The 144,179-nt window shown below is 39.1% G+C and overlaps 5 protein-coding genes, 1 long non-coding RNA gene and 1 other non-coding gene across 20 annotated transcripts in view; 5 read left to right on the forward strand and 2 right to left on the reverse strand.

Moving 5' to 3' along the window:
- Positions 1–943: 943 nt before the first annotated feature.
- Positions 944–45,410, reverse strand: atp11a (ATPase phospholipid transporting 11A). 9 transcript variants are annotated; one of them, XM_028463818.1, is made up of 34 exons: positions 45,308–45,410; positions 39,742–39,992; positions 39,511–39,661; positions 19,355–19,477; positions 17,586–17,675; positions 17,377–17,457; positions 17,165–17,272; positions 16,893–17,021; positions 16,707–16,810; positions 16,580–16,627; positions 15,622–15,686; positions 15,444–15,525; positions 14,438–14,588; positions 14,156–14,353; positions 13,629–13,742; positions 13,482–13,541; positions 13,238–13,404; positions 12,947–13,018; positions 12,347–12,420; positions 12,139–12,242; positions 11,847–12,028; positions 11,111–11,362; positions 10,858–11,035; positions 10,017–10,119; positions 9,783–9,928; positions 9,329–9,388; positions 9,116–9,243; positions 7,720–7,855; positions 7,360–7,383; positions 5,777–5,842; positions 5,591–5,694; positions 4,911–5,076; positions 1,997–2,112; positions 944–1,477 (listed from the first exon to the last, which is right to left on the reverse strand). In XM_028463818.1, the coding sequence occupies exons 3-34, from the start codon at positions 39,553–39,555 to the stop codon at positions 1,426–1,428; spliced, it is 3,528 nt and encodes a 1,175-aa protein (XP_028319619.1). In that variant the 5' UTR covers positions 39,556–39,661; positions 39,742–39,992; positions 45,308–45,410; the 3' UTR covers positions 944–1,425. The 9 variants fall into 9 exon arrangements, 7 of the variants coding, with proteins under 7 accessions (XP_028319619.1, XP_028319610.1, XP_028319601.1 ...); XM_028463839.1 differs by lacking the exon at positions 944–1,477 and adding an exon at positions 3,552–3,647 and having other exon boundaries at positions 1,991–2,112; XM_028463821.1 differs by lacking the exon at positions 944–1,477 and adding an exon at positions 3,287–3,386 and having other exon boundaries at positions 1,993–2,112.
- Positions 20,675–20,746, forward strand: trnac-gca (transfer RNA cysteine (anticodon GCA)). The gene has a single exon. It is a non-coding gene; the product is annotated as a tRNA-Cys (tRNA).
- On the forward strand, positions 42,274–54,886 carry tubgcp3 (tubulin gamma complex component 3). Of its 2 annotated transcripts, XM_028463855.1 has the most exons (23): positions 42,275–42,720; positions 43,574–43,681; positions 44,155–44,222; positions 44,333–44,410; positions 44,869–45,077; positions 45,303–45,460; positions 45,981–46,093; positions 47,044–47,169; positions 47,244–47,312; positions 47,378–47,510; positions 48,292–48,458; positions 48,938–49,048; positions 49,149–49,257; positions 49,888–50,077; positions 50,159–50,294; positions 51,000–51,068; positions 51,139–51,274; positions 51,376–51,464; positions 51,560–51,691; positions 52,724–52,864; positions 52,938–53,054; positions 53,418–53,512; positions 54,460–54,886. In XM_028463855.1, the coding sequence occupies exons 1-23, from the start codon at positions 42,537–42,539 to the stop codon at positions 54,524–54,526; spliced, it is 2,805 nt and encodes a 934-aa protein (XP_028319656.1). In that variant the 5' UTR covers positions 42,275–42,536; the 3' UTR covers positions 54,527–54,886. The 2 variants fall into 2 exon arrangements, 1 of the variants encoding a protein (XP_028319656.1); XR_003675330.1 differs by lacking the exons at positions 52,724–52,864; positions 52,938–53,054; positions 53,418–53,512; positions 54,460–54,886 and adding an exon at positions 52,491–52,713 and having other exon boundaries at positions 42,274–42,720; positions 51,560–52,397.
- Positions 54,887–78,896: 24,010 nt separating this feature from the next.
- Positions 78,897–127,031, reverse strand: LOC114478159 (fibroblast growth factor 14-like). Of its 3 annotated transcripts, none has more exons than XM_028471041.1 (5): positions 126,853–127,031; positions 96,443–96,553; positions 92,231–92,334; positions 80,160–80,358; positions 78,897–80,089 (listed from the first exon to the last, which is right to left on the reverse strand). In XM_028471041.1, exons 2-5 carry the CDS (start codon positions 96,492–96,494, stop codon positions 79,941–79,943), a joined length of 504 nt encoding a protein of 167 aa, XP_028326842.1. In that variant the 5' UTR covers positions 96,495–96,553; positions 126,853–127,031; the 3' UTR covers positions 78,897–79,940. The 3 variants fall into 3 exon arrangements, with proteins under 3 accessions (XP_028326842.1, XP_028326824.1, XP_028326833.1); XM_028471023.1 differs by lacking the exon at positions 126,853–127,031 and adding an exon at positions 121,503–122,664; XM_028471032.1 differs by lacking the exon at positions 126,853–127,031 and adding an exon at positions 104,057–104,957.
- A 1,148-nt stretch (positions 127,032–128,179) lies between these two features.
- On the forward strand, positions 128,180–129,067 carry LOC114479142 (uncharacterized). Its single transcript, XR_003675959.1, has 3 exons — positions 128,180–128,281; positions 128,348–128,412; positions 128,875–129,067. It is a non-coding gene; the product is annotated as an uncharacterized LOC114479142 (long non-coding RNA).
- Positions 129,068–133,445: 4,378 nt separating this feature from the next.
- On the forward strand, positions 133,446–138,873 carry LOC114476724 (uncharacterized). 2 transcript variants are annotated; one of them, XR_003675632.1, is made up of 3 exons: positions 137,670–137,771; positions 137,838–137,902; positions 138,373–138,873. XR_003675632.1 is itself a non-coding variant. In XM_028468586.1 (2 exons), the coding sequence occupies exon 1, from the start codon at positions 134,320–134,322 to the stop codon at positions 136,399–136,401; it is 2,082 nt and encodes a 693-aa protein (XP_028324387.1). In that variant the 5' UTR covers positions 133,446–134,319; the 3' UTR covers positions 136,402–137,902; positions 138,373–138,873. The 2 variants fall into 2 exon arrangements, 1 of the variants encoding a protein (XP_028324387.1); XM_028468586.1 differs by having other exon boundaries at positions 133,446–137,902.
- Positions 138,874–143,407: 4,534 nt separating this feature from the next.
- The window catches only part of cdadc1 (cytidine and dCMP deaminase domain containing 1), a 7,746-nt gene continuing 6,974 nt past the window's right edge, over positions 143,408–144,179 (forward strand). For both annotated transcript variants that reach the window (XM_028467805.1, XM_028467812.1), the window contains exon 1: positions 143,408–143,609. In XM_028467805.1, the coding sequence (XP_028323606.1) occupies positions 143,519–143,609 (91 nt within the window). In that variant the 5' untranslated portion in view covers positions 143,408–143,518. The remainder of the gene's footprint in view (positions 143,610–144,179) is intronic.

Below are 144,179 nucleotides of genomic sequence, written 5' to 3' on the forward strand. Positions count from 1 at the left end.
GAGAAAGAGAGAGAGAGAGAGGGAGAAACAGAGAAGAAGGAAGGGATGAAACATGCCTCTTAATAATTCATCTGACTGTCTTCATATTATTTACTTTTCTGCCGTGTGAAGCAGTATAAATAAGCTTCAGCATCGTCAATATTTTCTCCTCCATTAGCTCGACTAATGCAGCTTTAGATGACATGAAAATAAAAAACAATAATACACAACATATTCAGTAATTTTAGTATTTAGATCCTAAAGCGTAACATTTAACACGTCTGTGCTCGTACACAGTCGGGCTGTTAAAAATGATCTAAATATTGATACAATATTTAAATACACTGTATGGACAAAAGTATTTGGACCTTCTCTGTTGCCATAAGCATCTTCTCATCCAAATACTTTTGTCCACATGCTGCACGTCAACCTGACTAAAGTCTGTGTGTATTTAAGGCATCGACCTGCTACAATTAGCACAATAAGGGCAACGCTTGCTTCATGTTAAGGTGTGCGTAATGAAAACAAAAGCATGACACAGACCACATGAACTAGTATGACTAGCTTTTAACTAGGTTAAGCCCACAGGGTGACTTTAGCTTTCTTTGGAAAACAGAGTAAGGCAACAGGAAGTCACTAAGAAGGCAACGCTGCTACAAAGCTACAAGGCCATTGGGTAACGCAGAGGTGGGCAACTGTTAATGACAGCGAGGGACACGTTATTAACACTCACGTCAGCATTTTTAGTGTGCGTGTTTCCGTGATTTTGTTCATTTTATGTTGTGCTTTTGGAGTCATTTGGGCTAATTTTGTTGTTGTTTTGTGTATTTTTGTCTCCTTTGTGTGTTTTTTTTGAGTAATTTTGTCAATTGTTGTTGTCATTGTGTTTTTGGAGTCATTTTTGGGTAATTTTGATGTTGTTTTGTAAATAATAATAATAACTGTTATCTTTCTACCAGTCACTGTGTGTGTTTTTGGAGTCATTTTGCATGTTTGTGTTCTTGTTTTGCATATTTTTCTCTCATAGTGTAGTTTGTGGTCATTTTGTTTGTTTTTGGCATAATTTTGTGTATTTATGTTGCATGCTTTAATTGTTATATTGCAAATTATTCTCTCATTATGCGTGTTTTTGTTGTCATTTTGTATGTTTCCTGTCATCTTGTGCATTTTTGTTGTCATATTGTGTTTTTATTTGTAATTTTGTTGTCATAATATGTGTGCTTTTGCTGTTTTGTGTATTTTTCTGTCATTTTGTGAGTAATTTGTCTTTGCATTTACCTTTGAGGGACGCACAAAATTAAGGCGAGGGCCGCATGTGGGCCCCCCAGCTGCCAGTTGCCTACCTCTGGTGTACGGATGTGAACTCTACACACGTCACAGCTCTAGGGACCGGGGGTGTTTCCCCCGCTCTACCTCAGCCCTCCTTACTGGGACAGAATGTGAGTCCTATGGAGTGTTTCTGGAGAGCAGGTTTGCACACAGGCAACACCAGTTGGTCCTGGGAAGAGGTAGAGATGAATGAGTGAGTGAATGATGAATGAATAAAGGACAGGAGCATGAATAGTGAGAGAAAAAACGGTTGCAGTCAATAAAAAAAAAAAACATCCTAATAACAGTTGAGCAGCCGCTGAAGGCAGACGTATGTAAAGGAGTAATGCATAGATTCCAGCTCTTATTGGTTAGTCTGTAGTGACATCATCACAATATGCGCTGCTGATGTGGATGTCATTAAAAAGCACGAATGAACAAGCTCACATCCATTACTTTCCACCAATTTGAGTGGCTTCTTTGTCCGTTTCACTTCACGTTAAATCCCAGTGTGAGTGAAATCAGAGATTTAAAAAAAAAAAAAGAGGAACTAAATCAGACTGAGGTCTCAGAGCCCGCCCCGCTGTACGTGTAGCCCTGCTTCGAGTGGCGAGCCCCATCTGTGAACCGAACCAGGGGAGTGAAGGTGCAGTAGTCTGGCTTTTGCTTCCAACGTGTGATCATGACTTTTTTGTTAAAGGGTTCAGACCTTCGAGGGTTGGAGCCGTTCCTTTGGGGGTCGGAGGTGCGAGCCTTGGGCGGGCCGTGGAGAGACGCCAGAGGGGTGAACTCTGACAGCTGACCCTCGTAGAGTTTATCTGCACTCTGTGTGGAGAGAGACAAGAGTCACGTGGAGAAAAGACACGCGAGACCTGCAGCAGGAGAAAATACTGCTACACAAAAAGGAAACTTTTTTATTTTTGTCATAACACATGTTTTTGGAGTACTTTTGCATCTTTTGTTGTGGCTTTACATATTTTTTGATATTTGGGGTATTTATGTTGTCAGTGTGTATTTTGAGTATTTTTGTTGTCGTTTTGTATATTCTTCCTCTCATTTTGTGTGCACTTGTTGTTTTGTGATTTTTTTTTGTCATGTGTGTTTTTGGGCAAATTTTTGTTTGCCTATTTTTGAATATTCTATGTTTGTTGTCTTTTTTGTGTTTTTGAAGTCTTTTTTTGTTTTATGTCTTTTTCTATCATTTGGAGTATTTTGTTGACATAATATGTGTTTTTGGAGTAACTGTATGTCTTTTGCTGTCATTTTATGTATTTTTGTTTTTGTTTTGTGTATTTTTGTCATTTGGCATATTTTTCTCTCATTTTATGTATGGATGTTGGAGTAGTTTGGTGTCTTTTGTTATCACTGTGTATTTTTGGTGTGGCTTTAGTATATACTTTCTGTCATTTTGGGTCCTGTTGTTGTCATAATGTGTGTTTTTGGAGTCATTGTGTCATTTTGCTGTAATTTTGTTTTATTTTTGTGTCATCATGTGTGTTTTGGAGGCAATTTTTGCATGCTCTAAGCACTCTCAGAACTTTTATAAAAGTGTGCAGTAAAATAACCGTTAACACCTCCATGATTCTTTTATCACTTTTGGAAAAAAAATCAGTGTTTTGTAAAAAAAAAAAAAAAATGTGCTGAAACAATTGGGCAAAGTACGACAACAATGTCACCTCCTTTTAGTGCAAAACAAAGCATGTTTAGAGTTTGAAAACCAACCAAAAACAATAAAGGAAAACACATGCTTATGCTTAATATGAGCAACCATCAGCCATGCACGCCAACGGGTTGAGTAAAAAAACGAGCCACCAGATGGCACCAAAGCTCCATAAAACCAGTGGCGATGAAACTCCGGCTCAATGAAGACACACACACACATGCTGAGACTTCAGCCAGTGTTAGTCAGACAGAAGAAGCTAAAGTTCAGTCCTGAGAACCACCGCACACCAAACGCCGTCCCGCAGTCCCACACAGAGGAGCGTGGAGCGAGCTTTACCGTGCTGAGGCTCACGGGCCTCTGAGACAGCTATTCTGTCTAGTAAGAGGTCTGAGCCGTGGAGGGCCAGGGCTCTCTGAAACCTTCTGCCACTGACACGCTGTGGACACACACACACACACATCAGGGTCTTATCACATGCACATGTTTTAGAAAACAAGAATGAAACAAATCACGTTTCATGCCAAACAAAAGAAAACACAAAGACGTGAAATGAAGGTGGTGAGGCAGAGGGTGGGGACGAGGAAAGGCGGAGGAGGATCACCTCCAGAAGGGGGCGAGGTTAGAAACTGAGTCTGCTGGAGGTCTGGGACAGCATAAAGATGGTGGAAGGCTCGGAGGTGAGGCAGCGACGCTTCGTCTGTGACGTAGTAGGAGGAAGAGGAGGAAGAGGAGGAAGAGGAGGAAGAGGAGGATGGGGATTAACAGTTAAAGCAGTAACAGTCGGGATTCATTGATGTAACCCTGGTCCTGGAGAGCCTCTGTCCTGCATGTTTTAGTCCGATAATGACCTACCTTTTACATTCAGAGGAGCATCTATAACATGCAGGACAAGAGCTCTCCAGGAAATTACACGTTCCTGTAGGAGTAACAAATATCTTTCATTTCAGAGAATGTAAAGCGCTAATAATCATTCACAGCAATAAGAACAGATTAGGACAGGGATAGAATAGACGTTCAAAACTCAGAGGAAAAACACTTCACTGTTGGTTTTTAGAAGACGCTCAGCATTTATCCACAAGTAGACTTTCTTTAAATATTAATACCTCACACACAGTCACAGTGGTTTGAAAAACTGTCAGTAAACGATGTTTAACACTTTGTATCTGCAGCTTCTTTCCCATTACCGTAATCAGACAATGGTATTTCAAGCTGCTAAGACGATAGAAGATCATTTGCTCAAAAAGGTTTAAAGGTTTAAATTGCTGCTTGAAAATTTGTTTCGAAAACCTTTACGCATTGCATTGTGGGATGTGTTTTTACTTCATTCTTATTGTGATTTCTTGTGTTTGCCCCCAAAAAACTGCCAAAGTGACTTCCCGACACATTTCTGGAGTTTTTTTTCACATATTAAAAGTTGTGGCAAAACAAAAAAGGATGTTTTAATTTAAGGTTTACATGGAAAGAACTGAAGCTACCCACAATTGAAAGTCTCACAGAGTGAATTGAACTAGAACAAAAATGGTGTCAAGTCAATCACTGTCTTCCATGTCTGATGGAAAAAACACAAGAAATCACAGTAAGAATGAAGTAAAAACACTTCTGTGGATCCGTCTACGGGACTGCACATCCCACAATGCAATGCGCAAAACTACACTATGTCTTTATCTAATAAAAAAATAATCGGCTCCAGCAGCTTTAAACATGTCGTTCTGCTCCATAATCAGCTACAGAGTTAGCTGCTAAAAACACATCACTCTATTGTACGTCTCAGTTATAAAGCGTGGAAAAGCACGGCACACAAAGAGGCTTTTGGGCCACTTACGTCCAACAAAGCAGGAACGTAGCCGAGCTCGGCATAAATCTGCTGAGTCACAGTCACCATCGGTTACACGTCAGCACAGTTAGCGTCACGTCTACTCACGCGTGTGGCCGTAGCTGGCGTTTTTGTTTCCCCGCTCACCTGAATGCGCTCGGTGGTCGTCGGCCACAGCGACCTCCAGATGACCTTCTTCAGCACATCTGGCAACAGACTGGCTGTGATCAGCAGGATTATACTCAGCCAGGCCGGACCGCTGGACAACATCTGCATGAACACATAGTACATCCTCTGGTAGTTGAGGAAGGGCCTGGAGGAGAACAGAAAACAAGGTATTTAATACTCATCCATCCCAGGGTTGGGGTCAATTATAATTGTCATTGTGTAATTGATCATTAATTACAATTAGGACATGATTATAACTGTAATCGTAATCGAATTGTATCTGGGTTCAGATTGTTGACTTTGTAATTGTAAATGGCATGGAAGTTATGTGAAATTTGTCAATTTAATTTCAACAATTTAAATAACCATGTTACAGTTCTACGGCTTACACACATACATAGTTATATAATTATACAAATATGTTTCAGATTAACTTTTCCTACTACTGGTAAGTTCTCTTAAGGATCATTTTTACATTAAAAAAATGACATTGTGGGAAATAATTACACAAAAAAAGGCTCAGTCAGGAAAATAATAATTGTAATTTTAGTTGTAATTGGAAAAAATGTCGGTCACCATAATCGTAATTTAGTTGATAAATAATAGAAGACGTAAATGTAATTGACCCCACCCTATTGCGTCCGACCCATAGCCCTTACCAGATGATTCCTCCCCACAGCAGAGAGAAGACCACAAAGAAGATGAGAGATCCCCAAATGACAAAGTGGTTGATCCAGGTCCAGTAATGAGTATCTAGAGCCAACTGCAGGACAGAGGTGAGATGCACACGTATGAGAGTTCACGCCACGCACTGCATTTGTTTGAGTGACTCTTTCATTCTGTACCTTAAACGTGACGGTAAAGACGAGCACGGTGAAGACCAGAGTCCCGAATGTCCAGTTCCCAAACATCTGAGGGTTAAAAATAAAAACACACACTGTACTCTTTACATCTCATCGCCACTGCGTTAGCATCGTTTTTATCCATCACATGACTACATAAAGGTTAATTTCTCATGAAAGATAGACTCAGTGAGGATGAACCTTAAGTGAGGATGACACAGTGAGATTAACGCCAGTGCACGGACTCATTAGGGAGGCAATCAATCCAACAGATGGCAGGGAGCTCAGGACACATTCAGGTAATTATTGGACTCTCAGATGAGCGATGGATGAAAAACAGTGGGATGAGATGACTAGAACCATGGGAGGTGTTGCATGATTTCCATCATTACAGTAAAACTATGTAACACAAACACTAGTTAAGACTATTTATACACCAACAAAACTTTACAACTCATAGAAATCACTGCATTTCCATTCATGCATGAGGAAATAAGCTCTGATGAAGCTCATGAAAGGTTAATAGTATTTTCTACCACTAAGTACACTAAGTGTATAATTACAAACAATAGGACAAACCATAATCTGTGTGAGGCTTTAATGTATGCGTATGTGGCTCACATTGAGGAACAGAGGGTTTAAAAAGCTGCTACAAGGATGAAGGGCTACAGTTCTGCATGATACGTGATTCAGACGCCTTTCCTGCTTCAAAGGAAGTTAATGCTAACCTCTAAACAAGAGATGAGTATCTTTGATCACAACGAGGCCACAAAATGTGATTGTCTGATGTCAGCATTTAGAAAAATTACCAATCTGAATATTAACACAGGAAAGAACAAAGGATTATGTCTTTTGTTGTTGTTTTTGGAAATATTTTGTTTTAGTTTGGAGTAATTTTTAAATATTTCTGTTTTGAGTCATTCTGCATATTATTGTTTTTTGTGTTTTATGAGATATTTGGTGTGTTTTGGGGGTCATTTTTGTTGAGTATTTGTATATTTTTCAATTCATTATCTGTTGACATGCGGGTTTGTGTGTTTCTGGTCTCGTTTTGTGTTATTTTGGTCTAATTTTGTGTGTTTTTGTTCCCGTTTTGTTACTTTCTTGTTATTATGATGTCATTTTTTGTGTTTCCTGTTGATTTGTGTGTTTCTTTGTCATTTTGTGTATTTTTGGAGTCCTGGTGTTGTCCCTTTGTGTATTTTTGCAGCCATTTTGTTTATTTATCAAGACATTTAGAGTGTTTTTCTGTTATTATGTTGTTATTTCCATTTCATTTTCTGACGTGTGTCAAATTAAGTTCTCTATTTACAATCCCTTGTGTTAGAAGAAGAACAACATCCAACTCCAGTGGAAAGTGACCCTGAATTTGGACACCCGCGACCACTGAACAAAGGTGAGGGGCTACACAGAAGGCTAACGCTGGTGTACCAAGGGTACTGAGTGGGGGGGAGGGGGAGGAAATATGAGATAAACAGCTTGTTTGTAAATGGCAGGGTGACTACGACCAAACAGGACAGTGGAAAGTGGAGCTAGCAAGAGATGAGGAAGAAAAAGAAGAAGAAGAGAGACAGCGACAGGCTTACCATCTGTGTGTTGGTTGTCATTAGCTGGGAGGAGGAAACAGGAGCAAAAAGAAAAGGCAACAAAAACGTAAGAGGACAGAGAGAGGAAGAAGATATGGCCAGAAGAAAAAATAAATAAAAACCCCGACGTAAAAGATTAAACTGGTTCTGCAGCAGAAAGGAAAGAAAACCAACTGAAAGACGTTTAAAACAGTTCAGACATGCTGCTCGAACATCAGAGGGAACAACAAGAGAACACAGAGAGATGGAGAAAGACCTGCCATGCTGTGTATCAATTAAATACACAAAATAAATACATGATTCACAGTTTGTTTGTGTGAATCCCACAGTGAAGAACAGGTTAAACCTTGTGCACGTTACCTGGCCGTTGCTGGTGAAGGTGGTGTTGTCGAACAGGAAGTAAGCACCGAAAAACATCACGATGGCGTCGTACACGCCCAGAATGGTCCAGTATATGAAGATGGGCCAGCGCAGCAGAGAGTTCTTGGAAATATCTCTGAGTGGAGCCGAGCAGAGCAGCACATTAAAGACTGTAAACAGCTGTTGGCTTTGTTTGCACTCAAACTGTGACACTTTTATACACCTCAACAGAGAACTAATTCAGTTTTAAATGAGAAAAAAACCACTCATATTCTGGCTTTTTATCAGTCGACGGTATTAATCTGAATCAGACGGGCAGGTTTCTGCCCACCCGACTGGACCTCAGTGAGATAAAGTGGTGCCGTGATGGAAAATCAATGGCAAAAGCTTCTGCTGATAGTTTATTAAAGGCAAACTCAGTTACAGCACACTTTGGCTTTCAAACATAACTCATCTTCTCCTATTACTTTGTACATAAAGAGGCCAGTTAAGGGTTTCTAATTGTTTGAAATGTGCAAAATCTTCTCCAAGAATAATTCAGTGGAGACTCTCGTGACTGGATGACAGAAACATCTCAAGCAGCAGCACATTTACAGCAGTGACTGGAGTCAGATGCACACGTTCATTAACCCAGTAGAAGCTTAAATGCATTTGGTTTTTTAATAAATACAATTTTCTATTTGTAAATCTGTAAATGGGGAGTAGTTGTTTTCTTGCACTTTTACTTTTCTTGCATATATTTAACATTCTTGCACTGAAAGGGTTTGAATGTCATTTAGAAAAAAAAACATTCTGATTCTGATTATATTTCATTTGTGGCCTTAACTAAAACCTTCAGTTGTTTGGAACAGTTTTGATTATTCTTTAATCAATTCCATATATTTGAACAATACAATAGCAAGAAGAACAAGATTTTTTTATTATGAAAAAACATTTTATAGTTTTTTTTTAGGTTTTTTATTTATCTCCATTTAACTAAATAAAAATGTAATTAATGAATGATCTTCTTTTAAAGTTTGGGGTTTAAGGGTCTTGTTTAGAGACTGATGGTGAGGAAGGCCATGCCTGCTTACTGTCTCCTTTGTTCCCCCTAAGTTCCCCCGACACAGCCGACCAGAGATACTAGATATGCCACACAATTTCATTACATATATTGAACAGACTGTAGAACGTCAGCATGTGCAGTAAATTAATAATCAAACAATAGCGATATAAAGAGAGAAAGCAACAGGCATACGATGAATGGCTGTTCACTAGTGTGAATGACTGAGTGACGTCACAGCGGAAGCAGTGTTGCAGTGATTTTTACCATTAAAATATTTTACAAATAACTAATTTATAGAGCAGTTAAGTGGACGGATTAACTTTGATATAAAGAGATCAAAGGCACGCTGACCTGTAGAGAGTGGGATCCTTCTTCAGGATGTCCATGTTGATGTGCTGCTCGATGAGGCTGTAGAGCAGGATGGGCAACGATGTGAAGCTGATGTTGTACAGGGTCAGGTAGGCCGTGTCGTAGAGTGGCTGAGGTTTAGGACAGAGTGCGAGGTTAGCAGGTTAGCTATATCATCTTTGGTCTATAATCGCTGCGTACGCCATGTTTACAAACCTGCTGGGAGAAGCCACAGAAGAACTGGTAGAGAAACTGAGGGAAGATGAAACAGACATTCTGGGGGAAGAGAGAATTAAAGTTTAACTGGTTGGAATTTCAAGCAGCAATAAAATATGTATTTATGTTGAAATTAAACATCACCACACAAAAAAAACCTTAAGACAGAGGTTTCCAACATTTTACAGGTCGTGACCCCATTTTTATATCACAAATTTCTGGCACATCTTCCACAATTAAATCTAAAAAGCACAAACGTACAACATAACTCAGATAAGATGAGAAGGAAAAAAGCTTGAAAGATAAGGTCAAAGCTTCAGTTTGTGATCAGCTGTTGGTGTCGGCCTGAACGTTTGTGTTTAAGTTAACTTTCCCTCTCTGGCGCAATTTTCAAACATTTATCAAATTTTAATACTTTTTAAAACCCTGTTATATATGTAAGAGCTCAGACTACCTTATAGAAGAAGTATTGCACAAGTTCTGAGATGCGTATGTAGTAATAGTGCCCGTGCACCAGCAGCATCTTCTTCAGGTGTTTGAACTTTGGAACGGCGTAGTCGCTGTTCCTCACCGCCTGTCGGCCCTCCTTCCCCATAATCCCTGCAACAGCATGTAAGGTGTTTACATTAATCCCTTTGTCGGATGCTCGACTGTTTAACTGCCAGCTCCAATCGTCAGGGCGACGAACCGATGCCAACGTGGGCTTCCAGGATCATGCTGACATCATTAGCTCCGTCTCCAACAGCCAGAGTGATTGGGTGCTCCTTGGAGGCTTTGATCAGTTTAACAATCTGGAAATATAAAATAATACAGGTTGGTAAAAGCAAATCTTCAACAGCTGCTCGACCTTTAACCCTCCTATTATCCTCAAATATTACCAACACGCTTTACCCTTGGAATCAATCTGACCCCAGGGATATTTGCCTCCAGAAAATGATTTTCAAAAAATAATTCCTAATTTATCTAGAAAGTTTTTCACCCAAATAAACCTTATATGTTGTGGTGATGATATTCACTTTTCTGTAGCGCGTTTTAGAGTTAGCGTATCTTAAAAATCTTTCATCCAAATCTTTTCTAAATTGGGGTGTTCATTCATCACTCTCATAGAATGAACCATATTGACTGATGCTGGTGACCCCCCTTTCCTGTCATAAACATATGTATTTACTTATTTTTATCTCCTTTTTTTGTAACATAATTGGGGTTATTCGCTTTCAGACACATTGTGTCACAATGTCATTATTACTGTGAAAGAGCTGTTCCAAAACCTCACTGACAGTAAACCTTTTCCTAGAGGACACACAGGCAGACAAGTTTCACACAGCTAAAACAGCTTGGGGTCAAATTGACCCCAGAGGAACACCAATGCATACAGCACTTTGAAAAAATATAATCATGACAAGTCATGAAATATGAAGCAAAATAAAAAGATAACTATTTTTTTTTTGTTGAATGATAAACATTGAACGTGATCAAATTGACCCCGATATTAATAGGAGGGTTAAAGCCCTAAAGGTGAGGCATCATACTTGTGCTTTCTGAAGCGGGGCCATTCGGCAGCAGAGCACAGCGCTGCAGTTCCTGCAGATCTCCAAAAAAATCTCTTTGTAGTTCCCAGAGTTTAAGTCGTCCTGGTTGGGCCTCATCACCGCAGAGAGAGTGGCTCCATCGATGATCAGGCCGTAGTCGGTGCAGTCGCCTGAAAAACTGGACAAGCACATGCTTCGTCAAGCTCAACATCAGCGTGCCGTCGCAGTCTCTGACGAGCACACACACACACACCTGGAGAAGGTGTCCCGCGTCATGTCCCCGTGCTGCCTCAGCACTGTCCGGCTCAGGTCGAACAGGACGTCGTGGAGGCTTTGCTCCTCCGTGCGCTTGGTTGTCAGCTCCAGGATTTGAGTGCTGCGGCGAAACAGCTTACTGGCGTAGCAGGTCGCCGCCGCCGTCTCCATCTTATCGCCGGTTAGAACCCACACCTTCATCCCAGCTTTGTGGAGGGACTCGATGGTGTCTGCTGCCTTCTCCTGCAGCCTGTGGGAAAACAAGACGTTTGAATGAACATGCAAAGAATTCCCTTTACACGGTGATGCTCTTACTGACATTACCCTAACGTTACCCTAAAAAAATACATAATATATCCATTAAGATTGGTAAAAACATAATTTTAAAGCATTTTTAAACATACGTAAAGTTGACATATCTTTCAGGTCCCGAGGCAATTTGTTCCATAAGTGAAAAGTTTTTAAAAAAAATGTTTGTAAATAGTTGGTATTAAGACAACTGATGACTAAGTTGGAGTTTAAATTCAGTCGAGTATCGTAGAAGTGGACATGATGGGAGTATGTGATCTTTTCTTGAAATAATCTCAGTTGGCTGGTTAAAATCCTCTTCTTTAAACATATTAGTAAATTATAATCCATTTTAGTTTCAATAAGGGGCCATGATAAGGTGCAGTGTACAAAGAAACAAGTTATCGATATGAACTGATCCAGGCAGTTAAATTATAATCCCACACCTGTCCTCCACAGCAGTGGCTCCGAGCAATATCAGATCTTTCTCAATCAGGTCGTAGGCCTCAGCGAGTCGCCTGTCTCGGTCCTGTAACGCCAACTTAGCGTCGCTCAGCAGATGGCAAACCTCCTCGTACTGCTCGGGGCTCAGATGGCGATAAGCAACACAGAGCGTCCTCAGACCCTCCTGCAGTGATGAAAAACAAGAAACATGTAAAAAGAAAGAGATTTCTAGGACCTAAGATGATCACATACCTGTAGATTGTTGTGTGTGTGTGTGTGTGTGTGCTCTCTCACCACTGCGTTTTGCTCCACTCGAGCTCGGATTTGATCCACCTTGCCCGAGACGACCCGAGGAAAGATGGAGGAGTCTGCGCCCTTACAGAACAGATACAGCTCACCTGCTCACGCACGTGCAAACACAAGAGAGACAGAAACAGTGAGTCAGTGCACGTGATTGTTAATATGTGATCCAAAGGTGTGTGTGTGTGTGTGTGTTGCGTACCTGTATTGGCTTTGACGATCACACTCATCCTCCGTCTGACGGAGTCAAAAGTCAAAACTTCCAACAGCTCAAACCTTCAAGAGACAAAAAATCTCATTCAATTATAAAAAAAAAAACTTTAATAGTTCATAACTTCAGCGCCATAGTTACATTCTTGTAAGGCAGGGGTGTCAAACATAATTTAGTTCATGGGCCAAATACAAAACAGTTTGAACTGAAGTGGGCTGCAAATGTTCGGCAAGAAATGAGCAATTTCAACATTATTTTGGCCTATAAATATATGTCAAGGAATGGAAGTTACATATAATATCCAATCTTTAAATTTCCTTGAATTTGTGACCAATTTGTATCCAATTTGGAATAAAAATTGTGGAATAATTTGAAAAAGATAAAGATTGCCCTTTCCACAATTTGTGATTAAAAATGACTGTCGTCATGTGATAAAAGCATGGCATAACTGTGAATACTTGGCAAATATTGTGGACTTTCATTGAATTTATGTATTTGATAGGGCTGAATTAGTTGGTATATTTACACAATGATTTGTGTTTTCTGGATCTGGAGAACAGGGCTGAATGTTGTCTTAAATATGGCACTTACTTTTCAATCTCATCCTCCCTGTTTAAGATTTCCATCTGACCGTCTTTGAGTCTCAAGTAGGTGAAACCAAGTCTGCGTCACACACACACGCAGAGAGAACATTTATATTACACAGCGGTAACATGATGGTAGTCATCTGTCGTGTACAAAATACCTAATGGCATTGAGATTTGGGGAAATACATAAAAAAGCATCTTCCAACAATAAATATCATGAGTTTGAAACAGCTCAAGCGCTTTTCAAAGCCAAAAACAACTAAAAAGGGTTAGGGTTGAAAAATCTTTGCCTGACCTCTTCATGCCCTCCACCAGGGCCACTTCATCAGGAGAGGAGGAGATGTAGAAGGAGGTGGACTTGCCCTGGTGGATGCCGTGTTTGATCCCGTCCACCGTCTCCTCCTCCTTCACCTGCACCGTGTGGCACAGACACAGCGCCCGGAAAAACAGCTCCTCGCGCTCCTGCCATGAGACGACCAACAGTGAGTCAGTAACAGACGCAGACACTGACATGAGAAAACATCACGGCGGAGGCTCACTCTGGCGTCTGGGCCCGGAGACGTGTCGATCATGTCCATACCGACAGCATCTGGCAACACCTGCAACGTAAACACGTTTAACAGTGATATTCTTGGAAAGTGGACACGCGTTACCAAAACCCAACCTTCTTTTGTCGTATCCGTTACCTGTCCGTTACAGATGACTTGTGGTACATAAACATGTCCGTCCACACAGCACTCTATGAATTCCATGTTGTTCTCAGTCAGAGTGCCCGTCTTGTCTGTAAACACATACTCCACCTGAAAAGATAATAATAATTATGCTGTTTCTGGGCGCAACACAAATAAAATATGATTAAAGAATGAATTAAATTAAAAAAAAACATTGAGAAATAAATAGATTAATTAAATTAAATAAAAAATAAAATAAGATAAAATGAAAAAAAATGATAAATTAAAGTAAATTAAAAAATAAAATTTAAATAAAAACAGACAACTAAATAAATAAATTCAATTAAATTAAACTAAAAAAAACTAAATAAAATACAATAAAATAAAGCAATATAAAATAAGACAAAATAAAATAAAATACTGGTACATAAAGAATAAAACAAAATGAGATAAATTATTGAATTAAAAAAGCAGACTAAAGGAATAAATATTCTCCCATTCTGTACAGTACAGATATGCTCTGGTCTCACTGGTTGCCACACCTGTCCGAGCTCCTCATTCAAGTCCGACGTGTTTACAACAGCTCTCTCCCCGAGCTCCTCGTCCATCATCTCGTCATCCCACATGATGAAGTAGGAGCCGAGGAACTTCTGCATCTCCACGGTGACGTACATAGAGACGGGAATGATGTAGTTAAAGAGAACCATGAAAGCCAAGAAGTCTGTGAAGGCCCGAATAAGCTGAGAAAAGATGGCATCACGACAGCAGTGAGAAAAGAGGGAGGTCCTAACTTTTCTGGTGGGAAGGACGTTAAAAATGCTCACAACATGTCTCTGTCTCTCCGTCTCCGTCCTGTGGTTGTACCAGGGTTCATCTCTGTTGGGGTCGGCCTGCCACACGTACTTCAGCGCTGTGTTGATGATAGCTTTGCTGATCAGGATGCACAGATAGACCAACAGGTAGGCATTCATCGATCTGCAGAGGAACACAGACGATTAACCAAAAACCCTCCAAAACTCCGGGTCTGCCTCGTATGGCCCTGCCCATCTCATCACCAGGGGAAGCAGAGTTTCTTAGTGCATTAATGTTTGAGTCAATTTGCGTATTTTTGATGTGTTTTTTGGGTGTTTTATTTGGTTGCGTTGTGTGTATTCTATTTCTATTTCTATTCTACATATTTGTTGTTGCATATTTTTACTTTTTTTATGCTTATTTTGTGTATTTTTCTGTTGTTTGTGTGTTTCAGTTACCATTCTGTGAATTGCATTGTGTTTTGTATTCACAAAGGCAGAGACAAAATTTTAAATATGACTGAAACCTTACAGTAAATATTTAACACTTTGTTTAACCAACAGAGTTTCAGCTTTGGACAAAACCAAACAATGGCTTTGTGGTTTGATTTGAAACTGTGTTACAGTAAGATTATGTTCAGGAAGTCAAGATGTAAAAGGAACAGGGAAACTATGGGATGTCAAAAGTGAACAATAGGTTTGTCAATCTGCTGATATGATATCAGTAAGATAAAAGATAAAACACATATCTGCAGCAGACATGCAAACAATATATATATATATAAATATATGTAAAATGTCAGAAAAAAAGTGTGAATATAATCCACCTCCAGGCAGTCATTTCTCCAGGCCATCTGCATGTAAGGCTGAGTCAACCCAGCCAGAGAATCAACCGAGACGTGAAAAGTGAACAGATGGAGAAAGGATGTGTAAAAATATAGACGATTATCTAATCAGAGCGCAGCGCCCAGCCGTGTCAGTCAATGCTAACGAGTTTTCATGTGAAATGAATGAAAATGAGGAAGGAGAGGAGGCTCACTTTTCCACAGCAGATCTCTTCTGGGACTTAGACTGGTAGTTCAAAGCCATCTTGGTCTCCATGCCTGAGTAGATGGCTACGGCTACAGGTAGAGAAATGGCCACAGCCTCATCATTAGCAACACACAGGAATCCACACCTCATTATGAACATTCAGGCGCTGCCTGCTGACACATTACCATAGATGTATGACGTGTTCTTTAGTGTGGCTCCTCTGAGAAGCAGGTTCTCCGATCCTAACGGCCTGAAAAGCAGAGATTAGGGACAAATTTCTCTTATGATAATTATGTTTTATATCAATCACATTCATAAACAAGGTAAACGTGGACTGTAGCTAAAAAAAAATAAGCATAAAGAGACAAATTTGTGTAAGTAGACCTTCAGGAACGAGGTTAAAACGATATTGGTTTTTCCATAGATTTTGCGTTTCTGTATTTCGCGGTAGAAAATAACATTCTTTTGGTTTTCTGACCATGACCTTTTAAAAAAACTGGTAATTTCCTGTCAAAACCAGAGGTACAATTTTGTGCACTGAAGTAATGTCTGTGTTTTCTGTTGATGGACTGTTGATAAAACTATGTGTTTCAGTCATTTTACACAGTAATATAGATCATTGTTCCCCTTTTCTTACATAATATGTAGCTCATGAGCTAACTGCTAACCTACCGGTAACTTGCTAGCTATGCTTGACCTGCACCACATGTATTTCCAATATACAAAATGTTACATATGTAATGTTTGGAGCCCAATATTGGAAGGTTATTTAATCCTGTATTGTTACAGTTTCAGAGTAAAAAATCATTAGACTCATCGTTTGTTGTGGAGTTCTTACACATTTTAAACTGCTTGGATAATTAGTCTGGGTTACCACTGATTTTCATGAATAGAGCCAAATGGGACCTAAAATTAGGTTAATATATAGATATCGATTAATATTGAAAATTTTGTGTTGGACAATATCGGCATATCGGATATTGGCAAAAAGACAATATCAAGTATCACAAGCTTGGATCAAAGATGATATATTTTACACATGAACAATTCAACTTTAATAAAGTATTTTTTTCCAAACTTTTAAGCTAAAATGCTGAAAGCTAAAGCTAATTCTGTCTTTATTCTTGTTGGGGTTCAGGTTACCTGGCCACTGACTCGTTGCCCATGTAAACGTTGATACGGCCGACGAATCTGTGAGCGATAAAGTAACAAGATATGTCAGAGGTTTATTTAAAATAAGGATTTGTTGGAATGAGTGAGTTTTACTGACTTGTACAGGTCTGGTTGAGGCTGCTCACACTCTATGGTGGCGTGGATGGCGTCCACCTCCTTCTCTGTGTTGTAAGCTTTAGTGTCCTGAACTGCGTAGTATGTCTAAGAGAGGGTGAGGGAAAGAGTGTTTGTGTGGGTGAGTAGATCCAGTAGATAAGGGGAAATTTAAAGAGTTGTGATGTACTTTGTGGCTGCTCTCTCCGTCCAGGCTGGCAGTGGTGACGTAGCACGTCCCATCGTCTCGAGATGTCGACAAAAGGACGAGATCGCAGGGGAAACTCTCGTCTTCTTTAACCAGGACGACGTCTCCAACCTGAGCGATGAGCAAAGGAGCCACTAAACTAAACTAAACACTTGCATGACCTCTCAGCGATGAACCAAGACTTCATTCACTGTTATTTATGTGTCAACAACGCACAATAAACCTTAATGTAATTCCAAGTGTAAACTACGCACCCGGAGCTTGCGGCTCTGCTTGCGGACTATTTTCCCGTGCTGCACCACGTGCACTGGACAGCGATTGACGGCGTTGTCCGCTTTGTGTCGCAGCCAGTCTTCATAGCCCTGAGACAGAAACAGACAGTGTAAATACTCATCAGCGTGCGCTACTATCTGAAATTAAACGTCAGGCAAAGAGAAAAAAAACAAAGTAAAACTAGATCTCCCACCTGTTTGATGGCTGTGACAGTGATGACAAAAAAAAGAGGGAGCCCACTGGTGATGGGACTGGTGGGCGTGTCGATGATCAGCTGATTGAGGATTGTTAAACAAAATAAAAAAAACATAAATACCTCAAAACGCCTCCAAGTGGTTTAGGTGATTTTGAAACACTGCTACATTGACACTGAGGAGCATTTTAAACCTAAAAAGTAAATACCTGAACCAGAAATATGATGAGGAAGTAAAAGTTGGCGACTCTCCTGAACTGTTCAAACAAGTTCTTTGGGATGAAGTTCCAAAATGTGTACTGGAAACACAAAATCAGACGTGATCAGTCACATGGTCATCAAGGATTTAACCTTTATTTCATTCAAATGTCAAATCAAGTGCATTTAAATTGTATTATAGACACAACACAGAAACAGGATAAAGACTGGGATAGAAAATAAAAATAATATACAGTAAAAGATCACCATCGAACCATCTAGTAGCTGCTTTCTTCTGAAGTTTCCCTCAGGAAATTGATTAAAAAGTATACAAAAATAAAGATGAAAAATGTGAATAAATGAATACATTGAAAAACCTCTAGTATTAACAAAACAAAAGGCTTGGCAGAAAAGGTTTTGGCTTGCCTGTGATGTGTCATCCGCACAACATACTGTAGATATAAAATGTGTCAAGATGAATTGTATAATGTGTGAACAGCACATAATCTGTGATTCTATGACTTTCTGAAACAGCACAAATCAGTTTTTTAAATGCAGTCCTAACGAGAAAGAATATCTGTGAATTTTTATTCTTACAATTCCTCCTATTAAAAGTCTTCAGAGAGATACAGTGTTCATAAACAAGGCACCACTAACAACTCTGAGTGCCAAACAACTGAGACACACAGACCTGTTCACTTCTGGTAACACACATTACACTCAGGCCTCAAATTATTAGTGATTACGTCAAAAACAAACAGAAATCAGTTCACTTTCAGAAACAGAAATAGCTCTATGGTTTGGCATAAACCCTCACATACAAGTTTTGGGAGAATATCACGCATTTTTAGCACATTTTTCCCTTTAAAATGGTTGTTAAATGTGCAGCAGGCTAAAAAACCAAGATAAAACTGAATTCTGGCACTACGAAATCTCACGCAACAAAATCCCGAGCTACAAAATTTTGCGCTAAGAAATCTTGTGCAAGGGAAATCTTGCACTATGAAATCACGTGCCAAGAAATCTCTCGTCACAAAATCTCACGCAATATTATCTCGCGCTACGAAATATTGCGTTATGAAATCTTGCGTCACGAATTCTTCAGCTATGAAATCTCCAGCTACAAAATCTCTCGCAACATTATCTCGTGCTACGAAATCTTGCGTTATGAAATGTCACGTCACGAAATCTTGAGCAACATTATCTCGTGCTGCAAAATCTTGCGTTATAAAATCTCGACCTATGAAATCTCCTGCTACAGAAAATCTCGCAACCTTATCTCGCGCTACAAAATCTTGCGTTATGAAATCTCGAGCGACAAAATCTTGCGAGTACACTTAGTTGAATGCACTTTTTCGACTTCTGACTTCTGAACTTCGGGAAAATTTGAAATGGGAAATTGGAGGCCGTATTGGTGCATCATGTGACTTATATGACTCGATATTATTGTTATTATACAAACAACCTTTGAAACAATGCAGATCTTAGCAAAAATCTAAAATTCTCATTAACTGTGCATTCAGAGGTATAGTTAGATTTGATTTTATCAGCCCGTGACTTTTCAACAGATTAGTTCATATCTGAGAATTTGAGTTTTTATTACATTTAGAAATCAATTTGTAACGGACACACTTTTAGAGAGATTCAATTAGGAGTAAGAAGTGTGACAACCACATCTCTGAATGTGTTAAATGCAGAGAACGATTGTCCTGTATGTGATGATTACAGTAAGTGGTTTTTACACACTGCATCAATGCAGAATGGCGATGCCTGGACTTACCTTAGACGAGACTATTCTGTTGTCGGGAAACCTTTGCTGTATAAAGGCCTCTGTTCCCGGAGGCGGCTCCTTATGTCCAATATAAATTGTCCTGCTGTCCACCCAGTTCTCCTCACCAGCGCACTGCACAAGCAACACACGATCTGTGTCAGGATACTGGAGTGTATACTACAGTAAAGAGGAGTTTACAGGCAGTTCTAGTGAATAAACACACACACATACATGGACGCAGCCTTATTTGACTATTAGGATTTACATTTCCCTCCAAATACACCCACAGTTACTGGACAGGGCGTACAGGCCCGTATATCGCGGAACTACTCCCCAGTAAGATGTGATCTTTTATGACACTGCCGATATCTCCCTTTTAAGTGCTGCTGATTTGCAACCTTTACAAATTAGATATATATAGATGGGATTTGAATTATTAATCTCCGCCTGCTGGACTGAATGCAAGGTCAGCTAAAGTTAGCAAATTCCAGGCACTTAAGGGCAGGAAATCTAAAGGTCTGCACCTGTAAAAACCAGTGCAAATGTCAGTACACTTGTCATTTTGTGTGTTTTTCTGATCATTTTGTGTGTTTTTTGAGTCATTTTGGGTGTTTTTGTACTCCCAGGCCACCAGTTGCACATGCCTGCTCTAAAAACACAGACTGCTTAGTCACACTGAAGTCTGCGTGATGGGCAAAAAATGACAGAGGCAATAAAATGTGCTTTCCTTTCATTAAAATGACTTCTTCAATTTTTCGGATGCGTGAATTACATTTCCCGTTGGCTTCATCGTCCTCAAAAAGCAAAAAGTAACTCACACAATCCAACACATTAACAAGAAGTGACATTAATCTGCAGCCAGTGATTGAGATTGAGTGTCAGGAGACTTCACGTCCCAGTTTCTCACACACACACACACACACTTATACACACACAGTTATCTCTCCGCTCCAAGATTATGTTGTTTAGGTAGGAGGCTATTTATATCTGACCTCCAATTGTCCACTCGCTGCAAAGGAATGCAGGCAATGGATGACAGACGTATACACGTCACAGAAACCTGATCTATGAGATCTACCACCTACCTGCTCAATAATACAGCTTTTCTCATCTGTGACGTACTTAATGAAGCTTTACAAGCAGCAAAGCTTCAAAAACAAACAATTAGTGATAGTTCATTCATATCCTACGTGCTTTCTACAAATTAATCAGCACCAAAAACAGAAATGCAGAATTAATAGTTTTAATGAGAAGGATTGCATGAGCGTGAGCTCATGCAATCATCGTTCTCTACCCTTCCAGTCCTTCCAGTCTAGTCTGCTAAACATCGGGGGTATAGCTCAGTGGTAGAGCATTTGACTGCAGATCAAGAGGTCTCCGGTTCAAATCCGGATGCCCCCTTCTTTTGAATAAGATATCTATTTACACTTAAATTATGAAGCATAAAGATGGAAAAAGTACCGTTTGGAAGGTTTTCTTTTGTTTTGTTTTTCAAGGTAGGTCTCGGAGTTTTGAAAGAACAGTACAACCACAAAGTATTCACACTAGGGCTGGGACAATACACCGAGTTCACTGTACAATTCATACATACATACATTCATTTGACTTTGAACTTTATAAGAGCTTTTCAAGTTTAACAAAAAATAAACAATAGAATAAATTGTATTTCAGACTTTTCCTTCTTTTCTTAAAGTGCCACTGCCAGACTGAAACTAGAACCACACAGCTGATATATATTTATCATCATGATATCCCTTAAAAACATCCACACAGACCTTAAATTTGCTGACCTGTGGAGGAAGCAACGTGCCTTAGCCTACTAGAAGGAGAAAAACAACAATGGAGGGTAGAGAGAGCCAGCATGTCAGAATCTAAAGGGAAAAACTACACATTTGGGTTGCTCAAGGACATTCTCAGGCTGATCCTGAAGCTACTGCTTTGTTATCTTGGCTGAGCTTTGTGTCATCGTTGTGTTGGAAAATAATCTATGTCCGAAGCTTGGAGCACTCTGGGGCCAGTTCACATTAAGTATCTCTTTTTTTGGCTGTTGTAATCTTAACCTGTGGCATAAAAACTTCCCCACAGCATGATGCTACCACCGCCATGCTATGTGACGTTAGTCTGTAATGTTACAAAATGTGGAAAAAGGTGAAAGATGGAGGTGGAAATGGAGCTCCCGGCTGGACGATTTGGACCGAAACTCATATCTTGATATATTTTCTCAAAATGTCAATATACGACATTAATCTCAATTTTTTTTCAATCAATAAGATCTTACCAGAAAAACTATTCTGGGTTAAATTTGCTGATGCAAAATGTCACATTTATTAACAAAAAGCTCGACAATATGTTCCACTTTGAAGTTTTTCTCCTATAAGGGACAGCACGTGTGAGTGTGTTCTGTAGTGTGACTTGTTTAGGGGATGGTCAGGGTTAGGACGCACTCAGAAATCCATCTAACTGTGCTTTTCATGCTGTTCTGAGAAGTAGTGAATGCAGCATCTCCTAAAACAAGTATTTTAATACAAAATGAGCTATAAAATAAATATATATAATTATAGGATATATTGTAATTTCCTATATCACCAAAATATAAATCGTGATATATTGCCCAGGCCAAGGTTGGAATGACATTTAAATTTCAGAATGTGAAACATTTCCTGTTAGATTGATCGGGTTATTTTGTCTTGAAATTTGGGGGTTCAGAGTTTTTTTGATGTATACAAAATCAAAGAAATAGTTTGAATAAAAAAAACTGTTATCAGATCCATTTTCAATCCCTCGCGCCATTTCTCCGTACACACTGCATCTGGACGTGAACATTGTGTGGACTGAGTCTGATGGTCCTCTGAGCTCCGTGTGCAACGTTATTGCTTTTCTCACTTCTTTCCTCTCCATCTCTCACCACAACCTGCACGCCACACAAGTAGACGATCCCTCCACTATCGATTGTGTTCAGCTTTCATCCGGATTTGGGCTTTTTGCATGAAAGCCTGTCTGAGTTTAATCCAATAGAATGGCATCTTTACAAAATAAAAGCCAGACTTATAAAATAAAGCGCCGCTGTATTATCTCCCGCCTTTAGTCTTTGGATGTAAGCGGAGACTTTGGACTATTCTGGATCTCGATAATCACTTTTAGCAGCGCATCATATTTCAGGATGCGACAGGCTTCATGGGTGTATTTATAGTTATGAGGGAAACATTTGTGGTCCAGGCGAGGAGAATGAACAGAGAGAGAACTCTGCTTTCACATCCACTTTACTCAAACTCAGCATCTAAACAGCAAACATGAAGTAAGGAAGCTAAACAGAAAACAGGGTAATTATTACGGGGGATAGAGTTAGAATCTGGTGACAATCTGGTGAAGTAAAAATTAAGATTTAATCAGGCATAATACAGGGATACTTAAAACAGACTAAGAGAAAATCTCGTGAGACTGCGCTGTCCCGCTTCATATTATTGTAAAAAAAAAAAAATACTGTTTTTTTTTTTTTTTTACAAGATTTACCTAAATTAATACATATTTAGCATTTTGTCATAATTTTGAGATGTTTAGTATGTCAGTACGTACATCAAATAAGTAAAAGATAATAAAATGGGAATACATGTATCCCAAAAGCCATATTTTTCTTTTTTTTTTTACAAACAAACAAAATCAGGCCAAATATATCCAAATCTAAAATTACAGTACCACAGTAGAGTGTAATAAAAAACGACCCTCACTGACTGTCCAAAAACCTCAAATTAAAGACCAAACAAAGACGTGGAAATGAAAGAAAGTAGTAAGTAAAATTCCAATTTTTGACTGTTAAATTCAAATTTTTATTTGTCAAACTGATGCCATTCGGATCAAAGCGAAAAAGCTTTATTTTTTTTTGATCAGATCAGGTGTGATAACCTGAACATGAGGAACCTATCCTCTCTCCAGCACATAGCTCAGACCTTCAGGTTGATTAATATCAGCGGCGCTAAAATATCATTTTGTAAATTAGATGAATCAGTAAATTCCAGTGACTTCCCACCTACGCTTACACTAAACTGGATTGATCCATAATCCAGCACTAGTAGCATAAACAACTCTACTCAACTACACACACACAAATCCAGAAATCCACTCGTGCTCGCTGTTAATCACTGCAGTGACATTAGGGTCGGTTCTGAATGGTGCCTGGAAACCACTGATAACATTTACAGAGGAAATCTTTGCTCGACACACAAACTTCTGTCGTTTAGGACCTGAGTGGTGATTTCTACTGAGGGTTTTATCTCCTGCTGCAACAGGCAGCTGCTGAGGATGAGTCTGAAAAAGAAGTGCTAGAAAACGCAGCGCTGTCAGCAATACAGTATACGACACACACACACACACACTCGTCGCAAATCCAAACCGTCGCTCATAGATCAGGTTTACATGTGTAAACACAGCACGCACACCTCCTTATCGCTGATGCAGCTGAGCCTCTGAGATAACCAAAGTGCTGCTTGCGTTGTGTGAGTGAGTGCTTTTTCTCTCGTGCACTTTGGCGGGAAAAAAGACAATGCGAGAGCAGATCCAGCAATTAAAGCTACTGCGTGCGAGGGTTTTATGTGCACATGAGGATCCACGAGAGGCAGTAAAACGACGAAACCGCTGCATTATGCATAAGTGCAGCAGACACTCCACAAAATATCAGGTGTGACCACACTGCTGCAGAGAGCGTATCGCCACCAATCGTCCTCATATGTGTGCGCGTGCACGATACCTGAGTCACAGATTAAAGACCAGCTGTTCTCCCCGTCTGTCACAGGGACTCTGCCAGCCCAAATGACCCAAAGATAAATCGACACTTCAGATCAAGCCCCAGAAACCAAATTAAATATTGTCTTTGCATGGACATCGAATGGTTTTCTAGGAGGCAAAAAGATTGCATAATTACTTTAAAGCACAGTTCTGGTCAATTTCCTGCATGTGCTTCATACGGCCTTTAATTTTCTGTGTCACAATTTCCCAATTTTGGTTTCAGGGTTTCCTTTTCATCATCTTTCCCTGTTTAGATGACTTTACTGGCTAATAAAATTCCCAAAAACCGTAGCAAACATGTTAAATAGGGTTAATCGAGTCAACTACTGTTATTAATTTGACATTTTATAGGCTTCAGGTGATTTAAAGTGTAGCAACGTTAGCAACAATGGTAATGTGGTCTTAAAAAATTCATTGTGAAACCTTTAATTTCGCAAACAGGTAAATAACTCTCACGTTTTGCACAGCCGTGCTATTTTTAGATGCTTATGCCATGAAGTATCACCAGGTAAACTTTTCATCAACAGTTCATCTAATACACCAACAGCTAAAGCTATTTTTGGAGCAGAGCTTTTTCATCACAACACGTTAAAAAGATTTTCAATCACAGGATAACATGATCACAACTCTATCCGTTACACGTAGCGAGAGATTTTGAAAGTTATATTTGTCCATTTGTCACATTTTCTAAACATTCAGTCACTTGTTTTCCAGTGAAAAATAGGGTGTAAATGTGTGATATTGTCCCAAAACATGCATGTAAGACATTCCCGTGTCATGTTGGGGGCTAATTTCAAATAAAAAGAGATTATTTGTGTTTTAGAACGTGCATTCTGTATTGTCCGTCCTCTACATTTGATTTCAGGGGCTTTAAGCAGGCCTGTCTACAAACTGTCTGTAAGCGTCTGACTCACAGACAGTAATTTGACCTTTATAATAGCTGCTGCACACATGTAGAGACACACACATTCATTAACTACACGCACACACCCACAGCTGGTAAAATAACATGACAGCACTGCCAGCGTAAAAATCAGCAGATTTAAACATTCTGCGACTGCTACGCCTGCGTGTCTCTACGTGCTGCTGTTTCAGGAAAACAAAGGAGAGTAATGTGAAGGAGTTCAGTGTCTGAGGTCTGTGTTTGCACACAGAGACATTAGTTTACAACTCAATAAATGTGTTCCCACAAAACCACTGCTTTCTTTTATTCAGGAACTGGGAAAAGCATGGAAAGAAGAAGCAGACGATGGCCTCAGTATCTGATTAATCGCAATGTAAATACTCAGATTTGACTAAATCACTGCACTGCTGTGTCTTTATTCACACTCCAAATACAGGATAGATAGAGGGCAGATAGACCCATAGACCAACCAGTGTGCGTTTGACTCATACTGCATAGAAGGCCATTGTAGTTCGTTTCCTGTGGATAAGTGCAGTCGTTCAGGGGAAACAACCTTACACATTGTCCATACATGCCTCCCTCTGTCTGCAGAGAGTGAGTGAGACTGGGGTCACATGACCGCCCCATGACTGGACCAAAGGCAGACATGTCGCACAGGAATAATGTTGGAAGTGTGAGACGGCTAAAGGGAATGAATGGTGTTCCCCTGATTTATTAGTGTTGTTGTTGTGGAATCTGTTTCTTTGCCGTTTCCCACGAGAAAACCTCTTTATTATTATAGTATTATTTTGACAATAAAGTCCTTAGTTTAAATGTGCGCGTTTTAAATTGACACAAAGCCTGAAATGTCTACTGTCTACTTCCTCCCTGGAGCTGAAACTTCCTGATTATGGCTGCTACTTCCTGTGGGAGAAATGGACAAAGTACAAATATAGAAATAGGTTTCTTAGTTTGAATGGTTGGCAACTGGCGGTCCGGGACCACATGTAGTCCCGGACCGTCTAATTTGTGCGGCCAGTGACATTAATGTACAAAATGACAAAAACACACGAAAAAGTAGAAATGCAAAAAAATTACTGCCAAAAAGACAACGCACACAAAAATAACACAACAATGTACAAAGCGATAACGAAAATACACAAAAATTACTCAAAAACAACAAAAAAATATCTGAAAATTTACAAAATGACAACTAAAATACACAAAATGGCACACAAAATTACAGAAAACTATACAAAAAAGACCAAATAAACACCTAAAATGAGAAGATATACAAAAATACTCCAAAAAACATACAAAATTACAGTAAAAATACAAAACAACGACCAAAATAAACAAAAATTTAAAGAAAAATATGCAAAACTACAACAAAAATATGCAAAATGACTCTGAAAGACATCCAAAACTTCAGAAAAATGTGTGAAACAATGACCAAAATGAACCAAAATTCCAGAAAAATACAGAAAACAACAACAAAAACGCATAAAGTGAGAGAAAAATATACAAAATAAACTACAAAAACATAAAAAAGTGGCCCTCAAATCAGAAAATCACATTTAGTACGATATATAGGGCCCTAAGTATACTTATTCACCTCAAAACGATGACATAATAGTTGTCATCTCGTAGAGTTTAAGCGCTGCTTTCCCTTCACTGAGTGGCAGCACCATTAGCTCACTGTTCTGTGTGTCCGTATCTATTACATCACTCAGCTGGTGCTCACACTTCCTGCTGTAATCTCTCAGGAGATCGGGGAAAAGCACCAAAACATTTCAATAACCTTTTCAAAAGGTTTATTCCCACCTTTTTTCCTCTCTCCCTCCCCCTCTTGCTAATGCGGGCATCTTTCAGTTCTCCCTAATGTTCTCAGACCGTGCCTCCTAATGGCAGTAATTATATTGTTTATGTTGCCTCGTAACTGTCCACACACACACACACACACACACTGAAATACACAAAGAAACACCAAATCTTGCCTATACTAAAGTTTCAATTAAAACTGGGTAACAAAAGCAACTAAACTGAAAAACTCCACTTCAAAATAAGCTATAAAATCTGGATTATTGTGACAAAATCCAATAAAAACTGAATATTTTCACATGCAATCAGACAAGCAGGCATCACCACTTCTCTCAGTTCAACTTGTATCGACTGTAAAAGTTGGTCTAAATAGTTTTCTCACTGAAGTTGAAAAACGTCCACATTTTTGCCCACGTGCCAGGTTGTCCGTATGGCGTGTCATCAGCTCTCAGGGATACTGCGATCCCAGTAAAACTATGCATGCTGGGAGCACCCGAGGGGCCTGAACCCAACACAAAAGCCTTGAGACATGGAATAGTTTGAGTCTCACCTGAATCAGGAACCTCATTCTCAAAGATACGCACTCACTCTGTCATTGCGCAGATTAATGTGATCCGTACCAAGGCCGGACTCCGCCTCATCCTTAATGTCTGTCAGTGTCAGTGTCAGTGTGTCCGTGAAGAGGAAAGTCCATGAGTGCGGCTTCTTACTTAAATACGGTCGTCTTAAATCGATCACATTCTAATCACGTGATAAGACTCGCTTTGACTCCTTCAATAATATAATACGCTGCCACACAGAGATTCATTGTTATATTAAAAAGTGCGAAAATAAAATAAAAACAGGCTGAGTCCTAACCATGACTTTGCTCTGATGATGTCAAATGGTGGCCCAGGGACCACATGCGGACCTCTGTTTATTTTTGTGCGGCCCCCATAGTGACCCAAACACACTAAGTAAAAAGACATACACCCAAAATGACAACAAAACACACAAAATAGTAGAAAAATGCACAAGACAACAGCAGAAATACACAAAATGACTCCAAAAAACACAACAGTACAGAAAAATAGGGAAAATGACGACAAAAATATAGGAAATTACTTCAAAAACACAAAAAAAGAAAGAAAAATACACAAAATGACAATAAAAATAGACCGAATGAAAGAAAAATACACACAATGACAACAAAAATGCTTAAAAACCCACAAAATTACAGAAATATACAAAGTTATAATAAAACCATAAGAAATTACTTCAAAACAATTGAACGCAATGCACACAAAAATAACAGAACAATGTACGAAACGCTAACCAAAATACACACAAAAAACCATACAAAATTACATAAAAAACACAAAATTACATCACAAACTACAGAAAAAAACTACCAAACGACTACCAAAATCAACCAAAACACCAGAAAAATACTGAAACTAAAACACACAAAGTAAGAGAACATTTTACAAAAAGATAAAAACAATATTTCCTGTATTAATGCTTACATGAATAAAGGAGCAGGAATTCATCAACTGTGACAAACAAAACATAGCAATCTAATCTCACTAATCTGGTGCACACATTTGTCTTAGAATTAACTAATAATAATTTCATGAATTTTACCTTTTAAACTGTAAAAGACTGGGTTTGTGTAAATTGTTGCCTCGATGTAATAGAGTAGATTCTAAATGTACAACTCTGACCTTAAAAAAACTCCCACAAGTCTGTCTTGTGGTCAAATTTGATGCATTAGTGCAGATTTCTTTCTTGGGATATTTGAACACTTACGATACGATCAGAACTGAAGATGGGAAAATACTACACATGACTATCATTCTGTCTCATGGCTTAAGTGGCATCAATGTGCTCGTCTATTGTACAATGTTATCAGTTAATGGAATATTTTATATGGCTGTGTGAAACAAAAAAACTTTTTGTGGTGATTTTAACAACATTCTACGAGCTGTGAGAGTGAAACTAACAGAGAACAGGATCAATGGAGCCTAATGGCGTCATGTGGAGCTCATGGGACTGATCACCTGACGGGCCCAAGCATCACAGCACAAAGATCTTCATCAAATTCTTTCTCTTCAGAACAAATGAAGCCTCAGCGTGAAAGCAGGATCAATTGATTGTTTCAAACTAAAACATGGAAAAGAAAAGCCGTCAGCGTGACGGCGTTTGCAGCTTTTTTTTCCACCAGTGGTGCATCTCCGTATCCTCAGCCTGTTTCTAAGAACAGTTGTATTTACTGTGTGGGGATTTTTATTTTTATTTTTTACGACCACTTAAAACATCAGCGGAAACGTACTTTGCAATAAGAACAGCTCTCCTCCCCCCTTTGAATGTGCATCAAACAATCAAAGCTGGATATTTACTCTGCTGCAGCGCCGCAGTCCAGACTGAACGGCTGATCATTTACACTGGAGGACACGAGCTCTGCCACAATGGCCGACACCTCCATGCATCACAAAATGCTCCTAAAAACAACATTTCTACACTCAGCAAGATTTAAATTCAGCTCAGTGACACATTTAGATGAGGCTTTTTTTTTCTCTAACGGGCAATTACACTCAAATATTAATGTGGTTATTATTTATTCATGTTAAAATGCTACCACCTTTAAACGATTTAGTTTGGATACACAGCACACTGCTTAATGCTGCACTCAGGAAGATATATATTTTTGACCATGGGTTCATTATTTATGAGGCTTCAATGGTGTATTATTATACTTTTACAGGTTTGTGTAAAATTCCTTGCTGTAATTTGGGAATAAGCAGCACTTATGGGAAGTCTCCTACTGCTCAATAACAACAATCTTCCCATTAGACGGAATAATATGTACAATATGTTGTCATAAAAATCCGCTCGTCTGACTTTATATAGACAAACTTTAATGACTTGATCGATGATCACAGCAGGGCCACAAAAATAGGACATTATCAACATTCACGTCAGCATTTAAAATAATGACCAACCAGGAAAATGTAAAGAGTTTGATCTATTATTGTTGTTGAGAGTTATTTTATGTCGTTTTTTTAATCTTCTCCCAGTCTCTCTGTCCACTTACAATTAGTGATAGATCGATACGTCAGCCGGCTAATATAATCGGACGATTTTTGCATTTTTTACGTGTATCGGCATCGGCTGATGGGGGCTGCTGCGTTCGCTGATCAGCATTATTTACAGAGAGCAGAAATATTTTTTACTCGTTCTTGTTCTACCTCACCTTTGTTAATTTCAATAAATGTTCCTTTTTTAAAAATTGAGACTCGTACCATTTGCTATCATCATTGTGTAATTTTTATGGTGTAAACTGAGGGAGCAAAAGTAGTATGAGCTCCAAATATCGGCTCAAGAAAATCAGCACGCCGTATCATCGGCTACGGCCAAAAAAGAGCCATATTGGTCTATTCCAGGGGTCTGCAACCTGTGGCTCTGGAGCCTCATGTGGCTCTTTGACTCTTATGCAATGGCTCCCTATAGCTTTAAAAAAAACTATTGAAATAAAGAGTTTTTTTTTTACAGAAGCTATTAATGATTAATGACAAATAAAATCAAGATACAACAATTTGTTAACCTAAAATAAATCATGTTGTGCAATGACTCAGCACCTTCCTACTTCACCTCCTGCAACATCTACAGACCATCAACTTTCCTCCACCTGTGACTAACCTTAAGTTTTAAATCCCTGGTAAGATTGTGTGGGAACAGATTAATTTAATCGCCAATGTGCTGGTTAAATATGCATGCTTTGTGTGTGGCAAGAAATGAGCAATTAGCATGTGTTGACAACATGATCATGAGTTATCAAATTCAAGCTACTTTTTGTAGCCCTCTAAAAAAATAATAAAAAAAACTTCTTTATTTAACATTGTGTTCATGTAAACTGAGATGCATAAAAATTTAAAGATGCAAGATACTGTTTTATTTCTTGATGTCAATTTATTTTATTTTATTTTAAACTGTTTTTAAGTTGCCGTTTACGTCAATAAAATTGAAATCAAATGAAATCATTCTATATAATTGTATTTGTGTATAATTTATTACACTGTATTGTCTTTATTGAGAAGGTATTTTTTCGGCTTTAATCCTGGTGAGACGAGACAAAATGGCTCCTTGTAGAGAAAAGGTTGCAGACCACTGGTCTATTCCTACCTACAATATCAGGGATTTGCACCAAATGTTCTCAAAATTTGCAAGAATTCTCCGGGTTTTAGAATTTGGGAATTTGGAGGAGTGAGCTATCTACAACTTTTATGGTGATTTCTAAAGAATCTTGTTTTTGACTTTGAACAAAATCTTCTATCGGGATGAATTTGGGCTCCTGGCCTTGAGGTAACTCCTTTTGAGACATGTCCTAATAGTTAAAGCGGGCAGGCCACTTCTATAGGGTGAATACCAGACAGACTCATAACTGACGGTAAGGGCTTGCTGTGTCATAAGTTGGTGCTGCTGGACTGGCAGTCTGTGAGGCTATAGAGCAGCAGCCAGAGTGCATTGATAATGCTGAGAAACAATCAATGACGCTTCACGATCACGTGCGTGAATTGCAGTGCCCTCCCCAGTTCAACTCTTATTGCAAAAGCTAATTTAAATCCGGCTCCCAATCAGGCATCAGCATGTACAGGCAATTATACTAATAATGATCACAATGCAGTCCTGTCGCTTGTCTCTAGGCAACAAACCTGCATTCTGGAAGATGCAATGGGATCGTGTGTAGAAACTTAGAAAGGTAATTCAACTTTATAAGTTGCGAGTGGCCTTCCAAGTGGAGCTATTAAATACGGCTGAAAAGCTTTTTAATGTTCCTAAGGCAGACATAGGCAACTGGCGGCCAGGGGGCCACATGTGGCCCTTGGTCTAATTTTATGCGGCCCCCAAAACAAATCCCCAAAAATTGTATTTCAAGAAGTTGGAAGGAATATAAAGCCCAACATAACATTAAAAAAAAACCACCCAAGACACACAAATCGACAGCAAAATGCACAAAGTACACAAAATGACAACAAAGACAAACACAACAACCACTTGAACAGACAAAATTACTATGAAAACACAAAAAACAACAACACATCACAGAATAGCTCCAGAGACACAAAACAGTCAATAAAATTACACAAAATGACAGGAAAACACAGAAAACAACAACAAAAATGCAGAAAATGAACACACAAAACACAACAAAAACAACCCTCCAATCAGATACAATCACATTTTTGTGCCCCCCGCTGTGATAGAGTCGCCCTTCCCTGCCCTAAGGAAACTGAATGAGAGCTACAAACATATATTATGTAATCCAAGCAATAGAAAACACACAAGAATACTATTATAGACATTAGATGCAAGTTTGAATCCAAAATTTCAACAAATGAGCTCATCCTTACTGCTCGTCTTTTAACGTCTTAAGTAAATACCTCTGAGCTAAATGGAGGGGGGGGGGGGGGGGGGGCAGTGCACGGTCAGCATTTAAGAAGAGCCACACACTCTCCACTCGACCTGCTATCATTCCCTCAGACAGCGAGAACATTAGGGCTCACCTGCCCTGCTCAGCACTTTCACCAGCAACCTGCGGCCAAACTAATACAAGAAACCCAAGTTCACACAACAGCCCCGCCCCTCCTTGATGTATTACTCTGTCTTCAGATAGAGACCTGCATGCACTATTAACCTGCGGCCATCCATCATCTGTCTCCCAGTCTAGTGGGCTGTAATACACTGTTAATGTTACTGCAGCGACACTGAAACAAGACCCTAATGGAGTTTATAGTGTCGGCCAGGTACTGTATATACTGCAGGTACTGTTGAAGGAGTTTTATGTCTTTAATCCCATGAATTCTGTCAAGCAGTGTAGTCATCTGGTACTTTTTAAGATTTTATCATCATTAATATATAAAAGTTGAAGTGATTTAAATTTTTTATGAAGATAAGTAAAAATTTGACTCTTTATACTCTCACTTCCTTGGTTTTTACAAAGTTCTGAGTCTCTGGAATCGCTCTTGTAAGGTTCACAAAGGTCATCTTTTTAGACTATGGAGTCAAATTCATGCCAAAACCTAAAAAAAAAACACACACCAAACATGTTTTACTCACATCCAACGATTCACAAACTCAGTGTGATTTGCAAATGCAAAACTAATGCATTTTGTTTTCGCAAATAAGAAACGTCCCTATCAAGCAAATACAACATGTTTTGCACATACAAAGAAACATTGCGTCAAAATGAATGCAAAAGATATCCTTAAAGTTAAAAAACAAGAACAATTCAACGCCTTGCAGATTGACACAAAAATGCCAGTAATCTTTCTAAGAGACAGTGTTTTGTACTTGAAGGATATATTTGAAGATGTGTTTATTCGTATACGTATAACATGTTGCATTTGTTTGATAGGTACATTTCTTATTTGCAAAACAAAACGTCACCCTGACAAAACGCTTCCCAACCAGAGCTCTTTGCTGGGTATATTTGGAAACATTAATGAAATGTAATCAACATTACGCTGACAAATAACAGCATCACTGGAAAAAAAATAACAACAATAAATTAGAGTGAAATACAGCATGCCTAAACTTTTACAGAAAAGCCCAATTTAGTGATAATCATTCTAATAATTAAGAGAATATATTCACTGGGGTTTGTATGTATGAATGCACACGAGGAAAGAGGGTTTCTGATTGATATTTAGTTGTAAAATGTCTGAGAAAATGTGTGTTTTTTAGGGATGTAACGATTAATCGTAAGGCAGTTAAAAATCGATTCATAGGTATCACTGTGGATATCGATTTTCTGACAATTGAACCGCAGTACTTTTTTATCCGGAAGTGTTGGCGGCGGGCGGAGTCTGCTAATACTTTCTTTCTGGCCGCCTTCTACTCTTAAATATGTTAATAAATGATTCATTACCCCTTCAGCACCGAAATAATATCTGTAATATTACTTGAATATCTGTAAAAGTCACGTTTTTCTATTAGTTCTGTCTGCGAGCATAGCTTATCTTCTTCACTGCAAGATATCGGCATGCCAACCGACCACTGTGTTACCAGCGCCCTCTGCTGGTCCAAACAAATATGACGTAAATCAGTTTTTTTTTTTTTAAAGTCCAATCGTTAAGGCACAAAATACATTTTCAGTTGCACTTTTAAAAGAAAAAGAACTATTATGCAGTTTTGCATTGTTTATTATAGAACCAGAATTTAAATTAATAGGCTTCATTTTCATTTGTATTATTCCTTTATTTATTTCATTCAAGATTTATTTTTAGTTAAATTGCATTGTTTTGAATAGTTTATCAAGGGATTCTTTTGACAATGAAAAATATAAGGAAAATAATACAGTATTTTCTAGTTTTTTTCCCAAAAAACAAATTTGTCTACATTCCCACTTTGTAAATGAAAAAATCGTGAGAGAATCGTATCGTGAACCCAGTATCGTGAATCGAATCGTATCGGGAGTTGAGTGAATCGTTACATCCCTAGTGTTTTTTATCTTATAATAGGATGATTCAGATTTATTTTTCAAACAGTAGTGTGGGACTCATTTTGATCTTAAAATATTAAAGCATTTCTTAAGAAAAAGGTTTCCCATCATTTAAAAAATCTAATATATATCCTAAGGGCTGGGTGAAATGCTTTGGCGGGCTGGATCTACATTTTTTTTTTTCTAATTTACTCCTAACATGTTTAGTGTTTGCAGCTACAGTTCTACAGTTCCAGCAGTAAAACGATCCTGAAACCAAAAAGGCTTAGTGAGAGCCTGTAAAGAGGTTAACCCCCCCGTGCCCCATGGATTGTGAACATTATAGACAGACAGGTGCTTCCTAATTAGCCGCTGATACACCAAAGTGACATTCTGTGAATAAAAACATCACTTTTCCGTCTATAATTGGTGATGTAAGATGTGTTTTTCCAACAGTGACCTTATGATTTCCCTGGAGCAGCCCCCCCCCCCCCAAAAAAAAAGCCTCCCTGTAGACGTGGACTCTATTACAAAGCACACAAACATTGGTCTGCCAGGCTGCTTCTGAATTATTGACAAGCAGCCAGAGCCAGAGGAGTTGATGAGAGCTGCTGCCCCCTGCGTCACCCGTCTAGTCCTGGGCTCCTCCTCACAGAAATGTGATCATCAGCCACTGTTACGGAGCTCCAAACAAAACCTTACATTGTATGCACAGATCAGCTGATAAGCTTCAGCCAGCCATGTGGTCCAAAACACATGTATGACCATGACAACATGTATGGAGTCGTGGTAGTAGGTGCTCAGAGGCTAGCCTGGGTTAGAAGGTATGGCAGTAAACTGGATTATGAGAGTAGAAGGTATAGTGAGGACCAGTAAACCTTTAATCCACTGAGTCAAGGCAGAGAAACGCAGAAGGAGGGTCACTTCCTGTTGGACGCAGATTAATCATCAAGCAGAGGAATGCAGTCAGGCTGCTGTAGCTCACCTCCACAACTTGTTTAAAGGAAATGTCGTAGCATGGCTAGACCAACATTCCAGTTTGGTCATTTCATTGTTTATTTCAGTTTGATTTCTGGCTGTTTGTTCGTACACTGTGTGTGTGTGCGCGTGTGTACGACTGAGGTAAACACACATGTATCTGCTACGTTGTGTTTCCTCTATAGCTCACATGTTGAAAGCATGCACATGTGAAGACAACAGCAGCCCTAACGCACTGATCGATCACCAGATAACATGTTCGTTACTCACCATTCTGGAGTCAGGGCAATATGTGCAAAGATTACCACGGCAACAGGGCAACACGTGTTAGTAAATCATCTTTTCAATGTGAGGACGTTATCAATGGGAGAATTCATACTTTAGAGCAAAAAAATGGCCATTGGAACGTCTTGGAAAATTCAATATACATATAGTTAACCTTTTACAATAAGAATATTCTATGATTGAATAAAAGACATTTAAAAATAAAATAGAAGATATTGAAAAAATAAATCCAATACATATCATATATGAGATTTTCGACGGAGTCCGATAAACTCCGATATTAGTTTTCTGGCTGATATCGGACCGAAATCAAATAACATTATCGGATCGGGACACCCCTAAAAATAACTATCGAGCAGTGGTTCTCAAACTGTGGGGCGCGGCCCTGTGACATCCATGTCAGTTGAGGAGAGGAAACTGTATTGCTTTGCTTCTTTTGTGCTTTTTTAAATTATTGCTCTAAAATTTGTCATTGCATATTTTTTTTAATAATTTTTACCTCTTTCAATCAAAGTTACACAACAGAGAAAGTTTGGAGCCACTGCTATAGAGCGAAGCAATAGTAGGTTAAAAAATTATTATTATTAAAATTATGATTTGTTTTATCCAAAAAAGGAGAGAATAATAAAAAATAATCTCTGTTTCATTTCTACCAATAAAGCTTTAGATTTATCACTTATTCTGGCTCAGGTTAAACCGCTATTTCTTGATATAACTTTTTAAAATTCTTAATAAATGCCATGTGATGATAGTTTACAGTGAATTACTCCTGAATAAAAGTCACTTAATGTCACTGCGAGGACACGCCTCCGTCCCAGTATTGACTGATATTTCATAAAAGCCTCTTATTGACAAACAGATAAACGTCCCTAACCTTAATCTTAAGTATTCAGCCGTCTCCCTCTTTGCATCCGGCTGTTTTGCTGCAGCAATACAATCAATTCAACCCAAACCCATTTGTCTAAAATGTCCATCCAGACCAATTACACCAGTAAACATCATCAGCTTCCCACATCCTCCCCTGGTCTCTGCATGACTCTGACTAAGCAGCGCTCTATCTCCGTCCACACAGCAGGAGGCTTTATTTAATCAGCCCTTTGCAACAGTTGGGATCTTGCATCTTAAATCGCAGCTGAGCGCCGATCTCTGCTGTATGGCAAATGTGATCGGGGTTCGCTCCGTCTGGATTAGAGTCAAACACATTAGCGCGTAGCCTAATGCAGCCCATATCCACACAGAGCGGCTGCCTCACTGCTGCTAATCGATTGTGGAGGCCCAGAGAGAACAACTGGATTACATAATTCATGTGACTGGCTCTTCCATTTGCAGGGTTTTTTTTTTTTTTTGTTCTACTGGGAAAAGCAGCCAAAGGATGAGCGGCGACTGACTGCTGCAGCTCTGCATTTCTTAGCGTGTTCTGTCATGAGCAGATATGTGGCCAACCCCAGGCTGTGTCAGGTGACCTGCCCTCCTGATCTGAATTCAACTTCCTATTAATCCCTTAAACATGGGCTTCAGGATTCCCAAAGCTACTAAAACCTTTGAGTTACAGTAGAATGCGTTCATTTTTAAATTCAAAACTTAGTAGTTGTCTTTGGATTCATTATAAATCCACTTTAATTCAGTTTATTCATCATTTATAAGCCTTACTATATATTGTATATCTATTTATAATGTAACTATCTAACTATAACTAGGGCTGGAAGATATACTTTTTTAAATATATATATATTTCTTTATCAAAATGGTGATATACGATATAAATGAAGTCCGACCAGAAAGACAAAGCCTGGGTTAAATTTGCTGATGCAAAATGCCACACATTTATTAACAAACAGCTTCACAAAATGTGCCACTTTTGGCTTTTTCTCCTGTGGGACAGCACGTGTGAGTGAGTTCTGTTCTAGTGTGGCTTGTTTAGGGGAAGGTCTGGTTCAGGACGCACTGAGAAATCCATCCAACTGTGTTTTTAATGTTGTTCTGAGAAGTAGTGAAAGCAGCGACTCCTGAGGCAAGTGTTTTAAAACAAAATAAGCGATATCGATATATATATATCGATATATGGGACATTGTGATTTTCTTTATTGTCAAAATAGTTAACTTGATATGTCTTGAATCCGGATATATCGTCCAGCCCTAACTATAACCATGCATTATTACATTTATAGCTTTAATCAGGATTTTTATCCAACAGTTACCACTTCTCAATTACAAATAAACTCATTTTTGCTTTAAAAATCATATTTCTAATCATCTAAGGTGCTAAAGATTAAGAAACAAACATCTGAACCTTATTAATAATGCTGTTATACTCAACCATCAATGTTTTCCTGTGATTTTTACTTATTATTTAGTTACTATAACTGTTATTATGCAGGAAATCCTGACCTTGACTCATGTGATTAAGACGCTTATATGAACCAAACAATATTTTAAACTGTGGAAAGAGAAACCTAGAACAATACTAGTGTTTTGTTTGAAATTATAATTATTATCTTAGATTATTACAGTAATTAGATTGTGTGGGTTTGACCTGTAAACAAGAGCATTCAGAGTGCAAACCTCCACCAAGCGTCAAATCTCCTCTTTATCTCCTTGTTATCTGGATCAGTGATTCTGATCATTCACACTTTAAAGGCTTGGAAGAAATTTATATCCCCATTAATAACAATACAGTAGGTCACAATGTATGGACACGACCATTTAAAAAAGAAATCGTGATAAAATGCTCAATCCATATCCGATCCAGATGAACTAACCTGACAAAACTGAGTTAGATTTCCAAACGTGACCTCCTGGGTGGAGTAATAAACAATCACACAAATGTTAACGGATGCATTGACTTATTTATTTCATCCCCTTTATTCATTTAATAATTTATTTTATTTATGTCTTATAATAATTAGATTTCATGCTTATGGGCTGTAGCACTTTCAGATTTCCTTTACTGTAAAGAACATTATAAATGTATTATCTACTATTATTATTGTTCCCATCAGTTTATTACCTAATGCATTAATATGTAACATTGTGTTTGTTTGTATAGTTTAAAATAAAGGTATCTATCTGTTAAATATGACTGTAAATAGCTCCATACATTGCCAATGTTTTTGTTATCTTTAGTTTAGGAAAACTATGAAAATCTGTTTCTTCCACTAATAACAAATAAAATTCACCATGGCAAGACATTAATTATGAGTTAGTGAAGTCATAATTATGAGATAGAAACTGAGCATTTGCAGCGGTCCACAGACAGTGGAATAGAAGTACATAAATAAGTCTTTATTGCAAAAATGATTCTGTCACATTTTTGTATGTTTCTTTGCAAAATTTCCATTAAAAATAATTTTCTCATAATTACGACTTCATTTATCATAATTACAACTTTATTTATCATAATTACAACTTTATTTATCATAATTATGACTTTCTATCTCATAATTATGACTTTATTCTCATAATTATGACTTGTCATAATGATTTTTTTTTCTTTTTTTTGGGGGGGGGGGGGGGGGGGGAAACGGGCTTCCATGGAAAACACTGTTTTAAAAATGTTATATCGTTATATTAATACCATTGTCATTAAAATAACATATAATTATATATCAGATAAACTTCATTCCTCCTCTGTTGGCAATAAGACACAATGTAAAGTGTTGTGATTTGTTACCAAACTGAGCTTTAACGGTGGAAATGTAAAATGTGTCTAGTGTGAAACAGTGGGACCTGTTGGTCATCAGGGCTCGTGCGTTGTTTGGAGCACTCCTTCCTTTCCCGCGGTGCGCTCGTGCGCCCCAGTGAAACTTAAACCCGGATGAGGAGCCGCTCCGACGGAATGTGAAACCAAGCCTCTACAAAGTTCTCACGGTTTACCTCAAAATGTGTCGAGAGGATTTTTTTTTTTTTAAAAAAGAAGAAAAAAAAAAAAAAATGGATGTGCGCGTTGTGTGAACAACTTACGTATCTGCTGATGAGGGTCCGCAAGGTGCTGAAATCCATGCCCATCCTCTTCGTCTTTCTCCACTTTCTCTGAAGATGTCCTCACCTCACTGCAGTGGAGCGGTTACTTCCCTCCCTCTGTCCATGACTGGTCCCCGTCTGGCTCCTCTTCCTGGATTAAACAAGAACCCAGTCCGTCTCAAACTAGTACGGTAACTACTCCATGGGAGGGAGCGTAAAACCTGGACTCACCTACAAGTCAGGGGGGCTTCCCGTAGAGGGAAGGCTGTGGAGGGGGGGGGTCGGTCCAATGAGTTGTTCCTCCTGGAAACACCCAGTCCGGGCCAAACCCAGTCCTCTAACTGGTCTCCCACTGGTCCTGCGCCCGACGGTTGATAAGCTCCTGGATTTGCCTCCGCCAAAGGCGATTTGCTCCTCTGACGTCACGGGCAGCCAGGTGGGGTCGCTGCCCCGAGGTGTGCGCATGCGTACTCCGCCTTTGCCTAATTGATTGGACAAGAGATATTCCATGAGTGTATGGAGCTAAATGTGTGTCTTTATTACTCAATCAACAAAAAAAAAAATGTTAAAATGCAAAAAAAAAATTACATATATATATATATGTATTTGAGACCCAAATAATTGCATTTGAACACTTTTTTCTTTGATTGAAAATATTTATTTTTGATTAAAAAATGTTTCATTTTTATTTCTTTTTTTAATAATAAAGACACGAATCTACCTCCATATGAGTGCTGATGTAGAGCAACAACAGCACTGGGACGTTTTACAAACACTATCACTCCACTGTTCAAGGCGTTCTGATAACCAAAATGTTTACGCGTTGCCTAGCAACAGCCTTGCAGACCTATTTGTTTTGGAGGAGCAAAATAAATTATTCAACAAGCAAATTATAATCTCATGTCGGTTAATATTGTTGACTAATAAAATGCCCTTGTATGATCAAATCACACCAGTGCTGACCCCCACAACCACTACCATAAGACAACATTACCTGCAGTACTTGTTCATAGGTTCACATTCATCCTTTATAATGATGATGATTATTAATATTATGGTTGTTTTCTGGTCTGTTTTTTCTGCACAATCCACCGAGTCACATTGCTTGTATTGTTTAAACTCTACTTGGCAAATAAAACTTTTCTGATTCTGATATTTCAGCAAAACAGCGCTCCCTCTTGTGTGACATTGCTTCATTGATTTAGCCTTTGTTCAGCAACAAGGAGCACTTTACACAAACCTTCACAAAAATTTAACTCATGACAACAACAACAAAATATGCATTAAACAACTTTGAATTACTGAAGAAAAAAACTGAAAAAAAAAAAAAGCACAAGTTCTAACAGACTCACTCACTGTTTATTCAATATTCTTAGTATTAGCTGTCATATATTTGGTTTCCTGCTTTGCTTTGCTCATTATTGTGGTCCTAAACATTGACAAAACTTTTAATTAAACATGCAAACTCTGCACAAATAGCTTCAAAATCAACAAAAAACATGTCATGTTACTAACGACATCAAATATATTTTAAACCACCAACCATAAAAGTAATATATTCAATAATCTACTCCATATCCATGTCCAAAACACCACAAACAATGCAGAAAGTTGTATCATATGATGCTACCAGTGATATTCCTAAATATATTGAATTTATCCAAATTATAAGTAATGATATTTTAACCACTTCAAATGCAACAGTTAAAGTAATAGGGCTATAAAACAAAATTTGTGTGACAAATTGAAAATTATGACTTTAACTGTAATATATTTATCATGATTGGGTGTCCCTGGAATATACAAATGCACAAAATAGTGCAGTACAACTTTTAATTCTAGAAACAAATAGTAGCCTATGCATCGACATCATTAGAGCAGTTTAAATGGAGGATATGATGATACTTTATTAGTTTATCATTTATAATTAGATATTATACAGAAACAAGAAGAGAAAGACATAAATTGTAGAGCAACAGAGCAACATTAATAAATGAACACATTTTAAATAATAACATATTCAGGCCAATATATAATCTGGTCAATTATGCACAAAACCTAAATAAAATCTTAGAGTAATATTAAAAAAAAAAAAAAAAAAATGATCAATGCTTTAGAAAATCCTACATCAATGTCGATCTCTTTTTCTTTTGTTTGGTGTTTGTTCTTTATTTGAAGTAATTCTTGATTATTATTACAAACATCTTATCTTACCTATTACTACGGTAATGTGTGCTCTGGTATTTTTCCTTGTTTGCGGTTTGTTATTCTATTTTAAGTATTTCTTGAGCGGCTGTAACACAAGCAATTTCTCACTGGAATAAATAAAGTATTTCTGATTCTGATTCGGAAGTGTTTGGCTATTATAAATAGACTGTTACATGTCAAAGCTTTTTTCTATCGTTGTTATCACTTGTATAAATTCCAGTCTTTTTTTTTTTAATTCAACAAGGGTTAAAATCTGCCCCATAAAGCATTATTTGGTGTAAAAAAAAATGTAAATAAAATAAAATAAAACAAAAATTAAAATAAAATAAATATTGTATGTTATATTTTATTAATGTAAGTTAAATATTGTAATTTGAGTGATGTTTTTTTTGTTAATCATATTAAAAACAATCCGTACTGTTTGTTTTTAGCTGTCTGTTAAAGCCGGAACTAATATGTTTAGTCTACGTTTCTGGGGGGGAATTATTTTCATGCGTATGTCCGTCGTTGGTTTCCTGGAGACGCTTTTCGGCGGGTTTCGTCGAAACATTTCCAAAGTTGTTTTAGAGTTATAACAACTGTTTCCTGTTGTACTTGTCAGCGTAAAACACATTAATCGCGGTGTTATTCTTTAGTGGCGGATAAAAACAATTTTTAGGCCAAGTTTTGCGCTATTGTTATTATTTACTTTTTATCCTGTGTATCAGGTTTTATATAAAGGATATAATATGTTTGTTCAACGACTATTAATAATAATTAACAAATTAATGTTTTTATTTTGAATTTTAAAAAAAGGATCCACCGGCTATGTCTCGTTCATGCTAACTGGACACTGCTTGTCAAAATGGCGTTGCTGGTGGTGGGAGGCTGGAGTTAGTTCATATCCATCCCCGTCGCATCTCACCGCTTACCGGATCGTGAGCAGCATGGCTACCCTGGACCAAAAGTCTCCCAATGTGCTGCTCCAGAGCCTTTGCTGTAGGATCACCGGCAAAAGCGAAGGTACATCATCCGACCTAGCGCTAACAAGCTCCGCGCTAACAGATACCCAGCGAACTCCATTCAGAAGCCATGTCATTAACATCTTTTATAAACACCACTGATCATACGCAAGGAAAACATACAGCGATCACATATTATGCATATATATGGTCTTTTGAATAATACGGCTTATATTTATTTAATTTTTAAGATGTAAAAACTTTGGTTATTATGGGTATTTCCCAGCGTGTCCCTGCTAAACCCGGTGTGTTTATGTCACGTAAATCTGCATAAAACTAAAGGGTTTTCGCTGAGAACATCATCAACGGGGTTTTTGCACCACATTCAACAACGTTTTTGACGCAATTACTTATTTTCAAGCCATAAAAAACCTACAATTTAATGCTAAACAGCGTGTCATGATGTTTGATGCTTGAATTATTGCTGCTGTCAGATGTTGGATGACCTCGATGCTGGTCACACCGCCCTATACACTATTATCTATCACACTTGGATTAACCAAGCGGATCCATTCAGCCTCACTTGTACATGCTCATCATTTAGCCTGCATGTTGATTCATACATTATTTACATTGAGTCTTGGGGCCCATGTGTGCTGCGAGCTGCAGGCCTCTGTTGGCTGCAAGCATCTAATCTGTGAAGCTGCAACATAAAGGAAATGTTCAACTGATCATCCATATTTATAGTCTTTACCCCTTTCTTAAAGCCTCTAAAGCTTTGCAGGGTCAGAATTAGATAATAAATGCACTAAATTAGCCAAAAACACAACTAAAACTTTTGCAGATCTGCTCAAAATGGGAATTTTTCACATGACATTTACCATGATCGTTCTTTTCGTTGTGTGTTTCTCTAGCTGAAGTCGCCCACCAGTTCCAGTATGCCGTGCGAGTGATCGGCAGTAACTACGCTCCCACTATAGAACGAGATGAGTTCCTCATGTCGGAGAAGATCAAGAAGGAACGTGAGTCTGCTTTTAAATCTCACCGATTGCTTTTAAACTGAGAATTTCATCCACCAATACCCAGCAGCCTCTTTGAACAATTGTTCCTTGGTGTGTCTTTGACATGTTCATGTCCTGTAATTACGTGCATTCCTTGTGTGCGCTTAAAAGTTCCTGCTTTAATGTGTTGCTGCTGACTTTTATAGTGGACACAGTAGCTCTATTAATGGACAATTATTGATCCAGACCTCGATGTGAACACTTAAAAACCAAAATAGCACCACATTTACTGAACGGAGCACCATAAACCAATCGACACTGAGAAAAGCTAAATACTCCATTACAGCATCAAAGGGATGTTGTTTTTGTTTTTTGCCCGTTTAAAAACACACTGTCGACAAGGTAAATGACTTTTTTTTTTTTTAATGTGACTTCAAAAAAGTTTAACAGTGAAGTCATGTTTTATTATTTGCTTTAATGTGTTTGTGTTGCAGTGCTGAAGCAGAAGAGAGAAGCAGAAGCCGCTCTGTTCTCAGAGCTGCACAGAAAGCTTCAGACTCAGGTCGGTTCCTGCGAATCTGACGGGATTTATGGCCGTGGATTTTTCTCTACATCTTTCAGACTAATTTTGGTCTCCTAAACTTGTTATTTTGGTGCTTTGCTGTTTGTCAGGGTGTTCTGAAGCACCGCTGGTCTGTGCTCTACCTGCTATTGAGCCTCTCGGAAGATCCCCGCAAGCCTTCTAGCAGGGTATGATGATCACTCTTCATACGATTAAAGCTGCTGGAGATAATAATTTATTTTTATCAGATATAGACATAGTTTAGGCCTCATCCATTCATAAACTGAAGAACATGTAAAATGTAAAAGGTTGAAATTGACGCTGAAATTTAAATAACTGTGTTCTGTAAACACTCTCTTATTGAAAAGTTTCCCACATTGCATTATGGGACGTGGAGTCCCATAGATGGATGATAGACGTGTTTTTACTTTATTGTTATGGTGATTTCTCCAGCAGCTTTAAGTTACTATTATATTATGAAGGAAGAAAGGTTCTCTTAACATTCTACACAAACACAATTCTCCAAATGTAAGAAATAAAATTCATTAAATAAAGCAGTCAAAAATAGTCATTGAAATACTTATTAGTTTTGACGTGCATTTTTAATCTTCTCGTGCCCTGTATACTGTCATTCTCTCCTGGCCAGGTTGGAAACTATGGTACGTTGTTTGCCCAAGCCCTCCCCAGGGACGCCCACTCCACGCCGTTCTACTGCACCCGCCCACAGAGCTTAGCGCTGGGCTACGGGGAGAGGACGGCGGGCCTGTCGACCAGCGTGGGGACCAGCGGCATCGCCAGCCTGGGAGTGTACTCGCTGAACGGACCCACGCCCACGCCTCAGTCACTGCTGGCAGGGTGAGCGCTGCCCCATGCATCATTAAACCGTTAGTGCCCTTGAGCCTGGTTTTTCCCTCCATTGTTTAAGGTCAAGGTTATTAATTAATAAGGACATCAATTAGCAGCTTTGGATCCATTAATCCTCTTGTACTGAATGACTTCATTATTCATAAGATTAAACTTCTACCAACTTCAAACTATAAAGATACGTGTGTGTGTGTGTGTGCGTGTGTGTGTGTGCAGCCAACCTCCTCAGCCTCTGGGCGCTCGGTTAGCCTGGGCTCTTCCCGTGAATGCATTTCCACCCTCGGCTCTGGCCCCGCCCCCTGCTCGACCCGCCCTCGGGACTCTTCTTCCCTCAGCCAGGGTCGTGCGTCCTCGCAGGGATGGGGACCCCACTGGTGAGCAACGAAATAGAAAATAGGTTATTTTATTTGTCTATTACGTATTTATATATATCTTGGAGCAAACTCATTTTAGTTCAGGGGCCAAATACGGAGCAGTTTGATCTCAAGTGGGCCCCAGATTTTAAGCAGGAAACTGAGTAATTTCAACATTATTGTGCCATAGTTTGCACTTCTACGTATACATGAATTACAACAATATCCAAAAAGTGACAGATATCAGTCCAAAAAGGGTATTCACTTTAAATTTCCAAGATTTTGTGACCAATTTCTATTTAATTAAGGGAAATATTTTTGTAATATTTTGAGGAAATTGAAGGATTTTGTAAGAATCTCAACAGTTTAACATTCATGCAACATAAGCACCAGGTAAACCAAGTTTCATTTACACAACAATTCATGTCGTCTCCGAATAGGATGCTCCAAAGGGTCGGACTTGGCCCCCGGGCCATGAGTTTGACACGTCTTAGAGCTTTATTTTGTTGAGCATTAATTCCTCCGTCTCTTCCTGCTGCAGGTGACGTCAGCGAGTCGTCTCTCGTGCGTGACATTCTCTACGTCTTCCAGGGCATCGACGGCAAATTCATCAAAATGAACTCCCAGGAAAACTGCTACAAAATCGACAGCAAGGTCCAGATGATCAGATATTATTTTTTTTATTTCTAAGATCAATGCAAAGCTTTTCAACTCCGAGTCACATCGACCTCACTGTCCTGTCTCTGATATTTTGCGACTTCCGCCTCAGTGATGTTCAATACAAAGTGGAAAGATGTCCCATTGTCTCTCTCTCACTAAGGCTAAACTTAGACCCGGTCTGATGGAAATTGAAGCCCTCGGGAGCAGAGACAAATTAGTCAAGGATGGAGATATTTTTGACCCTCGTCGGGCCACTTAACGTCTGATTAAAGCTCGGCTGATAAAAGGTTTTTCTTCAGCAAATTAAACATTAATGCAGTTCGAAACGTAAAAGAAGTAGCCTGTTGATAGTGATTGTGGATGAATTCTACGATAGACGAGGCGCTCCCATGTTAGTTTGTATTCATGCTTAACTGTAGGTCGGTGCTTTTCAACCTTTGGGTCGTGACCCTATTGGGGGCTCGCCCGGGATTCAAATAGGGTCACCTGAAATGACTAGTAATTGATAAAAAAATAGAAATGGATTTATTATTATTGTAACTTTTCAAAATCTCTAACAACTTACTCAAATATGAATTTAGGGTAAAAAAAAAAAGAAAAAGATGCAGTATGAAAATGTAATAATTAGTCAATTAAATAATGAAAATTATGATTATATTTTTGTAATTTAAAAAAAATTAAACCACACAATCTCAAACATCTATGTTCTATACTTTCACTTTCTCAAATATAAATCTAGTTTAAAAAAGACAGTAAAAATGTGATAATTTAATGAATTAAATATTGAAAATGATGTTTTTGTCATTTTAAATTATAATTTTTTTTCAAATTGAAACACACAATCCCAAACGATCCTCAAATAAAAATCATGATTATATATATAAATGTAGTAATTAATAGTTAAATTAATATTATGATTTATTGACGTGTGTTATACTCACTAGGTGGTGGTATGCAAATCTCTGAGGGACATCTGCAGCAGGCTGTCTGAGCTCGGCTGGCTCCACAACAAAGTGAGGAAATACACTGACGCCAGGAGCCTGGATCGGGCCTTCGGATTGGTCGGCCAGGTGTGAGCGCGCCCCACGTACTTCTTACATTACGTTTCTCCACTCGCGCTCATTTCTTTGTGTTTCTCCCTCAGAGTTTCTGCGCCTCCCTCCACCAGGAGCTGAAGGAGTACTACCGACTCCTCTCTGTCCTCCACTCACAGGTCCGACACTCATCTTCTCGTGGTCGTTCCTCGTGTTCACAGGCTTTTCTGTCTCCGTGTTGCAGCTTCAGGTTGAAGACGACCAGGGCGTGAACATGTACAACGAGAGCACGCTGACGTTACGGCGGCTGCTGGTGTGGATGTACGACCCCAAAGTGAGGCTGAAAATGCTGGCCGCCCTCGTCGACTTCTGCCAAGGTGAGCGGGAGGGTCTGAGTCAGGGTTGGGGGTCAATTACATTTTTCAATTATGTTTACGGTAACCAGCATTTTTTCCAATTACAAACAAATTGTTTTTTTTTTTTTTCTTTCCCCTGACAGTCAATTACAATGATCTTGTCAATTACTAAATTTCAGTTACAATTTCTAACCCTTTCCACCTGTATGAGTGTGAAGATTCACCAATAGGTAGTGGGAAAACTTGATATGACGCATATTTTATTAATAATAATTAACTAGATATATGTAAGCCATAGAACTATTTTGCGTTTAATCAAATTATAATTGCCAATTTTTATAGAATTCCCATGGTAATTACAATCACAAAGTCAAATATCTGAACTCAATGACAATTCAAATACAATGGCAATGGATTTGATCAATTAAGCGATTACTATTACAATTGACACCAACTGTGGTTTTGATCCATGTCCTAAATCAGCTTTAAAATACACTAAAAATGTGATTTATCGTCTAATTCATTTCTCATCTCTTGGTTACCGTGTTAAACTTCCTAATCAATGAAAATATTAGTATTAATATATCTGGTGTGGGGTTTTTTGTGCCAGTACAAGCGGTGCTCACATTGCGCCAATGTGAAAACATTTAAAGGCACTCTTTTTCTTCAATCATGTAATTGTTTACTGCTTATTTTATGGTTATTGATTTTAAAGCTGTTGAATGTTTTTCTGTTGATCATGTAAAGCACATGCTTGTGTATGAAATGCGCTACACCAATAAATTTGCCTTGCCTCTTTCAGGCCGTAAAGGAGGAGAACTGGCCTCGGCGGTTCACGCCTACGGGAAGACTGGTGACCCACAGATGAGGGCGCTGATTCAGCACATCCTCAGCATGGTGTCGCACCCCATCCTCAACTTCCTCTACAGGTGGATTTACGACGGCGAGCTGGAGGACACCTACCATGAGGTACCCACAGGTCGTCGTGCAGCAGGGATTTACTGCTCAGTTCTGGAACACTGGGCAGTAGAGAAAGGCAGAGCGAGAGAAGAACTGGGGAGGGGGGGGGGTGAACCGGGACAGCTTCTTAAACAAGAACTGATGAGAGGAGTGTAATGGAAAACAGCATGTGATGGATGCGTCTCCTTTTCATCTCCATGCCCTTTTCCCTCCTTTTGTTTCCCTCTCAGACAGAGTCGTTACCAGTCCAGTGCTGACCATTAATTAGACTTTAAGTCACTGCTTCTCTGAGTGTGTGGTCCGCCCTCTGTTTTTTTTTTTTTTTTTGTCAGGCTTATTTAGGGAGGGGGTGCAGGTGGGGCTTGAAAGTTCACCTCTTTTCAAAGTGGGAAATGCCCAAAATAGTGTAGTTTGAGAACCACTGCTTTAAGTTCTGTGTTTAGTTTCGTTATTATAAACTAAGCTCCTCCTCTGGTCTGTGTCTGTAGTTCTTCGTTGCGTCCGACCCCAACGTGAAGACAGATCGCCTGTGGCACGACAAGTATTCCCTCAGGAAGTCGATGATCCCCTCGTTCATCGCCATGGATCAGGCTCGCAAGGTAACGGACAGATGTTTTCCTTTCACGCTGTGCAGAAAAACTGATAAACGACGTGTGTTTGGACCGGATGGATGACGAGGCCTGTCGTCGGCTCCTCTAGGTGCTGCTCATCGGTAAATCCATCAACTTCCTGCATCAGGTTTGCCACGACCGAACGCCGCAGGGAAAAATTACACCAGCTTCCATATGTGCAGACAATCCAAAATATGGTAAACATCCACATCTGTTTTATGCTACCTCACACCTGGTGGTTTTTATGTAGTGTGTGTAATCCTGAGGTCATCAGCTTCTACTGGATGAGAAGAAGGCAGCATGGTCGCATAATTGATAATTAATTACAATTATGGCGTAATTTTAAAAATTTAGATAATTGACTTTGTAATTGTAATTGGCATAAAAATTCTATAAAAATTGCTTTCCCACATTTTACCATTAAAAAAATAATAATAATAATGAAATTGAGGGGTATAGTGACACAAAAAGGCTCAGATGTCCACACCAAAAATATTAAAACCTATATTTTTATTGATCAGGAAGCCTAATAAGGCAACCAACAGATAATAAAGAAATTAGAGAATTGTTTTTAGTGTATTTTACAGCTGATTTAAGACCCGTTATCATAAGAGATGCTAACACAAGAGGAAGGTTCACTTTTAGGTTGTTTGTTTCAGGCTCATTAATTGTGAATAATTTTAATTGGACTTTAGTAATTGTAATTGACTGTCTGAGGATAAAAATATTGTAATTAGAACTGAAAAATGTAATTGACCCCAGCCCTAGAAGGCAGCATCCGTTCCTCTCTGCGAGATATTAAACACTCCTGTGACGTGTATTTGTAGCTGCTGAGCTGCTGTCAGACCTGGAAGGAACGTTTCAGGAGAAAATCGACGCCGCCTACTTCGACACCAGCAAATACCTGCTGGACGTGCTCAACCACAACTACCTGCTGCTGGAGCACCTGCAGGCCATGAGGCGCTACCTGCTGCTGGGACAGGGAGACTTCATCAGACACCTGATGGACCTGCTCAAGTGAGCTGCTGTGATCCGGTGTGGATCATCCATCCTCTTCTGCTGAGCTGATTGATAACTTTGCTTTTGTTTTGGTCTCAGGCCTGAGCTGGCACGTCCTGCCACCACGTTGTACCAACACAACCTGACCGGTATCCTGGAGACGGCCGTCAGAGCCACAAACGCCCAGTACGACAACGCCGAGATCCTCAAGAGGCTGGACGTGCGCCTGCTGGAGGTGACAGAGAACCACACAGTCATTACATTTAGAGACTCACCGAAGTAGATTCATTTAAAAACTAGTTACTGATGATAAAGATACACATTCAACACAAAAACAAATTGTGTATCCTATTATATTCAAAATGTACAGATCTGGAGATAAGCACGTTTTCATTCCTAATCTGTATTTATCCCTGCGTGCATCTTCATACTTTAATATATTTGATTCAGTTTTGTCCTCCAATAAACACATTCCAGCTGAGAGAGGTGTAGTTTCAGCCGGATTTTCAAATTAAAAGCTGATCAAAGTCTGTCCCGGTGACAAAATTTGGGGTTTCGAGTCGAACGCGTTTCAATAAAATGCATTTTGTTTAAACTTCATCGTGACATTATTAGGTCAGTTTTAAATGCATGAAACGGGTTTGTACAAAAGGATTTATGCAGTTTTGTACTGAAACATGATAATTATTATTGTAATCTTGTATAATGATAATTATTATAGACTTTTTATAAAGTGTTTTTAAAGAAAATATTTTTATTTACATATTTTATATTTTTATTTATGGTTGAACATTTTAATCTTTATTTTCATTGAATAAGGTGTTTTTTTATTTATGAAAAAGTATTTCTGTATTTTAATTATTATTTAATAGTACTTATAGTTAATTTTCTCATCCGTGGTAAGTAATAAATTATATAAACAACATCTGATTGATTGCAGGTGTCTCCTGGTGATACAGGCTGGGATGTCTTCAGTCTAGACTACCATGTGGACGGGCCCATCGCTACGGTAACACACACACACACATATTAAAAGCCAATACATGCATGTTGATTTGTGACTGCTTTGTGTGTGTCAGGTATTCACGAGGGAGTGTATGGGTCACTACCTGCGCGTCTTTAACTTCCTGTGGAGGGCCAAGAGGATGGAGTACACGCTGACGGACATCTGGAAGGGACAGATGTGCAACGCCAAGCTGCTGAAAACGATGCCCGGTGAGTAAAATCACACGTCGGTTTCTTCCTGAAAGTCTTTAGATGTAAATACTCGCCTCGATAATGGTTCTCATCCTCCTGCTTCCTCTCCCTCCCTCCAGAACTGTCTGGCGTGCTGCACCAGTGTCACATGTTGGAGTCCGAGATGGTCCACTTCATCCACCAAATGCAGTACTACATCACATTTGAGGTGGGAGCACGAGCAAGGCTGCAGCTGCTGCTCCCACAAGCTGTTATAGACGTAAATCGCCTGTAACGTGTGTGTGTGTGTGTGTGTGTGTGTAGGTGCTGGAGTGCTCCTGGGACGAGCTGTGGAACAAAGTGCAGCAGGCTCAGGATCTGGATCACATCATTGCTGCCCATGATGTCTTCCTGGACACCATCATTTCTAGATGCCTCCTGGACAATAACAGCAGGGTAACACACACACACACACACACATACACACACATTGGCCATCATTTATAAACCGTAGACCTGCGTTCCACTACTCCACATTAGTTTTATTGTTCAGCAAAATCTGACTGACTGAAAATAAAGTATTAAAACAAGCCTCAGCTGTCATTTAAGCATGAACAGACACATTCAGAACAGATCTAAATACAGTATTAAAACAAATAAAATGATTTTTTTTTTTTTAAAAAAAAAAGCTTACGTTATTACTGATGCCACTTTTTTGATTTACCTTTCACAGAATACCATATATCCCCGCTAATAAACTCTGCTCCCGAGCAGGAGCGCATAGGTTGACCCAGTACATGCACACCTGACGCTGCGCTGCTAGCTTGGAGAATGAGGTCCTATTTAATTTAATAAGAGCCTCATTCATGTTTTTAAATGTAAATAGTTCCTTAAACTTTTACAAATGCGCTGCAGTAATCACTAATGTGATGAATTATAGGTGAACTTGGCTGAAGGCATAATATAAACACAGACAAGGGACAACATTTAAAGCTTTTTAAGGCTTTTTTAAAAAGCATTTTGAGCATTAATTTATTTTAACGTGATATTTATTGCCTAAAGTGTGCAGACTGAGGCTGATATAAACATATTCGTGTGTCTCCAGAATCTCTGTTGTGAAGTTGCTCGCAGCGCACACAGGGGGGCAGACGTCACCTGCTCGGTAGATGATTCCCTTCTAGTTTTCACATTTTCGTTGTTTTGCTCCATCTCAGATTTTCATCTTGGAAAAACTTCTTTTCTTGTTTGACCTTAGTGGGCGGAGCCTCCAAAACATGAGGGCGTAGCAAGTTAACGAGGATCAAATTCAGTCGCCAGATTTATCGACACCCGATCATTTGTCAGATATGAATGTTTCCTGAATCCGACGTTGGTCCCGTCGTATACGACCAACAGTTACACCCATTTTCACACAAAGTTGATAAATAAGGACCATTCTCAGTGTTTCTGTTGGACTGTTGTTACCTGCTTTTGTCACGTCGTCTCCAGGCTTTACTGAACCAGCTGAGGGCCATATTCGACCAGATCATCGAGTTCCAGAACACTCAGGACTCGCTGTATCACTCGGCCCTGGAGGAGCTCTCCCTCCGCCTGCAGTTTGAGGAGAAGAAGCAGCAGAAGGAGGAGGAGGTGACCGCTGCGCTCTAGTTTGGTGTTAACGTGTCAGACTTCCTCTCTGAGTGTGTGTCCTGTTCTCCCGCAGGGCGAGTGGGGCGTGACGGCAGAGCAGGAGGAACAGGAGAAGAAGAGGATCCAGGAGTTCCAGGACACCATCCCAAAGATGCGTGCCCAGCTCCGCATCCTCACCCACTGCTACCAGGTAACAGCGTCAATTACAATTATGACGTAATTATAGTTGTAATTGTGTTCAGATAATTTACTTTGCAATAGAACGCAAAACTGGGGAACCATGTTACAGTTCTATGGCTTACGCATACAGAATTAACAATTATTAAAATATGTTTCATGTCACGCTTTCCTGTAATTTCTCATAAGAATCATTTTATCATTTAAAAAAAAAATGGATAACACCAAAAATATTAATATTTATTATTTTCCTGGATTAGGAAGCCTAACAAGGTAACCAATAGAGAGGAAATAAATTGAATGATAGATAATATTTTTAGTGAAAACCTGGCATCCACACACACATCTAATGCTCACCACCTCCTCTCATTTTCAGAGCATCGTCCAGCAGTTCCTGGTGTTGCTGATGACCAGTTTGGATGAAAGTTTGCGCTTCCTCAGTTTCCGACTGGACTTCAATGAACACTACAGGTCAGATTTCAGAACTACTAAAGAGTTCATCTTTCTCATTCTTTAGACTTTGGCTGCTTTAAAGTGAAAACTTAAACTCCTAATAAGAACATAGTTTTATAATATATTTTAAATCGACACTATTCAGTATTGGAAAGGAGCCGCAAGCAGAATATTGAATATTTAGATTGAACCTTAACTATTTTTAAAAATCTTTTTATTTATTGTTTATCATTATTATTTATTGGACAACCGAGATGTATTGTTTGAGTGTTTTAGCACATGTGCTAACTCGTGATACTTGTCCACGGGAGGCTTTTAACGTGATTCAAGTAATAAGAAAGTAAAGGGGAGGAAAATGTAGTGTAGATTATTATTACAACAGTTTAAAAAGGAGTTTTTAAATTAAACACAAGCATTAGTAACAAAGCTAAGGTTAAACTATTGATGTGAGGACTGTTGAATCCTGTATTAAAAGCATAATAATAATAATGTGTGAAGTTCTACGATCTTAAATTTTAGTAACCCTCATTTATAAGATAATTAAAATTTTCTTTTACAGCTTTTGATGCTGTTTTTTATCCATAAATCCAAAAACTGACGTTTTCTCAATATTGACGCCGTCTGTAGCTAATAGGACTTAATCTTGTCTTCTATCTACAGGTGAAACTCGAAAAAATTTTATATCAAGCAAATTTTTATTTATTTCAGTAATTCAATGTAAAAGATGAAACTAATATATTAAATAGACTTATTACATACAAAGTGGAATATTTAAAGCCTTTATTTGTTATGTTAATGATTATGGCTTACAGCCTATGAAAACCCCAAATATAAAATCAATAATAAAAAGGATTTTTTTTCTTTTGTTTTTGCAAACTACTGAAATAAATGAAAATTTGCACGATATTGTATGTAATTGAGTTTTCCCTGCATAAGCTGCTTTTAACACGTTGATTCCTCCACAGGGAAAGAGAGCCGCGGCTGCGAGCCTCTCTCGGCGCCACCAGAGGGCGACGGCCGTCCAACGTCTGACCAGCATCCTGTAACTCTGAACTGAACTCCACCAGGAAACAAAAAATCTCCTCAATCAAGCAAGTGTTTGACATTCAGCGACATTTCTACTCAACGTGGATTCAATTAGGAGGAAAACAATCATCTGCGGCGGCGGCGGGGTGGTCGAGCTCGCCGTGGTGGGACTGATTGAACACAGCACGTCTTATTTAGCAGGACAAGAACTCAAGTGTTGTTGCCAAATCAAATCCCTCTTCATCCAATGTATGTACATAGAGCTTCTGCCACGTCTATATGTATTGACACCGGTGTGACTGGTCTTTTCACTTGGTGTCGAATTCTTACTGGTTTGATAACCAATAAATCTGATGAAATATGTTATGAAGACTCAGCTGCGTAAAATCACACTCAGACACGACGTTCCTGATTTCATAACGTTGAATAGGTTTTATTAATTCCAACAGACAGCGGATGAGGACTTTGTCCGTCATTGTGGATATTTGTTAACAAGCCTTTTTTTTTTTTTTATTTCTGCTTATAAATATTATCTTAGACAATATTCTGCCACGAATCCACAATCTCTGCACAAACTTTTTATTTGCACTGATTTACGGGAGTTATTCAAACCCCCCCGATCACCGGTTTCCACTGTTCACCTTATTCCCGGGACTGCTACTTCAGGACTGTCAGCGCAACAGATAATACATTCATAAAAAGTTTAAATTAAACTTTTTATTGATTTTAAACAGTTTGATAACTTATCGTCAGGAGTATGTGTGAGTGCAGCTGTAAAACTAATATTTATAACAATATTAACAGTATCAACCAGCACTTAAGCCTTAATAAGGTCTCAAAAATGTCATATCTTGGACATTGTTGATGTTGATCAGCAGCAATACATCAACAATGTGTGTGTAGTTATTTATCTACTTCAAGTGTGTACTTGCGTGCACACTGTACCCTGACTGTATAGACTGCAGGGAAGCCAGCAGCCCTGCTTGTTCCTTAATAAAGTATGTTTTTTTGTTTTTTTTTGAGTGATGTGTGTTGGACTGGTTTACTCACAGCTGAAGTGAATTTGCTGAAACCTCCTGGAAAAATCTTCCCCTGGTTCCCAGTTTGCAATGTGGAACTGTGGTAGGACGTAAGAGGTAGCAACACCAGCTCATTACACAATCTGCGGGAAAAAAGACACTAAGAGGTGCTCGCCAGATGCCTTCAAGAAACTAAGAATTCTTCTTTTTTTTAACCAATTTGAACTCATTTTTGCTTATGCATTTTTTTTTCTACATTACTCCCATTTCTGACACTTCCAAATTTCAGTTTTCAGTGCTTTTTCTGTACATTTTTTCCACTTTCAAGACATTTTCGGCTTTTTCACCTAAAGTCGCATACCAATATTGTCACTTTTAATCTCGTTTCACCACATTTCATGCTCATTTCTGCCAATTTTTTGCCAGTTTAAACTAATTGTTCCTATTTTTTAAGTAACATTATTTCTCCACCCACACATTTCTGCCACTTTTAAGCCAATAATGACACTTTTAACCCATTTTCAGTCCATTTTTAGACAATCTAATTTGCTGTGTATTTACATCTTTACACTATATGGAGAAAATAATAAAACATTCTGGATAACAGTGGATATTATTCAGATAAATAAATAAACGTGGTTATTACAGATTCACAGAACAATGGACCATCATTTTGCTGACATTTTAAATTCATTTTTGACCAGATAGCATTTGTTTTTGTACAATTTATTTATTTTCTTTCTTTGTGTGCACAGACATGGAGTAAATATGAGTAGAGGTTAAAAATGTGGGATGTAAAAGAACAAGCACGAGAGGAAGTAGCTTTTCTTCTCCACTTTAATCCCAATTCTGCTTTTAGAGATGTCAGTGTTTTACAGCCTTTTTAGATCATTTACTAATTTAAATAAACTCTAATATTTAATTTTTATCAGCAGCTTTGGTCGTTCTTTCTTTGGTACAATTCTAGCTTTTTCTTTTTCACTGTGTTTTTCTGGAAAACCATCTTCCCATCTTTGCAGGTCAGAGTTTGAGAGAATTGTCCCTGAGTGAAGCAGTGAAACAGCCTCTTCCTTCTTAAGTGGTTTTGTCAGGGCACTGGTTTGTGACATCAAAATGGTTTCTGATCACTGCAGAAGACGTTTCCCTCCCAGTATTCCCAGCGCCCCTCATGTCATTTCCCATCCCCTGGCAGAAATAACTCAGCACTGCTGACCTTTCTATTGAGTGAGACCTCCTTGACAAAGCAGCCTCATATCGATTCATTCTTCATGTGTCAGTGGTCCTAAAAGCTTTTGACAGCCTCGGACGTGATCACTTGTGGTTTCTGAAGAATCCACCAGCAGAAGAAAATGACAGCAATGGACAAAAATGGAGGAAAGAAATCTCACCGGGAAAGAAAATCAGCCATATGTAGAGTCTTTTTGTGCAATGCAACTGCAAAAACACAGTATCCATCCAAGCACTCTTCTAAACAACACAAAGAGTAATCAGGAGATGAGGAACACCTGAGTGGAAACAAGAGGGAAGAGAGGAACCTAACACAAAAAATGACAGAAAAATACATAGCGAAAAATACAAAACAACCACAAACATATTCCAAAAACACACATTAAAACCTACTCAAAATGACTGAAAAATATGCAAAACAACATAAAAAATATATTAACGACTCCAAAAACACGCATTACAACAACAAGAATACACAGAAACACAGAACGACAACAAAAATTACTTTGAAAACTCAATATGAAAATAAGAAAGCACAAAATCACAAGCAAAATGCACGAAACTACTGCAAAATAACACAAAATGACAATTAAACACACTTATTGACCAGAAAACCACATATTATGTAAATATATATATAACAACCATAAAAAAATATGCAAATTGATGCCGAATACACAAAAGTGGCAAGAAAAATACACAAAATTAATCCAAAAACTCTATTAAAACAAAAATGCACAAAATGACTAGCAAAACAGACAAAATGGCTACAAAATCACACAAAATTACTATTTTTTTCTTTTTAAACGACATCTAAACACACTTAATGACCACAAACTATATAATATATATATATAAAATATATAACACAACCATATATAAAAATATAAAAAATGACTCAGAACACACACAAGTGACAAAAAAGTACACAAATTGAATCCAAAAACTCAATATGAAAATAAAAATGCACAAAATTACAAGCAAAACACACAAAACGGCTACAAAATTACACAAAATATCAATTTTTAAAAACAACAACTAAACGCACTTAACGACCATGTAAAACTGCAGACAAACAACAACAAACCCGCACAAAAATATATAAAATGACCATAAAAAATATGCAAAATGACTATGAATACACACATGTGACAAGAAAAAAAAATCAAAAGGAATTCAGAAACAGAAAACGACAACAAATGCACATAAATTGAGAGAAAATTAGACCAAGTGACAAAAATGTCACTGTATTCATGCTCATATTGGTTATTATTCTAAATGCTGTGATAAAAGTACTAGTTCTCTGTTTCTGCTGTAAAGTATGAGCTAAAAGTGTTCAGGACAACTGTGTCCTTTTGTTCCCAGTTTGCTTTATTAGGAGTCAAAGGAGCTGCAGCGTTAATTGGGCATTTGCATTTGTTGAATTTTAATGAGGCTAATGATGTACCGTAGACCGCCGTCCATAGTCGGACACAAGGTGTGAGCACTACACTGGTAACACTCTTCTCTCACCTTTTCAAGTGCATTTTCAGGTTGGAGTTTTCCCAAACGAGCTGTTGCTATCTAATTAGCAGCCGCGGCTAAATGATACGCTGTGAGCACTTTGTTGTTTCTCTGCTTGGTTTGGGTATGTGATCCAAAATTAGGCCCAAACACAAGAATCCAGCGACATCACAATATGTTCATTAAAATCCCATTACCAGTCTGTTTGTAGAGGATCGTGCCCTCAGTCCAGTGTTAGACATCTACATTATTATTTGCCTCAGAGATTAAAGTCTACACGAAAGGAAGTAAAAACTACACAATTTCCTGTCTGATGAAAACAGATAACAATAACAACGTTCCACCTTAGTCTATTTTTTCTTTTTAAATGACATCTAAACACACTTAATGACCACAAAAACCCAGCAGAAAACAACAAACACACACAAAAATAACAATAACAACGTTCCACCTTAGTCTACTTTGGAAAACGCAAAAAATGACGGAAAAATGTTAAAAAAAACCAACAAAAATACTAAAAATGACAAAAATGAACAAAATCTACTAAAAAAACACACAAAATGGCTACAAAATCACACAAATTTACAATTTTTTTCTTTTTAAATGACATCTAAACACACTTAATGACCACAAAAACCCAGCAGAAAACAACAAACACACACAAAAATAACAATAATAACGTTCCACCTTAGTCTACTTTGGAAAAAGCAAAAAAATGACGGAAAAATGTTTAAAAAAAAAAACAAAAATACTAAAAATGACAAAAATTAACAAAATCTACTAAAAAAAACACACAAAATGGCTACAAAATCGCACAAAATTACAATTTTTTTCTTTTTAAACGACATCTAAACACACTTAATGACCACAAAAACCCAGCAGAAAACAACAAAGACACACAAAAATAACAATAACAACGTTCCACCTTAGTCTACTTTGGAAAACGCAAAAAAATGACGGAAAAATGTTTAAAAAAAACCAAAAATACTAAAAATGACAAAAATGAACAAAATTTACTAAATAAAACACACAAAATGGCTACAAAATCACACAAATTTACAATTTTTTTCTTTTTAAATGACATCTAAACACACTTAATGACCACAAAAACCCAGCAGAAAACAACAAAGACACCCAAAAATAACAATAACAACGTTCCACCTTAGTCTACTTTGGAAAACGCAAAAAAAATGACGGAAAAATGTTTAAAAAAAAAACTAAAATACTAAAAATGACAAAAATGAACAAAATTTACTAAAAAAAACACACAAAATGGCTACAAAATCGCACAAATTTACAATTTTTTTCTTTTTAAACGACATCTAAACACACTTAATGACCACAAAAACCCAGCAGAAAACAACAAAAATGACGGAAAAATGTTTAAAAAAAAAACCAAAAATACTAAAAATGACAAAAATGAACAAAATCTACTAAAATAAAACCGAAATGACAGAAAAACACCCAAACAACAGCAAAAAATACAAAATAACCACACACAAACACACAAAATACAAAGATACACATCGCATTACTAAATATACACAAAATGACAGAAAAACATACAAAAGCACTAAAAACAAGTAACTCTATGAGGCTCGTTATACTGTGGGTCAGGTGTTAGCAGTTCATCTTCATCTGAATAACGTTCTCTGAGCACAGTATTAAAAAAAGACAGTTTGTTTGACAGCAACCATGTTTGTAAAAAAAAAAAAAAAAAACGGGATGGCTGAGACACGGTCTGTCCAACATCTATAATCCCACTTTAACACCATCTACCCAAGTCAACACAAAGCAGTGACACTTTACTGTGCTAATGAGCCACACAATAAGCAAATAAAGGATAATTAACCCCAGAGTCTCTTTATAACTGAAGATGAGTCTTGGATCACAGGTGAACACAAGCAAGTCGTCTTCAGAATCAACAAATTACAGTCTTAAACATAGTCGGAATGCACGATATTAGTGGCACGTTATTGTTATCGGTCGATATTGGCTTTACAATCAAAAATCAGACATCGCGCTATATAAATCAATTCCATTTACTATTTTACCATGTTTTTGATCCGTACCTTAAACGCAGTATTATTAATGTAGAGCTAAATAGAATAAAAGACTCTCAGTGAGAAATTAAGTGAATTTTAAGATTGACGTCGACAGAGCTTCATCCACATCCCACAATGCAATGCGCGAATGTTTGCAGTGAAGAGCAAAAACAAACTTTCGAGCAGAAAATTCAACCTTTAACATCTTTTTTTCTTCTTTGATTAATGATCTTACATTCATTGATCTATAAATACACCTACATTATGTCTTTTTCTGATAAAAAATAATGGTCTCCAGCAGCTAAAAGTCTCATTTTTTTACACAGTGTTACTTGCTAATAGTAATAAATGAGGCTTCAAGTTTTGAATTCTGTCATATTTCCATTACTCGAGGGAGTAAAGTAAACTAAATCAATGTGAGACAGACGAGAGGTACGATGCAAGTATACGTTACATTATAATTTTCCTATATTATCATGGGTAAACTGCATTCTGTGGCATTTTAAATTGACAGCGCACGTTTAAACTAGTTTCCTGCTTAGATCACTGGGGAATTACCAGTTTATTCCATTGGATGACCTTTCCCTCTGTATGTGCGCGCTTCCCATCACATAGTTATCCATCTTTCTCTCCGTTCCTGCCAATAGCAACGCAGCGTGACATTTCTACTGCCATTCCCTGCATGGGATTTCTCTGCAGCGTCACGTCTCACTGATGCACTTCCACTGTTTAATTATTCCAGAGAAAAGCATCTGGTGAACTCTCCGGGTGTAACCACCTGAGGAAAGGTCACCAAGATAGTCGCAGTGAGCGCTTGAAGGGATGATTTTTTTCCCAAAAAGCTGTAATGTGAAGAACATCCAGTGCCAACAATCACAGCCTGGGCGACTTTTGAGGTGTTTCTCTACCTTTTTCCCCAGATCTTTTAATTGAACAGCTCCGAGTACAAATGACAAGAGTAGTATAATTAGTTACTGTATCTTCTGGGCTAGGCCCTCCTTCGTACACATGAGAGGCTGGTACCAACTCTTCTCCTCTCCTCTCGTCAGTAACGGTCACGAAAACACTGCAGTGTTTTCAAACCTACCACTCACACATTTACAAATGCAGAAATAATCTTTTAGCAATATTAACAGCCAATATTTGCCATAAAATGTAATATTGATATTGGCAATCTAGATTTAAACCTAATAAATCATCTGAGATTGATGGACACGTTCAAGGACGAGCAAAGAATCATTTATTCAGATGCACACAGACAAATTTTCTCCGTCAGTCACAGAAATGCCAATAGTCTCCTGGAGACGGATGGATGAGACTGACTGACTGACTGACTGACAATAGAAGTGGGCAGGGTTTGATGTAGGTTTGAGGTGTTGATTATGCAGCAGTGGAATTAGTCAACATTTTTAGCAATAATGCAGTTTATGTTAAGATTTCTTTAAGGTTTGAGGGGAACTTAGATGCATTGATGAACGGAGCTTTTACCTGGTGTTGTAGTACCCGAGACCACATTTTGAAGGTCTTGGTCTCGTCTCGGAGTGGCCGTATTCAAGATTTTCTGTCAAGACCGTTCTAATAATGAGAAGCACTTGGAACTGTTCTTGATTCATTAATGTCTCAACATTTAGCGTTAGCTCACTAATTGGGAATCTTTTCCAATTCCTTATGTGTCGGACGGCTTATTTTTAAATCAAAAATACCTCTGAACACGTACTTTAGGCCTCATTCATCTGACCTAAACGTTTTCTCCTCATATCCTCACTCCGACTTCAAACTGTTTGCTTCTTTGTTCTTTCTCCATGTAAGTACTTTTGGTCTTTTTTACTGGATTTTGGACTACACTCCCATGACAGGATGTGGTTTATTAAATTCTAACATGAAAGTCTGTGCCTTCTGCAAGCGTCAAAGTGGGAGGCATTTGCCAAACAACTGCTAACAAGGCAGTGATGAATGGGCTGTTCAGGACTCTTTCATTCCACAGACAAACCGTGATAAATGTGCCTGTCCATCATCACACACTCAAGTCCTCAACTGAACAACTTAACAAAGTTTTTTGTCTTCATCTTAAAGTAATTGAACAGCCGCCATTGCCTGCCGTGAGTGGCAGCTGCACCCATGGGTGAAAGCGGCCAAAGGCCGGTTATATCTCACAGTGTGATGAAAGGCTCTGACTCGTCGGGAAAATAAGCCCATGAAAAGAAAAGGTTATTGTGTGCAGGGACAGGGCTGGAAAACTGATTATATCTTGAAAGAGAGCGCATTTTTGTGTTGTCTTGTGTTCGGTTTCTGGATGAACATGTTGACCTCCCTTCGTGAGGCACACACGCGCGCACACACGCAGGGGCACCAATCAGACGTGCTGCTCCTGTTGCCAGTTGCCAAGGTCACTAAAAACAGCAGCGCAAAGAAAAACACTTTATTTTCCCTGCTATTTGTGCTGCAGGCGCTCATTGATCCGCACACAACTCTGGCTGTCTGCTCTCCCTCTGCAGCCATGAAGAAGTAGAGAAGAATGAAACACCCTATTCAAAGAATCCTCCAAAGGAAAAGCTTGTGCTCACTCTCCTTCTCTCAGGTGCTGTAGCTTCAAAGTATCTTTCTAAAAATGGCGGCACAAAAGCTGCTCAATATGGCTCTACCTGGAATAGTAATGCTTTTTTTGTGAATGAAGCAACATGCTGAGATACCTGTTGCATCCCTCGGCTTTGCTGAGATGCTTATTCTGTCTACATCAACACTCAGATATCTGTGGGGGACTCAAAAGACTCTTCAGATGTTTGAAGTGCGTGAAAGCAGGCACGTCACAGATCTTATTCAAAGCCTGAAAATATTGGATTGGAGATATTTTGGGCAAAGACTGAATGAGCATTTTAATGGTTAGCAAGAATGGATTCATCCAGAGAACTTTTATCACAGCGGGGCCACAGAAATGTGTTTGTATCTGATCTGAGGGTCACATTACCAACATTTATGTCAGTTATTAGAATAACAATCAATCTGAGCATGAATACAGGGAAGAACAAATAGTTTGGTCTATATTTGCGGTCATTTTGTTGTGTTACTGTTGTCGTTCCATGTATTTTTGTTTTATTTGATGTTGTTTGCTCTTATTTTGTGCTTTTTTCGTGTGTTTTTTTTTTTTTAAAGTCATTTTGTGTATTTTTGTGGCCATTTCACGTTTTAGGAGTAATTTTTGTGTATACTTGTTCTAATTGTGTGTATCTTTTGAAAATGTCTCTGTCATTTTCTATATGTACTTTTGTTGTCTATTGTATGTTTTTTGAAGTCATTTTGTGTATTTCTGTTGCTATTTCACTATTTAGGAGTATTTTTTGTGTATATTTGTTGTCTGTCATGTTGTATGAGTTGTTACTCTGGGGGCCGCACAGAAAAGAAGGGAGGGCCGCACGCAAACACTGGCTTTCCACAGGGCGTAGAAGAGGAAGGAAAGCCCAGCAGCGTCCCCACTGACCTGCCAGCTGCACCATGGTGCACAGTAATGGTCTACAGAGGATAATTAACACTGCTCAGAGAATCATCATTCACCCTCGCCCCTCCCTGAAGGACCTCTACTGAACCTCAGGAGGGCCCGCAGCACTTTAAAAAGGAAACCACGGACCCCCGACACATGCACAAACAAACTCAGGGACGGATTCAATCATCCAGATTTATAACATCATGTGATCAGCAGCCCTAAATAACAAACGATGCACACATTCTTTATTTCTTCACTCCGAAAATGTCTTATTAATATAATAATTGATTTTTATCATATGTAGGTACGTGCAGTTGAATTGAAATTGAATTAAATTGAATTTAGACTAAATTTAAACCAAGCATAGACCATATGTCATGGAAGATTCCATTAAATCTTGGAGGAGATCCGGATCAATAATCTGATTCTGAATCTGGATCAGTTTTTATTGTAATTGGTTCATAATTGACTGATCTTTATTAAATTTGACTTGGTTATGCCAAGTTGGTCTCTCAATCAGCCCAAAGGGTTTTAACTGGATCAGATCTGGATCGCACATTTGATTGCAATTTTTGGTAAAAAAAAATGGTGGTGCCCAGATTTTTTGACCTACTGTCTGGTTATTAATGGGAATCACCGATTTGTCAAGTCATTTCATTTCTCCTCCTATTGCATTTAAGATTGGTCTGCCTTTTTTTAAACTATTTGGCACCATCACGAACAGCTTTGCTGTCAATAAGGACTTCTTATCCAAACTTATATAATATCATCTTCTATACCTGTTTATGCTATGTTAGCCCACATGAGTTGAGAAACATTGAAACCACCAAGGCTCCACCACATCCACTTAAATTATGTGCGCTCACCGCACGCCGACAACATGTAAACCGCATCTACAAACGAGCAGCTTTAAGAGCCAATCCTGTGCAGTCAAAACGTAGACAACGCTCTATTGTATCATTGTTAATATTTGCTTCTAGATCCATATATTTACCCAGTAAAAAGATCAACACAACTACAAACAGAATACTGTCTCTTCAAAGACTCTTATTTTGAAGGTAAAATATAATGGTGCAACTAAAACTGAGCATCATCCAAAACAAAAAAAAAAACAGAGAGATTTGGAGTGGAGTTTAGAGTCAGCGAGGGAAATACCATCTGAAATTAATTTCATTATTTTTTCACCCATGTGTTAAAAATCTCTCTTTAACTTTAATATTAGGTCTGTTGAGATTTACTTCACGAATTTTATGAATTCATTCAAATAGTAGTCGTCTTAGCTCTGCTGCTGACAGACACGTTTCTCTCTGTTTACATGATTCTAATGCAATGTCGACGACTGCTAACTTTATCAATGAACGCAATAACCAAGATGTCTGTCATTGACCTTTTTTGTTGCAATGACAAAGTTGGTACCATGGCAATTTAGAAAATATAATGAAATGTACTGTTTCAAGTATATGTTTACATTAACGAGATGGGACGGGATCAAATCTTGGACCTTTTAGTCCCTTGAAATGCCTTGTGATTTTAGTTTTAGGCTCAAGAAATGACTTTAAGATGGACAATCATAATTAAAAGTTGGACTAAAAAACATTTTCTATACTAAAATGGATAGAAATTATAACAATTTGACAAAACCCAAAATAGAAGATTGGAACTAAGACTAAACCTAAAATGACGTGCAAAATTAACACCACTGAGGACAAAAATAACTGTCAAGTTGTATTAATGAACTAGTAATAATAAATTAGTCATTGGGATGACTGTGTTTGATTTAAACACAGCGGGCTCCGCTGCTGTCCAACATAATCCCACTTTTCACGATAAAAACTTTTTTTTTTGGTGAAATCAAAATGCAGTAAATAAATAAAAGATGAAAATAAAGAGGCTAAAAATACAGAATAACCGGGTAAACAGAAAATGCCTCCTCTGCTCTGTTTAGTGTAGCTTTATGAGTCTCCTCGTCATCGCGCTGCTTTCCAGCCCAAGAGAAATGAAATGTCCATTATCTTATAATGAAGATTAAAGCCACGAAGAGGCTGCTCTTCTAATAAACTCAGATTATTGGAGAAAATCACACTCCAAGCTAATAAAAGGGGCACTTTTGTTCAGTACAGTATAGTGGCATTGGGCTTGTATTAATTTCAAAAACAAAAAAAATAGTTTTACGCACATTCATGTCACCATGAAAAGGCAGAACAATAATAATAATAATCAATAAGGGGTTGTTTTAACATGTAGCAGCAATGTGTGCGTGTGTGTGTGTGTGTGTGTGTGTGTGTGTGCAGAAGCCAAACTTTACGAGTGTGGTTAATTGTAGGTTACAATCACAAGGTTTCCCATTTTCGGCCCATTTCACTGCTCTTCCAGTCCACTGCAGCTGATTTGCATAACACTTGAGAACAAAGCACCCCCCCTCTGCCTTTTATTTGGTTTCCTTTTCACTCCTTTAGAGCTATTCAGGTAATACAATGCATCACAATGTGAGTGCAAATGGGTCCGAAACACTGTTTCCAGCTGCCACGTGTCCTAAATGACAGACTGCAGCGACGCTGAGGCTTCACTAGCGAAAAGCAGAAACAGGCGAAACAAACCAAGTGAGGTCAGAAAGCAAAAACAGAGGACGAGAGTGTCAGAATTTAGAAATTATGACAAAAGTTTTAACCAAAGGTAGACCTTATGCCAGGGTTGTCAAACTCCAAATACGGACCAGTTTGATCTCGAGTGGGCTGCATTTTATAGGCGGGAAAACAAGCAATTTCAACAATAATATGCCTATACTTTCCACTTCTACCTTTAAATGATAAGTATGTAAGGCACCGACAATATCCAAACAATGACAATGTCAGTCCCTACAGGAGCAGCTCCATCTAAATTTATGACCCACCCACCGAGAGGAAACAGTGGGCGTTGCCACCGAGGGAGAGGGGAGGACTGGGCAGGTCACCCTCTTCACCCTGGTTGTGGTGCGCAGGCGGAGCCGGCGGGGTCGCAGCCGACGTCAAAGGTTTCCTGGTACAACCAAAAAAAACGTGACTTGATAGTTGGGCGGGTCAGGGCGCAGACAGTTTGGGAAAGCCTCATCATCCTTCTTCTTTGCTTTGCAGTGCCTCTGCATAGAGGCCAGCGCGTAGCCAAAGATCTACTCCGGGATGACGGGCAAGTCAAGAATGTCGCCCCTCTCGTTCTCCAAAAGGTTCGCCAGGTCGAGCCACGGGCCCGCTCCTGGAGGACCATGGACCCCATCACTCTCCCTGTGGCCTGAACCATGCAGCATTGGAGCCGGAGACACAAGTCGGTGACCACCATCTCCTCCCACCTGGTCGAGTCCAGAGTCGACCCAAGGTTGTCGCACAGCTCCAACTGGTATGCCGTGAGCAGCGACAACACATTGAGTGCTCTGGCCGAGAGCACCGTAGCCTTGTAGGAGCGCTCCATCAATGCTGACTGCAAGTGGCCGGACTTGGCGGGCAGGCTCAGTTTCTGGTGGGGACAACAAAAGGCCCGGGGAGCAGGAGTGCTACGACCGGCAGTTCCACCGGGGCATGCGGGGCAGGCCCAGGCTCTCCATAGCCTCACAGTCCAAGGATGAAGCGCCAGGTACCGAGCTCCTGCTGCTGAATGGCCAGTTCGTCCAGGAGCGCACCACTTTGTCCAGCAGTTCCGGGAAGACAGGGAGCAGTTGCTTCGCTGTACCCCTGGTTGCAGGGAGCCACTTCCCTTCGTAGCTTGACCTGGTTGTCAGACTGGGAACACCAGCTGGAAACGAGTGCCACCACAGGCGTGAAGACCATGAAGACTGCGCAGTGGTGACAGGAACCGGGGGCGTCCAGGGCCTGCCAGGCGTGTTCCAGCCCGATGCACCATGAGCAGACCTGGTGTGTATCCCGGCCCAAGATTTTGTTCCCATACCTGCAAGCAAGCCTTCAAGCATCCAGCCCCCCAGGTGTGTGGGGCCTTTCCCTCCATCTTCTCCTTTCTGCTGGTATGCAGGCTGGAAGAAGAGGTTAGCTAGCGCTGGCACGTCGCTGCTAGCCGCTAGGCTAATGGAGGGCCAACACCCAGCACCTGGTGACCATGCGGGGTGGCGAGGGCGTCGTCGTCATCGAGCCGCCAACTGGTATGTTGGGTACGGTATCGAGTGAAGTGGTGAGCCGATTCGAAGACAGGTGTGTCAGCGGTCGGCCCTCGACAACCGCGGAAGATGTCAAAGCAGTGTAATCCGAGCAAGGAGGCGGGGAAAAACACTGGTCGACCTGGCATAGTCGAGAAACAGAAAGGATAGACAACAGCGTCCGGCAACAGAATCCAAAAGGGTCCACCTGTGGACAGTTTAGCTGCTGTGATGTGAGATAGCTGAGTGAAAAGAGGTTTTTGAATGGCGCCCACTCTACTTATAGTAGGTAGGACTACCTGTGGCAAAGAAATACATCAGCCAATCAGGATTGGCGTAATGAGATAGGGCTTCTGAGATATGACGTGGAAGCGAATATCCCAAAGTGAGACATCAAAACTAATGTTTTGAAAGAGAACCACTGTACTAAAACATCAAGATTCCTTTACGTGGCCATTTTTACGATGGGCTGGAATACCTTGTTTTAGTCAATGACGTTTTTGATTCTGGTCTTGATTTTTGAAGAGTATTTTTTAATTTTGTAACAGCGGCTCAGAAAAAACTTAAACTCAACTGTGAAATCTCCAACATGTCAGTTTGTTAACACACAGAAGCAACAGTTCCTGCCTGTCTGCTCTTTGCATGTTAGCACGTGGCGCATGATGACTTTTAAAGCATTTTATAGCAACAAGCTGCCTGCAGCGACTAAAAATGATGCTACGTCAATGAAAACAAAGGGGGCGAGGAAGCCTGTGAAGCTTCACTATAAATACAACCTGATGCAAACTACAGCATTTTTACTGCTTTCTTATTCTAATTTATCAATAAAAAAAAATCAGTTTATAACCATGGCAACCACAGCAGGACAGATCACTTTAGCGTCAGAGATAAGGAGTGTTGTAAATCTCCTCCACACGAGCACAGAGCCACTTTCTTCTTTTTCAGCTGTGATGCTTTATGGGTTGCCATGGCAGCCAACAAGTATCTCTGGTGCCGGGTTAAAGAAAAAAAGGGGGAGAAAAAAAAAAAGGGCTCTGATTGGTTAATCAGTATTCAGGCTGCGTGCTGGCTCGGCTACACGCTGCACTGCACTGCAGCCGCCTTTGTGTACGCGTGTGCACGTGTGTGTGTCCATCAAATGTCACTTATCACCTGAGAGACAATTCGCTCCCTGCTTTCTCGTTGCCTGTACCATCCTCTGTCCGTGGTCTTGGGTCTGCATGTTGCTGTGATGGAGAGAGGGAGGGACAGTGAATGAACAGACAGACTTCGACCTTTGAACTGTAATCTTTACTTCATCAGATTTACTCTTATTTTGAAAACTAATGAGATTATCTTGCCCTTGCATCCAGTTAAACGGTGATAAAAAAAAAATAGCTTGGGGGAGGGGGGTGTTTGTAACCTTTCAGAGTGACTGACAGCCACATGCTTCCCATGGGAGTTTAAAATGAAAGTGTAGATGGCTCTAAAAGCTGCTAATATTCACGTTTAGTCCTCTGAGCTTTAGAAAAATAAACAACATTCACAGTTATTGACTATTCAGGGAGGACGTTGAAGTGGTCATGACATCTCTGTGTCGATCATAATGAAGCAGGCACAAACAGGCACACACGTACATGTTTTCAATGAACATGAATCAAACAGAATGGCAAAATGTGAAAACAAAAATGGTATGAGTGTGACTTAAGCTGGTTGTGTTCAATGACTTTTCCAGTTTATTAATTCAACTTTTTGTTTTAATGTGAGATGTTAAGCCCCCAAAAAAGTGCACATAATATACAATTTTATTTCATATGACGACCATTATTTTAGATCAGGGGACAAATACAGACCTGTTTGTCACAGATTGGTAGGGAAAATTAGCAACTTCAACATTTAAAGTGCGATAGTTTGTATGTAAGGCACCGGTCAAAATCCAAGCAACAAGTGACAGATATCAGTCCCTGCAGGATCTTGATTTTCTGACCAATTTCTAATTAATTTGGGGAAATTTTGTGGAATAATTTGAGAAAAAAAACATTGAAATTAAAAATGACTGCCATCATGTGACATAAGCAATGCAAATATTGTGGAGATGCATTGAATTTGTGTATTTGAGGGAACATCTACAACTGAATTAGTCAATCATTTACACGATGATTCATGTTTTCTTCATTTTTAGTTTCTCCTACGTGCCGAATTAGATATTTTAAAGGGCCAAATTTGCCCCGTGGGCCTTAAGTTTGATATGGGCTGCAAGCTAAAGCTGGTTTTTCAATATCATCTTGTTGAACGTATTTTGTACAATCATTCCTATACATTTGCACATATATCGTTAATCATATTAAACTTTATAAGTTTAATAAGTTTATTCTCCTTCTGTAGCTCTAACAGCTCACACTAGGCTTTCCATCAGATGTTGGAGTGTTTCTGTTGGCATCTTTGCCCATTCTTTTAGCAGACCAGCATTTATAAGGTCAGGCACTGATGTTGGACAACAAGGCCTGGTACACAATCTCCCAATCCAGTTCATTGCAAAGGTACAGGAAGGGCTCGAAGTCCATGTCTGTACGGTCAAGGCTTTTCTACTCTGTGGCTTTCCACAAAGGCTGGAAGCATCACAACGTCCAAAATGTCTTGGAGCAATAAAACTGACCTACACACACACACACACACACACACATTATATATATATATATATATATATATGCAACAGTGTTGCCAAACCTCAATAACTTATAAACCAATGCATTAAGTCATCCTGCACATCATCTATGAATATATATCCTTATACACACTGCAGTATTCTTTACAGTACATTGACATGTATAAAACGTCACGTAAAGTGTTAACAAAGATATTCTATGGGGAAAAAAAGACAAGTGTATGTGTGAATTAAAAAAAAATTAAATAAGGTTTCCTGTCATTCCACTTACTGACTTACATATTGATAATTAAACACCCTGTTGCTCAATGGAGTGCACTTCATTTAAATGACATTTACATATGCAAATCATAATTGCATCCACCTAATTACAGTATTTGCTTGTTCATCTGTCACACGAAGGCCTGGAAAACCTATGTGAGAGATTGCTATTCCTCCTGTCTGTCAACTTCTGACCCGTCTGTCCACATATCTGTCTGTCTGTCTGTCAGACAGAGGAGCTTTTATTCTCGCTCACATTTTTCTCTCTGCAGCTCAAAGTTTAATTCAGCTTCTTCCACAGCAAACGTGTAATTATGTGTGACAAAGCTGCAGAGAAATGTTTGAGCTGAGTCTCTGTAAGCGAGGAATTAGCATTTATGATCAACAGCAAGAAAAGCAACACAGTCATAGGAGATGTTTGGAAGCATTGCACAGCTCGTGCGGAACGTGTGCTTTGTTTCATGTTGCTTTTTATGTACAATTTCTGAAAAGACTCCATTCAAAATGAACATGAAAACCCTTTACGTCTTTAAAAATTAAAAAAAAAGCACTACAGAGGCTAAAATGCTCCAAAACAATACATCTATTATCAGTTCTTTAAAAACATGCCGTCTGGTGTTGGTCAAGGCTCATCTTGATGCATCTTCCAAAAATATATACTGTAGCTCTGAGCAACTTTTACCATTTTTATAAAATTTTAGTCACATTACCAACTCAAGATGACGCGCCTTCGCCTAAAAAAACTAAAGTAAGGATGTAAAACTCATTTTGATTTCTTTGAGGAAAAAGTTTGATTACATCAATATTGTGCCTTAATTCACTCTTCATTTAAGCATAAAGCTATAAAGTTCATGTCTAATAATTGGCTTTAAGAAAGGTTACATTTTCAATACAGATTTCTACGCGACTGTAAGAAAAAGGCTAAAAATTTTGATGTATACTTAAAAAGGTTGTGATTCAAAAACACTGAAACCCATGAATGAGCATAGAAAGATTTCAAGCTTCCCTATATATCAGGTACATTATTAACTTATTTGCAGGATTGTCTAGGAAGTAACATACATACACATAACACAATCATGTTAGTTCACTGGAAAATGCAGACGTAAGACAAAGCTGAAAATCATTTAACTTAATTTATCCATGACAATCATTTTCAAACAAAACAGTAAAGATACTTGTGGCCAAACATACTTAAAACAGTTACTATCTACTTAAATATTGTTTTTTGTACTGAGGTGTTAAAAACTGCATTCTTACAAGAAATACAGATTACGCAAGCAATTTTTCAATGTAAACAATGCGCTGAGCCTTTAAAAAACACCCACATGTGCGACCGGGGGCGGTGAAGCAATTTTTCAAAGTTACCTCGAATTTAGCCAGGAAGTGGTTGAGGTTAATTTAAAGGTTCAGATATAGTAAAAAAGGAAGGTAAGTATTGCAAAGTTCCCCAAATTTGACAGAAAAGTGGAGGTGGTATTGATTGAGGTTAGTGGAAAGGTTCATGTCCAGGTACTGGATCAGGGGGATCAATAGGACGTATTTTGTAGGGGGCGTGGTTTGTAAGGAGCGTAGTTTGTATCGGCTGCGGTTGCAGCTAGACCCTTCACTCTTAACTCCCTGCACACAAGATGGCGGCGCTTAGTCACGCCTCTCCATGGGCGATAAGACGTCGACATGAACATCTATGGGTTGATCATGGAAGCAAAGCCTGTTATTTTATCGTTTAATTATATCGGTGGACTAGCTAATGTCCGATACTTAATTTTAAAGTTGATATCAGCTAATATCAATACATTTGTGCAAAAAATCTACTTTTATTCATGTCAGCCATTACCATTTGATGAACCAGATGGTCTTTAATACTTTGTTCAAAAATGCTAATGTTGGTTTGCAGGAGGCAGAGTGTGATTATTACCCATACACTGAGTGTCCTCTGTGTGGGATTAACAGAAAATGTGACGGTGTAAACAACTTTCACTCATTGCAACAAAAGCAGGTGAACAATCTTCCGTCCTGAAAAGCAAAGTCACCTTCTGCTCTTCTGTGTGCGACCAAAGGTGATCCGTCCTGTGTGCTATTTGTTGAACATATGGTCACATCCACAGCTGATGGAAGAAAAACTCCAGGTGGGATTTCTTTCCAAAAATCCTTTATTCAATATCTTTTTCTGTGTGTATACAATGGACTGGACACAAACTGTACAGTGCAGACAAAACTCAGTTTGCATAATAATATGTATGTAAAGGTACCTGTAGTATATTTACTGACGACAACGTGATCTCCTTAATGGTCGGCCCCAGTCGCTCGGCTTTTGGCTCATCGCTGGCTTGGTTTGCATGCGGGAGATACAACAGGCCTGTTCACTTCAATAATGAATTTTGTCACATTGAGATTTAAGCAAATTTCATCAGCCCACTGATTTTGCAGTGACTCAAATTCTCACTTCGAAAGCCTGCATGTTAGATTCACACACGAGCTGCCGGAACGTCTCTGCCAAAATACTTTTTAAGTGACTCATCGGCTCAAAAATACGTAAAAGGATCAAGAAGAGATTGTTTTCTTTGAGGTTATAACATACAGAATAACTTCCATCTGGTTAGCCTGCAATTTAGCTAGCAATCTAATTAGCATTTTATGAGTATTTAAGCTTTTCTTTACTCATGCATCAGTGCATTGTCGGTTTTTTATAAAACAGCCAAATTAGCGACGATATCATAAAACTAAGCGTGTAAGTTCCCCTGCAAACCGACGGCAGAAGTGAGCCAGAGGCTGTTTCACTGGTGCCATGCTGCGACGGTTCGTCTTTGTTTGAAAACAGTTCCTACATGACCACATGCATTAGCCCCGCCCATCATTCTGCTTTTTAAAACCATGCAACAAGTGGTAAACAGTCCGAAGATAGAGAGAGAGAGCGACAGATGTAGAGGGAAAGTACAGCAGAAGATGTGAATAAGAAACGATAAAACTTGAAAGTTTTCCAGCTGCTCGATTACATGAAGAGCTGAGAACACAAGCTGGTTTAGTTACAGTGAACAGGAAACCAAAAGAGAATAGAAAAGTAAAATAAAATTAGAGGTGTGTGTCTGTGTGTCTCCTGTCTCGTTTCAGTTTCAGATGTGATAAGGCAGTCTTTTGTAACAGCAAAGGAAACCTGAGGGAGACACGCTGCTCACGTCACACGCTCCTGTGTTTGCACCGTGGACGAGGGCTCACATGGGCTTTTCTGTCCCATTAAATCCCGTCTCGTGTCCATTTTGTGCCGTACCCACTTGGCAATTCAGCGCTGTCAGGATAAAGTAAGATGGCTACATGTGCGATTACGATGCAGGACTTAAACTAACCACCGGCTGCAATGATGGCTCGCTTCTAACCAACGTGTGAATGATATGCAATGATTGTAGCCGTGGTGCCACACTGACAGTAATTGTGCCTTTTGTAGTTTGGGCTGGAAGGACTAAAATAGCTACGTCATTGGTCAGTGGCTTTCTCTCAGCCGCAGCCATCATGAATTGTTCAGCGTGTCCCACAAGTCTTAAGTAGCTGCACTCACAGGATGGGAACTCAGCTGTCAACCGGACAAAGAAAAACCTCCTTCCTTCACTGAGGTGATTCCCCCCTCACTCCACCCCCCACCTCTCCCTCCTTCAGAAGTGCAGGACACTTTCCTACCACCTGCAATAGCCCGGCAGATATCTAGCAATATTAGGCTAAGATGTTCACTTTTGAGTATGCTCAATCCATTTTTAATGGGCTCCATGCTGGCAAACCAACGGTTCACATTCAAAATCAAGAAATCCAAGATGGCCATCATCCGTATTCAATATTTTGGATATTTTGTCATAACTTTGGTTCTATTTGACATAAAAACATGACTTCAGTGGCAAAATATAGGTTTTCAGGGTCAAGGAATTTAATAATATATCTTGAAATACCGTAAATCGTGCTCAGAGCAAGATACAAGATAGGCAGCATCCATATTGCAAATTTCAATCTTACTATAACTTTGGTTCTGTCAAAAAAACAAAAAAAAAACAAGTGCTCATGCTTTCTTCCAAAAGTGAACATCTTTTTGACATATCTGCCAGGTTACTACAGTTATTAACCTCTGTAGCGCTGAAGCTTATCTACCCATTGTATCTCCTTGAGGTTGTTTAGCGCATATAAACATTCTTCTCAGAAACATTCTGTTCGACACAGGCAACACAGTATACAATAAGCTCAATGTGATGTTTACAGACCTGATTGTCAGGGTGTATTTTTGTACTTTTTTTTTTTTGCTAGTTACCCCTAAAGTGGCACGACAAGAAGTTACATCCATATTACTGCGACGAACACGACACCAGACTGATTCCTCATCCACGTTATCTCGAGTAACATTAGATGGAACGGTTTAAAAATCACCTTTTTGTCCTCTCTAATGAACCAACATCAGAAATACATCACCAAGACTACATTTAGCTCAGAAATGGGCAACTTTTAGCACAGCAGGCTGCACAAACATGGGACTGTCTGATCTGAGGGTCACACAATAACTATTAATGTCAGGATTTAGATTAATGATCAGCCTGAGCATTAATAAAGGGCAGAATTTGGTTTTTTTTGAGTCATTTTTATGTGTGTTTGTCAATTTGTGTTTTAGAAGTCACTGTGTATTTTTGTTTTGTGGGTTTTCCAGTAATTTTTATGTGTTTTTCTTGTTTGGTATATTTCTCTGTTATTTTGTGTATTTTTGCTGTCATTTTGTGTGTTTTGGAAGTTTTTTTGTATATTTTGTTGTCATTATATATATATATATATATATATATATATATATATATATATATATATATATAACAGTTTGTACATTTTTGTTGTCAGTATGATCAATTTATACAGTTTCACTTTTGACTATTTTTGTTTAGTATGTTTTCGGAATCATTTTGTTCATTCGCTTTGGGGGCCAAACAAAAGTACACTAAGGGCCTTGTGTGACCCACAGGCCGCCAGTTGCCCATGTCTGATTTAGGTCTTTTCCACACCGGTATGACCACACCATGTTTGCACGTCAGCCACATGAAAAGTAAATCAGGTAACAGCAAATGAGATCAGAGATAGAGAGGAAAACGTGGCGTACGTGAGAAATCAGAGACTCCGAAGCATCTCGTTTCTCTGCAGTCTCTTGAGCTTCGCAGCGTTTCGCCTGCTGCCTCGGACATAGACTTGTTGCTGAGACTGAGGACGGTGCAAGGACGATTATTTGGCGACCTTGATTTGAGCGTCTGTTGGTTACATCAGCGGTGGTCGGACAAGAAGGGTTTTTCATTGGTGGTGATTAAGATGCAGAGCGGATAGGAGCGCAGAATGCACAGTGTAATTGCTTCAAAGCAGACATGCTGTTGTCCTGAGCCTTATGGGATAAACTTCCCCTCGGCACCGACACCAACTCAAAGTGTGTAGGATCACAGTATTAACCCCTCCTCAGCGATGCGTCTAATGACTAGAGCAGCTTTTTTGAGGAGCAAAGTGGCATTAGAACACAAACATAAGCCGAGTGCCTGAGTGACGGATCGGTGCCATGTTAACGGTCACAGTGAGCGAGTGAAGCGTGAGGAGATGTTTTGGTTGAGTCTCTTCAATCGTCGGTCTTGTACTGTAGCTCTTTATGATTCACACAAACCCACAGTTTATATTGCACATTGTACTCTATGATCACTCAACACTGATTAGTTTGGATTAAAACACATCCTTAGTAGCTACAACAACAAAGGCCATTGTGAAGCATTCGTTAAAGCCACTATATTCATCTAATCAAACCTTCTCGAGTTCCTTCCGCTGAATCATGAGACTGTCGAGAGGTTCTGTGTCCACATTCCCCTCAGAGTTTGCCACAAAAGATCAGAGCCACTAAATATTATTTGACAGCTGAAACACTCTGAATCACAGCAATCATCTTAACAGCGGGAAAACCGGAAAAAGGAACAATATACTTTAATTGAGGCTGAAGCCATAGCTGTATCAGCCCAGTGTGTGAAAAAGGGAAGGAAAACTTTTCAGTTATTTTGGTGAATGTTGCACCTGAACACACCACAGAATTAAAGCTGCAGGAGATGATAGTTTTCCATCAGATAAAGACAATGAAGGCCTCAATAAATCCAATTTAATTTGCTCGAAAAAAGTTAAACTTTGAAATTGTTGCTTAAAAGTTTGTTTTTATCTCCACAGTGAACACATTTTGTGCAGTGCATTGAGGGATGTGGAGTCCCGTAGACTGATGCCTAGGAGTGTTTTCCCTTCATTTTGACTGTGATTTATTTTGTTTCTTTGCCAGATGAGGACAATGATTGCCTTTTTGTTCTTGTTTGTTACCGGTATTCCCTGTGATATCACCTCACTCCATAAGACATTCAATTTGGTCCGGATTCAGATTTTTCCGGTCAACGTTGTTCTGCCTCAACTTTCAGTGAAAATGCCAGAAAATGTGTTGCAAAATCACTTTTTTTGGGGAGCAACACAAGAAATCACAGTAAGAATGAAGCAAAAACACTTCCATGCATCCGTCTACTGTACTCAACATCCCACAATGCAACGCACAAAACTTTTCGACAATGTCAATGAACCAATGGTTTACAGTGGAAATCAAAAACTTTTGAGCTGCATTTTCAATCTTTTACATCTTCTTTCAAAAATATTACAACCAATCAAGGAGCTGGATTTGGTTATAATCTTGTTTCACTAGACCTTACTAAGTGAAGCAAAATATTAATAAGTAGACAATTTTTAGACTTTTTTTTATGTTCAGTAGTTGTACTAGTAACAGATTTGTGCAAAACATTCAATACTTTGTGTATACTTTGTATTCCTAATTCTTTAAAACTAAAAAGATATTTGAGTTGCTTTAAAGTGAGTTGCTGTGCTTTAACATTTTGTATCAAACCTGCGACACTTAGTGGCTTTAACGTCTGTTACCCTGTTCACTATTACCCACAATCCTACATTTCTGTTCAAGTACTTGGGAAGGCAAAGAAAAAAAAAGTTCTACCAGGCGCCTCGTCTGTGAGGACGCCGTCTAATCATCTATCCTCTACCGTCTGTAAACACTGACTGCTACCATGCTGCTCACACCCCAGCATCCCTCCTGTACTCTGCAGCTACCAATGGAAAAATCAGTGGAAATGTTCTTTCTTTTAGTGCATCAGTTGGAGCAACTGGATGCAAACATTGGACTAACTTCCACCTGTGTTAGAATGGAGAACTCATAGCATTTATTAAAGAGTAACTAAACCCGGAGATTTTGGTTGAAAATATAAAAAAAAGGTCTTGATTATGGGCGGGGCTCCTGGAGCAGCTAAGATACGCCCAGTTTATAATATAAACCTTTGAAAACTTGCTACTCTATACTGACTATAGCTCTCAATTCGAAATTATCTCAATCCAGTCTACTCGCTACATAGTTTACAGGTGCTACTTTTTATAGGAGGGGCGGTGCCAACAGTGCTGGTTTATGGCGTAAAAAGCCGCCAAAATGTCACAAACCTCCATTCTCAGCCAATAGCATGATTGGATTGTAATAGCCTGGTTTAAACCCATAGAGAGCAGTCACTCTTACATTTCTACAACAAAGTATACGCCAAAATGAAATTGGCTGTGTTCAAAATGTCATACTAAAGTACTACACTCACACTAAGTCTGACGTAAGTATGGAAAGATTGAATACCCGAGAAATACCCGGATGTATGCTACATGAGGACATTTTTGAAGTATGCATGGTGGGCACACTAGTCATACTCAACTGGCCCATGATGCATACAAGCAGAATGAAAAATCGTCCTGGGACCGCCTTCAAGCTAAAAGTCAAACACATTGTTTTCAGAATAAAAGCTTCTCTTCTTGTCTTCCATTAGTTTAACACTTTTCTAAATAGGGCTCTTGTTTTGAAGTTAACCGGAAGTTTTGTCAGTAGCACAGTGGTGGGTCTCAAAAATCTCTGAAATCTCGGTATGAAATGTGTTTCTGCGAGTTTTATGGATCAAATGACCACATGTTGATATTCTACTTTCACTTTCTCGCTTAAAATCCTTTCAGAACTTTCAAAGGTGGCGATTCAATGAAGATATTTAGCCTCAGTGTGTGTCAGTCATCATCCTAATCCTCCTAACCATACCTATAGTATATAGTAGACAGTATATACTCATTGATTGTGTAGTGTATAGTACGTTAGTATGTTATTTCGAACACAACCATGCTTTGACTAAAATTTCACAAGGGTTGGATAAGAATCAATCAAAAACACTACATCATAATTTTAGTTTTCAGCAGAAAAAAGTGGTTTTGGGGGTTTAGTTACTCTTTCAGGGAAAGATAAATGTTGGTGAAAGAGGTAGAAACTAAAATCTAAGAGGTACAACATTGTAGCTGGGTGTTGATAAGTGCCTTGTGCAGAGTAAGTAACTAAATAAATAACACAGGAAATGCATAAAATGATCGAACCTATGAACAGGTCAGAGGGTTTGTTTGTAATTTAATTGTGTAATGAGTTTGGTGCGTTCCGAGGGTGTTTCATTGCACGCCGGGCACAAACCTTCTCGTCTTGTACGTACCTCTAATTGATGGATGACTTTGGATCCTCTGAATCACCACCGTTGCTATTTAAGCTGATTTAAGCTGATTCTGTTTGCTGATGCTTTTTAATCTACTCTTCATTTCCTCAGAAAGCTAATCCAAGGGCTTGGATGGTGTGTTTTGTGCACGTCTGTGGCCACCGGTAACCGAACGCTCCTGCCAAGAGAAAACATGACATTCTGCAGAGGAAGTGGTAACCTTTTTGTCGCACAGATTGTCGCCGGAAAAAATTGCAGGACGACACATTTTGTCCCAGTTCAAACAAGTCCCACTGGACCCGTATGAAAACGTCAATCTCCCACCACCAATCGCCCCAGTAGCTTGCCCCCATATCACTGATTCTGTCCAATAGGACAGCAAACAGAGGCGGGACATACGCCCCAATGTTTGATCCGTCAGATCTACAGCCCTGCTTTATTTTGATACCTTTTTGTTGCAGTTTTGAGGGTTTTTTTTTAGGTTCGAGAGCACAGTAGCGCCTCGAGCCTCTGAGACACTGGGGCAGAGGGTGGGGGAGGGCTGGGGTTATGTCGCCTCCTTGTCAGGTTTGCTGACTGGTTTGCCGCCGTTCATGACCACCTTATCACTGGTTGTGCTTTTGGAGGGCGGACACGCGGCATTTTTGGGCACTGCTTCTCCGACGTCATGCAAGGAAGGCTCCCTGTACATCGCCACTAGAGAGGACACATGAGAAACAAAGCTTAGATTTAGTTGTTCAGCAAAAGAGCAAACGACTGGTCTTACCTTCTATGGGTTTCGGTAGAAAGTGTGCAGCTGGTTTAGTCTTTTTCACCCGGTTGCCCTTCATCACCTGCCCCTCTTTATTGAGGCCGAGGAACCAGGCTCGGCCCGACTCCTTCTGTCTGTAGAGCATCGAGCTGTAGATCACGTAGTAGTTCTCAAACACCGACTCCTTAAACTTACACTCTGCTGTAAACAGTTCCTGAAGAGACGGACACAAATATAAAAGTCATTAAAGAGTGGAATTAATCATTTCTCCATGTTGTTGTTGGTAACTTTAAGTTAGCAATTTAATCTAATGATGGTGCCATCACACAGCTCTACAGAAAACTTTTACAATCGGGGTAAAGCAAATGCTCCCCTTCAGAAGATACAGTATAATAAACCAGATCACCTCCAAAATGTAATGAATTAATATTCCTTTGTATTACCACCTTTGTGAAAGAAATGATGACAAATCTGAGGCATTAATACAGGAGACAACATAAGGGTTTGTGTTTTTGTTTTGTGCATTTTTGTTGTGTTGTCTGTCTTTTGAATTTGTGTATTTTATTGTCCTTTTATGTATTTTTACTGTTCTTTTGTGTGCGTCTGGAGTCATTTAATATTTTTTTTTATTTTATTTTGTGTCTTATGGTTGTTTTGTCTGTTGTTGAGAGTCCTCTCGTGTGTTTTTGTTACCATTTTGTATATTTTGTTCCTGTTATTTTTGTGTGTTTTTGTTAAACTTGTATGTAGTTTTCTGTCATCTTGGGTGCTTTTGGGGTCAATTTGTGAATTTCATTTGGGGGTCTGTTCTACCCACTAATATACGAGAATACCTACTACCAAAAATAAAAAATAAATAAAACATGGCTGCTGAAGTTCTTAAGCTGCACAGGGTTCATCATTCTGCTGTTTTTTTATGGAAGAAGCTGAAACTTACCCATAACCCACGTGCAAAATACCAGCACTTAGGTATTTGTACAGTTCATCAAGTGATTGAGTCTCAACATCCTGCTTCCTTCCCATGGTTTGAATCAAAGTGTTCATCTTTTATACTTTATGCATTCTTAAAACTCCTTCTGCTCCAACTTTTTTTGTATTTTAAGCTACTGCATGTGTTTAATGTGGCAGCAGGAACTGAGCTGTTGCTATAATCGTACACAGACATGTTTATTAATATGTAATGTCCATTTTATGAATAAATCAATCTGAAATATAAAAACGTGCAGCACTGAGGCTCTCCAGGACCTGACTTGGGCCTTAAATTAACAGCAGAAGTAAGTGTGTGACAAATGATAATAAAATAGGATGCAACATACACAAAAGAAATATTGTATACAACTCATCTTCACAAGTGATGCACAAAATGAGGCGTCTGCAGAGGAGGAAAAACAGCAACCATAGTCTGCTCCTCACATTTCTGAGCTGGATCCCACCGACCCCACGCTCCCCAGACACCAAACTGGGAAGTGTTAGTCTAGACTGTCTCTTATTGGTGGATGTGGGCACCTTGCCAGAGCAATAAACACATTGTCATTCAGCTCAGGTCTGTCGGTCCGAGTCTCATAGCAACATGAGGAAGAGAGGCGACACTGTAGCCGTGGCAACCAACCAGTGCTGAGAGGGAGGGGTCAGCGGATGGGTGTGTTTTTGCAGCAAGGGTTGTAAAAGAGGAATACACACACGTATACACACAAAAGTTACACAACAGCATGAACCACCACATCCGCGCTCATATATGAAGACGTACAACGATGAGAAGGGATGGGTGGCAGTGAGGGACGCGCGCGCGCACACACACACACACACACACACACACACACACACACACACACACACACACACACACACACACACACACACACACACACACACACACACACACACACACACACACACACACACACACACACACACACACACACACACACACACACACACACACACACACACACACCTCCAAGGGATGAATGGAGGGAGATATAGAGGGAGATGTGGGGGGGGGGGTATGGTGACTAAATGATTGGCTGGCAACAAAACGAGACAGGTGATAATGAATGAATGCGCTCCTCACCGACAATGTCAATGACACCCACACACAAACGCGCCGCTACGAATCAATGCTCTGTGATCTGTATCTCAGCATGGCCCTGCACTCCTGTGAAGGTCCATAATCTTAATCCATAAACTTCTTCATCCAAATTAACATATTTAATAATATCCAGTCCAAACCATCGCCCACAGTCGTTATTCATCGCCGAAGCAAAGGCTGTGCATCATTTACAAAGAATTTGCCCTTTCAAAGTAAAAGATTTTTGATGTTTGATGAAGAGACGGTGTTGGGAGTGATTTGTTTGTCGAGAAAAAGCAATGCAGGCTCACAGGTGAGTCATTGTACTAACGGCACTAGCCTCGGTGCGTTTCTGTCGTCATTTCTGAGAAGCATTCAAGGGCTGAACGAAGATAAAAAAAAATAAATAAAAAAGGCCGAGGGGGAAAAAAATGAATGAGGGGAAACGTAGATGAGGAAGGCGGGCTCGAAAATGGGACATGAAAGAGAGGAGAGAGAAAAAAGAATAAAGTGAGTGAAGTGAAGATTGAAATAACAGCAGGGATCCTCTCCCTCTCCCTCTTTTATCCTTTGGTTTCGCTCATTTCTCCTTTCGCTCCACTAAGATTTATTGTACACGCGGCGCACACGCATGCACGTTGTTATCATACAAACATACATTTGTGAGCGAGAGCGCGCAAAAGCAAGGCACTGAGCTGTTTTCAGTCAGCTCTAATCAACCAGAGGAGCGACCGTTAATGTGCGAATCATCTCGCTCTGAGACGCACCAAATTGATTCGGGCTGCAATGTGCCCCTGGTTCACCAAAGACCTAAAAGTCATTCATAAATAGAGAAGCAAGGGCACAAATAATTAAAGCTGGCCCATCCATGCCACATGTGGTGGTAAATGTGTATTTTTTAAAGCTGCTATAGAATTATTCATGATTTTCTGAAAGAGTGGCATTAACTACCATCACAAAGTGTGCTGGTCAGTGACCCAATGAGCAGGGCAGCAGCTGAATGACTGCAGGTCAACTTTCTTTCACTTCAGCGTTTGATTGCCTCCCCACGCAGGCTAAAGACAGATCAACTGTGTGAGCCAATGGTGGATTTATAGCACTTTTGTCTGCCTACCGCTGTGCACCTCAAAAGAAATGTCAACACGAGGCCACAGGCACACTGAGCAGAGACCACCAGGGCCCAGCCGTCACGAGTTCCCTCCTCAGCAGGAAACAACAAAGTTTGTGAATTTATTCAGCCATTTTGTTAATTTTTTGTTTTCTATATTATTTCTCAGTTTGTTGTCGTTTTGTCTTCTTTCTTCCAAGTCATTTCTAACATAATTTATTGTTATTTCATGCATTTCTGTTTTCATTTTGTGCATTTTGTTATTTTTTTTTAAACATTTTTCTGTTATTGTAGTTATCTTGTGTATTTTTGGAGTAGTTCTTGTTTTATGTATTATTGTTCTGTAGATTTTCCTATTGTTTTCTGATTATTTTAGTGTTCTTGTTGTGTTTTAATTGTCCTTTTGTGTATTTCTGTGGGTGCTTTGTATATTTTGCGGTTATTTTTGTGTATTATTGTTGTCTTGAGTATTTTTAATGTAATTTTGTGTGTGTTTATGTCATTCCAAATGTTAATTTTTTGTGTGTGTTTACAATGGGGGCTACAAAGAATTAGTCTGCATGTGACCAATGGGCTGTCTAACACCACACTACATAATAATGCATTTTGTAACACCTTGGAAAAAAATGTTCCATCACAATGTAAAAGACAATTGAACAAACTACACTTAATTTTTTAATATTTTCTGTATTCTGCTCATTTTATATGATTTATTTTCATGATGGTAGGACTCTGTGGCCACAGCCTTTGATTTTGGGCTGCCCATATTATGTAGCTTTATCTAAACACACATTACAAAATAAACGATCAGCTGTGTTTTACTTTGGTGGGATTTAGTTTAAACTCCATAAAAACCTGCAGTTTATGAGTCAAGTGAATGCAAAATTCCTATTTGTACGGTGTCTGCAGACATGGGCTTCCTCTGTTGTTAACGCGACTAAAAGGGAAGTTGTTTTTCATCCAAAAAGCCTGTGTGTTTGTGTGCACGGTTTAGTGAGTAGGTGTGTGTGTTTGTTTCCAACACTAGTTATTATCACAGCACTAATTACCCAGGGGAATTGTGGGTAAACAAATCACTCGAAAGAAAAAGGAGCCGACTGAGAAGAAAAGAAAGAGGAGTGGAAAGAAAAAGTGTTGGCAGAGGAGAACAAAAGCGTGAGCGAGGAGGAGGATGGTGATGGAGCGCAGACTAGAGAGGAAGTCCTTCAGTAGCAGGATAAGCTGCTGCTACTCAGTCACACAACTTCACAGTCACGCACCTGATCAGTTTACTCCATCAGGAGAGTTTGTGGTGCCAACTTGGATTTGATAAATGCATGCAAATAGAAACGATCGATACCAAAACCAGTAAAATAAACTACACAGTTAAATTAATTGAGTGCTTAATCTGTGGAAATAGATTTGACCCAATTTAACATTTTCAACTACTATAATTTACTCCAAAAATTGGGTGAAATCTAACAGGCAATCTGTGTTTAAATTAACCCCAAATCATCTCCTGACATGTTTTGACCGTCAACTGCCAGTCTTCCTCAGAGGTGATTGCTTGGATATTTCCTTATATGTTTCCAGTAGATGGCTCTATTAACCCCCTTTAGCATGTTTGGTATGATTTCAGAAAGCTTAAAAGCCATGAAAGTCATTTAAACAAGGAAAGACAATGAAATGGAACGTAAATGAAAAATGTCGTGATGTTGAAATTGGGAAATTTATTTTGAAAGGGAAAATTGGAGGATATAGTTGCATATTCCAGTTAATTCTGCCTTGTTAACAGAGCTAAATCATACAAAATTCCCTCCAATATTATACGCCATCTTTTAATAAAGCTGGCATCTAAAGTTCCCCCTAGGTAGCAGCGAATATCATTACAGCTGTATACATTTTAATAATTTCCACATGAGATCTCTTAATTATTAAATTTGAAACAAAGCAACACAAATTTAAATTAATTTCACCATGGATAAGAGGCAAAACTGACTTTGAAGAGTAAACAAAATCAAGGTCCTAACCCGATGTTAATATCAGATATCAATCCGATATCAGCAAAAAAATAGTATCTGATCGTATCGGCCTGCACAAAAATCTCCAATAAAAACATTGAATGAATTGGTGTTATTTTTCATAGTCTTACTCTTTTTAAAATGTAATTAAATCGTCAGTTACAATTCCTGTAACCTATTAGATTATCTCATAGCTGGTGTTGCAGATTATTGTTCTGTTCGTAATATCACTTGAGCAAACCTTTTGTAACATCCCAAACTACAAAACAAGTAAAAGCATTTATGATTCATGCTGATATTGTATCGGAAGTGAAAAAGGGACACCCCTACTTGATGCTTTAAATTGTGAATTTTCTAAAAACTAGAGATATGGTAAATGGACTTGATTTATATGGATAACGCACACAGTAAACCATGCATTGTGTGAAACGATCAGTGTTCAGGGACATCTTTAAGTTGAAACTTCACACTGCTACAAAATCTAGCGAATGTCGTCTCTGAAGAGCTCTCACAGTCACTAATTCATTCTCCGGTTACGAGAAAACGCGTGCGCCGACGCGTGTCACAACACAATGGCTCACATTTCTTCCCCCTGCCACTCCTCTTCCTTTTCATCTCCGTGGATGGAGACATCACACGGCCCGCGGTGTCTGTCGCCTGGGTTGTGAATAGGAGCACACGCCTACGTGTCAGACACACACATGTGAAGACATACATGCGACACGCGCACGCCCCTGTTTGCTCAAAACATCTTGTTCTAAGAATACAGACAGTCACTCAGGACAAGGTCTGTAGGAAATACTGGATGTAGTCCCTAATAGTGCTTTGGATAACACAGAACAAGAGATAATTAGCTCCTGTCGTGAATGCTTTTAGCAAAGAACAGAGAAAAGAAATGTGGCTTTGAAGGTATTGAATGTGTTTTTTTCTAACATTAAAGCTGCTGGTGATGATAATTCTTTATCAGACAAAGACGTATAGTTTAGGCCTCATATGTCAACAAATCAAAGATCAGATTCTTTGATAAGTTTTTACTTCATTCTTACTGTGATATCTGTCATCTGCCCCAAAACCTCTACAAAAGTGACTTTCCAACACATCTCTGGTGTTTTCACTCAAAGTTGCGGCAAACGAATTTGGTTGCAAAGCAAGTTCTGATAGTTTTTGACGGTGACGATAAGGTTTAGTATGGATGTGGATGAGATCGGTTGGTTGGTGTTATCGCAAAAATTATTAGTTATGTTTATTAATATATTTACTCATACACCTTATTCCTTAAGCCTTAGGTTGTAACTTTCCATTGTGTGCTCTTCATGTCTTCAACTTTGCTTCTAGCTCTAGGTCAGGTCATCTTCCCAAAACACATGAATCACCAGGGTCAGACTCAAAGGCACCCTCTGTGCACACACTCACATGCACACACACACTCACATAATCACACATACACACCCAATACACATCCATTCATACACACAAACACCATACACGCACACACCTCCAACACTCACGACAATCAGGAGATACCAGAGAACTGGTTGTTTTGACCTAAAGAAGAAACTGTCTCTTTTCACCCTCTTCTTTCCCTTCTCCTCTCTGTCCTCTTTATCTCCTGGGGGGGAGGGGGGAGGGAGGGGGACTGAGGGGGAATATACGTGATGAGTTAGAACTGTGGGCCACTCGATCATCGGACATCCGCCCGGGGCGGTCACTAATTTTGTCCATCTTTGTACTCCTTTTTATTTAGTTTTATAATAAACCTTTTTTATAAAATCATCAATGCCTCGCCTGGACTCCATCACTCAACCAGAGCAATAAATCATGTCTCCAAATGAGGTCAACCGCAAATTTGCCGTGACATTGGTCAATGGCATGATGTTCAACTGATGTGCAGATCAGATTAATTGCATAACTTAGGTGCTCGTTAAATGTTATAGTATCCAAGAAAATTTGGATATTTGTATGTTTGGGATGATTTGAAACTATGAAACGTGATTTCAAAATGCCATATGTACCCTTAGAATGGGAATATCTGCACCAAATATTCTATTCTTTCCACTAGATTGCTTGCTGGGAATCTTTAGGAAAAATCGAGAACCACCAAGAAAAAGTTTTCGTGATTTTTGAGTTTGCTTATTTAGTTCAAGGGTCATCACTTAAACCAGTATAACTCTTCACATATTACATATTGAGAAACATATCAATGTGCTCTTGATTGAATAGCCTTTTCTTTTGATGTATCATAAGACAAAATTCGTAATGGAAAATTTCATTTTTTTTAGGGTGGGTCAACAAAAAGGTCAGTTTCATATAGTGAGGTGATGTCACGGGGAATATCGGGAACAAATTGGAACAAAAATCACTGTCCTCATTATCTGGTGAAGAAACACAAGAAATCATGGTAAGAATGAAGGAAAAACAGTATAGGATACAGTTATTTGATATTTATAGCGTGTATTTAAAATACAATTATAATCATGTTTATTTTATTTTTTTTTTACCTATTACTAGACATTTCAGGCAACCCCACAGTTCAAAACACTGCTTTAACCTCAATCATAATATATTCTAAGAATACAGATCGTAACAGAGGCAAAAGTAATGTAACTTTATGTGTGTGTGTGTAGATGGATTACTAATGGGGGAAAAGGAGATAAATAGGATGGATGAGGATGAGCATGAATAGATGGAGTTCGTGCTCCTTGAGCAGACGATGGAGGAATACATTTCCATGTATAATCCAGTCAGCAGAAATTAAATTGTGAAAAAAGCAGCGGAAGTTGGGCAAGTCGCCGATTTGACCACGGTGCTTCCTAAAAACCCTCCCTCTGCTTCGTGTACAGCTGCAGGATCAACACTGGGATGGTGATGTGTCATAGACACCTCTCAGCTGTCAACCTCAAATTTACACCTATCTAACAACTCTGACACACACACACACACACACACACACACGACCCGTAACTCATCAGCACTTTTTCCCCTACTTTTCCTCAGCGTGCTCCATAATTATCACATTGCAGCTCATTGCACACTGTGCCATCTGTTAGAGTGTGTGCGCACGCCTACCCACACACCAGCGCAGCCACACGCTGACAGGTGCTGAAGATCTGCAACTTATCAGTCCGACCGTGTACAACTCAAGATTTTTGGCTAATCATTAGCGATTAGCATAGAGAGGATGAAGGGTTTTTTTATTAAAACACCTAAGTGGAAAGAAGTCATCAGCAGGAAATACGGAAATCAATTTCTTGCATTTAATCAGAATAAAGATCAAACGGAGGGAAGACTGAGTTTTCAACTCTGTCGCAGCGAGCTGCAAAATGTGGTTTGGAGATGCTGCTAACATTCATTCACAGTTACTCACTTTTCATTGCTATGACATGTGAAAATAAAAAATGTGTCCGAGTCCAATTATTCCTGACATTTTCCCAGAAATCTCAAACCACATTGAAAACTCTGCAGACATTTCAATGATTGTCACATTATGTGAATCACTGTGTGGCATTTTTCTATCTTTTTTTTGAAACTATTCACTCAGCACATCATGTTTAAATTGTAATGATAACAGCGCAACCACAGAGATGTGTGCTGTACTTGTACTGGAAATGTCAAGTCACTTGTTTGATCTTTTTGGTGTCTTTTAGCTTTAAAACGCATGAAATCACAAAAGAGTGTCTTCAGTAATATCTAGACTTCTTCAAAAACTAAACTAAAGCTACTTAAACTACACAAAAATGACAAAAATACAGTAAACAACAAAAAATACAGAAAATGACCCCCCCAAAAAACAACAACAAAATCACTTTCAAAACAAAATCACTCACCAAATGACTTCAAACTAACATAAGAAATAATAGACAGAAAAAGACACACAGAATGACAAGAAAAATACACAAAACAACAAAACGTTTAAAAATACAGAAAATGATTCCAAAACTCACAAAATGACTCAAGTAACAAAACAACAAAAAAAAACAAAAACAAAAAAAAAACATCAAAATATAATCAAAATGACAAACAAATACACAAATCAATAAAAACTTCTAAAAAAAAAACAAAAAAAAAACTGAAAATGACAACAAAAACTGCATACAACACACACTCACCAAATGACTCGAAATAACAGAACGACAGAAAAACACACGTTCAAAAATGCATAAAAATGACTCCAAAAATCAAAAATAGAGGAAAACACTGAAAATAAAAACAAAACATTGACAGAACAGAAAAACTAAAAACAAATACAACAAAATGTCACAAAATAAACAAAAATATTTGTTCTTTCAGTTTTTTGTGGCCTACACATTGATAAACGGTTTAAAATAAACTGATTTACATAAAATGAATCAAGTGCTGAGGCCCCGGGTCACACCAGGATAAAACTAAGTGAAGCTTTTAATGAGGGTCTCCTAAAGTTCAACAGCATCACCCGCACCCAGGACCATTACCGCAGCCAACTGAACAGGTGCCGACAGACGCGTTAACAAATCACATCTGTTGTGCAGGATTTATCTGTTCGTTATCAGTCATTGATCTGGAGGACGATCAAACATTTACATTCTCTAACTCGGCAGCTTCAGAGGGGATTTCTGCTGAGCGTGTGAGAGTGTGTGTGTGTGTGTGTGTGTGTGTGTGTGTGTGTGTGTGTGTGTGTGGGGGGGACTCCCTCTATTCAATTATTTACAGGAAGCCCTGGTGCATCTGTGACTTTCAGAGACAGGCTGAGAAAGCCCAGCAGAGCAGCACAGATCTTCACTCTATCCCTGTCTGCTTTCTTCCACCTTTCATTTTTAGTTTTTTTTCCTAGTACAGGTGTTTTAATTCTCCAAAACAGTCTTTCTCCAATTCCTTTTTCCTCTTTGTATACAGTATTCTTCTCTCTCCTCTCTTCGTCCTCGCCTTTATTTATCTCACCTCTTGCCTCCTCTCTGCATTTACCCTCTCCTCCCATCCACATCTATTCCCCCGTCGCCTCTCTTTATCGCCCCCCTCCCCCCCAGCCTTCCTCCTCAGCTCCTGTCATCTCTGCCCAAAAAAAGAACTGAAGGGGAGGAAGGAGGGATGATGTCAGAAGACGAGTGTGAACTCACTCTGAGGAGTCAGCATGGAAATAATTCATATTCTGCTCAACTTCCCTTCCTCTCCTTCCTTCTCCGCTCCACTTACTCCTCACCTCCTTTCTTCTTTTTTCCCTCTGCTCTCCCGCGTCTTAAATATTCCTCAGTGCACCGTTTATGTCAGTTGTTTCCAAGGTTTTCATTTTAATTTGATTTTTCATTGGGCATTTTCATAATTTTCTCCTCCTCCATTAGGGCACTCAAACCAATACTGGTTAAATGAATGGAATAATGCATTTGGTTGAAGAGATGCGTGTCTGTAATCATATTGATATTCAGGGCAATTTATCTCCCTTTTCCCATCCATCTCAATGTCTGCCTGCTTTTATCTTCTGACATTCAAACTGCTCCTTGTGTTGCTGTGCTCCGTCTGTGCCTGGCTCCGTGCTCTTTGTCTCAATCAAAAACTCTCACAAGGATTCCCATTTATTTCTTAATTGATTTTAATATTGGAAAACTGCAGCCCACAGTGACTTATTGTGTAGTGCCTACAATGGGCTTTTTTGCCTATTTTCAGATAGGAGAACATGTAACGGTGCCATGTGTTATATTAAATTTTCAACAGTAATTATATTCCAGTTATAAACATATGCTCACCAGTCAATTAGCAGCTCATTTTAATTGTAAAACAGCTATAAGCATTCTCACTTTAGAGATCCTATTTTTCTTAATTTTTATATCTAATTTAATTCATAATAACAAGTCTTTCTGGACATTTCGTCTTCATCTGATGTCAAAGACTAATCCATGGATAAGCAATTTTTATCACAGCAGAGGCCACAAAAAATGTGATCGTCTTTGAACCGAGGGCAACATTATTAACATTCGCGTCAGAATTTTAAATAATGACCAAATTGAGGAACAACAAAGGGTTTTATTGTTTTTTATGCTCGTTTTGTGTATTTCTGTTGTCATTTTCTATGGTTCTATTTTCTATGTGTCATTTCGGTTGTGATTTGTGTTTTTCGAAGTCATTTTTGTGTATATTTTTTGTATTTTTGTGATTGTGGAGTCATTTTTTGTCATTTTGCATGTGTTTTTGTATTCATTTAGTGTAATAGTGTATTTTTCTGCAATTTTGGCTGTTTTTGGGAGTTTTTTTGTGCGTTTAGTTTAGGGGTTACACAGAATTAGATCGAGGGACGCATGTGGCCCCCGAACCGCCAGTTGCCAATGCCTTGACTAAGGTGTAGAATTTGTTTTTATTTTTATACTTTTTAATTAATTGAGATTTTTCTGTGAATAACTCTGCGTATAAATCCCAGAGGTCATTCGGCCCTGAACCACCAGGTTTGAAATCGTCCCAAAGAGGCTTCAAGTGTAAAGGCGGAAGTGGTAATTTTTCAAAATAAAATTACTAGAACATACATGAAAATAAAATCGTGAGCTCTTTTAATTGTTTCCTGACATATGATTGACCAAATGTCATATTCGGGAGATAAAGGGAGCAGGTTTGACATCAACCTTCTTTTGAAAACAATTTCTGAAAGCAGAGACTGTTCACAATCAAAGTCATTTCAACACTTTGATCACAGCTAAAACCAGTCTGAAGCACTCCGAGCCAAGCGATTTCCCCGGTGGATGAAGAAAGATGATGTCAAAACAAGACGATATTTCCATTTGTCTCCTAATTAAAACCCCACAATCATTCAGAACAAATTCAACTTGAACAGCACGACACACATTATTAAATTCAAACTCAGTTACATTCTGAGGGATGAGACATTACTAAGATGATACATGCCATTGAGTGCTTTGATTGATTGCGTGCGTGTGTGTGTGCGCGTCCTCACCGAAGAGTAGAGATGACCCTCTCCGTTCATCGCTATGTAGAGGCCCGTCTTGACTGATTGGATAGCCACGACTCTCAGACCCACAGGAATTAAGTTGAACAGAGCTGCAAGACACAAACAAGGCTAAATAATTGTTTACCAAGCATGCGTTGCCGTCCTTTAAAAAAAAAAAAATGGTGAAATAAAACAAAATGCAGTGAAGAGTGAAATGTCTGTGTCTCACTTTGGTTTGATTATTCGCTGAAGGGGAAGCAGCTGGGCCTCAAGGGGCTGCACGCAGGGCTTTTAAACTCTGACTTTTGTAGAGAAAGGATGTTTGAAATCTGACTAAAATCAGGCCAATGTTTGAGGTGGAGGATCTTTTTATGCTTTGGTCTAAAATCAGGCACTAAAGTGTCTCTGTGGGAGCAACATACTACATAGGGATGACATAAGAAAAGCACATTTGTCAACTTTTTAACCCCTTTTCTGATCGTCACACAGCTGTAGATTAGATTAATTGTAGAATTCTCATTAACTTTCTGTTTTTCTTGGACATTAGTGGAGCATTTTGTGCAGAAATATGATAAAGACAACAGAAAAGAAGGGAAAAATCTTAATTTTGTTATATCTACAGAATGGGTTAAAACCCTTTCTTGTTGCATAAATGTTAATTTGCGCGATGGCACAGAGAATCTGTGTGTGTGTGTGTGTGTGGTTATAAAACCTGCTCTCTGTACTTCTTGTCCTCTCAATTAAAACCGCCTTCGGTTATAATCTTTGTATCAACATTAAGTCCCTCGTTTAATGTACACCTCCATCAGTTGCTGCTGGTGTAATTAGCTCTAGTCTTTTTTTTTTATTAGTAGCTTCACATCTTGACAATATTCTAATAAATGTTGTTTGAAGTCATTAATGTGTGAGACATGGACCCTCAGATTTCTGCCACCATGGCCAAAACTGTTGGAAATCATGTCCCACATACTCAAGTACAATGCTAAAATGTTATTATTTTTATTTTAAAATAAAGACATTTAAATTGTAGTATTTTAAACATTTTAATTGTATAACTTCATAGTAGTAAAAATAATATAAATATTAACAATAGCAATAAGAATAATTCTAAAGATGTGAAGATTTATTTTTATTATTATTACATTTACTTTTAAATTAACTATAGGTATCTTTAGACCAGGGGTGTCAAACTCTTTTTTGCCCAGATTTTAGACAAGATAATGAGAGTAAAGAGTAATTTCAACATGAATGCTCCCAAGTTTTAACTTCTACACATAAACAATATTTAAAGTATGTAAGGCAACAACAATATTCAAGCAATAAATGACATAGCAGTCGCTGCAGGTTTGTCTCTTTTAAATTTCCCTGAATTTGTGACCAATTTCTATTTAATTTAGGAACATGTGTTAAATATTTTAAGAAAAAAAGGCAGGATTTTAGAAAATCTAACAGTTCTTTGAACTAATTGAGATATAAAATGCAGTCAGGCAATAATTGATGGTTTCTTTCTGTCAATTTAATTTCTCTTTAGGGCCGAATTAGATGCTCTAAAAGGCCGGATTTGGCCCCCGGGCCTCAAGTTTGACACACGTGCTTTAGACATTAATTTGTTATTTAATACTTTATCTGGATTTGTCAAATACATTTAGTTTGTTTTCAGCCTTTTGAAAAAAAAGAAAAGATTTCCAATTTTTTCAAATCATTCTATAGATTTGCTTTCATTCATTTTCACTAAACAGTCAACGTGTAAATGCTAGTGTACTAAAAACCCTCAGTCTTGCACACACGCACACCCACCCCTGTGTGGGCGACTGCCCTTGATATTTCATTGACATAAACTTATGCAATGAACTGACTGGTGGTGTTAACTGTCATCTCTTTAAATGTTGAGGAAAATGTCACGGTTGTCTTAGTGTCGCAGAATCCAGACCAGTGCAAAAGCAAATAAAATAAGCTCAGAAACGATCGTGAGCGACAGGAAATCCTGCCTGATCCGCAAACTGGTGTGCCAGGTTGGAATCTGAGCAAACAAGGAGAACATGGCTGCAACAGGCAGGCTCCACAGACCAAACAGCTGAGCCAATGTAGAAAGGACACTTTAGGGCAGTGCGCTGCATGCTGGAGTGATTACTGATTAGCATTTGATTTTCTCTGAGCAGGGTACATCCGAATATTGCCAAAGCTGCATTAATCAATAAGCCATCCATCTGCAGCTCATCCCTGAGGGCTGTGCTGGGTGTAGAGAGTCAATAAACAAACCCAAAATATTCTTTTGAGGGGCCATTTTTGAGATTTAAACACTCGGAAAACACTCTGAATATTTAAATGTCACTTAAGATGCTGATAGAAATACACAGTGCTGCTAATCCTTTCGTTTATTTGTTTACTGGGAGATTTATCCCTTAAGGAGAACAAGCACTATCGTTTATAATTAATGAAAACTGGAGGAAAACTAATATATTTAATTAATGTCGCCCCTTGGACAATAAACTAGGATTTCATTATGAAGAACAGAACTTTGGTTTTCTGAACATGATGCACTGCAACAACCTTGTGTCTTCTTTATATTTTTTTTTTTTTTTATGACTTTTAGAAACTTCCTCAACTCCATCAAACACTGACTTCATTCTAGGGCTGGGCGATATCAGATCTGCTGTCAAAGTCTATCAATACAGTCAATGATGCAAAATGTCACACGGCCACTTCTATTCAAAGCAGCTGCACAATATCAATATGAGGTCCACTTTAGTCTCAAAGGGACAGCACGTGTGTGTGTGAGATCATAAAAGATTTCGGTGCTCCGAACTATAAACGACTGTTTTTTAGCATTTAACGCAGACTGACCTTTACCACTGCACATCAGGATGCTACAATCTAATCCATCTACAAAAAAGCAAGCAGTTTTCACCTTATTTTTCCCATTCAATGATTGATTAGATGTGCAGCGAGTGGTATTGAAAAGAATTCGGCGTAAAATGTCACACTACAAAATCTCGTGAGACTGCTCACTTGGTTACGTTCGATCTCACAGGATTTGCTGAGATTTGATTTGTGTCGCACTTCTGAAGCTTAAAAAAAGTCTTTTCTTTTCTCTTCCCTCGCAGTCTCCCTCCAACAAATTAAACACTGGTTTTAATTTTCTTTGAGACTATATCATTATACAACTAAGATTTTCCTGGTATAATCCAAATGTTAACTCAATAGCCTATCACTCATTTGTAACATTAACTTTCCCCCCACCATCACCATGATTCACTTCAATAAATGTATGTAAGGATTAGTCATCTCACTGTCATGAATTTACTGGCTGTTATTAAAATTCCCCAAAACATACCAAATATCCTAAATGGGGTAATCAAGTCAACTACTGGCATTCATTTTATATCTATATGCTTCTCTTTCTATCCTATTTCACTTTTTTTTTTTTAATGAAAAAATATGAAAATGTGTGAAATAGTCACAATTCATTATCTGTGACGCGTTTAATTACCGCCAACCAAAAGCGAATCGTCCTTAAGTCTTAGACAAAATTCTGCGTAGGTGTGTGTTGGAGGGTGTAATGCTTCTATTGTGACGTGTCATCAGGTGAACTGATCACCTGTTAAAACTAATATACCAGGACCTAAACCTGTCTTTGTACCAGAGCCTGTTCAGATTTGATAATAATCTGAACCGCTTGTTCATCCTAACACTGAGTAAGCTCTGCATTCATTTCCAGTCACAGAATAACAGTCACTATTCAAACATAGCGTGAGAGTTTAAACAAGATAATGAGCAAAATTGGACATATTGGACATTCAGTCACTCACTTTATGGGGGAAAAAAGCATCTAAACATGTGATATTATCATAAAACATGCAATGGAGATATTTCCATGTCATACTGGTGCTAGTTTAAAACCAGTTCACATTGCTTTTGTCATTTAAAAATGTTAATTCTGCATTCTCTATTAGTCCTTATGTATGCCTTTCTGCATGAGAAACAAACTAAATGGATCAAAATGTAATATTAAACCCACTTTATCATCACATCACCCCATTGATAAAGCAGGTACGCAGGCTTTGGACTAGAGAACTTTTAAATACTTCAGTAATGGGAGTAATGCAACCACAACAGATATTCTACCTCGACAAATTTGGGTTGTAAAATAACTCTCACTTTGAAAACCCTTGAAAATGTTTTACTACAACAGTACAGTGTAAGGGTGTGGGTACGAACAGGAATTAGTGCTGTCGTCTTTGGTCCCGTCCATACTCCCATCCTGGCCCATCTGGAGATAGAAGCCTTGCCTGCAGAACAACCTGGTCACGATGCCCTTCAGCTGTGGTTCTAACGAGACAAACACAAAACAATACCTTTTAATATAATACGGTTTGAAATGCAGGACAATATGAGCACGTGGAGCCTCCTCCTGCATCCTGAGGGATTTCCTGTGAAGAGACCAGTGGAGCACATCCAATCCATTACAGGATTCTTGGACTAATCCGTCCTTCGTGGTCATTGTTCCATTTGAACACCAGTGATAAATTATTCCTGAACCCTTGACAGTAAAAAGTGCTGCTTCTTCTTCACACTGCATCTGCCTTTTTCTGGTTACCACTAACCAGAGGCAAAAGTAATGGATTACAAGTCCTCACATTGCTGTAATTGAGTTGTTTTTATGGGCACTTGTACTTTTTGGAGTATATTTTGAAATCAGTCATTTTACTCATACGTAAGTATGTTTTAAAAGAAGTAAAGTAATTCACTACATTTCCACACCCACCCGTTACTGAGTAAAGTATTATTTGATGCATCACATCATAGCCGACCAATCAGATTAAACGGAATGCACCGTGCCAAAACAGCATTGTTATTAATAATTAAGTTACAATTGTGCAAGTCTTTGTCTCTTCCTTTTAACATTTCATACATGAGATATTTACTGTATGCAAGAGAACCGTGGCAAGACTTATTTATTATCAACAATAAACGTGGGCATGAAAGTAACTAGTAACTTTTACTTTTAAGTACTATTTAATTCAGCTAATTTTTACTTGCACTTGAGTATTTTAGGTATGACTTACTTATACTTGAGTACAAATTCAATCAAGGAACAGTACTTCTACTTGAGAAGCATATCAGTATTCTTTACACCTCTGCCACTAACCCAAATAAAGGTTAATTTCTCCTGTTTCATAGAAGAATATTTCTAGTCATTGAAGCAATATGATGCAAAAAATAAACTGAAGAAACGAGCAAGAAGAGAGATGAGATTTAAGTAGCCAAGAGGCAAAAAGTTGGTAAGAATGCTAATTTTTTTTAAGGTATTAAAGTGACTGAATACTTGAACAGCTGCTTTTATCAGGGGTGAAAAGGTAATTTCTCATCAACACACGTAGACTTTTTAATATGGCACCCTATAAAACACACCCAAGTGCTGCCACGCCCATTCTCCCTACTGCCTGAGCACAATGTGACTCTGCAGCTGTAAAGCAGGTGGGAATCCCCTTTGAATCTGTAAGTATCCGGGAGGGTATACCCTAATGTAAAGAGGCAGAAAAAAGCCAGAGACTGACCCAGTTCTATGTGGTAGCGAGTGAGTGTGAGGCAGGGAGGGGACTTTTCCATCTTTGTGAAGGATCCATCTTGTGCAGCAGGGTAGAAGGAGAAGGGGAGGCACGACGATGCTTTAGAGCAGCACAGCAAAAACTCCCAGCAACACTCCTTCACATGTGTGGGGCTGCCACGCCACCTGTTTATCTGCTACACACTTTAGTCTAAAAATATCTCCTCTATCCTACCCTTACCATATTAGAAACACTACCTCTGCATGTTTATGTCTGAACGTAAACACAGCCTGCACCTAAATCAGTCACATTTCAATCTCACTGTCGGCATTTGTGTGACGCACAACCCCAGAAAGCCACCTGAAATGCAATTCGTCGTCTTCCTATCTTCTTCTGGAGTGCGCCATCAATAAAATTACGCTAATAAAAACTGCGTGCAAAATGCAGCAATCTCTGTAGGAGAATCAGTGCCCGAGGCAGAGGAAGTTGTGTAACTTCCAGACGCACTCACGATTGATACCTGCTGAAAAGCTTCCGACATGGAGATGCTGCAACAAATGTAGAAGCAGAATACTCGACTGACAGGTGAAATAGTTCAAGGCCACATATTTCAGTGAGCGAAGATAACTGCGGCAAAAAATATTCAGTCCTTTAGTTCCAACTGCTTAAAAACCCTGATAAAATCACCCAAAAAATGTGTTTTAATATTCACAATGTACATGCTTTTGTACCGGCAGGGCCCGGTGGGAAATATCAATCTTGATTTATTTTAATTTTGCACTAAAACAGTTACAACTTTCCCCATTTCTCTCTATACAGTACTGCCAAAAGTCATGCTGAAAATGTTAAAAACCAGTTCCTTTTTGGTTCACATGCCCTGAGATGAATAATGGGGTTACATCACTATATTGCACAACTAAAAATGTATTCTACTCTATAAAAAAAAAATTTCTGAAATTAAAGTGTAAAGTGTTTTAGATCAGTATAGTTTCGCATTTAAATTAGGGGAGGTAAAATTGGTTAATTGAAATTTTCCCCACCGGGCCCAACGGTACAAAAACATGTACATTGTGAACATTGAAACATTTTTTTTTACAAACCAGGATTTTCAATTACACTTAGTTGTGTTACTTAAAATAGAAATCAAATAATTCTGCAGCTGACTGATGTTCAATAGAAGATCAATAACCAATAATTATCGTTTACTGCTGAGAATCAAAAATCTGCATGTAATTGTAAGACTTTAATAATCGGAATTGAAAAGGGAAATTGGGCTGATTAACCACCCTAATTTCAACCTTTAGCCCCCTTATCATTAAAACATTTATAAAGACACAAAAAAACCTGATCTATAATCGATAATCTATAATACCCCGCTTCATCCATCCAACAGCTGCCTTTTTATCCATTTTTATTCAGCTGTTGCCATTCCTGCAGCTGCCGAGGCGACAATATTCCCACTCTTCCCAGTGTCTTCACAGCCCTGTCTGTTACTAGGGAAATTCCCGTTCTGGGGTTGCCATGACAACAGCCTCATGATTCCAGACTGTTCCAGTTAAAGGGTATCCCCCGATTCGCACATCGACACACACACACACGCGCACATGCACACACATGCACACACACAGAGTAGTATTTTCATCAGAACCTGAACTGATACCATCAGTCGATCAAGCCTCCACCCTGATTTGCCGTGTCGTATTGTCTGATCATTCACCTCAGTCTGCACGCCGCAGCGACACGCGTGTCTCATGCGTGATCAGTGTATCTTTCAGTCTTCTTCATACAGTTCTCCAACAGAAGCCCCCGGAGAGAAAGATTCACGGCGAGTAAATGTGCCTCTTTCGTTGTCATTTCCAACATTGTGAGTGTGTAGTGTAATTAGACACACACACACACACACACACGTGTTTAAAGGAGCACAATGTATTGATCTCCAAATAAGAAACGTGTCTTCATGTTGAAAATGACTTACCCACATATCCTTTTTATTCTCTTTCCTTCTTTTCCTGATAGTTGATTCAAATTACTTACAACACTGATGAAACACGATTCTGATAGAATCACTAATGTCGTCTATCGATTATCCATAGTGGTTAAATTGACTGAAAGACATGGGGACACCACTCTACTGTTGTACCCTCCCTGGGCTCTGATGTCAAGAGATTTGATGGTGTTTCTTCATGATTCGATGCAATGTGTTTTCCTCCCAGTGTTGGGTTTACAAGGCAACATAATAACTGAGGAGCTGAGTTGTCTTCTACTTGGCCTCTGCCTCTCGATTCTTTAGACGGACATACAGGTAATCAGAGGTCATCTGGGTGAAACGGGCCCTGTTGCAGCCTGTATCGCCCGGGGAAATGTCAGACTTCACTTTCATCTCTTTAATATGCATTCAATCTAGCCTATTCCCTCTTAAATTAAGCTTAACGGGTTTTTTTTTGTAATTCTGTTGAAACCTGATTGTTTACTTTAATGTCCACATCAAAAGGGAAGCTTTAAAATCTATAGAAAACAATGAGGTACCCTAAGCTCATCAAAAGTTCTGGGGTGCAGGGTTATGAGCCTCCAGCATAGGTTTTCTATTGGATTTAGGTGTAGAGAAAGTAAAGGCCACTCTATTTGAGGCCCCCCAGTCTCCATGAGTCGCTCCCTAATGATGTGACCTCGATGAGCTTGAGCTTTGTCATCCATACAGATGAAATTAGGCCTGTGTTGTTCATACAGGAGCACAATTACTTGGAGTAATGGTCTCGACTCTAGAGTTTTAGCACGGTCTTGCATTTTTAAGGTCTTGATCTCGTCTTGAACTGACCTGACTTGAAATATGCCATCAAGGCCAGGACTGATTTGCTATTCTTTAACTTCATTTATGTGATGAGAAGAATTTGCAATTTCACTTTAAAGATTTACTGATCGTTCTTCCTCCTTGGAAATTTTTTCACGTGCCTTATATGTCAGACACATGCAAAAACTGGGACATCAGCCCATCTTAGTTCTATTTCTACCTCTGAACACTTACTTTAGGCCTCATTCACCTGACAAGTAAGCACCTCATCAGTGGCTTTTAAGTACAATGATTTTCTTTTTTCTTTTTGCAAGAATTGAGTTGGACAAATTAGTCAGGATTTTTGCTTGTCATGGTTAGAAAGTGTTGCACACACCTTGTTTTTGTTTGTCAACTGTATTTAAAAGAAAACTCGAATTAAAAAGATGGTGTTGGTCTTGACCTTGTCTCTGTTTCAGCTCGTCTTGGTCTCGGTCTTGACTCAGTCTTGACCCCCAAAGGTCAAGACTGTGTTGGTTTCAGATATTTTGGTCCTACACTGCAACAGCCCCAAGGACCAAAAGCTCATCTGGAGGCAACAGTGGATGATGCATAGCGCTCTTCTTGATGTATCTGATATTGTTGGAGGCCATCATTGCTGCTGAAAGGGATCGACTTTTCTTGGTCTCTCGTTCAGTGTAATTGCTCCATGTCACGCAAGATGATGCCTGCACCCTGGGATTTTAGGTATTGTTGTAGATCATCTAGCCACACTGATATAAGGTTGCCGATTTTTTCCGTTATTGCCATTTAAATTTCCTGAAATCCTATCAAACATTCTAAATTGGTTTAATAGAGTCAACATGCTTCAGATGATTTAGAACAACAGGATGGTTACGAATTTACGCAAGATCCTGTTAGCCATAATGCTAAATCTTCAGTCACCTGTTTAACAGGAACAATTCCATGAAAATGTGTGATATAGCCTCGAAACATTATTTGTGAAACCTTTAATTGCCATCAACTGGAGAATCACCCTGCGTAGTCGTTTGTTTGGAGATGCTTCAGTTCAGCCGACTTGTCACCAGGTAAAATAAACACCAGTTCAGCTAATACACCAACAGCTAAACCCGTCTTTGTACCAGAGCCTTTTCACATTTGAATGCAGGCATAATAATTTAACAGACTTATGGGCGGAATTGGACAAATTGGTTTGCCTGATTTTCAATAAAAGAAAAAAAAAAAAAAAAATCGATCTGATTGTGAATTCGATTTTTTCCTCCATTTCCCACGATTACGGAAAATTTGAGGCCATATTTATGTGGAAGCTTCCAATACCAATTCTAAACAAGGAGGAAATGTATGGGTTGGTTCATGGATCAAACACCTGTTGTGAATTTTGTCGTTAAGCTGCTCGATAGAGAGCAGAAAGTTGTGCAAAAAGTAGCAAAGCATTAAACAGTTGGACAGAAGAGTTGCATTACCTGAAAATTTCAGCCGTGAAACCAGATATCCCTAACTTTTTGTGAATAATGTACATAACATAAATACATCTTTTTAGTCAGAACACAGGGATTTTAACGTGGGTGAAGACATAAAAGCCCCAGGAGCAGTGAATCCTGTTCCTTTAACGTCATGAAAACATGATTCAAAGGTGCTGGGTCGGACTGTGATTATTACATAGAAAACAAATTATATTTGTTCATACACTTAGGAACAAAATAACACCTGCTCACATCTGAGATATTTAATGCGGTATTATGAGTCAGATTACATCTCGCCTGCGTGGCAGTCATCTGTCCATTCACTGCCCACTTCAGGTGGGATCCATCACTCACTGACTGCCTGTCTTCGTTTCAGAGATGCAAGACCTTCAAAGGTTGCCCTCTCTCCTCCCCATCACCTGTGTTCCCTCTAACATATTAATATGACTTCAAATATAGCTTCATGTTGAGTTTTGCTCGTTTACGGCAGCATTTGATGCCAGGATGTGTTATCAGAAGATCTCTCAGGTGCCGTGACTCAGCCAAAGATATTAAGTTTTTAACGCTGCAAAAATAATTTCTTCATTTGAGAAAAAGGAGCAAACAAAAGCCACAAATTAAACTGGGTGGCACTGATTTTTCTGGCCGGCTGGTGCTGTCCATCACGTCATCATCCATGTGTGCTTGAGTGGTGCAAAGAATAGGCAGCGAATTAATGAAGTGATTTCTTTTCAGGTGTGCAATGGGATCTAATAATAATAAAGATAAGGTTATCTTCCTCATAGTTAGTTGAGTAAAATCAGATTTTTATTGCATGTGCAGTCTTGGATTAATAAAGCCAATTCTCTCTTTCAAAAAAAAAAAAAAAACACCAAGGAGATGGCGAACGCTGCCAAGCATTCACCAGCAGCTCACCGCTAATGGCTGAGTGGCCCGGAAAGGTGGACAATTAGAAAAACCTGAGGTGAGATGAACGGAGGGGAAATAAAAAAAGGAATATGTTGCTGATAAAAAAAGGAGCTAAATGAGAAATGTGACATGGCTGAAGTCAGAAAACAAATGGGAACCCAACACGTTGTCAAACTCTGGCTATAAAGGCCAAAGGACAGGACAAAGTGAGTGAAAGAATAATCTAAAGCAGGTTATAGGACAATGACAGAAAAGGTTAAAGCAAATAAAAGAATGAGGCAAGCAAATAGAACAAAAAACAACAATTATAAGGGAAGCAATGACAAAAAAATCTCCCTGATGTGTTGCAAATTTCCAATCGTCCTGCAAACCAACCAGGGAAAACCAAATCCCATCAACGCTCAGACCCCACAATCGCTTCCTCCATTCCGCCTCCCGCTCCTCTCATTTCCTGCCGCCATCTCCCCTTTCCGTCCCTTCTCCTTCCACACAGTCACCTGCTGGTTCCCCACACAATCAAGTGATTACAGTGTTTATAGTGTCTGCATTACATGCCACGTTCCCGACATTTGCATCACTATGTGTAGATTGTGTCGTCGTTGCCTTGTTCCACAAAGGATTTCATTTGGACGGAAGTGGGACTTGAGAATTTGCTCAAGACTTTTCTAACATGAGCAAAAATAATAATGTTTTTTTGGGTTTGTTTTTAATAAACGGGTGTGACTTCATCATGCCTTGCAGATAATTTAGACAAATGAATATATCGTTCAGTGTTTGTTGAGCTGAAAATGGGAGATCAAGGTAGGGTTTTAAAGGGAAACATGAAGGAGAGAGAGCAGACAGACAAATCTGAGGCTTCAATAATAGATGCACTTGGAAATGACTGAACCACAGGACACAATAAGACATGACAGTGCGTATGTGCATATGTGTGTGTGTGTGTCGGAGTGTCACCACGGAAGGTCTGTTGGTCAGTCTGAATGCTCGGCATTGTGCGTGCGCTGATTGTGCATGGATGTGGCCGTGCGTAAAAGTGCTGCATGTGCATGAGTCTGCGTGCATGTTTGTGTGTGGATGAATGTGCAACACCCTGCTCCCTCCCATCCCCGAGTCCCCTCCACACCTTGCCTCCTTAGTCTCCTCTTCTTCAATCCAAAAATGCGGACTTTAGAGAAGATGTCGACCAGGTTTCCGTTGCACAGCCCCTGCTTCTTGCCGGGGCTTTTCCGCCGCCGGTGAGGTGTCGGTCGGTGGGCGTGTTGCTCTCTGGCTTGCCGCTTCTGCCGGATCAAACCGCTGGCGATGGCAGCTGCCATGTCTCCACCGCCGAAACAGTCGGTACAAAACTACCCCTGTCCCCCCGGTATCTTCAGCCGTGTCCACCGGAGGGGGGACGGAGCGCAGACAAAGCCTGACGCGGACCTTCAGTCTCCGCTATCACGGTGCCATACTTGACCCAAGCACAGAAAAGTCCGAATAAACCAGTCACTGCATGTCCTCCAATGCCAGTATTGATCAGGCCATAGATCGAAGCCGCGCAGAAGGGTTCACCTGTCCGTCACGTCTCACCGGTCTGTCACTGGACACCACCCGCCGCAGCGGCGGTGGCTCCCCACGGGTCCCGGTGGTCCGTGTGTGCAGCCATGCTCGGTGCACGGGTCGGTAACGCTGTGCGGTGGAGATACGTCTCACACAGATGTGCTGTCCCCTCCTCTCAAAACGTCCGCGTGCATCCCGGTGACTGAAGGCGGGGAGGCGCGCGTGCCACCGCCAGCCGCTCCAGCTGCGTAAAAGCAGCGCGACGCACCAAGCGCGACGCCGGAAACACGGCGTGTGACTTTCAAAGTCAAAGCTGAAAAGGAAGGCTCTGTGTCTCTCGAAGGCGTCAGTTTTGCAACGTTGCTGTTGGTACAGTTAATTAATATTGACTGTCCTAATTTTCTAATTCATAGAAATATTGACTGGCATCGTGCAGTCACCTTCTGCACCATCACCAGAGCAGCCTGCTCAGTGATAAGACTTCTCCTGTCGAAGTGCAGGACTAACAGAGGCAATAAAATACACAACTCCTCATTTGGAGGGAGGGGTGGATGCAGGAGGACAGAGGAGGAGGAGCAACAGATTGGACCAAACCTCTACAAAACGAAATAAAATGGACAACTAAAGTGCAGAAACATTAAAAACACCCAAAACTATTTTTTTTTCTTCTGCTGAAAACAAACCTATTTGTGTATGATACACATGATGTGATCCCACTCGACATTTTAATTAAGCATTTATAGTTATGAAATGTAACAGTGACTGCCCTCTATGGGTTGAAACCTGACTATTACAATAGAATTTTGCTATTGGCATAGAATGGTGGTTTGTGACGTTTTAGTGGCTTTGTACATCATGAGCCACTACCGTTGGCCCCACCCCTTCTCTGAAAATGAACACAGGAGAACTACAACAACAATCTGTGGTGAGTAGGTTTGATTGAGAGAATTGTGAATAGAAAGGTATAGTGAGTATATAGCTAGTTAGCAAAGTATAGATTGTTAATTGGAGATTTTAGACTGGATGTGTCCCAACTGCTCCAGAAGCCCAGCATATATTCAAAATTCTTTTGAAATTTCCAGCCTATAGACGCACATCAGCCAAAACCTTAGAGTTTAGTTAATCTTTAAGATTCCTGCTTAATATATAAATATTCTTATATGTGTCCTCTTCTCACTAATGTTGCTGGAGCTCATAATTTTCCTGAGGAATGAATGAAGTCCAAGATCATTTTGGGCTAAATGTGTTTCACTTGCAGCAAATTTTCACTATTTGGTACTGGTTAATATTTTGTTTTTCCCCCAAACATGGCTATAATATCTTAACTGTTGAGTAAGACCTAACTGTTTTGAGTTTCATTCAGACTTGGTATCGTATGCATTTATTTTCTATATTACGTTATTTATTTAAATAATTTGGATGATTAAAAAATATTACTACAGCAGCAATTAATTGTGATTACAGACATTGCATTTAAGCTTTACAAATCTTAAAATAAAATAAAGTATTTTAAGGAGTGATGCCGAACCATTTCATTTGGGCTATAAGAAACGCTATATACTGTATATAAGGTACACAAAAGCCACAAATTAACAAATGTGAAAAAAAAAATTTAATTAAAAACTGCTTATTGGTTAGATCAGATAAACATTTTTTAGGGTTTGTGTCAAGATCTTATTAAAAGAGAGACTTATTCACTTGGCACAAAGTGTCAGACTTTATCGTGTGGTTTGGTGGAAAGACTTTTTTTTGGGCACATTTTTTCCCCCCCTCTGAAATGGTAATGAGGTTTTAGAGACGACATCTTTTTTCATCATTACCTCACCTGACACCTACGATCTGTATGCAGCTCACAGACGACTTTGTGAATGAACGGTTTAAAAAATGCAAGAGCTTGTCTTGGTTATAATGAACACCAACGGGAAGCCTGCCACACTATATGTTCCGCTTTTGTACTGGTTTCCAGCTGTAAGCCTATACCAGTACTACATGAATGAATACATTATACTCTCTTCCACAATGTAACCAGACTCTTTGCCGTGGCACAAATGAAATGTAAGAAGCTGAATCATGTTTGCAAGGCTGGGCCTCAGCTGGACACAAAGCACAATGAAGGAATGTTTTTATTTCTTCCTGAAATCACAGAGAATCCCAAGGCCTGGCTTGTCTTTATCCCCTTTAGATGAGTTATGGCAGCACAGGTTTTGGCAGGGTTGAACTTTCATCTTCTCCCAAAATGATACAATTCATCAAGCTGGCACATCGTAACTCCCTCCAGATGTCCGACAGTGAAGGAACCACAACATCTACCTTTTAAAAAACTTTAAAGTTTCCCCTGATACTTTGTAACGCTCAACAGATTTCAAATATAAAACAATGCATGCAAAAGATGAGCAGAGTGTGGTTTGGAGATGAGCCACACTCACTCACATTCCAATAGGCTGATTGTCATTCAATATGTTAGTCACTATTATTTTCCATGAAAGTAAAGTACAGGATAATAATGACACTATCTTTCTAAGAGGGATTTAATGTTATAGTATTTTTTAAATGTTACAATTTGCGACATTTTATGAGTGGGTTTTTTTTTCTCTCTCTCTCTCTTTTTGCTATAGTCTTGGTTCTAAATATGCAGGGTTTTTAAGAAAAAAATCTTGAAATATTTTCAATTACACTCAGATTTGTTTAATTTATACAGAGTAGATAAGGCAGTAGTTTCAAAAATTATCATGACCATTTTTATATCACATTTCTACTGACCCTAAAGACTTTTTTTTCTAGAATTTGTTTTTAATCATGTTTGTTATATTGCGTTACAAATACAGAGTAGCCAGGGTGTCTGTAAAAAGTGATAAGATGTGCCAGCTCAGATATGTTCATGCTGTATTTTATTTATTAATTTAATTTAATTCGTTTTTCTTTTCCCTTTCTTCTTTTTTTGTACTGCATTTTATTTGATCTAGATTTATATTAGAGAAAGTGAAAGTACAGAATGCAGTTGTTTAACAATGTGTGTTGTGCTTTAATTTGAAAAAGAATGGGGTTTTTCATTATTTAAAATTTAATTTTTATTCAGTAATTAATTTTATCAATTACTAAACATGTCAGGCGACCCCATTTGAATTCCAGACAACCCCACATGACCCCAAGGTTAAAAAAAAAAAAAAAACTACTGTTCCTGTCTGCACACTGCAGTCCTTGCCTGGTTATATAAAGGTTAATTTAAAAATAATAATAAGACAAGAATTCTGCTCCTTGGCCATTTCAATAGATTTTAACTAACTTTCAATTTATGTCCTTTCTTAGGATGAAATTCAAGTAAAACCTTAAAGTCTTTTGCTTTTTTTACAGACTTAAAAAAAGAGACATGGGGCAAATATAGCGTGCAATACAATTTTAAAATAATCAGATATTTGTTAAATAAAATGGGAGTTTGCATTTCACGATGAGGCTTCATGAAGAGAGAAGCAGGGAGGAATAGACGGTATTTAAATATAAATATCTCCGATGTGTGCGTGTTGCATAGCATATGTGCGTCTGTCTTTATGGCCACTAGGTGGCAGCAGAGCTCGTCTGTTCAGCAGCTCACTGATGAAAGCACATGAAACAGTGGAAAAGCCGCAGTAAAGCCTGTAATAGGTGGCAGTAAATAACATCTAAAACAATCTTGTAAGGTAATATTTGCCATCACACCTGACGTGAAATTTTGTTAATGGCTCAGTTTCTATATTTCAGCCTTTTAGGTTTTCTTTGCATCATTTACAGACTTTCTTTCCAGCAGTCTGACAGCTCCCCTTTCCCTTCTTCTTGTGCCTTTATTTTTGATGACACAATTCCATTGAAATGTATTTGCTTGTCTTTCTTCCAGCAGCAAGAAACACACCAAAAAAAAAAAAAAAAGTTTGTGCTCATGCACACAGCAGCAGTTTTATCCAGGTCAGTCCGAGCAATGGAGTTATGAATAAATCAGAGCTACATTTACATTAAAATTCAGCTTCTTGGTGAGCTTTTTATAACATCCCAGAGAGGCGGGACTGAGTTCCTGAACTTCAAAAGAAAATTCCCTGCTTCCCTCCTCCATCCACTTATTCCACCCACCATATCTTTAGGGCAAAGATCAATGATTTACACTAAATTAGCAACAAAAACAAGCCAAAAGCAGAAAATTATTACTTAATAAACACAGTGATGTTCTTCAAAAGATTTCATTTGAAGATTTCCAAGAAGATTTTTCTCCAGGTACAACAGCGCCCCCAAAAGACACTTAAAAGGATTGCATTCCCAACTTACCACAAACCTAATTTGTTTTCATCCTTACATTGATGCTATGATGGAAAACTTTGCATAGGTGCATTTATTGTTATGACGCCAGGAGGGTTGTCTTTAAATCTAGTACTAGTAGTGAGATATTTTTGATTTCACTAGTAATACTAGTAAACAAAAATATAGTTTTACTCGAGAATGTTGCTTTACTAGTAATGTCTACTTGAAAACACTCGTGTGCCAAAAAATTTACTAGTAAAACAACATTTTTATTTGCTTCGTACTACAAGACAAGCAAAGCCAAAGGATTCACTCGTAGTACTAGTAGACCTAATGCAAATGAAAGAGGATGGATTATAATCAAATCCAGCCCCCTGATTGGTTGAATTGGGTTTGATCCAAAACTAAAGATTAAATCTGAAAAATGCAATTCAAAAAAACTAAAAAAAGTATAATTTACTTTTACTCTGATGATCTGATTTGAATGTCCTCAAAATCAAAAACATCTCTCCTCTAAACTTAAGTGAAACTGATAAAATGAAAATGTGCTGTTGATCATGCCTGAAATGCATGATCACAATATTACAAGTTTAAGCAATGTTTTTCACCAGAAAACGGGTGAATTAACATCTAGAAAGTGTAACAAATGGACAAGTATGTTGGTCGGTGTATTAGCTGAACTGGTGATCATTTTACCCGGTGACACGACACAGCAGTAGCATCTCCAATCAGACGACTGTGAGGGATTTTGTGCAAATCATGAAGGTGATTCGCCAGTGGGCAGTAATTAAAAGTTTCATAAACAATGTGATTGGGTCGTATCACACAATTTCAGGGTATTTTTTACTGTAAAAACAGTGGCTGGGGGTCAAAATTGTAGAACGGACATGCATGATTTCAGTGAAACTCTCCTGAATTCTGAAAGCCCATCTGAAACATGTACAATTCAATATTAATAACCGTAGTTGTCGACTCTATTAATCCTATTTAGCATGTTTAGTACAATTTTGGGAAGTTTAAAAGAAATTAAAGTCATCTAAACAGAGAAAGACGATGAAACTGAAAGGAAAAGCGGTTAAAAAACAGGGAAATAGTTAAACCCTAAACACAGAATTGAAAAAACATTTGAAACAGAAAATTGGAGGTCCTACATAAGCACGATTGCAACCCACTGAAAACAGGTCCAATTTTAGGGTCCTGACCCACATGTTGAAAACCCTGACGCAGTGTTAACTGGTGGAATGCTGACGGAGATGGATAGATGGGTGGGTGGGTGTTCCCCGAACAGGAGCGAGGAGGATATCCACCGTGAAGTGAGCAGGATGAGTCATATTTCAAGCTCAGGCTACCACCCACGCGCATGGGCACGCACGGCGGGGATGTCCACTGTTACCACGGTAACGAGTGATTAGTGACGCAGGTGGATCTCCGAAAAGGGAGCAGCGAGCACCACCTGAATATTGAGAGACGACCACAAACACGTGACGCCTACCGACACAAAAGCATGAATTAGCACACCACACGCCCTTAAACGCACATCCATGTCCTAAACGTAAGTGAATTCTCCATCCTCGGCTTCCAGCTACTTCTCTAAACAACACTTGTTTGTTATAAATTCATTAAAATCTCTGTTTCCTTTTTCTCCTCATCTATGGTAACAGCACTAACTCAGCAGGAAGGTGGAGCCCAGAGAGCGGGGATGATGTGGGTAAATGATTCACTTGCGCCTTTTTTCTCCCCTCCATCTTTTAACATCTCAAACATTCATTATCTGTTATACCTTCTTTCCATCTTTTTAAAAGTATTTCAGCTTCTCTGTTTTTAATCACTCGCATTTAAAACATGGAAAACAAACGTTACCTTTGTACAACACTGGGACGTGCATCGTATAATGCAGTTTGTCCTTTCTTAGAGATTAAAGTGAACCTTAAGATGGGAAATTAACTTTTTGTCTGGGTGAGATGAGGTGAACTTGAGTTTGCTGGTGAGCCCTTGTAACCTAGCAACCACAGACAGACAAAGCTATGAGGCATCACTGAACCCGTGTGAAGGTGTTCAACAGATCAGCAACCGATGATCTGTGAGGTTTTAGATTTTGGAAATATTCACGAGTGACATAAGACAACCCTTGTCTACAGATAAGAGGTTCTCAAGATGTGGCTCGGGACACAAAAATGGGCCGCAGCCCCATGCACTTTCAGTGGATGGCAGAAGCTCTTTCTAAGCTAATATTTCTAATTCATAACTTTTATTACATAGCTTTTGATATTTGCAATTAAAGGGTATTTTCTTTTGCCGCTTTTTAGTTCAACTTTTTACATGAATGGATTCAAATTGCCACATATTTTGTGTTACTAAAAGGCAGTTTTCAGTTAATGGTTAAAATCACAATTTAAACTAGAAAAGCACTCAGGCAGACCTCCACCAAGCAGCTCAAGCTCAGCTAACACGCTCCGGTCACTGTAACATTGTAAACTCAGGATTACCATGACAACCTGTCAACATTGAGCTGTGTTACCACTACTACCTGTCAACATTGAGCTGTTGACTGAGAGAACCTATGACATCATCAAAAAGAAGTTCCACAGTGTTGATGGGAAAATGAATCGGATATACATTTTCTTTTGGTAGCCAGATCACCACCAAAATGTTTTCACCTGTACCCACATGTGCATGTTTTGGGACAATATCACGCATTCACATGCAATTTTTCACAGTAAACAGGTGCACAAGAATTCAAATTCTTGCGCAAAATATGGAGTTCACCTCCTCAAATGTAAAAAGCTGTACTGCATGGACTGAACCATTTGCATACTTGTTTTGGGACTATATCGTACATGAACATATAATTTTCCACCGTCAAACGGTTAGTTTAATGCGTCGCAACTAAAACAAACAGACGGACGTCAAATCTCATACAAAATCTTGCATGCGTTCAGCACAAATACAACAGAAACATTTTAAATGATTAACAATAGTTAACTCAGTAAACTATATTAGGAATGTTATGGTATGATCTGAGGAAGTTTAAGAGCCTGCAATGGCATCTGATAAAGGAAAGCCGATTAAACAGAAACAAAATTGAAAAGAAGAACATATGCTTTTTATATAAGTATAAAAAGTATATGCACAAAAAAATTTAAGTAATAATAATATATTTAAAATGTGAAAATGCCTTGGTTTGGGTCACAGCTTCTTCTTAAGCAGTGAAAACCAGGTGCTACAGATAATGCTGTAAGAGTTGAACAGAGAAGATAATCCTTCCATTCACACATAGCAGTGTAGACTTCAGATGTGCCCAGACATGCAAGTCCTAACCAGGTCCTGCAAGTCCTGGAGGCCAGCCAAGAGCTAACATTTACCCATCAAGCCCGTCACCTGGGCCTTCATCCCTGGGGGCCTTCTTTGTTCTTACCAATATCAGTTATAACAGATCTACTAACAAGTTAACAGCAAAATGGGTTAAATCACATATTCTCATAAATATCTCCCTGTTTTTACCCCAGACATGCTGAACTAGGATTGTTGCTGCTCATTGGAAGTGTTTCAATGAGAGAAGGTCGACTTAATCCATATGGAGCAGCTTGTGAACCCTCGCCATAACTGTGATAGCTGTGGTTATTTATGTTTATATTACTTTTTGTTTCACGCATTTTGCTCTTTTTTTCCTCTTGTTACAAAACAGTCTACACAGGTATCAGAGTGTGTGTGGTCAAATGGAATAACTGGTACGATTTTGAAAAAGCTGTATTTGTTATACATGAGCATGATGATGTATTAACACCCCTGTATCCCTATTTCAGATCCATTTGTGTGCAAATCAACAGCTTTAAAGAGCAAAATAACTGAACACGATGGATCACAGAAGACAACTGGTTACATAAATACCCCAGATCTTTCATTCTCCCCCCCAAAAAAGTAAGAAACGAGAAAACTGCAGAAGAGCATGCAAGACGGGGAATGAGAGATGGAGAAATGTGTATACGATTGTTAATCAAGCGCAAAGATAAACTTGTGCACTACACAACGCGTATCCATTCGTATTTGGCTGTCCCAAATCCTGATACATGACTAACAAAGACAGATTTAACTAAAACACAACCTTCAAACCTTAAAAGTTACGTTTTAAATAAATAATGACAATATTAAACAAGCGATTTAAAGTTTTATCTGTATGTTTTTAGTCTACATTACAAAGAAGATACAGTCCACTGCACTTACCACATGCAATCTTCACACCCCTGCTGTTTCATTCAAGGTCACTATTTTTAAAAACTGTGTTTTTCATTAGTTCAGCAAGGTATCATTGATGTGAGGTACACCACCAATGCAGTGAATTACAGGACTTATGGAGTGTACTGAGATTTACATCGCTGTGATCTGGGTCAGAAAGCAGTCACAAATCAGAGCCATAGTACAACTGGATTGAATTTCATACCAGCAACTACTAAGCATCTAATAAATCCACAGTTTCCAGTCTACAGCTCCCTTTTTTACTAATTTCTGACCATCAAACAGGAATGGCATCCTCGTGGGAACGGGTTGATTTACTTGACGAGTTACCTGGTCACTGCATCAGCACAGGGCTAATATAAATCACCTGAGTGGTTTCAGTCATGATTAAATTAAATTGGAAAGCATTTTCTGGCTGAGCTGTGATAGCTTCTCACTTCCTGAACAATGAGATTAAAGCTCGGCGTGAAACCGTGTTGACGAACGCCTGCTTTCAAAAGCACCTGCCTGTGACGACAAATTCATTTTGAATCTAAGGTGCAAAACCGAGCAGGTAGAAAAAAAGGACAAGGAATTAAACATTAGCTTAAGCCTTCAGCTATAAAGATATGTTTAAGTACAACTGTGCACATGCAGGGAAACTATAAGTGTTTGCAGCACATTTCAAATCAACTTACTGTGCAATATTTCAGACATAAAATTAAAACTGTGGATCAATTTTTCATTGTTTTCATTGCCACCATTCGCCTTAGTCAAGCAAAAATACACAAAATGCATCTAAAAATCATTCAAAATAAAGAATGCACAAGAAATTTATATAAAACGGCAACTAAAACACAAAATGAGAAGAATATACGGAAAAGACACAAAGCAACTACTAAAATTGAAAAAAGTAAATAAAATTTTTCAAATGCCATTTTGGAACATACGGTGATGATGTCATCCCTATGTTCTAATCCAATCACTGGCGAGCACACCCATACACTCTAATGTTCTGATGACATCATCACTGTATGCTATATCTACAGTGATGATGTCATTAGTCCTACAGTGATGTCATCAGTCCGAATTCTACAGAATTTCGTAGCTGTACGTGAAACTACATGTGCGATTCCCCCAGTCCTAATATGGGTTCAAATTTTCATGAGTTTATGAACGTGTTCAGGCCCTCAAAAATCCGATCACTTTTTTGTAAGAAGAATAACAAAATCGAGGTGCGATACAATAGGGTCCTAAACACCGTTGTTGCTCGGGCCCTAATTACTATTAAATTTTTGTGGCCCCTGCTATGATAAAAGTTCCCCATCACTGGGTATACTGACTGAACATTAGTGATGTGGTTCAGTATTTCACAGGCCGACTCTGACTGTTATTATTAAATAAAAGACGACAAAGAACAGCTAGAGTGACGCAAAGCTCAACTCTAACCACTAGGTAGTCATGGATGAGCAGTAGACCATAAATACATCATGCACTCACTCACAAAATCCACCAGACAGACGCTCGAGTGCGACGCCCGAGTTATCAATTGCTATGAGAGGCTTTTATGTCGTGGGTGAGATTGTTTGGTGCACTACCCTCCCAGTCCATGACGTGTGTGTGATACTGTCAGTTTAGACTTCAGTCTACATGTGAAAAATGCTTTATAGAAAAAGACGTTACTTTCTCAACATTTCCAACCAAACATACTATGTGGAATAACATTTAGCTAAAGTATTCTTCTTAAAAAAAACCCTTTTAATAATATATTTTACCTACTGTATAACTATTTCAGTGTCGGTTATATCCGTTGTTTTTTTTCTCTTTGCAAATTTGTTCTGTAAGTTTTTATACCTCTTGTATTCTAATGTTGCACTGGTTTCTACAATGCTATTTACCTTCAGACACAAAATCCGCAGCAAGTAACCTGCATGCATGACAACTGCATTGTCTGAACTTCTGTTCAATAAACATCTTAGTAAATAAACTTTAAAAAATGTACTTTTTAAGGTTTGCCTTGCTCCAAAAAAATGTTAACATTGCACTAAACTAGCAGAAAAACTGGTTTAATTCTCATTCGAAATAACAGTAGTGTTTAAATCTAGTTGTTTTTTTGTGATTTTTTGCTTCCTGATATCGAACCAGATCTGGGAAGTTGCTGTTCTATTTATTTTATTTATCCATTTATTGCTACTATTTGTTATTACTTACATTTTTCACTTTAAAGGTGTTGCATATCAAAAATAAACCTAACTGACTACAGTGCTCCTTTTATTTAACATATAGTTCAGTGTTTTTTCAAGTTTGGGGTTGTGACCCCATGTGGGGTCAGCTGAAATTCAAATGGGGTCACCTAAAATGTTTAAATAGATCATTTAAATAAAAAAATACTGATTCAAAGTACGTTTTTAATTATCATTTATTCATATTAAAACACAACAGACACACAACCTTAAACAACTTTTGCTTTCTCAACAAAATATCTAGTTCACCATAAAAGTATCTGAGCTGATCCTGGCTTTAGTTATACTGTATTTGTAATGCAGTATAACTAAACTAAAACGACCAAAAGTTAATTATAGAAAAAGAAGAAAAGTGATTCTGAGGTCGCCAAAAGTTTGTGATATCAAAATTGCCCTAAAAAGGTTGGGAACCACTGCTGTAGTTTTACATGATTGTGTGACATTATCCAACTTTCTTTTTTTTTCTCTTATTTTGGTCAATAAAAAGAGGACCTTACCCGACTCAGTTCTGCCCAAAGCAGCCTTAATTCTCCTCTCGGCTACATCCAGTATGAAGTCAAAGTCCATTTTTCACACACCAGTAATCAGCAGCTCACTGGGCTCCTTGGAAAAGCCACTATTTAAAAACTGTGGACACTACCCATGTGTCCGCAGGTGTCTCTCATACTCACAGGGCACAGTAGACAGATATGGCAATTATGTCATGTGTGGCTGTCATTGAGGGAAAGGTTAACACTGTTGAGGGAAGACAAAAAGTCAGCGTGTGTGAGTGAGAGTGAAAGGAGGACAGGAGAGATACCCACAAGAGGCACAAAGAAAAGCTAAACGGTGAGTGATTCATCAGAAACGTAAGTGGCCAATCGTTTCTGTCTGCGTGTGCATAACAGTTTTGATCCTAGATTTTAGATTGCTGTTGATGTGCCTGCAACTGTAAGGCTTTAAACTAAATTTATTTCATATTTTATTCTCATTTTACAGATGACATCTCATGTATAAACTATAAAAGGAAGAGGCCAAATGTTGCACAATTGGAACGTCATTTATTTTACACAAAGGCATCTGTATGGAAAATTGTGTAGTTTCATAATGCCCGTTGATCATTTTAAAACTAAAAATAATAATTTACTCAGTAACGGTTGGGTGTAGAAATGTAACTAATTAATTTTTTTTAAAGCGTACTTAAGTACAAGTAAAATTACTGATTTAGAAATATACTCTTAATAGTACAAGTAGCCATAAAAGCAACTCAGTTACAGTAACGTGAGTACTTGTAATACATTACTTTCACCTCTGGTTTTATCCTCCTGCCGGAAAGACAGATTGAAAAAAACAACAATGACTTATAAAAATAAAAGCTCATCGTTCTACTCTTTTTCCTTTAAAAAAAAGAAACAAGATGTTTTAACATGCTTTTTATATTGTATTGTATTTTAGCTAAAAAAAAAAAAAAAGATGTAAACGGTTGACATTGCACCTTGAAAGTTTGTTTTGATTTCTACTATAAACACTCAGTTTACTGACATTGTTGGAAACACACTGCATTGTGGGACGTGGAGTCCCATAGACAGATGCATAGAACATAAACACACTTTAAGCAATAAGTCAAAGAACAACGTTGTTGTTGTTGTTGTTGAGTGTTTCCCTGCTTCTTATCACTGGGTCAGTGAATGTGTGTCTTTGTGGAACCTTTAAAACTCCACTGCTTGTTAAAGGCACTTGGAAAAATAACACATCCTCCAGTATGACAGATGCTTGGAGCTAGATCTGTCCAAACACTCACAAGCGTGGACACACACACACACACACACACCCTCTCCTGCTTCATTTAGAAAGTTGCAGGCTTCCCACTCCTTAACAGACAACTGGCAGCTTGTGGCCAGTCCAATTGTAAATTCACAGAGTTACAGAAAAATACACAGAAGACTACTACACAAATGGACAAAGCGACAAGAATACACAAGACTTCAAAAACAAAAAATGAGAGGAAAATCAACAAAATGAATAAAAAACACCCGACAAGCAAAGTGAAAAACAAACTAAGAGAATGCATGAAATTACTCCAAAAATGACGACAATACACAAAAATGACTCCACGAAATGAGGAACACCTACAACATGCATAATGACAACAAAAACACAAATGAGAAAAACACAAAATTACTCTGAAAAAACACAATACACAAAAACTATTTCAAAAACACAAAACAAGAAGAAAATCAACAAAATGAATCCAAAAAATGCGCAAACCAACAACTAAAGCACAGGAAAACCTTTGTTCTCTCCTGTATTAAGGCTCAGATCTGTCATTTTTTCTCAGATCAGACAATCACAGGTATGTGTCTTTCTGAACAAATGAGAAGGCTGATGCTCACTCCTCTACCACACACAGAGCATATTGAATACTGCACCAAACCTCTGCCTGTGACTGACCTTTGAGGACATCCATCACTATGACTGTCACGGTTTTTGTCAATTCTTCTTTTTTGGACCTCACAACGCAGATCAGAGAAGGAAAAAACTAAGACTGAGACCAAGGAGTTTGAGGATTTGGTTTAAATATAGAGCTCAAATTTGACAAGTTGGAAGCTGACAATTACGTTGTTCTACACAATATACAAAGGTGTGCGTGTGTGTGTGTGTGCTTAAGTGCCAGTTTCACATGCACGGGACAAGCAGAAACTGCACTGCTGTATTCCTGAGTTTAAATAAAAGATAAAGACGCCCTAATGGAGACCCTCTGGAGAAAGTGAGTGCTGTGTGTGGACATGCGCTCCAATGCGAGCTATAACAGGTTATACAGTCTATCTAGGTCACATCACACGGGACACAAGGCAATGAGTAACACGATATTTTTCTTTTACCAGTGAACGACACCATTTACTCCGTTTTGTCTGGTTCAAGCAGAAAAGCTCGACTCACTGAGCAAATCATTGTGATGATTATGGCTGTGAAGGCAACAGAATGAACACATTTCTACTAGGACTAAAGCATGGCTGGAATGTGACAGCATAAGCATTATTGTCCAATGAGGTCTTTCTTCTGTCCTGCTGAGCATGAGTTAAATTCAATGTGTCAAACTCGAGGTCCATTAGATCAGAAATAAGCACATTTGATCATCATGCTGACAACAAAATGTGATTGTCTGATCTGAGGAGCACATTATCAAAATCCTCGCCCGTGTTTAAAATAATGACAAATTGGAGCATAACACTGGTTTGTTCATTTTTGGAGGCATTTTGTCTGATTGTTATTTTTTGGCATTTTAAATCATCGTTTTATGAGTCATTCTGTGAAGTTTAAGAGTCATTTTATGTTTTTGTAGTAATTTGTGAATTTTTTAAGTTAATTTGTGAATTTTTTAAGTTAATTTGTGATTTTTCTTTGAGTATTTTTGATTTTGTTTTGCAAGTTTGTTTTGTTGCCACTTGGTTTTCATTTGTTATTTTGTGCATTTCTGCTCTTATATTGTGTATTTCTGGTCTGTTTATTGAGTACTTTTTTGGTTGTTATTTGTGTGTTTTTGGAGTTATTTTGTATATAGTGTTGGGTTTCATATTCCTATCGAGTGACAAAGCTTTTGAGATCATCTTAATAAGCGCACGGATTGATGATCATACAAAGAAAAAAAAATACAGGGACAGAGATACAGAGCTGTAGGATTGCCTTGCCAGCATAGTCTACAATTCAGAGGAAAACTGCAGACAAGTGCCAAGTCAGCAAAATGCTCGCTAAGCCTCAGTAGGTCCATATTTTTCCACACCATGCTACATGGAATCCCTGAGTAAGAGGCAGGGATGACGGGTGTGTTTTATCTCTGGTTAAAGAAGAAAGCAACAGCTTAACTTCTGCAGGAAACTGGTGCATATTAATGATGTACAACTTAAAGCACTGTTTGTGTGATGTATCAATTAATAAATATGCAAAAGACAAGTGTCAGCACTCATTTGGATTTACGCAATTTACTCAGTCTTACTGTGTTTGAGAGCAGACGAGTCAATTATATTTACAAGACGTGTCTAATCAAGTAAACAAAGGACTTTATCAAAAATCTAATGTAGCTCAAATCTTTTGGTTGTCAAAAACAACCTTTATCCGTATGTGTGACTGAAAGGTAGAACAGTTTAACTTGTATTTTACTCCATTTTCCTTTTCAAAATTTACCGCATTTCGTTATCACCCCCACGTTTTGCACAAAGCCGTATGATTCGAGGATAAATGCTTCTGCTGTGACGCGTCACCATGTAAACTCATCACCAGTTCAGGTACCACACCATCAGCCAAACCTGTCTTTGGACCAGAGCAGCCTTTACACATTTGAAAGCTGTCATAATAATTTGAACCAATAAATAATTAAAGAATAGAAAAAATAATAATACTAATCTGGACCACTTGTTCATAAAAACACTTCAGATGAAGCTCTGCTTATTTTCAGGCACAAAATAACATGATCACTAGTCTCACCGTAACACAGATGGTGAGATTTTTTAGCGGAATTGCATTTTTGTCCATTTGTCACACTTTCTAAACCTTTAATCTAGTAAAAAAAATAGTGATATTGTCCCAAAACATGCATGCGAGGACTTTCTGTGTCATGTTGGGGCCTGATTTTAAATAAAGAGAGAAATTAAAGAAACGGGTCGGTGTGGTTTTTCCATTTCCTAATGTGAATTCTGTTTTTTCCATCCATTTTCCTCAATCACCAAAGATTGGAGACCACAAGAGTTTAACAGTCCACACACAGTCTCTCATACATCCAACACTTAAACAATACATGATGAAAAAGGAAAAACGTTTGAAAATGAAGCAGAAACTAAAGAAGCAAAGGAATTGAGCAAAGAACGGTTACGGGGATTAATGATTATATAATCACATGTCACCTGTTGATTCGTTCAACTGTGATATATCAAGAGAAACTGCTTCCCACATTTCATGATAAGTAGATAAAACTACACCATTTTTAATCACATTTTAGTGGAGGAATAACGTACTTTTCCATTGAAACTACTAATTAAACTTTTGCTTCACTTGTTTGGAGAACGTGCAAACTCCATATACAGAGACGGTTGCATGTGAAGCAGAAGTGCTCACCTGTATAATTGGGAAATAAACTCCTGCTCCAACCTAACACAGAAGTCAATGAGCTACCACTGACCCACAATACAGTCACATGAGGTTTGTGATCCTTTAACAGTGCTTAAAAAGACTGTTGTTCTCAAAAACACACTGAAATGTTTGGCACATGCACCTGCAGAGCTCTGCAGTCGTGCACCAAAGCATCAATGAAGTGAATGTTGATTAAGAATCTCCTGTCCAATAATAAACAGCACAACGAACTTAGAATAGGCATTTTATGTTTTATTATTTTGGTCAAACCAATCACTTTCCTGCTTGTTTTTGCCGTTTTTAAATAAGTATTTGGTCTCAGTGCAGACGATGGGCTTTGCCTTTGATTCCCTGTTGCATCATGACTCACAAATAAACAAAAAAAAAAAAATCTGCCTCATGTTTTACATTCAGGATGACTTCCACTGCTGATAAAGCAAGCATAAGTCACTGTTGATGCACTGCAAATACAAGTTCAACTCTTTCTGTAACAATAAAACAACTATCGATATCGATTTATAAAAAGTTGATTATTTATTAAACCTTTTCTGCAGTGTGTAATACAGCGCTGTGGGCACTGTAAGTAAATAATGAGCAGAGGAACTTTTAGGAAGGTTTCACATCCAATTGTTGCACCATTAATGTCAGTTTGGCAAAGTTACCAAAACCTCTTCAAACAGTCTCCGCCTTCCAAGGAAGCTGAAATAATTTAGGAAAACTGGAAAGAGTTGTTATTGATGAATCTATACATATAACTTTTACAGGCATCTATGATGAATGGATGTTTAAACCTGGATGTACTGTATATCTAACACTGCATCAAAGCTTTGATTCTGTCTACAGCAGCAGTGAGGATTCAGAAACTACATATTAATGGTCCAGAGCAGATTCCCTATTGCACCGGGAATCCACAGTGAACTCTAAACAAAGCCATGTGCCGTTCATTGATCATGCAGCTCCGCATGCTGAATTAGACTTGCTTTTCTGCAGCATCTCAGGCACGCACGACACATAGGCGCGCTGTTTTTGGCACGCACTGCCACTGTATATAGTCAGCACCCCCCCTCACTCACTCCCAGCACACCATCTCCATCTTCTGCCCCCCTTCCTGCAGTGGACTCACTTACTGCACAACTGCGAATGCAGAGAAACAGCAGCACAAGCTGTCGAACAGAACACACACAACATTCACCCACAGCACAAACTCACCAGTTGGGTTCTTGGTTTTCTTGAGGCTCGTGCCACAAAGACACTGCAGCATATGCGATCCTTTGCTGAAGATGTTCTTCCAAATAAACCGCATGGATTTGGCCGAAACGGAGGGAGAGGAGGACGAGGAGGGGGTGGAGGAAGAGGATGTGGGGGGCGAGAGGCGATCCGGATGCGGCACCCTAAAATTCACCCACCGCATGGGGGCTGGTCCGCCCCCCTGTTTGCATGCCAGCAGAGCTGGCCAGCTGTTGGGCTCAGTTCGGCGGTGCTTCGCGCCCCCAATCTGCACCATAGACAACAACAGGAGCAGGAAGCCCGGTTTCTCGCCCGCAACCTGTGAGAGCAGCACCTGCAGGTATCCAGCCTCGATGCTGTCACCGTGCGGCAGGAAAAGCGCAGCCGTTGCGTCGCTGCTGGTCTCCCCGGTGTCCGCCCCCGGCTGCCCCGGCGGCTGCTGGTTCTCAGCTGCGGATGAGCCGCCCGGCCGCCGCGGCGTTACAAGCCCGCACTTCAAATGGCGTCGTCTGCCAGCGGCGGACAGGGACGCGGCGGCTCTAGCGTGGAGTCGGCGGTGCGCGGCTGCTGTCGGCTTCTGCACAAAAAACCATTGCATATTAGTGGGGAGCGCAGGGGTCGGTGCGTCCGTCCGTCCGAGAGGAGGGATAGGGGAGGGGGTGCAGGTACCGGGTCAGCAAGTCGGTGGCATCCCTGCACCCGTGCAGCAGGCAAGTACTGCAGCAGGGGGTGTGGGGGGGTGGGGGTTCTTAACACATACACGCACGCACGCACACCTCAGTGAGGCGCAGGATCCCTTACTGGACCGCGCAGGTCAATCACTGCAGGGAATCTCTGCGCTATCCCACTCTGTGTTTTTCCTCTTCAAAAAGTCCTTATGAATATTTCATCTGCGTTTCGGCCTCCACTTTTCAATAATCCATAAGCTCCAATGCGCAAAGATACGAGTGTCTGTCACAGTCTCTCTCCTCTTCCTTCACTTCCCTCCTCTTCCTCACCCTTTATATAGAGGAAGCTGCTGTTGGCTACCAAGGCTCTGCTGGTGTCACACTCCCACAAACTCAGAGGACAAAGCACGGAGCAAGTCCCGCTCCTGGTCCTCCTGCGCTCCAGTGCGCCGCTGAAGCTCGGGGAGATGCTCCGACTATTGATACCCAACCACCAGCATCCAACACGTAATTCAACTAAACATGTGTTCCGCCAGAAAACTTCAAAATAAGAGTCAAAGTCAATCTGAAGTTTAGATGAAGTAGCTTTCATTCAACATACTTTACTATGATGTACAGGCCTGTGTGTGTTTGTTACATTTCTATAATCTCAATTAATAAATTCATTATTATTATTTATAATAATTTTAACATTAATGTGCCCTAGTTTGCACACCATAACTGATACGTAAAGTATGTAAGGCACCGACAATCCAAGCAATAAGTGACAGATCTTCATTTAAATTTCTTGCATTTTGTAAACAACTATTTAATTAATAATAAAAAAAAGTTCTTTCAACAATTTGAGATTAAAAATTCCTGCCATCAAGTGTAAGCATGGGGAAACTGAGCTCTGCAAATATTGTGGACCTTTTATTAACGCCATTGCTTTTCCATTTGCCTTTTATTTTGAAGGAACCAGCTACCGCCTGTCTCCCCGTGCAACTTGATGCAGCCCTACTGGGAGCAGCATCCAGACACGTGGTTTTCACACCGTTACAGTCAGACTTGACTTGAACTGTAACCGACAGGCTGCAGATGTGATGCCCGAAACCCCGGAAACCATTTTTGTTCCTTTACATTTGGTGATTAAAGAGCATTGCATTGCATTTATATGCAATATGCTGTTAATCCTCATCCTATTGAATAAACCCACACCTGTTGAACTTTTGATGCAAAGTGCACCAAACAAACACTTTTATTAACCAAAGTAAGCTCAGCATTGTGATGATAATGGCCATTCTTGCAGTGAAGCATAGCCTATATTTTCCACAGGGGTGGCGCTATCCATGGTGCTGAATCCACATAAGCTGCTGCTAAAATGTTACACATTGAAGAATTATTGGTGCACATGGATTTGATCATCTAATTTTGACGAGCATGACTCTGGGGTGCCGAATGTCAAAACCTGGTCTCTGTAGCCGACACTGTTTGAATATTTAACTCACTTTTCTTTCATTTGAGACAGAAATTCATGTAAAACAGTTTGTTCCATATCAGTGGTTCTCAACTGGTCTCACCCTGCGACCCAATTTTGCCACTGTCATTAAATCGCGACCCACTCTTTTTTATTTTTTTTAAAGAATTCAACCAACCAAATTTTATCTTATTAATCCATATAATCTCTTTTTAAAAACATAAATCTATATATTTGCCCATGCAACAAGCATTTCACAAAAGGCCTGTCAAAAGAAAAGTTTCTATCAAAATGAAAGACAAGTCCAACCCAACATGAGAGACATTAAGTATTTATTTATTTTTGACCAGCTGTTCGCGACCCACCCAGTACAGGTCCACGACCCACTTTTGGGTCCCGACCCACCAGTTGAGAATCACTGGTCGATATATCATTGTTAAAAATGCGTAAACTTGAAAAATAAGTGAGTTTGCATTCATTTCTAAACATTTAGCTCTACACTTGGTAATCGATTTAACATTTACATTTAACTATTACATTTGATATAAAATAGGCTGTTTTACATGAATTTCTGTCTCAAATGAAAGACAAATTAGCCAATTGTGAGGAAAGTGAGCTCAATGTTTAAAATATGTTGGCTATGAAAAGGTGACTGACTTTTTACCTTCGGCACATGAGCGTCGTCACATTCCTTAATCAGAATAAATCAAATAGAAATTAATTGAAAATAACTGAAATGTATAAATTATTCTAACAGCTCACATCGTCATCATCAAAGCAGCCTTTTAAAGACAAACCCTCCATCTTCCACTACATCCTGCAGTGACTCACTTCACTTCCTTTGAATTATCCACTTCATAAACCCTATCAAATGCTTGGCATGCTTTGAATGCTGCCATCATGAATAAATCTGTCTAGTGACTCACAAATAAAATCCGGGACTGCTTGACATGAATACAAGCACAGTTTGATGTGGTGGCTCTCTTTTTCTCTGTGTTTAGTATGTGATTGTAAACTGGTGGTGACCTGTTTTGGGTGTCCTAAATAACACTCCAACGTTCATCATTTAGCCCTAACTGAACCACTATCCCATACAATATACACTTAAATATTTCATACCACAACACAAAGAGTTTATCACTATTAGTCTTTTAATAAAAGCTGCAGACATGACAGACAGAAAACCACTAACACCAAATGCTGCGCTAAAGTTCACTGGGAGTCAGAGATGGAGTGTTGGAACAGTGGGAGAAGGTGAGATCACACACACGGGGGAGGGGGGAGGGCGGTGGGCGAAAAGCGACAGATATGCAAGGACTGCAGAAACAGTCTGAGACTAAATACCCTCAAAATAACTAAAGAGAAATGATGGGATCGGACCTTTGTGCAAAATTTGGCAATTGTTGGTATATGGGAAGTAGGATTTCTGAAGAACATGAAGCAGGATAACAAAAGGATTTTGTCCTTTTTCCAGACTCTTTCTACTGCTTTGATTACATGTGGACTTATGAGTATTGTTCTTATTGGTCCATTTTGTTTTTGATGTCTAGTGTTTTTCTCAAGGGTCTGACCAACCCTTATCACAGCTCCACTCTTGGACACTCCAGTCAATTATTATCAAGTTTACAACCTGGGAACACACCCTTCTTCCTAAATTCTGTCTCATCTCTTCAGGGTTGCCAAGGCAACCGTCTCCACAGGAGCATCAGGTGCATTTACCCTTACCTGAACATACTGCACAATTTCACAATAAACCAGTCCAAAAGATCCAAACATAAAGTCTTAAAGTCTGTCCCACGACACCTGTTTTAACTGAATATGCACTGGTTTAGAGCAGTTCTTGTACAGAAAAAGTCAAGGAGTAAATACAACGTGAGATCCGTGAGGTGTGATTTTCTTGATTCTTACAAGAAATTAAATTTAAGAAATTAATCACCGCACAAGCATTTCCTTTAAATGACATTTAGGATGCTTAAGCATTTAAATATTGACATTTCACCTTTTACTGGTAACGTATTAATGTTCATCAAATAATTGAAACTTCTAAATTCTCAAAAAAAAAAAAAAAAAGTCAATATTTTGATTTGTTGCATCTAACCAAGTCATCATGAGCAAATTGCTAGATTTCTGCAGTCAAAAGCAACAGAGCGCCACTTGTTCTGTGCCTTTAGATTAGCTAAAGAATGCGTGAGATAGCTAAACATGGCCGAGGAGCTGCACGAGTGCCGAGCCAAGTGTCTGAGCGGTGTCAACAAGCCTCTACAGGACGATGAGCAGAGCTGGGATCTCCCGAGCGAAGGATCTCAAGTCTCTGCTTTGCAGTTCTATAAACTACTCTGAGTTTATGGAGATAAATGGTGGCTACTTGTCTGCATTCAGGGGTTGGTTGAAGGATGCAACGATTTCTGCAGGTCCTCGAATAGCTTGATTATTATAGTAAATAAATTGTTAATTTTCTCTGCCTCACAGTCTCATTTTCATTTGAAAAAATATGCAAAATTACAACAAAATCCACAAAAAAATGACTTAAAATCTACAAAAATAAGAAACGAACACACAAAATTACAACAAAAATACACAACATGACTCATAACACACACACAAAACAGCAAAAGAAAAAAAAAAAAACAAAACATAAAAATATATCAAATAAATAGATATCGCTCAACACCTTAAGGCAACAATATCGGTATTGTGCAGAACATGAAAAAGTTGGATCATTACACCCCTAATATATATATATATTTTTAAAGGAAACAACGTTGGTGCTATTATTAAGTAACTGGTCTTGTCTTCTGTTGTATATTTAAAATTGACTAACAGTATGTTAGTCAAGTAATCAATGGAATAATTAAGTTGATACAAAACTTGATTACTAAAATATTCAATATTATTTCCAATGAAATAGAGTGATTTAACATGGATACAGTCCTACAGTCCTTCCGGACTGCACACAAAAGCAAACAAATAAATAAAAACTCATGACAAAACATGAAAAAAATGTACATCTCAAAGAGTCCAATGAAAACTATGTCAATGTTTCACACTAAGCAATGCGTTTGAGAACAAAATACATTTTTCGTCATTTTCATTTGATCATTTTAAACCATTTGCTTGCAAAAAATAAAAGTAAAAATCAGCACATTAGCGGAAAATGTGATGTTTTTGTTGGAAGGTTTATGTGTCAAAATCAATATTTGTCCCTTACCTGAGCTTGTACTTCACAGGCGAGCGTTATTCAGCACTCTGTCCGTTTTGGAGCTTAAAAAACGACTAAAATTGATGTTGTTGTCGTCGTTTGAGCAGTATTTTACATTTCTATTAATTATTTCGCAGTTTGGCTAGTTTTTAATCAAACAGGTGTCAGTTACTCGCTGATTAACCCACGCACCCTCTCACACCGGAAGTCATACGTCATTGCGCACGCACGCCATGTTTACCTTAAAAATGACGTCACCCTTCCCTTTAAAAAATAAGAATACTATGGTATTCCGTTTTATCTCTGAGCATTAACATATAGCAAAACACAGGGTTTGTGAGTTTTTGTTGTTCTTTTGTGAGTTCTGTCATTTTGTGTATTTTTACATTCGTTTATGTATTTTTCACACATTTGGGGATTTATTTATGTATTTTGTCGTTTTGTGTATTTCTGTTATTATTTTGTGTGTTCTTGTACATTTAGGGATTTTTCTGTCATTTTATGAGTGGTTGCCATTTTGTGTATCATTTTCAGTCATTATTTGTGTTTCTGTTATTATTTTGCGTATTCATGTTGTCATATTGTGTGTTTTTCTGTCATTTTGGGAGTTTTTGTTGTCATTTAGTGTATTTTTCTGTCACTTTTTCTAAACTTTATGGATTTGTGCGTTTTTAGAGTCATTCTGTTGTTGTTTGTTGTTTTGTGAAATTTTTTTTGTCATTTTGTGTCTCTTTGGAGTCGTTTCGTATGTTTGTTGTCATGTGTGTTAAAGTTATTATTTTGTGCATCTTTGTTGTCTTTTTGAGTCATTTTGTGCAATTTTGGAATCTCTTTGTAGAGTTTTGTTTTTTCTTTGTGTACTTTTGTTGTCGATTTGTGTATTTATTGATTTTTTATTTTTACATTTTTTGACTCGTTTTTCTGTATTTTGTGGTTTGATTTATTTTTCATTTTGTTGTAATTTTGTGTGTCTTTGGAGTCTATTTGTATATGTGTTGTCGTTATGTGTGTTTAGGTTATTTAAGTTTTGTTTGGTGCGTCTTTTTCTGTGTGGTTTTTTATCATTTTTGTGTGTTTTTTTTAGTCATTTTGTTTCATTTTTGGAATCTTATTGTGTATTTTTGTTGTTATTTTTATTTACTTTTGTTGACATTTTGTGCATGTTGCTGCCGTTTTATGTTATTTTCTGAGTGTTTTTCCCCAGTATCATTTCTAATCCTTCTGTAACCCGGGTGGAAAACCCTTTAATATTAATTAAGTAATTAATTTCCTTTCCTTTATATAAAATACTACGTATTACGTCATTACGTCACGGCATTACGTCACGCCGTTACGTCACACCGTCACGGGATGGCGCGTCCAACTCACTGTTTAAACACAGCTGTGGCTGAATGCCGGCAGGAGTGAGAGGGTCATGCGACGGAGATGTTTGCTGCAGGTACGTTGTGGTGTTGTTTATTTAGTGAACATCTTAAAACTAAAGGCAGTAAATGTCCAACTATAGGAGCCGAATACCGGAGCCATTGATTGTCCGAAACGGAGCCATTTACGGACTGAACCACAGAATTGGTAAGCTTAGCTTAGCTGCTACCGCTGCTCTTTGGTTGGCACATTTAATAACATCTTGTATGCCTTCTTTCTCTAATTATGATCCGTTGACTGTAATGTTGGATTTATAGTTTATTCTCATGGCTGTGTTGAGAATGAATGCACTTTGAGCACTTTAAACCAGTTTCCTTGTTGTCATCTATGCACTTTAATGCAGTCCAGTCAATCACTGGGCTGCTATGCACTTTATTTGTGAATGCTGGGTTTTTGATGTTTAGTACTGCAATGAATTGATTAATATAACAAATATTATAATGACTTTAATCGTATTTATATATCAAGAACTAATTATATTGTACAATATTTGATTAATGAAATACTAGTAAATATAATGCAGCTTGTGTTATGGATCACCAGTATTTTTGAATGTTTCTTATTGTGTATACCACACTGTATATTTAATTGGACCTGTTTGTCATATAGGCCAGTTGATGGTGAGCTAGAGCCTAGTCTGGGCACTAAGCTGAAGATTCTGCCTGGACCGAACAAACTAACCCTCCACTGCTCTGGTCGGGCTGGTAGGAGGCTCTTTTGTGCAGCCGCTCTTTTCCTCGTTTTTTTCCCCCTTCACAACACAGTGAAGGGCCCACAAACCTCATACATTCCCCTCCGATACTTGGACTTTAACCTTCTATGCACTTGGAACTCTGGTTGGCATTTGATGGACTATGTGTATGGCACAATTATTGAATGTCCACTAACCCCAAGAAACTGTATATACATCGTATTTTTCTATGTATGGCCATGTGTATTGTCTATTGTTGTAAATGTCTAAATGTTGGTTTATTCAATTTAAGAATCACAATATAAGGTATCACCAAAAATCAGAACTGTGTTCAGTGTATTTACTCTCCGCTCCTTGAGTTAAATCTAGGCTTCTGACTCTAGCCCAAATAATAATAATTTCATCGCTACCTGTTTGTATAACCCTTAAGCCTTAATCTAAGATAGCGTACGTACATGTTACATAAGTGGTGAGCTAGCTAGGAGCGGAGGAAACTGAACAATTTTTTTGGTAAATATATATTTATTGTGGAAAAATGGACATATTCGAGAAACTTGGCATTAAGATACCAAATGCATTTTTGATAAAGGAAGCGACGAAAACTGAAACAGATGAAGAGGTAATCGAATTTTTAAAGCAATATGGTTCCATTTTAAAATTTGACCGTATTGATGAACCCGATTCAACTTTTCATCACTCAATCGTGGTAGAATATAGTCAGGGCGCTGCGTTAAGTGCTGTACGTCCACATCTACCATATACGTATGTGTGTAACAATGGTGAGGTTACCTATAAAATCCTGGACTTATCTACAGTCTGAGGTAGGGAAGTTAAAAACTAAAAACTGTCTGTGTGAATTGCAAAAAGTTGCAAAGTTGACTGGCCAAGATTTTGCGGTTGTACTTAATGGGGTGATGTCGTTGCTTGGTCAGTCAGTCACCCAGCTCCACCCCACTGTCACTGATGTTGGATCTTTTTCAGAGGACAGTAAGAGTGAGTCACTGCCTGCTGCCATTATCAACCTGCAGACTCCACCGCTGCTCTCTGCTGCCACTTCTGGTCAATCAGGCGATCATGGTCCTTCAGACCAGAACACGGAGCCGCAGCCGAGGATCCAGCCAGATCCCCCAGCCCAACCTGCCTCAAGACCCTCTTTTGCTGCCATGTCACACGCCAATCTCAACCCACCTGAAGTTCAACGCTATGTGGTCGAGCACATTGTCAAGAATAATGACAGCACTATGCATTCCACACAGCGTCTCAGAGCCTTCTCTGGAAGATCGTCCAGACCGCAAACTGAGTCAGACTATGATACATGGCGTTCAGGAGTTGAGTTACTACTGAAAGACCCTGGGGATGAGCTATACGCTAAGTTTATGGACACGTTCCAAGATGCTGGAGAGAAGTCATCCCACTATTTACAACGTCTGCAGGTGGCACTAAATCAGGCTATGAAACGAGGCGGAGTTTTAACCAAGGACTTTGACCGACATCTACTGACCCAATTCTGCCGTGGCTGTTGGGACAATTCTCTTATCATAGAACTTCAGTTGAAACAACGAAAACACAATCCTCCATCGTTTGCTGAATTCCTGCTCCTTCTGCGAACCGAGGAAGATCGTGAGGCTGCAAAAACCATCCGCATGAAGCAACATCTCGGCTCATCACGACCCAAAGCTGCAACCCACGCGCAGTATGCTTACACCGACAATGGAGTAAAAGGTGACGTTGCTGCACTCACTAACATCACACAGCAACTCGCTCTACAATTGGCTGATATACAGAAACAACTTGCAAACCTCACTGCTGTCCAGTCGAACTCCAGCCAGTCTGCTGCGTTCAAGACCACATCTGGCAGCCATTTGGGTGAGGCGCAGAGGGCGGGCAAGCTACCAAAGAACCCGTCTTCTGTTCCGAGGGCCGGCTACTGCTATCGGTGTGGTGAAGATGGCCACATAAAAACTCATTGTGATAATCCCCCAAACTCAGCACTTGTCGCCGCAAAGAAGAAGCAGTTCACAGAAAAGCAACAGAGATGGCAGAAATCAAACACAACTCAACAACATCCTTTAAACTAGAGGCAGTTCCAGTTGTGGGGCGAACCGGAACTGTTGTGGACCCACACTGTCCCAACTCGACAAAGCACGTCAGATGTCACGAAATAACCCAGACAACTTCCGCTGTCCCAGCCAGATTACCCACAGGCTTGATTGGAACACGCTGCACAGCTAACGTCAAAATTGCTGGTAATGAATGTACTTGTCTTTTGGACACAGGATCACAAGTTACTACAATTCCGGTGTCATTCTACAACCAGCATTTTTCGGATCAACCTGTGAAGTCTCTGTGTGATTTACTGCAAGTGGAAGGAGCTGCAGGACAAGCAGTTCCATATCTTGGATATGTGGAGATGGTGATCACATTTCCCAGTGAGTTCCTGGGAGCTGACTTTGATGTGTCTACACTGGCGCTTGTGGTTCCTGACATCAGAGCCCATCAGTCCCCAGTGTTGATTGGCATGAATACTCTGGAGCCCCTATACAATCAGTACATGGGGAGTGAGTATGCAGACTTCCAGCCGGCTGCCCATGGCTACAAAGCAGTGCTCAAATTACTGCAGATCCGCTACCAGCAACAACAGGGGGGCAGTGATGGAGTCGTACTATCCAGCAAGTCTCCAATCTTCATCCCTGCTGGACATGACACTCTCGTTGATGGCTTCATTAACACCAGCATGCTGTGTCCTGGTCAGTGGGCGCTTGTGGAGCATCCAGCTTCACCATTGCCAGGTGGGCTGTGTGTTAAGAACTCTTTGGTTATGCTTCCAAATCAATCCCACGAGAAGATCCCAGTCATCTTCAGCAATGAGTCGGACCAGGATGTGACCATTCCACCGCTCTCCACCATCGCTGAACTTGCCTTTTCACCCCAGATTTTATCACACACAGCGCCAACAAGGTGTTCACAATTTTTGAGTTCCCCTGCCCTGAAGTTGGATTTTGGAGAGTCGCCTATGTAGGAAGGAGAGATGAGTTATTCTTAATGGGTTATATAACTAAGAATATTAATTATGATTATTAATATTACTTCAAATTTTGCGGGGTGCCACTCCTTTTAACAGGAGAAATATGTCTAAGTTTTTAGACTAAACTCATCAATGTGAAACCAGGGAAAAGTGAATTCTACCAGACATCTACACCATCATCACAGCTTTAATGAATCAGAGGAATCAAATATTATGTTCAACCTTTTATTCAAAAGTCAACAATTAACACAGTCAAAATATCAATTGAAATGGGATAATTAAATCATGATAAAATGCATTTCTAGGCTAATAAAAGTGAGGATTATACGTAATAAAGTGAAATCACTAATCTAGGAGGATGCTAATCTACTAAATATTGAATAAAAATGCAGGATACATATTCAATAATAAGATCATAAAATCAAAGAATAAAATAAAGAGGGCTCATAACAAAGAGAGGATGACGGACAAGGGGGAGACGAACAAACATGAATGAGATGTACTGTGTGTGTAACATGTTGTTAATGCGTGTAAGTTTGTAGTTATGGAAATATGTATGTGATCTATTGTAGATGAAGTTGCTGATGAAAGTTCATTCTTGTACCTTGGAGGTGATGTCAGGCTGGACCTGGAGGTGCTGTTGAAGCAATGTAGCAGGACGTGCCACCGTTGGTTCTGTTTCGGTTCCACAATTTAGCCCTTTCAGCCGATCCGGGCGGTTAGGCCTTCGCAGCTGGCTTAGATAATGGCTCTTGGCTAACCACAACGGGTCGCGGGCCGGGCTTCCTTTCGGCTGTTACGCACGTCACTGGGTACCGGATTCGTCCGAACCAAGCAGCTGTAGACTCCAAAATCTAACTGTTTCAACTAAAAATAAAATGAAATAAATGGAAAGCTGGAACATGAGGGAACACGGGTGAGCATGAACGCCCGCGTCCAAAACTGAAGTTAGGAACGGCGTTCTTCCTTTTAAAAGCTTATCTTTGGGGTTTGCCTCCTGAAGAGGGAACTTCGTTGATTGGTTTAAAGTTGCCAGCGTCTCAGCTGGGTGCCTTTGGGTGTGTCTTGGGTGTGTGTGTGTAAGACAGATGACAGACGACAAAAGGGATGATTCTAAACATAAAAGAATGCCTAATAATTAATTCCACATATTTCAAAACATCTTTTCAACATCATATCCTGAAATATCATGTATTACGAAAGAGTTTGATACCAAACACGACTAGGAAATAGCCTCGAATCACTTTAGGAACTAATTAATGCATTTTGCTTGTAATTATTCGTAAACATAAATGTCAAAAATCATGTTATGCCTCCTCTTAACTATATGATCGCAGTAATACCTCAAACTAACTTTTGTGATGTTTTCTGGTATTTTTAAGCACTTTTAAATGATAAACACTTTAAAATAGCATTCTGTTGGTTATTGCATTACATGAAACGAGTGTGATCGAACAGACAATATTTGCAATTTCAATTTCTGTATGAATCATTCCAATAATGTTTTCATTTGTAACTTTTTAAACATAGTACAATTTCTTTGTTCTCCCTTCCTTACTGGGAAACACCTCAGATAGGTGCCTGGACAGTGTTCTTCTGTGACATCTCACCACAGGGGGTCAAAGGTTCATTGGGACAGTTCTTTGATCTTACAGCATCCCAGAGGTATCTGTTTGAACAGGGGGAAGGAGAGGGATGTTCTTCTTTTGATCGTAATGTAGCAGGGAGATGATAACGGGAGATAACTGTTCTGGGATCCTTCTATCCCTTTGTTCGGACAGAAAGGGGAGAAAACCCCCCTTGGGGAATGTTTGCACATCCCAGTAGAAGGCAGACTCTTTGACTCCACGGACTGGTGAAGCCAAATGTTCTAAGTCCAGATCAACTTGGGGTTTAGTTCCCTACACCTATCCCACCAGAGTGGAAGAGAAGGATCACTGAGAAGCTCAACCAGATTCCGGATATTTTTGCACTCAGTGATATAGACTTTGGACGCACAGACAAGGTGAAACATCGCATAAAGCAACATGACGAAACTCCGTTTAATCATAGAGCCAGACCCATCCACCCGCAAGACATCGAAGCAATCCGACAACACCTAAGGGACCTTCTGGGGGCTGGTGTCATTCGTGAGTCTGAGTCGTCATTTTCATCACCAATCGTCGTGGTCCGTAAGAAGAATGGTGACATACGGTTGTGCATTGATTACAGAAAGCTCAACCTACAGACGGTTAAGGATGCCTATCCCTTGCCACACCTGGAAGAGTCTCTGTCCGCTTTGTCTGGTTCCAAGTGGTTCAGCGTTCGCGATTTAAAATCAGGATATTACCAGATCGAGATGAACGAAGCCGACAAAGCTAAAACCGCTTTTGTGACACCCATTGGATTTTGGGAATTCAATCGAATGCCCCAAGGAGTAACGAATGCTCCATCTACATTCCAGCGGTTAATGGAGAAGAGCATGGGTGATATCCATTTGAAAGAGGTTCTTGTTTTTATTGATGATCTCATTATCTTCTCAGACACGTTGGAGGAACACGAGCAAAGGCTGCTGCGGGTATTACCTCGCCTAAAAGAATACGGTTTGAAGCTCTCTCCTGAGAAATGTAAACTGTTCCAGACGTCTGTTAAGTACCTGGGACATATTGTTTCGGAGAAGGGAGTAGAAACTGATCCAGATAAGATCCTTGCTTTGAAATCCTGGCCAATTCCAAGAACTCTGAAGGAAGTAAAGTCGTTTTTAGGATTCGCTGGATATTACCGGAGGTTCATCAAAGGGTACTCCGCCATTGCAAAACCCCTCAATGATTTGACGCGTGGCTATACACCTACCTCCAAAGCCCAGAAAAGGTCCAGTCCAGTTAAAACTCAGGACCCGAAACAGCCCGGAGAGCGATGGTCCCCTGTTTGTCAGCTTGCATTTGAAACACTCATTGAGAAATTAACCAGTTCCCCAGTCCTTGGTTTTGCTAACCCAAAGCTGCAATACATTTTACATACCGACGCTAGTAATATTGGGCTCGGCGCAGCGTTATATCAAGAACAAGAAGGTCAGCTGAGAGTGATCGCTTATGCCAGTCGGGGTCTGTCAGCAAGCAAGTCGAGGTATCCTGCACACAAATTAGAATTCCTTGCACTGAAATGGAGTGTATGCGAAAAGTTTCACGATTACCTGTACGGGGCCAACTTTGTGGTAGTGACGGACAACAACCCGCTTACCTACCTGTTAACAACAGCAAAGTTGGATGCCGCCAGTCACAGATGGCTTGCCGCCCTGTCCACCTACACTTTTAAGCTGCAATATCGAGCTGGGAAGCAGAACCTTGACGCCGACGCTTTATCTCGCCGTCCTCACAACCACCCTACTGACCTGACGGTACAGAAAGATTGGGACCTGATCAACCAGTTCCATGGAGAGCATGTCATTGAACTGGGTGAATTGGAAGAACTTGACCCAGACATTGTTTCCGCCATCTGCCATCGCTGTCTTGTCACCAGTCAGCCCAGTGGTTCGGGAGAGAGTACCATCGCCTTGGTCGAGTCCCTGAGCCTGTCGGCTAAAGCCATTCCTGACTGCTATGCCAGTGAAGACCTCCATGGCCTAACAGTTGTCCCTTCCCTGTCACACCTGAGCCTCAAGGAAAAGCAACGTGCGGATCCAGTGATAAGGGAGGTCATCCATCAGATGGAGACTGGGGAAATGGTTCCTCCAAGGCCAAGACAAGAACTCCCAGACCTTGTGCTGTTGATGAGGGAGCTGAACCGCCTCGAGTTGCGAGAAGACATCTTGTACCGGAGGAGGCGAGATGGGGACCAAGTCTCGTTCCAGCTAGTGTTACCAGAGGAGCTGAGGTCTGTAATCTTTACAAGCTTGCATGATGACATGGGACATATGGGCATTGAGCGGACCTTAGACCTTGTACGCTCCCGGTTTTTCTGGCCTCACATGGCATCTGATATTGAGACCAAGATCAAGACATGCAACCGCTGTGTGAGACGCAAGGCACTCCCAGAAAGATCAGCACCCCTTGTTAATATCAAGACCACTCGTCCTTTGGAGTTACTTTGCATGGACTACCTATCACTCGAACCAGATCAGAGCAACACCAAAAACATTCTTGTCTTCACCGACCACTTTACAAAGTTTGCAATAGCCATTCTCACCGCCAATCAAAAGGCCAAGACGGTGGTAAAATGTCTATGGGAGAACTTCATCGTGTGCTACAGGATACCAGAACGACTCCACACTGACCAAGGGACAGACTTTGAGTCCAAGTTGATCAAAGAGCTTTGCCAACTCGCTGGGATTGTAAAGACCAGAACTACCCCTTACCATCCTCGGGGAAACCCAGTGGAGAGATTCAACCGAACCCTACTCAACATGCTGGGAACACTGAAACACGATGGAAGAACTATGTAAAACCATTAGTACATGCTTACAACTGCACCCGGAACGATGTAACCGGTTTTACACCATACGAACTAATGTTTGGCCGTTCACCGCGTCTTCCGGTAGATATGGCTTTTGACTTACCTGTGCGGGAACATCAGTTTACTTCTCATTCCCAGTACGTTGAGAACCTGCGGTCCAGACTTGAAGAAAGCTTTCGGCTAGCTTCGAAAAATGCTGTGAAATCTGGCGAAAGAAATAAAGCTCGCTTCGATCAGCGAGTCACTCCATCAAGTCTGGAGGAAGGCGATCGAGTTTTGGTGCGTAATGTCAGACTTCGTGGAAAGCACAAGCTTGAGGACAAATGGTCATTTTAAGGCGTGCGGGAGACCTTCCCGTGTACACCGTGCAGCCCGAGAACAGGGCAGATGGACCTACACTTACGCTACACAAAGAGTTACTTCTCCCGTGTTCTTTCCTGCCAGCGTGTGTCAACCCAGATCCGGCATCAGTAACACCACCACGTCGTCTTCAGACCCGGAGCCAGAAACCAGTCAGTATTGATCACATTGAAGACCTTGTTGAGGAGGTGGATGGATGGAATGTACCTCAAGTCTCGATCCAGCCAGCCACATTCCGATTCCATAATTTTCCTGCCGAACACTCTTCAGAATTCAGTCTTCAGCCTTTAACCAGGGCTGCTGGTTCACCAATGCCCTCTGTGGTTCCTGTCTCCTCAACTGTACACTTACCTGCCGATGAGTCTGAAGCTTCTCTACCTGTGGGAGAAGAGCCTGAGCCTGGTGAATACTTATCTGAACCTGAAGATGCACCACTTACCTGTGTTCCTGAACATACACCTGTTGAAGAACCAGTGCTCCCTGACCCAGCAGAGACATCTCCCGGTCAAAGGGAGCAATTGGTTAGTCCTGCTCCAATATCTGTTGAAGCTGTAAACTCACCTCATGACGTTACGGAATCAAATCCTGTCGTTAGACGTTCTAGTCGGCAGCGTCAACATCCTAGTCGTCTTCAATATGCGGCATTAGGCAATCCGCTTATCTCGGCTGTACAGACATTATTTCATGGGGTTGTTGATGCTTATAGCCAAATGTTTAGTAGTGCTGCAAAAACTAACCTTGTACAAAACCGTGTTTATGATGTCTAGCATGCATCAGGAGTTGCATGGTCTAAAGGGGGGAGGGTGTAACCCGGGTGGAAAACCCTTTAATATTAATTAATTAATTAATTTCCTTTCCTTTATATAAAATACTACGCATTACGTCACGCCGTTACGTCACACCGTCACGGGATGGCGCGTCCAACTCACTGTTTAAACACAGCTGTGGCTGAATGCCGGTAGGAGTGAGAGGGTCATGCGACGGAGATGTTTGCTGCAGGTACGTTGTGGTGTTGTTTATTTAGTGAACATCTTAAAAATAAAGGCAGTAAATGTCCAACTATAGGAGCCGAATACCGGAGCCATTGATTGTCCGAAACGGAGCCATTTACGGACTGAACCACAGAATTGGTAAGCTTAGCTTAGCTTAGCTGCTACCGCTGCTCTTTGGTTGGCACATTTAATAACATCTTGTATGCCTTCTTTCTCTAATTATGATCCGTTGACTGTAATGTTGGATTTATAGTTTATTCTCATGGCTGTGTTGATGAGAATGAATGCACTTTGAGCACTTTAAACCAGTTTCCTTGTTGTCATCTATGCACTTTAATGCAGTCCAGTCAATCACTGGGCTGCTATGCACTTTATTTGTGAATGCTGGGTTTTTGATGTTTAGTACTGCAATGAATTGATTAATATAACAAATATTATAATGACTTTAATCGTATTTATATATCAAGAACTAATTATATTGTACAATATTTGATTAATGAAATACTAGTAAATATAATGCAGCTTGTGTTATGGATCACCAGTATTTTTGAATGTTTCTTATTGTGTGTACCACACTGTATATTTAATTGGACCTGTTTGTCATATAGGCCAGTTGATGGTGAGCTAGAGCCTAGTCTGGGCACTAAGCTGAAGATTCTGCCTGGACCGAACAAACTAACCCTCCACTGCTCTGGTCGGGCTGGTAGGAGGCTCTTTTGTGCAGCCGCTCTTTTCCTCGTTTTTTTCCCCCTTCACAACACAGTGAAGGGCCCACAAACCTCATACATTCCCCTCCGATACTTGGACTTTAACCTTCTATGGACTTGGAACTCTGGTTGGCATTTGATGGACTATGTGTATGGCACAATTATTGAATGTCCACTAACCCCAAGAAACTGTATATATATTGTATTTTTCTATGTATGGCCATGTGTATTGTCTATTGTTGTAAATGTCTAAATGTTGGTTTATTCAATTTAAGAATCACAATATAAGGTATCACCAAAAATCAGAACTGTGTTCAGTGTATTTACTCTCCGCTCCTTGAGTTAAATCTAGGCTTCTGACTCTAGCCCAAATAATAATAATTTCATCGCTACCTGTTTGTATAACCCTTAAGCCTTAATCTAAGATAGCGTACGTACATGTTACACTTCCAACTTCTTGAACTACAATTTTTGGGCAGTTTTTCTTCGGGGTTGCACAAAATTAGGCTGAGGGCCTCAAGTGGCCCACAGGCCACCAGTTGCGTATGTTTGCTCTACTATAGATGTTTAAATTTATCAAGAAATGAAGCTGACAGCGATTAAACAGACTATGAAAACAGCAAAAATCCAATCTTACACATTTCAGGAGCTCTCTGAAGTAGATGTATGTTTATGGGTTGAGTTAAAGTTGTACTACTTTGAAAATGCAGCAGCACGAGCTGTTTGGAGTGTGTATGGAACACACAGAGGATTGAGCTCATGTATTGATCTCTGATGGCTTAAAGAGCAAATCACAGCATGACCTGCATTCACTGATTTATCATCAAACACACAGTTTTACCATAATCAGAAACTAAATTATTATCTAGATTATCCAGATTTGCATAGATTAACCTATATTCTTATGATGTGAGATAAAAAATAAAAAGAAACCATGCACCAATATCTGAGTCCTACTAACACACTGAAAGCATTCAGTCAACATTTGTGCTCTGCCCTCAATGAAGGCAACAAACTCCTGAAGTTAAATCTGCGTGACATTACACCCCCTACTGGTCAAAAATAGATACTACAAGAATCAAAGCAGGTGGCGCAAGACTTTGTTCCTTTTTGATGGAAAATTGTCCAATGGGATCTTATTGTGTATGATATATTACATTTTTGATGCTAAAAAAAAAAAAAACCACTGCTGATCAAAAAAGAGAAAAGAAATAAAAAAGAAAAAAAAAACGTTGAGAATAGAGTTTAAATGTCCTTCAAATGTCTAGTTATTGTAAAATGGGTAACATTGATATTAGATATTATAAAGGTAAAAATTTGACTATAGTACAACTCATTTAAGTTTAATGGAGATAAAAGTCCTAGGGACAAAACTAAAATATCAATCATTTTAGGAGACATTTTGTGGGTCAAGTTTGGGAAAATTAAGAAAATGTTTTTAATTTCATTCTATTTCAGATCTGTAGGATTATTGAAAGAAGGAAATTCATAAAGCTACAATGAATAAACCAACATCAGCAATATTATCATTAACAATACCCATTTATACATAAAGCATTAAAGGATACCCATCAGCGTAACAAGATGATCCTCAAGAAAATGTCGCATTGTGGAATAAATATTAGTACGTTATTAGGAATATGAAGTTCAAGTTCTCTTTATTATCTCACTGGGGGAAATTGATTTCCAGCCCTCCTAACATAGACTGAAGCTTTAAATTTTGAGCAATATGTTTCTGGACTCACTCACCAAAAAAGGACATATTTTAGACTTAGTTTTTGCACTTGGCCTAGACATTTTAAACATGTCTGTAAATGATGTCCATTTGAGTGATCATAGTTAAGGATAAAATTCCACCCCTTCCGTGTGGTACCCCTGCTGTCTTTTAGTCTAGCTGTCTCTAGCATGTGGTCCTTATTTAGGACCGTGACATTTGTCAATATTTCGGCACTGGTGACCAAGATGAAGCCCTCCTCTTCTTCATCTGACGTCCTTCCCTGTATATAAAAGTGTTTGAGGTAATTGGCCCTTGGGTCACCAAACTAATTAACCTCTCTCTGTCTATTAATGTGTTTCCCAATGCTTTCAAACATGCCATAGTGGAGCCACTACTAAAAAAAATGCAGGTTTAGACCCGACGGACCTCAAGAGTTTCAGGCCTATTTCAAAGCTCCCGTTCCTGTCTAAGATCCTTGAGAAGATGGTCTGTGATCAGCTGACATCTTTCCTGGATCAAAGTAACATCCATGAGACGTTTCAGTTTGGTTTCCGTAAACAACACTACGGAAACAGCCTTACTGAAAGTGTCCAGCGAAATTATGATGTCTGCTGATTCTGGAAAATGCACTGTTCTGGTTCTCTTGGATCTGTCCTCAGCCTTCGACACCGTCGACCACCAGGTCCTGCTGAGAAGACTGAAGGATCAAGTATAGGACTGTCAGGGTCAGTTCTACAGTGGTTCTCCTCATATTTATCTGGGCGTAGTTTTAGTGTTTCAGCAAACCAAAGAAGGTCTGAGTCAGTGGAGTCCCTCAAGGTTCTGTTTTGGGTCCTTTCTTATTTTTGTTGTATTTTAACCCCCTTGGGAAAGATCGTCCAAACGTTTAGGGATGTTTCTTACCACTTCTTCGCTGACGATATCCAGCTTTACGGCTTCTTTAAACCGTCTGAGATCCAGAAGCTTAACTCCTTGCTCCACTGTTAAGTAGAAATAAAACAATGACTAACTGAAAACTCCCTGCAGCTCATTGCAGACAGAACAGAAACTCTAATGATTGCCCCTGATGACTCAATTCCAGAGATTAAACAGTGGTGAGGTGACTTAGACTAGGCTGCTCAACCCAGCTTTAAACTTGGGAGTGATCTTTGACAAAGACCTGTCGTTAGTGCAGCACTGTAAACGGCTGATGAGGAAGTGCTTCTTTCAACTATAAGGAACATCTCTAAACTCAGGAAAATGGTGTCTTAGAATGATTTGGAGCTTATCATCCATGCCTTTGTGTCTTCACGTTTAGACTATTGTAATAGTTTATTCTCATTTCTAAACAAGAAGGAGCTGTCTCGTCTGCAGCTAGTGCAAAACTCTGCAGCGAGAATCCTGACCCATACAAATAGGTGGACTCACATATCCCTTATTCTAAAAGAATTCCATTAGCTGCCAGTGTCTCATAAAATACATTTTAAAATTCTAGTTCTAGCGTTCGTAGCCTTGCTGGGTCCGACTCCTTATACATCAGTGATCTGATCCAGCCTTACACCCCTGCTTTGAGGTCTGTGGATCAGAGTCTGCTGATGGTTCCTTGCACTCGTTTCCAGACCAGAGGAGACAGATCTTTCCAGGCTGTTGGTCCCAGGCTTTGGAACCATATTCCGCTCTCTCTGCATTCGATTGACTCTTTTGACACCTTCAAAAAGCCAACTAAAGATCCTCTTATTTGTCCAAGCTTTTAACTAGCTACTTTTGGGCTGCTATGATTTTATATTGTCTTGGCCTTTCATAATGTGTGTACCTTTTTGATTCTAAACTGTTTATTTGGTGTACTTTTTTCATTTTAAGCTGTTGTGAAGCACTTTGTGGCTTTTTTGTCTGTGATGTATGTACAGCATGTGCTTTTATTTTGTGTACTAACAACTTCCTGTGGTGAGTCAAACTGATGGTCAGTTTCTGTTTCCTAGTAACTGAACTATATAACCTTTAAGTTTTCATTCAGGAAGAAATGTCCTCTAGTATTGCGACACAGGTTTACGTACTGGAAACTTAAGAGTAATTTGTAAATGCATTAAGATGAAACTATATTTTTGTTCTATATTGTTTTCAAATGCCTGTTTTTGCAGTAATTTCTTACATTTTGTACTGAGGAAGTTAATTACGCTTGTGTAAAACACAATTAAAAAAATATTAGCTTTGTGGTTATTTGTAATTGTCGTTCATTATAGCAATACATGGGATTTAAATCAGTATATCTTATAGACCAAATATAGTATACATTAGTATGTTTTTGAGCATAATTTATGTAAAATACAATGTATACGTGACCCTTTTCTCTCAAGCCAGGCCCCGCCCACTAAGTGACGCAGGGACTCTAGTGAACGGTGCTATTGCTGTGTTTTTCAAACTAAAAGCTGATTTTAGACCATTATTTTAAGAGGGTGTGACCGAAAATAAAAAAAATTAAAAAAAGTTAATTTTTTAGCAATATACTGTGGGCGTAAACTGATATTCACAGATAATCTGCAAAGTACAAACATCTGAAACAAGAAATGTGTAGACTAAATACAACTATTCAGTGTAAATAAATCTATCCAGCATAAATAAAAGTCTACAGTTTAAATAAAACTTTACGATAATTTTAACTATTCTGTATAAATAAAAAGTATTTGGTAAACCATGCAGTATAAATACAACTACTATAAATAAAACATTCAGTATAAATAAAACTTTTAAGTATACAAAACTATTCATTGCAAATTAACTATTCATTATAAATTAACCAATTCAGAATAAATAAACATGTTTAGTATAAAGTCATCTATTCACTATAAATTAAACTAATCAATACAAACAAAAACTATTTACTATTTAAAATAAATAAATAAATGAGCTACTCATTATCAATTAAACTATGCAAACTTTTCCCTATAAATAAAAGTACACTGTATATATATATTTTTAAAAGCCTATAAAACTATGCACTATAAACTATTCACTATAAACAAAACTACGCAGTCCTAAAAACATTAAAATCACAATATGAATAAAATCTTGTGCAGTCGATGCTTAACATCAATTAAGTGAAAATTTCACAAGTGAATTATAGACAAAAAGTTAAACTGTAAATGTAATAATATAATGTGGAGTTTAGGTTCAAATCTGCTTGTCCGGCGTCAGAGCTTTTATTTTGAAAAGCTCGCCTTGTACATTAGCGCTCGCCTCCTACGTCACCATGACGTGGGAAAGCCGGGTTAACGCTACCACAGCTCAGTTTATGTCGTCATTTTTCAAAGCTAAGGTACGATATAACACAACACGTAGTAGGTGTTAGACTGAATGGAGGTGAAACAAAAAGCCAACCGAGCCGTTCCGGGGCAATGGAAGCCGACGAGGGACAAAAGCAGTCAGACTGACAGCAGGCTACAAGGTGAGCAGCAGCAGCAGAAGAAGAAGAAGAAGCTGTGCAACGCATTAAAAGCGAATATTTCTCCATTAGCAGTGACACCATGTCAACAATGGATGTATTTAGTGTAAACGGGGCTTAATGTATATGTTTTTAACTGTGGGTCACTTTGTGCGTATTAATCTGTATTTTTTTTATTTTTTATTTTATTTAATACAAAATACTCCTGGGACATTGAGTAAAGCAGGGGTGTCAAAATAATTTTTGTTCAACATTTATGTCCCCTGGTTTGTATTTTACACGACGTATAAATGATACATAAAGTATTTAAGGCGCCGACAATATCCAGGCAATAAGTGACAGAGAATTTCCTCTTTCAAATTTCATTTGACTAATTTCTATTTAATTTGGGGAAATTATGTGAAATAATTTGAGTAAAATTGAGTTATTTAAACAAATTGAGCTTTAAAATGACTGCAGTCATGTGATTAAAAAATTGTGATTCCCCAAATATTGTGAATTTTCATTGAATTTGTGTATTTAGAAGATAGTTTAGACAATAATTTATGTTTTTTCTGTCTTTTTAACTTTCTC

This window comes from Gouania willdenowi, chromosome 2 (genome assembly GCF_900634775.1).
Source record: "Gouania willdenowi chromosome 2, fGouWil2.1, whole genome shotgun sequence".
Classification (NCBI taxonomy): Eukaryota; Metazoa; Chordata; class Actinopteri; order Blenniiformes; family Gobiesocidae; genus Gouania; species Gouania willdenowi.

What these genes read in the sequence shown, in the direction of transcription:
- LOC114476724 (XM_028468586.1), top strand. Translation starts at nt 134,320, where the DNA reads ATGAACGAAGCCGACAAAGCTAAAACCGCTTTTGTGACACCCATTGGA.
- LOC114478159 (XM_028471023.1), bottom strand. Translation starts at nt 122,118, where the DNA reads ATGCAATGGTTTTTTGTGCAGAAGCCGACAGCAGCCGCGCACCGCCGA. An exon ending in AGGGTCATCTCTACTCTTCG is followed by an intron (nt 80,359 to 92,230) that starts GTGAGGACGCGC and finishes CCGTCTCTTCAG; the next exon opens with GAACTGTTTACAGCAGAGTG. An exon ending in TCTACCGAAACCCATAGAAG is followed by an intron (nt 80,090 to 80,159) that starts GTAAGACCAGTC and finishes TGTCCTCTCTAG; the next exon opens with TGGCGATGTACAGGGAGCCT.
- tubgcp3 (XM_028463855.1), top strand. Translation starts at nt 42,537, where the DNA reads ATGCTAACTGGACACTGCTTGTCAAAATGGCGTTGCTGGTGGTGGGAG. An exon ending in GATCACCGGCAAAAGCGAAG is followed by an intron (nt 42,721 to 43,573) that starts GTACATCATCCG and finishes GTGTTTCTCTAG; the next exon opens with CTGAAGTCGCCCACCAGTTC. An exon ending in CCATGGATCAGGCTCGCAAG is followed by an intron (nt 49,049 to 49,148) that starts GTAACGGACAGA and finishes CGGCTCCTCTAG; the next exon opens with GTGCTGCTCATCGGTAAATC.
- atp11a (XM_028463809.1), bottom strand. Translation starts at nt 39,555, where the DNA reads ATGGGCATGGATTTCAGCACCTTGCGGACCCTCATCAGCAGATAC. An exon ending in CGGAGAGACAGAGACATGTT is followed by an intron (nt 14,354 to 14,437) that starts GTGAGCATTTTT and finishes ATCTTTTCTCAG; the next exon opens with CTTATTCGGGCCTTCACAGA. An exon ending in TCTGTGGCTTCTCCCAGCAG is followed by an intron (nt 9,244 to 9,328) that starts GTTTGTAAACAT and finishes CCTAAACCTCAG; the next exon opens with CCACTCTACGACACGGCCTA.